Raw genomic sequence first — 144,179 nt, 5'->3', positions numbered from 1 at the left:
ATCAATACGTTAAAATTACTTAACTTTATGCGCTTAAAATGTTCTTTTTGTTATTAATACATTTATATCTACATTGAAATATAGTTAGGTAGGTAACTCGTATACATTTAAAAAAAGATATAAGAAAAAAATTAATCTCTCAATTCAAAAATATAATTTCTAAGATATTATAATGTAAATAATATAATACATACAAAAAAAAACATATCAGACTTGTGTATTGGAATAATTATTAGTTATATTCTATTTGATAATATTGTTATTATTTTTTATTATTATTATTAAATAAAAGTATCATTGTCAAGTATCATGTTTCATATCAATATAATTATTTTTATCGCTAAAGAAAAAAAACATGTTTACAAAATATACAATGCGCGTATACATTGCAAAAACAGTAATTTATAGTATAATAAAGACAAGAAAAGTATAAGGATTTATTAATAATCGGAAAACGCTATATCATAATATTATTAATTATTAGCTGGTACCTATTAATTTTATTATTAAAATCTATTGTTTTTTTTTTCGTTATTTGACTTAACTGTCTACTATAGTAGATTAGTATTATAAGATGAACAAAAAAAGTTTGAGCTATCTAGAATAGATAATTTAGCATAATATCAGAACCAAAAAGTTCAAATTAAAATTACCTATTTCAGTGACCTTTTTTCGGTGTATAACATGTGGTTTTTTATGTTGAACTTAAACATATTATTCAGTATTAACTATATATACTACCGCTCGATGATAACTAAACTTTATTTTTTTGTGATATTTCTAAAGCTGTAAGCCTTAAATATGTACATGGCATATGGATATCCCGAGTACGCCTCTTGTTTTTAATTAAAATTTTTTTTATATAGACCAAGTGCGTCTTCAGTGAACAGCTGTAGGTACCTATATTTAAGATAAACTAATTGACTAATAACTTTCATGTCAAATGTTTGAATGTAAATTAATCACTCACTCAAACTTTTAAAAATGGGTGTAAGCCAAAATAATTAAATAAATGATAATAACCAAATATGTTTGGGGCGTATGTCAGTTTACCTCCTCTTGGTGTTGCACCCTGGGTAACTCAAAAGTCTAGATTAATAGAAACACATTAAAAACGTAAACAATTTGACCATTATTTTTTTAAATCTGTACTCGAGAAACTCCCATATGTAGCTCAACAGGTACTCAAAACTCCTGTATCTACTGCTCTGCCCAGCAGCCCAAGCTAGGATTGTAGATATTTGGCCGAGGATATACGAAGGATAATAATATCCTATATTTGGCATCTGCGCCAATTTGTACCTATTGTGATTACTGATTGTTGGGTGTACCTACACAGTGTGATGGTTTAATAGTTTATTTATTAAAGTTATCTAAAAATGATATAAATCGGTTTAAAATTTAAAAAAAAATAATGGAAATTTAAAATTCAACAATAGGCTAATAGCTGATAGGTCTATATAATATGGTTCATGTGAAGGTAATAAATAACTAATATTTCATTTTGTTAGGTCAGTTACGCGGCCACGCGAATGATGATAGGTTTCTCGTAGTTAGAAATCAAAATTGAAATCGTAAAGTTAATATTTTAAATCAAAAAATAAAAATAAAAATGATGTAAAAACCATAATACAACTAAATCGAAAGTGTGCAACATATAAAAATCATAAAATTATGATATCAATATAATTTTTTTTTTATTGTTTGAGCATCAACTACATAGTAATTACATAGTACCTGCATGGTTATTATAGCTTACAATGTATTATTAAACAGTTGGACTTAGATTATTTAGATATAATATGGATGAGTGATATATTTACATTAGATTTACATTATATTAAGTTGTACAGTGTACAATTCAATTTACATAATTACCTATTATATCTATTTCTTTCAATTTCAATATTATTTAATATGTATTATTATAGTAGTTATATAAGTTATCTTTAATATACATTACCTATACGTTATAATAATATGGTTTGATAAAATATTATAATATTACGATAGCGAAAATATTAATTTTTCTGTTATACTTAGGTACCTTTGGAGAAGGTTATCTAAATTAAAGACGACACGTCAAACATTTTATTACCATTGTGTACGATTATTGCAGCGGTTTTGTGTCGTTAAGAGTTTTATATTACCCATGCATTTGATAAATTTCTTCCATAAAAATTTCTCAATATCTGATTAACCACGATATGTCTATAGACTATAAGTCGTTGGCAAATTATTTACATACCAATCGTTCGTATTATGTATAATATTATAAATTATATACTCTATACAGTCTACGTGATCACAATTTGTATGTAATTATCACATATTATTATAATATAATAAGACTTGGCCATTATTGGCTGTATATATTAGGTATAAAAAATATAATTATTATAGCGTCTGATCGCTGAACCGAGCATGCGGTAAGTGGTAGTTGTTCGTTAAACGGTCGTATGCAGTCGCATTATCGGCACAAATCTTGATTGAGTATCTCTTTATGATGCGATGAGACGTGTCTTATTAATGCTTGAACTCAGAGCGAGTACCTATAAAATTTTTATACAGTATTTGCTATGAGAAATAATAATTATACGGACGGATTGTGACAATGGACTCGTCTTGTATATACAGAGTGATTCACTGAGAAGGATCACCCCTCTCCTCCTTCTTCTCGAAAACGGAGTTATTGAAAATCTGAATTTTGGAATTTTTAAGTAATTAAAGACCGCATATAGTTTAAAGTTCTCGAGATTTTTTGGTACATAGTACATACTACTTACGCGTGTCAGAGATACAAACTTCCGTTTTTCAAATGATAACCTCCCTTTTTATCTGTAAATTATTTAGCGGATAATTTTTCTGAAAATATTTACGTAGATATCTTAAATAAAATTCGAACTAGTAGTTTTTGAGTTATTTAACTTTGTGTACTAAGGATAATAATTTATAGGTCAGTGATAATAATGGGTCTGTTATATATTATTTATATTTATTATTCATAGTTTATAAAAATGGTCCAAGTATAATAAATACTATATAGTTCCGACACTTCACCTATTTTATATTTTTATAAAACCATTTTGAAAAACGTTAATCCTTATACTATAGACATTTAAACAACTAAAAAAAAAACTACTACTCATTTGAATTTAGAATCCTAAAATGTTTAAGTCCTTACATCATAGAAAAAAAAATTAATACTATAATTTATTTATATTAAAAAGGGGGGGGTTTTCGTTTGAAAAACAGACATTTGTATCATCACATGACACTATAGTGTGGATATATCCTTACATAAATAGTATACAATATAATCTCGAGAATTTGAAAACCTGGTCTTTAAGTAAATATACCTAGTTTTAAAATTTCAAAAATCAGTTTGAACAAATTCACTATCAAATAAAAAAAAAAAAAGGTCGTATATGATCGATACGAATCTCCCTGTATTTATACCTACTATTATACATGGTGGCTTCAACGGAAATATCGATTGGCTCGAAAACAACTGACGTGAAAAAAAACAATCGCGCGAAACTATAACCGCATTATTAATTATTGGCATCACCGACAACAATAAATCAACGCATTCGCGATCCACGTCCGTTATAATACGTCTTCGCCGTGAGAAGTTAACCGCCAGCACCGCGTATAGTGCAGCAGGACTTGCAGAGTATAAGTCGCCTTCGGTCGCAGGCGGTCAGCTGCAGCCGCGGTGATGTAACAAGTACCCACACACGCGCACCCACACACCCACACGCGTGAGCGCATAAAGTCACACAGGTATAATATGTGTGTGTGTGTGTGTGTGTGGGAATGTTGCGGTTGTGCAGCAGGTAGGCACTTGTTTTCGGCAATGTGTGTGTGTGTGTGTGTGTGTGTTGGCATGTAACACGATAAGTTCAGGAAGTACGGGTGGCTGGTCTACGTGGACCCCTCTCCCTCCCCACCACACCCCGTCACGACACCCTTTCGCCGCCGAATGCACGAATGAATGTTCACACACACACACGCACAGCACCTACAACCGGTAGCCGGGCCCGCGCGGAGGATCGTACACGGTATACGCCAACTGGCCGTGGCCTCCGATTGAATTACATTTCGTGTGCACTTATTTTTTTTTTAACTACTCGTTTCCCCGCCACCCACCGACTGACGACGACCAGGCCAACCGCACATAACATAATATTATATAGGTAGGTATACTTGGTACCTATGCTGTCGTTTCATCGTCGCGGCAGTTGCAGTCACCGTCGGGCGCGTGACGTGTAAGTATATAGGTGAGAATATTACTATCGTCATTGGCACGAAAAAGTACCCCCCACACACACTTGCTAAACCCCAATTTTTCAAGACGCGCCAAAAACGTTTAAAAAAAAAAAATCGTCAAAGATCTACTGGAAAAAAATTTAAAATTTTAAAGCTACGACCTATTTTATTAAATCCTTTTTTGAAAATAATCGAAGTCAACATTTAATACTTGTGGAAATATCGTATAAATTGTCAATGTCTTGTCATATCGGAGGTTTTATTAGTTTATGTTTTTTTACCAAGTTTACATATAGAAGGTTTTTTAATGTCACATAGGAGGTTGGTTGAATGACAGTTTAATAATTGGTGTCAAATTAAAAATGTTTAACGCAGAAAGTATAATTTTGTAAACTATATAGACTATAAGTTTATGACACTTGGGAACTCCTTTTATTATTTAAAAATATTTTATTGTATCCCTTCTAATTATGTCCTAATCAGTAAAAAATGTATATGGGTATTCAGGTACGCAATTTTTTTTTTATTTATTTGCATCTCACTTTAATATATTTTTTCAATTTAGCACTGTGGTTAACTTGACGACGACTAATATCTGGTAATATCTGCAGCTATCTCGAATATTATTGTATACGATTTGTTGCAGCAGTCCAAAAAACATTATTCTTCGCTCGCGGCGTGCAGGCGATAACTGCAGGCCTTGCAGTACCCTTTATCCAGATAATAAGCCGAACACTGGACTCTGAACACCATGCTGTGCAGTGATAATGCACTTCGAATCCCTGACTACATCTAAAGTACCTACTGTATGGCTATAACACTACATCATGTATGGCTAATATACCAGTGCGGCGTTCAAAGAGACGATCTGAAACGCACAACAGACGTGATAAACATATCTCATCTATATAATAGTATATTTTTTATGTTCACGTCGGAGGGTGCGAGTATTAGCTGGAACCTACATGCGTGCGCCGGATTTCGGACCGAATTAACGAGACGTCGGCGTTAAGTAGTGGCGCAGTGGGTGCTCACGTGAATTTATTATTATTTTAATAATACCTATATATAATATACATATCATATTGTATTATACGGTTATACCTACCTATTATTATAACGTTCTTGAAAGAGGAGGGCAGCTGATGTCGCGTGTGCTACCGTCGCCGCCGCGACAGACGCCGAGCCTATATTATATATTATATAGTCGTCTTCGGCAGCGGCGGCGTGGCAATAATAATAATAATATATAACATCGAAGACGTCACAGTCGTCCAGGTGAACTGGAGCGGCGTTTTTCCTCGTTCCAGTAAAATCAGTATAATCACAGCGGTCGATCCGCGTACAATACAATACAATGGCATGTACAAATAATAATAATATAAAACGTATATAATCTGCTCTCGAAACGAATAATATAATACAGGTTCCTATAGGTATGTAACACACGCGCGCGGCGGACGGGGACGTGTTGAGCAGAAAATCAAACAATAATAATAAATGCAGTACGTACAACCGTGATATTGTCCTTTATACCGAGCGGTGAGTGTTTTTTCGGTGACCGCGGTAACCGCTGCACACAATACGTATACTGTACTGGTATATATTATATAGGCGCATACGGTTCGGCTTTCTCCCCTATCTTCGTGTTGAGGAATAATCAGCGGCCAAGTGGGAATATAACTTATCGTATATTTTATATTATACAGGACGATACACCGAGCAAGTTCACTCCCAATGTTTCCTTATAACGAGATAAATTTATTCAAATTTTGACTTTGAAAATTGTAATTATACTTACCTACCAACTTACTATGGGACCATAATTTCAAATACATACTTAGATTTTTTGTATACTACTCAATAAGAGTGGTATATCAGCAGTGGGTAGTATTGTATTGTATGTAATGATTTGAAAATTGTAGTAATTCATTTATTTTTAAATACCAGGTACAATATTACATTAGGTATATAATCAATATTTTAAAAAAATCATCTGCCTAACAGTTTACAGCAAAAGAGCGGGTTTTCATTAGAAAAAAAATTAGTTTGTATAGCGACATACACGACACTCTTTTAAATGGTATAAGAAATCTAAATAATAAATTATAATAATATGATATTTTATATTTATTAGGTATACCTAGGTATACACCTACTTGAAAATTCCAAAGATCATATACTTTAAATCAATCCAACATTAAAGGATAAATGCGTGTGAGTATGCTTGGTGCGAATCACACTGTATATGATTCAGTGTGTGTGTGTGTAGGTACAAGAGGCGTGTAAAATACATATAATCAGCTATAATAGTCGTCCTATATATTATTATACTGTACATACTTATTACTTATGCGTTATGCTATATTGTACAGCCGTATAGCATATACAATATGATCTTTTATTCCGCCGAAAAACAATGTCTTTTGTGCCCAGGAATCGTGGTAATATTAATCGTATTGTGCGCGGTGTCGCGGTTGGGGGGGGGGGGGGGGGTTGTCGTGGTGGGTAGTGGTGAACTGCTGTGTAAATCTCGTTGGTAGGAACCTATATATATAAATTATATTATAATACATAGGCACCTACTACTGAACGCTATACAAATATAATATAATATAATATATACACGATATACCCGCGGGGTGGACTATTAAACACGCGTATTTGGGGCTGAAATCAAGTCATCGTCGTCGTCGTCGTTGTCCTCGCGCATTATTCGCTCTAAACGTCACCCCGTCAACAAGTGGCACTCGTCGACGCCGTCAGTAACAAACGCCTCCTCCACCTTTATATTATTATCCTCGTGGCGTCCCGCACCGACGACGCCTCTTGAACATAATATAATAACATTATTGTATATAATATACGTGTTATGCATACTATATATTATATTAAGGTCGTCATTGAAAACGCTATTGTCGGATTCGGCCGACGTCGAAATGCGTATACGTATATTCAGTGTATTAAAATGATTATAATATACCTTTTATATAATATATCATTATTATGTTATCAATACAGTCGTGCGGGCACCATATAGGTATAGTACTGTGTTGGGTGCCTACACCGGGAGTTTACCGATTGCGCTTAAAACGATACTTTTCATATTATAGCAATCGCACAGTACGTTATTTTTAGCGAGGTTCATAGACCAATTATTTCGAACTTTCGAAGAGTCCAATGCGTCAAACAGATAACTCCCTTTTCCAGAGTTTTTCAAGAAATAGTAAAAACTGTTTAATAGAAAAAAGTAATTTATTAGAATTATTCATTTATAATAGGTATATAGTTATTTTATCATAATATGGAGTATAAAAATAACCTTTAAATTCTTATTCCTATTAATCCCTAAAAATAATTATTTAAAAGTTAACGACTCACTGGAGGTGTCTGATTGCTGCTCAAATATCTTATATAATACTATTGTTGCTTAAAAGTTTAAATTATGCAATTATTACGTAAGAACTAAATAGGTATGAAAAAACCGAGGTCATAATTCTTAGAATATTATTTTATCATTTTTAAGCAGTAGAATTAGAAATCAAACTAACAAAACATGTACGGTTGTCGGTTTTATAAAAAAAAAATGACGTTATCAGATGTCGCATTGCGCGCGGTTATTTACATGGATCATGGACCTATTCCAATAGATAAAAGTCGTAATTGGTTATTTAAATGTGTATTTTAAAATATGTAAAAAATAATATTTATTTTATTCAGTATAACATTAAATAACTACCTACTTTACTCAAATAAAAAAAAAAATATACAATAGTTAAAACTTCGGTTTTATAAATACAATAAAAATAAATGAGAATTTTACATATATTTTATACGTACAAAAGTATCCATCTAATAGTATTTGGTACATTGTGTCACCCCAAATTATAGGTAAAGTATAATTGTGCAACACAACGAACCGATTAGACCAATAAATTGCCAGCGAAAATTAAAACTTGATTTCGTGTGGTATATATGGTATTAGGTATTAGGTATTCAATTTCATACTTGTGTATGTTAGCTATTATGGTAACGTTTTAAAAAAGTCCCGATGCTGTTATATAGAATATTGGTTCCAAATCAGATACTTATTAATATTTTAAATGTAAGAATATTTTTTGTTTCAAAATAAAATAAAATATTTAACCAGCCACTCGGTAATTAATTGACTAATGTAGTATACTTACTTAAGTTTTTAATTTTCAATTATTTCATATAATTTTTATATTTTTCCGGGATAAAATGGAATAAATAAAATCAATTTGGTCGAAAACTGGTGTCTTTTGTTGTAATAATTCTCGTTTGCCTGCTGTTTTTTTTTTGTTTTTTGTTACAATTATAACATCATTGAGAAACTAACTGGTCTTCTATGGGTATAAGTATAAAATATATATCCTAATTATTGTTTCCCGCAAGATATTACGATAATCGCTAAACTCTAGTTTTTTTCATGAAAATATTATTTTAAAATTTAAAAAAACAGCATAAACTAAAGTAATACAATACTGTTTTATGTCGAGGTGAGGCATGCCGAAATAAATGGTTAGTGTTAGTGCGTGTGTAACCGGTCTACTTTTTGTGCAATGACTTTTCGGAGACAAACTAGGTACCTATATAGTGTCGTACAGATTATATTTTTTGTGCCTTGGGATTTTGGATGCAAGTCACCTACTCAGTAATTCAATGGTTTGATTGTCATTTGTCAACGATTATACTATAGTCAGCTATTATTGGTAATCATGATGGTGCATTATCGCTCTAATAAAGTCAATAAAGATCAATTTAAATTTATGTTTACTGCAGACACATAATAATATTATATAGTGTATAAATTAGTGTGTATCAACTGCAGTCATCGTGATTCATCATGATAGTTTGGTCTACTTTTGGTGCAGTGGCTTTTCGGAGAAAAACTTTATAGTTCCGCGTTCTATATAACAACATTTGTTTTACATTTTATTTATTCATTAAATAGGTTTTTAATTCGTTTTCACTGGTTATTTGCATCTTTGGCTTAGGATTTCTAAGTGTAATTAAAAGACGAAAGTGTCATCAGTGGGTGGCTCCTTCAATCAAAATTTTAATTTTTCCTGTCAATTAGCTCATACTCTTATTGTGCCGCTATGTACAGACTGTGTATATTATATTATTAATAAAGTATAAAAAAAGGATTTCTGAAGCAATTTATCTAATTAATAATTGAATGATGAGTAATCAATAACGAATAATAGTTTATTATCGTTTAATTACGTCAATAAATATCAATCATAGTTAAATTAATTTGTTTACTATCAGTGCCACATAATATTATATCAACTATCATTATCATAAATGTGTCACGACGGTTTGGCAGTTTTGTATGCATTTCCAATGTGTGAAAATACCAATGCGTCCTGATACGCGTTACAATAATGTAGGTACTTGAAATCTCTGTTGTGGCCGGAAAATATCATCTTCCATTGATAATTTATTCTGTGCTGTATAACGTCAGTGATGACGAACTGAAAACGTATACGCAGACATAATGAAAATCAGTGAAACGCGTGCAGTTATAATCTAAATAAAAATGGTTCGTTCGCAAAGTCGGCGTTACATAATAATTGTATTATACGACGAAAATGTACGCAAGTGGCGAGTTTTTTAAAGTCCAAAATTATCAATAATAATTTATATTTATATGATTATTATTATAAGGATAATTTTGTGAATATCATCACGGCAACGGTAACATAGATATCGTTAATATTTCAATGACTGCAAATACTATCAAATCAATAATATATTATCTATATAAAATGTCCTCGAAAGGCTCAGCAGAAATATTTTTAAATGTATTACAAAGATATAGTGAGGTAGGTATTTAAGGTCTGTTGTTTCCTGAAAATATGATTATCCATCGTTAATTATGTATTCTGTGCTGCAGCAGTAGAACTTCCTTGACGACAAACTGAAAATGAAAATCAGTGATATTGAAACACCTGCAATTGTAAACTAAATACAATTTTTTGTCCGCGAAGTTTATGATCTTATTCTTATATAATATTTGTATTATACGATGGAAATGTAGGTACCTAAGCAAAAAAGTGTCGCAAGTTTTATGAATGCTTACCTTTATAGTAAATAAATAAATTGTTATAGGCATCATTTTTTAACACCATCAAAAACCGCAGTAACATCGTCAATATTTAAACGACACCAAAAATACTATCAAATAATTTTAAAAAAGTCATCGAAAGACGATCAGAAATATTTTTAAATGAATTGAAAAACATAATTTATTATACATAGCTTACTTAATTTACTATGTGTTCGGTCGAAGTTTGAAAAAGTATATACAATACTCGTCGATCAGTTTCACTGGTTGTTTCTAAACCTATACAATATAAATACCTCAACGGAGTTCGTCTGTATTTTTGGAATTGTTGAAAATTAATATTATAATAATGAATGAAAATGCCATGTCTGTAAATTATGAAAAAAATTACATCAAATTGTTTTAACTTTTAATGTAAGAACAATGAACGTGTGAGTCAATATTAATATAATACAATAGTATATGATGATGGAACGTTTCGCTATATATAAATATATAATACGTTATTGCAATTCATTTCTACCAATTATTTCAGACAGAATATCTCTCAAATTAATCTCACGAAATAGTTTATCATCGATGCATAAATGCATGTGTACATAAATAATTATATATTTATGCTGCACATTTGTGGGTTCTTTGTGAAACTAAATAAAAAATGAATAACCATTAGAAAAGTTCTGTTTTTTTTTTAACGCACATTCGTAGAAATACAATGACAAACATTTATAGAAGATAAATGATCATCTGAATCGTATATATATGATATAATAATTATATATATAATTTATTATTATATTTACGCGATTGTCCCAAATAAATAGAATAAAAATGATAGGGGAACCGCCATTAACGTCCGGAAACCATAACTTTTCCGCCATTTGTATTGTTACGGGTCAGTAAGTACAATCAAGTTTTGTTTGTTCAGCGGTTTCCAAAGACGATTTTTCTTTGGTCTACATAAAAAAAAAACACTATGTAGAAAAACCACCACACCGTGAACGAAACCGTATAAAATAAATCTTCCCAATTTGTACAGCTTTTTTTCACTGGATGAAATTTTATTAATCGTGACCAAAGCGGTTTCTGTGCGTTTTATATAATATAATAAAACACGAATAATAATAATTTATCTGTTATTTTCTCCATCCCTAGCCAAAGTAATGTCTATAACATAATAACGGACGGTAATGGTTGTAAAATGTATCTCCACTGAGCATTGCAGATGCAGCCTGCAAAGGAAACGGCTTTCAAAAAATATACAATAATATATTTTATTATATATAATATATATATTTATTTATTTATTTATTAATGGGCTTGGCACGCAATAGAACAGTGTAAAATACAATTTATTGTATGATAACAATACATAAGTGTAAAAATTTAAGTTGGCAAAAACAAATAGTATATATCAATAATAATACAATATAATATGGTGGTAGTAAGACTAATAAAAATAATATAATTAAAAAACTTTAAACTAAGCTTTAAGAGAAGATTATACAGGTGCCCATTACGTATGCGCATCATACAAATGTGAATAGGATTATTTCTACCATAGTTGGTGCTGTGAATATGAACAACAAAGAAAGAATTATACCTAACTATACCTATAGTTGAGTGATAAGGAACTTTAAACTGTATAAGAGGAGGAAGAGAGCTAAAGATCATCTACATAGTCTATCAATCAACTTGTATACTAAAACACCAAACTTGCTTCATCATGATTCATGATATATATTTTATATACGATGTTGGCGTCAATAATTATAATATTACGTATAACACCTACATAATAGGTGTATAATTCGTACTTACATTTAATATTCAGTTGAAATGTCACTCAAATGTTTTACTAATGTAATTATACCTAGATGTAGGTATGTGCAAGAATATATCAATGACTGAAATAACGATTGTATAAATTTACTTTATAATTTTAAATAAAAAATAAACAAAGATAATCAGAATTGATTTAAAATAAGCATATTATTTAAGTATATAATATATTATAGTATATATTATACTACTATACTACTTTGAACGAGAAATATTAAAATAATATTGCAAATATTTTATGATGTTTGCAAATAAAATGTGTGTTGTACAATAATTACCATAAAAGTTAAATTAAATACCAGCTATTTATATTTAGTCGTTATTATTATGTTATAATATTATAAAACCAATTAAAAAACTAGTTGGGTTAAGCTAGTGAGTCTATAAGCTTACTATTTTATTTCGCACACACATCAATTGGCAATATTTTTATACTTAAATCGTCATAAATAATGATTTAGATAATATGTTTATTTATTTTGGTGGTAAAAAATGATCAAGGTATATGTTATTTTATGATCCTTAATATATTATACTTATAATTATAACATATTCACTAGGACAAATATATCTAGTGGAAGATAGCATAAACAGTGGGCAGATCACTATTTAAGGTAACACTAAATAATACTGCCGGATGAACTTGTTGATAGAGATTAGTTTAGGAGGAACTCCCCTGTACAGAAATACATAATTTGTGAAATTTTTAAATGTTTAACACTTACGGCTCAATATGGTAAATACAACTGTATTTTTTAAAATGGAAACATCTATTTTTAGCACATAATTTGGATTGACCACATTATTTTTACCTATAATACCTACAGGGTCCTAAGTTCAAAATTAAATGAATTACAGCAATATTACAATCATTCAAATAAAAAAAAAGTGTTTTTTTTAATGTTTAATTTATTTTTTAATGTATTATTATTATTTTTACTATTTAATTTATTTATTTTTGGTTTTTGTAATTAATTTTATTTATCCTCATAACATTTTATAACATTTTGATGACAAACTATCCACACTTCATTTAGGACAAAACATTAATTTTTTTTAATTTGTATAGTTAATTTCTTGACATCAAATTATGAATAAAATTGTTAATTATTATTAAATACTTCATTTTTGTGTTTGTTATACAGCACTAATATAAGAAAATAGTAATAAAAACTAGTCGATACTATAATAGTCATCATTGTAATATTAATAATAATAGAAGTAGTAGTATCAGTGATCACACGCTGTATATAATGCATGCATAAAGAGTTTCACTTCGATGAAGTTTATCACAATCCTTTATATACATATCTATTATGTTATACCCATTTCGAGAATATTTTGCATAGTGCAATGATGTTTATGGTGGTAGGTATAGGGAAAATAAAGTCTTGATAAAAAAGTCTCTCTAACACATACATTTCCGGTGATTTTTTTCCTGAGTGACTTTTTAACCGGTTACTTTTTTTAAGCTCAAAAGAAGTCTTAAATAGTTTGTTGTCTAACCAAAAAATAATTAATACATATATTGTAATCAAATAACCCACTTTACTACTTCTAATAATTAAATATGCTCGTATTACAAGCATATTACAATTAACAGGTACCTACTCTTAAATTGTTTTTTATCTTCTAAAACTAATGAGCACGAATAAGGGCTTGAACATAATTAACGTACGGATATTAATATTTCTTAATTTAAATAAATTATTTAGGGTACCTGTATAGATTATACAATCTGATTAACTGAACATTGAACCATATTATAGACAATTATTATAATATAACTTAAAGGTACATATTATATACTCCTTTTTTTTTAATCGATTGGTACCTAAGTGATATTTCATCGTTTTGGATTATTAATTATTATTTTATTTATTAATCGCCCTGAAAAAATTAAAAGAAGTATTTTCTTAATAATAACAATGTTACACTGGATATCAATGAGATTGTAAAAGTATATATTTTGACGAAAATTAATTTTCATCAACACCTTTTGTTATTAATATTATTTTATTTAAAATATCAGTACTATAGAGAATTTTTCTTATTTACCGATATTATATACATTATTACAGGTAGTAACTAGTAGAACCAGAAGTTAACTATAACGAAATGTTCATAAATTATTATTTATTATTGTATATTTTCTCAAATATATATGTGTCTGGTATTAGTTTTTAATAATATAATATAATATGATACAGCTGTGATTGGTTATCAACGGGTAGGTCGCTAAAGGAATCTTCGTAGAAATATCTTGTACTAAAAGGGTTAACAAAATCTTCATTGGACAAAAAATCTAAATAAGAAATATATTATAAGAAAAATAGCCTGTTAAAAATAATAATAACACAAATATGTAGCATGCTACGACAATAGAAATTTTTCTTCTACAAAGAAAATCGAGGAATCATAGATATGTTTTGGGATATAGTGCAGTGGAAAAATATCTAGTAACATGCTACGTCGTTTTGTGAGGAATCTAATTTATTTATTTTTATTTTGTTTTTTTTGTTGATTTGCGTTTCTATGGCAGTAGACAAAGCGATACGAAAATATTGGTCTTTTGAAAATTGACTAGAAAAAAAAAAATTGTACCCTGTCCGAAAACATATTTATGTTAATTGTATTAGATTAACTAAGTATAAGATCGTCAAATATTTAAAATATAATAAAACTATTTTATGAAGTAATATTCCGTATAGTACCTATGTACCTGTAAGTATATTTTTTTTTTACTTATTATTGGCACTTGGCAATCATTGAAAAATTGAATTCTTGCTCAAATATATATACATTTAACTTGAATATTTTAATTAATTTTTCATAATTATTAATAATTCATACAAATAATGATATTAGTATTGATAAGAATTATTATTTTTTTTTAAACAGTCTATTTTCAATTTTTTTAATTTGGATTAAAAATTAAATCTGTCGGTTTTATGTTTTATGCGTTGGATATTTCGACTTTAATATTCAAATAAAGGATACTTTTCCCCAACACTGGGATAAGTTTATTGACTGTTGATTCATGTATCATTGTTATTTTATGTTGTTCTATATACACTAATAGCAATTATAATTTATATCTGTGAATAATTAACGATAATAGTCATTGAACTTGGTTTATCTAGTGAGCTATTACTAATTAATAATTGTTTTTAACACTTAAATTTCAGTACCATCCTGAAATGCTGGCTTTTGGCAATTTTCTCTTATAGTAGAACATTTAAAAATGGTAACATGTATTCAAGACGTACTATGTAGGTAGATACCTACCGGATATACCACCTATTTTTGCATAATTAATTTATGATTCCACTACTTATATCAATTTTATCGATTTGAATACAAGGTTATTCTTTTGCTCGGGTAACGATATGTTAGTACCTATAGTATTTTATTATTCTCGAATGAGTTCGAAAGAAAATCACCGATGTGTCCACAGTTGTATAATTACGTACAAATGAACAATTATTTACTTTTACGACACATTTTTTTTCCAGTACATAATAATATACACTCATTACGTGCATATTAAATACGATCACAAACAGTCTCAATGTTTATGTGTCGTTTTATCGAGGAACTTGTTTCGATTTCCAGGAAGACGTTGTGGAGATATTTGTTCGTAGCAATTATTATAATATTGATACCGAAGGAATATTCCGCTACCGACCGGTATTAGCTCCAACAATAATATAATAGAGGGTGCCTCCGTTATTTTTAAACAGGTTTAGCACATGGGGTCAACTGTCCTATACATATAAGTATATAATATTGTAAAATAATGATATTCACTTTACATATTTCACTGCACATTGGAATACAATAAATTATGATTTTAGAATATTATTTGTTATAAAATGTGTATGGCAACTGGCAAGTGCAGTAGATATAGCAACATAACTTACCTATATCGACTTAGTTTTTTTTCTCATAAACGGTATAGTCTATATATAGTTAGCTAAATGTTATAAACTATTATTTATCGATGTTGTTGAAACTAACTTGTTTGAAATACAGTACCTATCTGTCTGCAGCTTATTTCTATACTTGATTGGTTATTTGTTTGATGTCTATAAATTATGCATACCTATACTCATGGTGATATTTTAATCTAATCGATAAGCAATTTACTGTAAACGTTTTTTTTTAAATATCGATTTAATCGTTTACAATAGATAATCCATATGGGACTTAGTACTTAGTGTAAATCAAACAACCAACCCAAAATATATAGTTATTATTTTTCCCGCGTACACTCATCATAAACTTTTTAAAACTTTATTTGTTTTGAAAACAAAAAATAGGTAGGTTTTGAATAAGGTATGTTGATCAACTATACTTCCTTCAGTGTTTTAAAATCTGACAATATCCGGCTTATAGAGTTAGGTTATAACAAACTCTACTAAGCCATCAGCGTCATCCATTTCGATCGTTTGATGCCCTCGATGTGTGCCCGTTTGAGGACGTCTGGTTCGAGCATGTGCCTTACGAGCCGTTTGGCCGACGAGGAAACCGTTCGCTTGTACATCGGTCGCAGGAGAACAATGTCGCCCGACACCTGTTGCGCGACGATCCGTTTAGTGCGGCCGTCGTCGAACGGCACCTGGCCGGTCAACATGTAATGCAGCACACCTCCTGTAACGCAGTAGCAGTACATCTCGTAGTCCTCTGGTCTTAATGGTGTGGCCAGGGGACTGCGAGTAGTATTATATATAATATAATATATTATATTATAATAGGTAGGTCCTGGTATACGATATCGTTTTAAAATATATTTATAACAGTTTCGTATAATGGGTTATAATATACGGTTCGGGGATGGTATAGTCATAAGTTATAACCACGTCAAAATCTAACAGGAGTGTAGCTTTTACTTTAAACACTGTTGTTGTAAAATACTTAGTATTAGGGCATAAAGGTATTTTTCGTAAGGGCATAAATAATATATATAAAACGGTGAGCTTGAACTAGTTAAAAAGCAATTTTTTTTTGGTTTTCAAGTTAACCAGTTAGTTCATTTTTTAATTGGCTTTGCTTTTTTTCTGCTGATTTAATAATAATTCATCAAGTAAATATTTAAAATGATTTTGACATTTTTGTTTTTAATGGTTATTAATAATTATGAATATTAATTACTGCGTTTAACTTTTACCTTTACACGGTTTTAAACAAAAATAATCTAAATAATATTCTTGATAAAAGAATGTGTTATCATATATATATATCTACAGATAGGCACAAAATACGCTCTCTATGTGATCTTCGCACTAATTAAAATGTAGATTTACTGTTTTTAAGCTGAGTTATAGGTAATTTTATTATAGTAAATAAGTTAATATTTACTTTCTTTATTAGCTTTTAACTTGGAAGGTTAAATGTATTATTTTTTATCTATAAACTTCTAACTTTACGATCTTGCAGTGTTCAATTACCTCTTTAACTTTTGTTAATTATTGCTTACATTAACTTGCCCTCTTTAGTAAATATATACCTACAATATTGAATATTGGGTGCATTTCATAAGTGTAAGTATACTGCCTACAATCTACATTGAATGTCATAAACTCATAAACGAATAGAAGTTTATCATTTTTTGAAAACGGGTTTTTTTTTTATGAAATTGTGAGTAGTTACTAACAATACCTATTACCTATACAGAGTTAGATATTATCATAAACTTACCTACTTTATTTGATAAAATTTAGTCTATAATCTATCATATTATTATTATTATTATTATTATTATTATTATTATTATTATAATAAAAGATCTGGAAATAATTTTCATTTATACATCCCATCAAAACTCCTAATTACTATACATGGTAGGTATAGTATAATATCAAATTCTACCCGATCGGGCATCGGCCAACAGCCATATTAATATTTTATATATATTATATATCACTAAATCGAATAAAAAATATTCCGAAATTGATAACTAAAATCGTATTTTTTTTCCCCTCGATTTATATAGGGTTTGTCTATATAACCATTTTGACGTTTAATCATTTGCGCGTTTATAACATAATGAAATCAATTGCTCTGTGTTTGCGGTTGTCAAACATATTAGATTTTAAATAAAGCGAGTAATGTATTCGATATGTACACATTTCCTGCGGATAAAATGTGTCCCAGAAATGTAATGTCATATCGTATCTAATGAGTTTATATTATTTGGTAGGCATATAGATATAGGTAGGTAGGCTCATTTTTTACTTTTACAATAGTAGCTGGTATATGGAAAAACTATGATTTAAAATAATCTTATTGAAATTTAGTGATTTAAAATACGTCATGTTGTGTCTCACCCATTGACCAAATATCGAAGAATTTGGCGTTATATCCGTTGTTTGGAGTCAATACTTCCGGTGGCATAAACATCCTGGTGCCACAGCGAGACAATTGTCGTTTATTACTGGTCGAATCTCTACAAAAAACTGACAACCCAAAATCAGCTACTTTCACTTCATTTCTATGGTTCAGTAATACGTTTTCTGGCTTAATGTCTCTGTGCGCTATGTCCAGGCCATGAAGGTACTCGATGGCTGCGACGATTTGAGAAAACAAAAATTGCGCATCACATTCCACGTAAGGACCGTAATTTTTTACTGTTTTACCCATGTCGCCATTTCTAAACACAGAAGTAGGAATTTACATGATGCATTATTTGAAACCTTACTAACCTATATATTATTATATATAGGTAAGCCAGGTAGGTCAATAACCTATAGTTTTTAAAAACTATACATAAATAATAATTAGTTATAGGTAGCTACTAAAATGTTATTTTATTTATTTCAGATATTTAAGATTATATAAAAGTACCTAATATTAGTTTTCTTACGCAGTACAAAACATTATTTTTAAGTGTAAGAATTTAGTACAATCATTGCATATCATTTTTGAGTTGTGCGTTTACATATTTAGGTATACATATAAATGGAAAATGCTTTTAAAATAATGGATTGGAGACTATATACATAAAGTATTGACTATAACTCTATATATCTCTAAATATAAATATTAATCCCGATTTCCTTGGTCATCACATCACGCGTGAACGGCTGGACCGATTTTGCTAATTCTTTTTTTGTTGTGTTCGTAATTGTCAGGAGAAGGTTCTTATGTAATACAATTTTAGGAAAATCCACCAGAAAAATAGAAAATATGGATGAAAAAACAACAACAGTGGCGCCATCTGTTCGGTAAGAAAAAAAACTAAATAATTATATATTTTGGTTTATTGTAAGGTCGCTATTGGTTATGATTGAATATAATTATAAACAAAAATAACAATGATGCATCCGTCAGAAAATTTTTAAAAATGCCAGCAATTAGATTTTGCTAATTCTTTTTTTGGTGTGTTTGTAATTGTCAGGAGAAGGTTCTTATGTAATACAACTTTAGGAAAATTCACCGGAAAAGTAGAAAATTTGGATGTCAAAAAATACAACAGTGGCACCATATGTCCAGAAAAAATAAACTAAATAATAAAGAATTTAGTTGAAGATTAAAATAATAATAGTGTATTGTATATTGCTTGCTATTGGTTACGAGCATGTTTGTTGATTTGTATTATTATTTTTTGTCAATATATATATATATATATATATATATAATCTTCTAACTATATAAATGTAAAATAAAAATCTTTGAACAGGGTAAACTCTGAAACTACTAGTCAGATCTTCTTGGTTTTTTCTTTAAACGAATGAGTATATCACGGAGAAGGTTTCTATGAAAGACAATTTTAGGGAAATCTACTGGAAAAGTAGGAATCTGGATGCTAAAAATACAACAGTGACGCAACATGTTAGGTTAGGATTTTGTATTAAATGATTATATTAATCACCATAGAATACAACAAACTTGGTATAACTTAGATACTTAAGAGTTAAATCATACACTTACGTATAAACAGCACGGGGTCCGCGATCTACCGCAGGTGGATTGCCTACCTGATAATATACAGCTGCGAATCAGAATTTTTATTTCGGGAAACGGAAAAGTTAAGATTAATTTTGAATACCATACACCGAATATTAAATAACAAATTGAACAAAGTTTGAGTCATATAGAGTTGGTACATTTAACGGGCAACGAAGTGCACCAAACCCGTGGGTTTGGCTAGTAATATATAAATATTGGTTTAAGTAGTATTAAGTATTTTTAAAATTTTTTTTTTACTAAACATTTTATTTACAATCCATATAATACAATTAGTACAATGGGTAAATCTGATACAAGGTTGGTACCGGGAAGAAGCTTTATGGGCAGGCTTTCAGTAGTGCCACGGTCACCCATCCAGATACTTTTTAGGTATTAACAATGGTTGTTTTTTATTTTGTTTTATTTGAGTAGGTTTCTAGGACACTGTCGTTAGTCTTCTACGTCCATTAGGTACCAGGAAGTGAGATGGAGGATAGTTGTTTGATTAATATGTTACTGTGAGAGTTTAATTTAGTATGAAAATTAATGTAATATAATTTTGCTTATTGATTAAGGGTAGGAATTTTTAGGCCATTGTGAAGATTATTGTTTGTGAAATACCAAGGAGAAGACGTTACTAGTCGTAATCAGATGAACTGAAACGCTTAAAGTGTTTTGGTATTGGATGGCTTTGCAGAACCCCATAACTGAATGTCTAAACTGGTTGAATTATTGACTTGTATATAGTAAGTTAATTGGATAGCGAGTGCTTGGATTCCAAGAGTGGTCTTAGGAGGTGAAATCAAGAGTTAACAGTTTTACGGTTACGTTTTATGTGTGGGATCCAGGTTAGGCGTTTATCTTAGGTAAGCCCAAGATATTTAACTTAATTTGCCGTTGGAATTATTTAATTATTTAACGTAACCGGTGGTGAATCGAGATTTCTAAGAGATAAAGTTAATTTAACAGATTTAGATTCGTTTATTCAGATATTCGACCTGTTTGCCCACAATAGCTAATCATGTTATTAAATATTTAAAAATATCGATTGGGTCAGTTAGTGCTATGTTATCACTATCAATAAATTAACGAGATAGCAGTAAGATGGTATACTTGCAGTATTCCATGTACATGTAGATATAATTAGGATGTATGATAATTTTAATGAACTTTATTAGGCTTGGATGATTGACTTTTTTCGAAATGATAATTTCACGGTTCATCGCCGATTTGTTGCATTGATATACTGATGACTTTTTATCGATGATTTTTACTGCAAAGCCAATGGTTTCGTTATTTACGTTTGCCACACAATACTTGACTTGCCCAAATGTGCCTTTTCCGATGGTTTTTTCAAAAAACACCTTTATCTTTGATTTGTGTGATGCCGTTTTTCTGTTTGGTTCATTAGAGGCTGTTTCCATTATAATGGTGTATTTTTTTAAAAACGACAATTCATAAAATGTTAACGTGACGTGACTTCAAATAAAAACAAATCAAACAACTAAACCAAATAACGTTCCGTGAAAATGCATTAAAAATATACGATTTAATGGAAACAACAGAAATCCGGTAACCATGACGAGAATTACTAGTCCCTCCACCCTTCCAACCACATTTCTTAGTGTCATCTTTGCAGGTCTGAAGTAATTGTTTTTAATGATTAAATGCAAGAATATCAAGGCCGTGAGCGAATTCATGAAATCGATGTCAAGTTTTTTTTTAATATTCTATTTATATGATAGACATATCTGATTAATACTAGGAATTAAAAATTGAAATATAAAAAGCTGTAATTAATGGTTATGAGCCCACTTTATAAGTACGAATATGTCACGCAATATTGTGCAGTGTGATTCAAAATAATTATTATTATTTCGATTTACCGCAATACAATCAGTACCTACAATAAAAAATAGGTATCCTAATTAGTAATTTATATCTACAGCCATAATTTGGCACACAATTCATTTTATAGAAATATTAAATTAAGAAAAATTGACTTTTTACCTAATTGTTTACCATTTATATGTTTTTAAAAAAAAAACTATTCTTGAAAAGTGGGTACACTCTATAAGTCAGTTACCTACGTTATTCAGTACTCTATATATATTTTAGAATTCTGCCTATGGGAGATAGTTAAGTTGCATGTCCCGCAAACAGAATTCAGAAATATGTATATAGGGTAATGAGAAATATAGTTAATTTCATTATACAGTGTACATTATTTTCATGGACACACGGCATACATGTTACTGGAAACATTTCCATTATGTTTATTTAGTCAATGTTGACAATGACTAGTCAATAATGATAATGCCTGATTTAGTAAGGAATTAACGTCAATAACTAGTAATTGATGACAATTCCTAATAAAAGAAGGCATTGGTTGATGATAGAATTAAAAATCAAAAAATATAATATACCTACCTAATACTTATTATTTAGGATATATCATAATCTTAAATATTCTTTATTACTTTGATTTTTTTTTTTTTGAAACCATTATTATTTCCTAGATCAGACTCGAGTATTTTAATATAAGTTCAGACACCCAGGTCTCGGCCTCCATGACCGACTTCTATACCTATGTGTAGAATGAGTGATATCAAACAATACTCTTCATTTTGTACGTAATAAACTAATAAGTAATAACGCTCACCTTCTGTCGCATTGGTTATGGTTTTAATAAGACCATTCTCTATTGATGTAGCAAGAACATCGTACTTACGAATATTCCTATAATCTTTCGTACACTTTTTTTCAGACGTGGATAGTGTGATTTTGGATTGTTTTATTTCTTCTCGATTCGTTCACAATATTCATCATTATTGAAAAAAAGTTATTGGCATTACGTTAATATTCAATTAATTGGGTTGGTATCAAATTTTAAGCGCATTTAATTTAAATCCAGTACAGTAATGTATCATACCGGACGGGTCCATAACGATACCTATAGTACAATAATTTTACATTTGACAATTTTTTTATAAGTTATAAGCAATAAAAACGAATAATGATAACATAAAACCGGGTTTACCATACCTACTATGTTCCACAATCAGACCAATAAACGTGTTTATATTTTTTTTAATACAGATTTATAACATTGCCAAATATAATAAGGTGATATGTAATATGTTGATAGAACTAAGAAATATCCAACATTGCCTATCCTTTCCAGCATTATCAACAATGACTATAGGTAATCACGACAATTCTTAAATTATCATCATTCCCGCGGGTAATATATATTATACAAAATACAAATTTCTTTCCAAACTGATTTATTCATATTTTCCTATTATAGATATTCAGTAGTAATAATAATGATTTTAATAGGTACCAAAAATGAATTAATCGAATTTCTTATACATCTAGCAGTATTATAAAAATTGAATTATATATTTTAGTACCTAATACCTATATAATTCCTGTAAGGAATAAAAAGTGACATTTACCAGTAAGTTTTAAATTATACATCATAAAATATTATATTTAACTAATAAACTACATAGGTATAGTAATGTATACACTAAACTAGATACAGTATACTTCATAACTTCTCGATAAAGTAGCCATATAAATAACTAATAGGTATAGTAAGTAATAACTATAAGGTTTCTATTAAAAATATATTTAAGACATAGGTACATTAATTTTTTAAGTGAGAAATTATAGTTTATAGTCTATATAGTTATGTACCGATATAATGTATAATATAAACGGCCACCACGCTGTGGTATTAAATTGCGTCTATAATAATATTATATACCTACGAAAATCTCATCTATAACCATATTCGTTATCTTTATAATAATTTACATAGTCCATTATTGAAAACAAACTATGTATTGACATAAACAAGGTTCTAAGACAACATGTTTATATAATTGAAACTATTATATTATTTATTATGCGCCACTGAATTAGTTATTGGCGGAATAAAATAAATACTCATAAGTCATAACCCATAGGTACTTACTACAATCTAAATGCAACCGGTTCACCTTGGTATACGCATCCCGTCACAGGCATTGAGAAAATATTACATATTATTGGGTCGTAGTTATTCACTGATTCCGCCGTTCTGCATTCCGACTAAAAGTCATCCTGAATGATAAATAAACATACGACTATACTTATACCCACTGCTGTTCCTACTTCCAAAACTTATTCAACAATTATGTGTTTAATACTTAAATCTGTGATCTATGGCATATTATAATAATTAATAAACCTTTATAGTATATATACCTAAACCTATAAATAGGTCGCAATATGTAAAAGTATATTAAAAGTACATAAATAATTATGGCCATAGCAAACAAGTTAAATTTTGAACAATAAAAATAAGTGTTATTATTTATAATGAAGGAAAACAATATTGGTATATTTAGTCAGGAATATAATATTTGTATTCATTTTTTGACATATTATTATCTGAAACCGGATGTGTAACTTTAAAATGTTAAGTACCGAAACTGGAACCGATATCTTTATTTTAATAAATTAAGTACCGGAGCTGAACTGGAATTTATAAAATAAAAAGGTACTTTTAGGTTGAAAAATAAAATAATTTTATTTATCATATAGTTTAAAGGTATTACTGTTTTATGTAATATAATCTATGTATGATCAAATTATGAGTTTTCTAATATTTCTCATACTATTAATAAAACCCGTATTTCAGATAGGTATTAAAAATTATTATACTTTTCAGTACCGAAATTATCTGGAACCGGAACCGAAATTATTTGGAACCGATACCATTAATTTTTTTTTATCAAAAAACTAGAATCGAACTGGAACAGTTATTTTATTTTTGGAGAACCGGTACCGAAACCGATATGGATAAATTCAAAAGGTTCCAGTCCCTGATGTGAACATTATTTTTTAATTTGTTATGGATACAATATGTACATACAGCTTAGAATAGCCACCCACATAGTATAATAATATGGTGATACTTAAAGAACAAAAGTATTTAAAATTTGTTTTTAGTTTGCGTTTTTTAAGTCTTCTATGGTTGCAACTTGCAGCTAAGGTTTCCAGGCAATATGAAAGGATTATGAGTTAGAACGGAAGACGATGGTGAAACCTTTTGTAGAGGTTAGAGGCTGTTTCAGTTAGAGTGTTGGTGTGTCGGTCTGAACGGAGGATTTCGTTATAATATTTTATAAAGGCGTCGTATTTATAGGCAAGTATACCTCCACTAGTCATTTGGCTACACTTTGGTTACACTGGTACACATAGGCACACTGGTTATTTGGCAATAATTAAGAATGTCAAAGCTAATCTGAATTATTATTATTATTACTTTAACAGTTATTGTCTCATTGATATTATATAGGATCTGTGAATAGTTTTTTAAAAGTCTTAAAATATACATGTACGGTGTGCTTAGATATTATTTAAATTATAATGCTTTAATAAATTGCGGTGATGTTAATTATAACTTGGACAAAGATATTCCACAGGTACCTAGTGGCTAGTATGGTAATAAGTAATAACCAATAAGTACCTACGCCTACTTCACCAACTTTCCAATGAGACTGATTATCTATGTATAAGCTATACAGGTGTAATATTCAATTCAGTCGAAATTGTAGAAAATGTCATTAGACGAAAGATCTGTTCTTTTGCAATTCATCCGCAGTTAAAATCAGATTTTCTCCAAATCTAAAATATTAATCGACCCAGGCATTTAATAAACATACACGCATAACAGAATACCTACACATTATCTATTCTTATATGCACGTTTATATTTACACCTATCTATTAATTTGACCGCGGAAATTTCAAAAAATAGCAAGAACTATTTCACACGATTATTATATTTTCGTTAAATACCTATAATTGCATAGCAACGTTATATTATATAGGTGTAGGTACATAATATAATGCGCGGTGTCGTTCCATCATGTACAACAATATATTCTCACGATTAATTCGGTCGAAAAAAATAATAATATTCGAACGTTAAAATACATAGTAGGTATAATTAATATTAACCACGAGTCCGTGGACCATGCGACCGAAGACGCGCACAAATATGCATGTCCACCAGCGGTGGAAGCGGCAACACTAAAGCGCGCACCACCTCCCAGAGACCACGCCCATCGCGGGGGGGACCGCCTACCCGTTCGGCCAAAGTGGTCGCGCACGGCCCTGGCGGCAGTGGTTACCACGGTAACCGGGCCTCGGCGGCGGCGAAGTCGGTGGTGGGGTACGTGTGTGTCGAGTCGTCTGGCTGGCTGGCCCGGGAGTCGTCGTCGTCGCGTTAGTCGCCCGCAAAGCCTATACGTTGTACACACGCACAGCTGAACGCGCGATCGTCGGGAGAAAATAATATTATAATATACAGTGATAATAAAAATAATAGCAATATAGTTTTGTCATACCACACACACATAATAATATTATTATTATCGTAGCATACGGATGTTTCTCGCGTCGATTATTGTGTCCTCGTCGTTCTGTCCGTTCGGTTCCGCGTACACGACTCTGTAATATTTTATATTAATGTATAATTCCGCTCGGTATTATCTATAAGTATAGGTACCTACTCACTACGGTTTTCGACGTTTGATTAAATTCCGCCGTCGTTCGCCATCGATATCTTTAATTTTTTTTTTATTTTGCAATCGCATCGTACAATCGCACCTACCTGCCTGCCTTATATTTTAATCATCCGTCTGTACTATACAACTATACATACCTACGCGTCCAGTCGTGTCATGCCGTCGTTGAGTCGTTGAGTCGAGTGGATGCACAGCAGTGATGTTGATCGGCAGCGGTACTGCAGGCAACTTCGGGAGTTTCAACGTGGACCATCCGGGCGGGCCCAGCATCATCAGCGGGATACAGGGATCGCCACACCACGCGAGCACTGCCAGCCAGCCCCAACAGCATTCGCCCGGTTCGTCGTCGGGCGGCGGTGGCGGCGGCAGCGGTGGTGCCGGAGGAGGTAGCGCAATGACGCCGCTGTTGCCATCGTTCGGGTTCACCCAGGAACAGGTGGCTTGCGTGTGCGAGGTGCTCCAGCAGTCCGGCAACATCGAGCGGCTTGGCAGGTTCCTGTGGTCGCTGCCCAGTTGCGACAAGCTGCACAAGCACGAGAGCGTGCTCAAGGCAAAGGCCATCGTGGCGTTCCACCGCGGTAACTTCAAGGAGCTGTACCGATTGCTGGAGAGCAACCAGTTCTCCGCGCACAACCACCCCAAGCTGCAGGCGCTTTGGCTCAAGGCGCACTACGTGGAGGCAGAGAAGCTCAGGGGTCGCCCGCTGGGTGCCGTCGGCAAGTACCGGGTACGCCGCAAGTTCCCACTACCCCGGACCATATGGGACGGCGAGGAGACCAGCTACTGTTTCAAGGAAAAGTCCCGGATGGTGTTGCGCGAATGGTACGCCAGCAACCCGTATCCGAGCCCCAGGGAGAAAAGGGAATTGGCCGAGGCCACAGGATTGACCACGACCCAGGTATCCAACTGGTTCAAAAACCGAAGGCAAAGGGATCGGGCGGCTGAACAGAAAGATGGGTGAGTGAAGTTTGTTTTACTAATATTATTACATACAACATACTACCTATATAACCTATTGATAACATCATACTACCCTGTACGTATAGCTCTATACAATATTATCATATTTTATTAAATAACCTACTCCGTTACAACGCCCCGGATGCCTTCGACTTAGTGCAATTGTATACCAGCTTTTGTTGTGACAATATTATAATGTTTAAATATTACCGTGTAACAATATTGTGTGACGAGCGCACCCGGAGGACGAGTGTTACTGGAAAATTAACTCGGCCCGGTAATGCTCCCTGAACGCAACCGAGATACACTTCCTAATAAGTTTGAAATACATGAACATATTATAACAAAATATTTTCATCATCTCCACACATAACTTATTATATCATATACGTATATGCGACAAAAATAAAAATAAAAAATAGTTCACTCGATATTCAATATTGTAGTGCCTACTTAAAATAAATTCACAAATATTGCAGATTTGAAATAAATCAACCTAATGCAATCACTTTTTATACTTTACACTGAATATTCGATAAATTCGCTCATAGATTAGACACGTGTTGTATAAATAGTTTTATTTAAAACAGCGAATTTTGTTGTTAAAAATCAGATCACTCATATAATGTAGGCTCGAATGTAGGTATAAGCTATAGTATATTTGTGTATTACTAATTAGGTGTTATCAAGTTTCAACTTAACCCATGAGATAAAAATGAATGATTTCAATACAAAATTACTATAATAATATAGTCCATGAAAAAAAAAAATTGACGATAATTTTCTCAGTAGGTAGGTATTATTGGTAGGTTATATGGAAATTATAAAAATTGATTCTCAGAAACAAAATACTGTGGTTGTATTTTAAGCACATGATTCACTTAACTTTAATATGAATTTAACATGTTAAATATGATTACTAGGATAGAAATAAATGTATATAAAATTAATTTAAAGAATGATTAAAAATAAAATATATCATTTATACCTACATAACTTGATATTAATACGATAAATACAATATAGGAGTATATGCAAATAAAATATTAAGTTATATTGATTTTTATAAGTTTCCATTTATTTTACACTAAAAAAAATAATAATAACGATTTAATTTCACTTTATTTAAAAACAGAATAGTGAATATAAAAAATATTAGCTACTATTTATTACACATTTAATTTTACTTGCAAGTTGAAAAGTAGTAACAAAAAAAATGCCTATTGTCCTATATATAGACAATGATATCTATAACTTAAAATGTTTATCAAAAAACCAATGAACTATGCACATACAAGAATTTAAATTTCAGAGATCATTAAGAGTTTATATTTTAACTTGCTTTTGAAGTTACTAGAAATACAGACTATAAAATCCCATAAAATCGTTGCCCTATAATAATGATCGTGATTTGTATTTACAACTAATTGTATAGTGTTAAGTTTACCAAAACTTTAAAAACCATTCAAATTGAAAAATAACAATATACATTTTAATATTCGAAATAATAAAACACAGTTTTAAATATAGTTTAACAAATATTGAAATATCGTAACGATTGCGACACATTAAGGTCAAGTAATAAAAAATATAAATAAATGCTATTTTGAAATAAGGGGCAATAGTTAAATTAATCTTTTCAGTTGTAAATTATAAATATTAATTTATCTGTATATAATGTTAAAATAATAAGAAAATTAAATTAAATTAAAGTTTCAAAATAATTTTTTTGAATTTTGCTTTATATCCTATAAGTAGGAACTATAGTTACTACTAGTATGATTCTTCAATATAGTGAATTTAAAAATTAAAATACGATAAACGTAATGTATTTTATGTTCACGTTTGTGTAGGTATGAAAATGTATTGTTATCAATATGACCTCATCATTTACTCTCTTAAAGAACTAATTTCTGCAAAATCTCACATTGGTGACCGGAAGCGTATTGTAGTTGACCCTGAGAAAAAATGATTAGTGAATGACCCTAATCAAAATGTAGTGTTTTTTTTAATTTTTTTTTTTACAACCCATCACAATAGAGCTCTCTGTGAAGTATTATAAACAGGTACTTTCTATAGGTTTATTGCGTAGACTGCTGCAGACGTTAATTCGCCGATAATGACAAAAAAACCATATTGCCGCGACAAAGCGATAACTCAGCTACAATATTGTAACAAGGCGCGTAAGCCAAGCGGGCTACAACGACCTCCGGATGATAACGAATTCATTAATACGGATGTTGATCGTTTAAGTACATAAAATAGTGAATGAAACGATTATACATTACACATGTAGGATTATTACTATGTGCATGTATATATATATATACTATATATATTCTGCATGTGTGGTTATGGTATATTATATAAATTATATTATATACAATATGCCGTCTTACAGAGCACCCCACTGGGTACAGCGAACTACCCTGTTTATCTCTCTCATCCTCTCTATCCCGAGGGGCTAAATAACAAGAATTAGTACGATAAATCACATTTCATCATGTGCTTCGAGCACAACGGGGTACGCTCGTAATATATGTTATTCGCGTCGTATATGTTCTCCAGATGATATCGGAATTTTCGGACACACATATTTTACGAGTCTTTTATATTATATTATTATGTCATTATCTATTATATGTTATGTTTTTCATTTAAATTCCACACATGCGGAGACTCATTTTCAAGATAAAATGTCGAGGCAATATATTATTCAGCTTAACGAAAAATGATTTTATCACTGAAATGAGCTCTTAATATACCGGCTTTGTCAAACATAATATATACGTTGTATTAGGTATATGAAAAATAAAAATATAAAAACCTACATATTATGTGACTTTAAAAATATTGGCAATATAATGTTATATAGTCTATAAATAATTTAATTAATTTAATTTAAAAATTCACATTTTATTAATAGTTAATATGGTATAAGTAGCTGTTCTAATTAACAATATTTACTATTGTTATGATAAATAAATCTTGTACTTTGTAGACTATATAATATATTGTTATCTACATAATATATAATTTTATACACTTCAGTGTACAAATAATACAATTTTAGGTATGTATAAATGATTTGTGGAAATACTTTTAGAATGTCATTTATAATAGTTAATATACAAATTATTGTGTAGATATATAGGTGTTATATATTTAATATCAACGATGAATCAGTTTAGTAAATTCATAATTAATTGCTATAAATTACTCAAATTCACAAAAATAATTAAATAGTTTCAGTATTTAATTAGGTAAATTATAAAAATATTAAAACATCCATTTTATTATTAAATATTTCTAAGGAGTAATAAACATTTAAAACCCTACATTTTAGGTAGAGCCAAAAAATGTCCAGAATAAATAAGATAAAAAATACAACTCTGTAACATTGCCAAGTAATAAATACTGACATAAAATAGTCTTATATTTTTACTTTGGTACTTAAGAAAAATATGTCATCATTAAAATTAAACTCATTCTGTGCACTAAAATATTTCAAAAGCTTTAATGGTAATAATTTACTTATTTTCATTGTAATGGTTCAATTAATTTTATTTATGCTTGTGATGATTAATAGTATAGTAGGTACCTATATTTGTCAACAGAAAATTTATTTTTGATTGAGTTTTTCAAATGAAATAAACAAAAAATGTATTAATTATTTCATTAAAACTATAATATCATTAATTGTACCTATTATACTTACCTAAATAATATTATGTTACCTATGAGTACTTAAACGATTGTGCAATGTGCATTTTATAGTATGCTGTCTTCGACTTTCCGAACGGTTTTAATTTTAGCACATATAGGTAGGTACCTACGTTTTAAAAATAAAAAATATTGATTATTTTCACACAAAATTTGGGTGACTTGACCTATGACATATCCGTCTATTTCGTGTATTATTTATTTATGTTTACGTATAGCACTCGTCCGCTGGTGAATACGGGAAACGACGATAATATGAAAACGTTTATTATTGAATTTTGCAAACATAACGTACCCAAGACAATACTATACATAGCGAATTCCCATCGCAGTATTCTCGCTACCACGCAGTCGAGAAATGTGTTTGTTTAGGACGCCCAGATGCCCCAAAACATATTGTAAAACAAATACAAACCAATAATGTGAAGAATTTCTTTAGTTTCAGTCGATACGTGGCCTGTGTTGTAGTCTGTGTTTATAAATATAATATAATACGTACAATGTACATTGTATACAATATATGTACAATATTATATTATTCCACATAAAAAGAGTAGCATAATTGAATATATACCTATATTAAATAGTTATTTAATGTTGGTCCATTATTGAATATTTCATTTATTTTATTTTGAAATATTAACGTCTGACGGTAATTTCAAGTAACACAAATATAGGAATACAGTATAATGGTATTAATAATTTGTATGAAATTTATAATATCATTAATAAACTAGGTAGGCACATGATAATAAAAAAACTAATTGATAAGTTAATGAGGCATTATTAAGGGTGTGAAGTATTCTGTGGATTGTACGGTTATGACTTATGAGTTGTTTATGATCATAATTTAAGTGGAATGAGATATTATTGCACGTCCCTTATTATTGTACCTACCTAAAATCATAATATTATATTACAAATATACACTTTTATAATGATCGTTGATTATTTTTAATGTATTATATTTTGTAACACTATGTTATAATATTTGGCTTCAATGTAGTTTGAAAATTAGCAGATCTTCCAATTTTCTAAAGCTTTTATTATATATATTATTTTAAAACAATTTAGCTAAGTAAAATTGTTTGTGATTTTTATTCTATATACGTTAGTAGGTAACTATTTTATTTAAACTATTATTATTTCATTTTTTGGTGCTTACCTAATGTTCCGTAATAAATAGGCCCCTATATTATATTATTTTATTTTATTACATATACTATTTGTATAAATATAGTTATTGGAGATGAATCAAATATTTTCTTTCATCAACAATAAGAACAATATTATGTAAGAACACATATTTATTAACGCATGTGTCCCACTAATAAGATACGATAGAATATTATAGTCAAATTTTTTTTTAAACTTCTTTTGTCTCATACGTTGTTTATTGTTAAGTAAATATTTAAAAAATAACGTATTTAAGAGTACGTCACCATCCGCGTATGGTGTCTCCGCCTTACAAAACAGCTATACAACGTATAGTAATAACATATAGGTCCCTAATTATATGCATTCCAAGCAAAACCAATTTCGTGTTTTCAGTTTTAGTATTTAGTGTGAACTGTGACCTATTTCAGTCGATTTTAGTCTTATAGATACGACATACCTACCACTAATTAAATGTAGGTACCTACCTATGAATAAATAATATAATTATTAATACATATTAATAATAAATTAATAATATATAAATTATATAAACTTGTTGGTCACTAATACAATACCGAACAACTTAACGACTTCCTTGGCCCGACGAAGATATTATAATAAAAGTGGACAAAATTCACCAAACATATAATATTAAGCTGCACAAATTAGCTTAAGTTTGATAAAATACCTATTGATTATACATAAAATCATGTAATTATTTTAAAATTAAAATAATAATAAACCACGAGCCAATGCAGGTCCTGCTACCAAAGCTTTAACACTATTATAGTAATAATACAATACTTTAGGCTGTGGGTATAATGGATATTAATAAAAGTAAAAACATAATTGTATTAAAGTTCATTCGAGTTATTTCGATAAAATAATACAATAATTATTATTATTATTATTATCGACAGTATAGGTACCAGCTATACCTATAGGTATAATAATTGGTGTTGAACAATATTTATCTGTTCGCACTGTTTCGCGCTTCGCCGCCGATGAATATCGCAGACTTTAAGGTAAAAAAAAACGTAATAATAATATTGATTTATTTTCTCGAAACGGATCTAATATCTCGGTAAATAACAATATGCGCGATAAGCTGATAACAATATAAGCGAACATCGTCTTCGCGAATGTAATCCGATATTTTATTTTGCCGCAATATACAATATATACCTACGTGAATGCGTAAATGGCGAGAATTACGTTCCGAGGAGAAATTATTCACAAATGAAGTACAATTTACCTATACGCGTATTTGTGCGCCTATATATAGGTATACAATAATATAATATATAATAATATTATATTATACATACGAATAAAATATGTGACCAATTTTTTTCTGTATAAGTTTTTTTTATGTCAATTGTCAGTATAATAATATGTGTTACCTACTTATATAAACTGTTGAAAATATAAATTTATAACATATTATACTTGAAAACCATAATACTGTATATACAGGTAACGCACAGGGTATTTTACACCTATAGGTATGTTTTAAAGCAGAATACACCTAGTAGTATATACCTATACTATATATTGTATATATATTATATTAATGTGTGTGTGAGTGTGTGTGTGTGTGTACGTGTGTGTGTGTGTGTGTGTGTGTGTGTGTGTGTGTGTGTGTGTGTGTGTGTACGCGCGTACACAGTGAAAAGAGAGAACCGTTTTTTGCTGTTTTGACAATATTGCTCTCGATATAATATTATTGACTTTGAGGACATTATACCGTATTATATGTGAGGGGCTATATTGTTGCCGAAAGACATACATACATATTATATATATATATATATATGATGAGAACATTTACTAAAACATATTATATTATATGTCGAGTCACTTTACCGAGGCCGTTCCCATAACAATATAGTGCAATATTATATAGAATATAGATACTATATATTGTTATAAGACGATTTAGAGTGGTATCGTTGTTTAACCTAGCCTAACCTAACATAAGTGAAGCCTCTACTTCCCAGATGCTCAAGCCAATTCGACAAATGTTTGCTTACGTGTTATGTATTTTTCAGAGACTTTATAATAATGCATTATTATTTTCTACAGATTATAAATAAAACATCAGTAGTGTTGTCCATTTTTGGTCGGATTTTCGACTACTGCTATAGCAGTATTATTCAAAAATGTGCCCTGGCCCTAACAAAGCAAAAATCCTGCAATAACAATACTTATACCTATTTGTGTGACTGGGTCTGTCAATGCGTTAAAATTACTTTGATTTTATGTTTTTTTTCTAATTGACTATTGTAGCGATTCAAGCCATTATAAAACATTTAAACGGGTCAACCAGAACTTAGAATAGAAAGGTATTTCAAAAACATTATCAAAATTATTTACTAACTATTCATTTTTTATACCCTAACCTAACCTAACCAGGCACTGATGGGTTATTCTGCAGCTTTAGTATAATATAATTAATATTAATATAAGTTTGCGTACCTATATTCGTATTATAATATTATATAATATATCTATTAAATAACGCAAGAACCTGCACAGGAAGATAAAGTTGTACATTAGACGTGATAAAAACAAAATAATAATAATAACTGTTTAGGAATGTTTAAATCCAAATCACTTAGGTACCAGATAATTAAATCCGCGCAATAGTGTGAAATATGCAGCACTACCTTAAATGTAGGAATCACTCTGTACAATAGTAAAATATGCACGTACTTTATTATTCGCTATTTGCTCGTGTCCCTCGCCTACAACACCGTCGTCGTGGTGTACTGGTTTTGGTATTATTATTATTATTTTATTATTTTTTTCTTCAATTTTTTATATTAAAACGTGTTCTAATTCTTTGTGGTGCACGCTAAAAATGTATATAAAACTTTTATTATTTCTAACAACGGGTGCAGGTGGCGTGAACTTCGTGTCAAGGACTACGTGATGTTAAACATAAACAATTAGAAATACTTAATCCGATGAAATCCGTAACGATTTTATTATTATTATTTTTTTTTAAGACTTGAGCACACACACGCACGTTTAAATGCATATTGTTGTATACTACACTATACGCATAATATACTGTTGGTACCTATTAATGCGTGTATTTAAATAATATACTTAGCGTCGTAATAAATTTGAGAAAACATGCGCGAAAAATAATCACCTTTTGGAAAGCTTAATACAAAATACAAATCAATACCTTTATAACAACATGCAGGTGGAAAATAAATTATAATATTCCAGTATAATACACGGGTGCTGAAAAGTTACACTATATTATAACTATAAATAATACACGTTAAACGGTTAAAAATTTAAGAATTTTAAATTTGTAAAAATAAAAATTACAGCACGGTGGTGATGACATTAAGTTAATACGAACTGCAGTTTTTACAGTTTATTAAAATACCTACGTTTAAATCGTTAAAACAATAATTAAAGCATTCAAACGTTTTAAGACCCAAAGTAAATATTCAAATATTAATTAATTTAGGTATATACAGAATATATTATATATAAGGTACCTATGTATATCTCAATTTAGTAATATTATAAAATATGTGGTAAATTCATATCTCCGTTACCTAAAACTGATTATTCAAGATAAACCTATATTTCTTTGTTTTTGTACGTCAAGTACTCAAGTTCGATATAATGTACTTACCTATATATAGTGTATAGTTATTATTTTTGTTTTTAATCTTTTTAGCATGGACGAGTAATCATTTAACAATGTAAATTGTTCGAATAATCCGTTTGTTAACGAATGGTGGAACAATAATAATATTAATAATATAATAATATTTCTCTCGAGTAAAAAATATTATTAATAGGTAGATAGGTACAATAATAATATTATATAAATTACATTGAAAAAAAAATGAGAGTAATTTGATACGAAAATTTAGTTATTTGAAACGCTCAGAGCACGTGCTGGTACACACGTGATAATGATAAACGAAAAAAAAATAAGACTGGTGACTGTAAAATAACATTTATGATGTGAGGGCAACACCATATTATAATTATTATTGTTATTTAACAATATTTAATAGCAAACATGACGTGAACTCACGAAATCGCGATATCGTTCGGATCCGATTGTGTTATGACATTCGTAGGTGTGAAGTATTTACTGCAGCACATTAAACTATATAATAATATTATATAATATTAAATGTTTAAAACTGTATACAAATAATCTAACGTAGGTAGGTACTTAATATAATTTATGTTGGTATATTGTCCTATGGACGTGTTAACCTCATATAAACGTGATAAATATTATTATTGCTATTATTTTAATATAATAAGTAACAACCGATTTAATTTGTATAATAATAATATATGCTAAAAATGTATGCTTTAAATAGACACAGTTAAACAGTTTAAGTTGAGTAAAAAATTAATATTTCGATTTAAAATTAATCCACTAAATTAAAAAAGTTTTTAAAATTGTTGGTTTTAATGGTTTTATACAATATCTACTTATATTATTATATTACTATATTGTTGTATACATGGTTTTAAATAAAATATATTCTAATCTGATACTTTCACGATAAATTAAATTAGTTATTTGTCACAATAGGTACTGTACTATTATGAACTTATAATTTAACGACGTTGTATTCACTTCACTTGACTTAATTTTAGTTATCTAATTATTTTCATTAACTTGCCAAACTTACGCTATATTACCTATAGGCACACGTCTAAATGCTATCGAAATCGACGAAATTTAACGAACCAATCGCGAAAGACGAAATCATCTACACGTACCTATACGCCTATATATACGTAGGTACATTATTATTTATTTCCGGTGTATGCGATCGGGTACCTACACATGCCATATATATACCTATGTGTATATATATATAGCACATTTGAAAAATATATGTTATACAAGGCTGCTGTGGGTCCTGAAAGTATATTGACGTTTTGCAATCGCCTTAATGTTTGCTCTCGAAATGTACACAAATGGCACGTTATCCATTTTACCATTGTGCATGTACATTAAGTCGCGTATACAGACGCTTTTTCCAAAGCTATTATTTACCGTTCATATATATAGGTATACACTGTAAACCTATTTTAATGGGGTAGCAAACATTTAGATTCGGTATGTAGTGGTTTGAACCGAGGTAGGTAGTTGGTACGTACATATATAATATAATATTATATAGTGTGTGGGGTAGCTATCGAATCAACACCTGCGTGCGCGTGTTCTGTGGACGCTATTCTATATTATGATGTATAATATAATATAATATAAATACATTTAAAAATTAATCAAAGTCGTATAAAACTCCTAAAATTCGTGTGAAGAGAAATTGTTTGAGAAAACCCGTTGCGAGTAACCGCGGCGAAACGACTGACTGAATAATTATAGTTATATCGAGTGTACCTACCTATATATAATATATACGTGTTTTTGAATACGAAAATAATCGAACTCATAGGTGAATGAAAATATTCAATTTGTTCGGTCGTCGTGTAAAAAAATGTTGAGTTCGTCGTGTGAATTTCAAAACATGATCTTGTCTCGTACACATATACTTATATACATATATATTATATAGGTGTAACACCTCCTATATAGGTACATTTGAACGAGTATCGATGTAGGCAATATAATATAATACGAAGGTTCGAGTTGTTTTATAAATAAACCCGCTTTTCGCGGGCATGCGACACCTGTTGTAGTATAGGTAGTAGGTACGACAACGATGACGACGACGACGTAATATATATTACACGGGGCCGGCTCACACATTGTATTGTGTCTCTCTCGGAAATAAAAAACCTCCGTCCGCGTACAGTCGAATATCACACGGACTTATTACAAAATAATAATATCATGTGTGATACGATATTATTATTATTATTATTATTATTATTATTATTATTATTATTATTAAGATGTAGGTACTATCATAGCCTATGGGTGGTTAAAGTTTTGTAAGAAAAAAACAATCGGCGGCGTGCCCATGTGGCGTGACGCGCACGCGCGACACAACAACGGTTGTAATATAGATATATACGGTGCGAAATGCTGCAATATCAGAAAACTATTTTCGGACATAGGTCTCGAGCAAACGGCAGCCACATCGCTTTCATCCGAGCCCCGAGCGACCGATATATTAGCCGACTATACGATATAATAATACAATACAATATATATATAATATAAACCGACGGGACACTCGTAGTAGTATTACGCGGCGAACAATAATAATATGTGGCTTATTATACATCAGTGGCGTCATTTACAGTGGCGTTCACTGGTGATTTTTTTTTCTTTCCGCACTCTCGACCACCGAACCACACGCCCGCGCACCACCACCACCACCACCGCTGCCGCCGCCACCACTATCGTCGATTTCCTCGACAAACACACCTTTGGCTACCCACGGCCGTTTGTTTCGGTTTTAATGCGATAATTGTAAGCTCGGCACGAGGAAAAAAAAGTGTCCAAAAGGTCCTATACTATTGTGTATACGCAGCCCCGATAATTTTCAGATAAAAATATTAGATATAGACATGCAGTACACGGCTCGAATAAATGAAAAAAAAAAGACGCGGATCTTATTTTTGCGAATCATTTGTCCCAGATCTGGAATTATATATTTATGCAGCTGATTCACGCATAATTATAAATTATAGCCTATAATAATTGGGTCTAGTTTTTTAGCAATCGATATTCAAACTATATTTCTTTACAAACCTTTAGGTACCTATAACGGACCCAATTCTGTAAAATGAGAAGGAAAACGTTTTTCTGAAATCAATAAATTAGGTTATTTTTTGGACCTAAAACGTGTGTAATTGTTGGTCCGTGAAACTCGTCCGTAATACATCCAAAAGTATGTATACCATATACTGCTCAAATTTTCTGCCAAATGCACGATGATTTTGGCTACTAACATTTATTATGATTTTTAACTTTTATACAATATTGTTACGTCGTCAGTCGTAGTGGATATCGACTGCAGCTATCGGTATGATAAGAATAATTGTCCTCGTTTTGGAGCTAGCTGTATATTATTATTCTGTATACTATTGGAATATACTATTTTGGTAACGCTGTTTAATAATAATATTATATATTCTGCTGGTATAAGCTGCAGGCATATAACATAAAGTCCCGTCTGCCTTCTGTGCCTTTGCAGGGTGCGCCGAAGAGACATTACACTCGATATACCTTCTTCACCAACGCACCACAATATATACTATATTATAAGCCTATTATTCGGCCTACCTACCGCAGATCACATATTTTACCTTATTGTGTCTTTTATGTAGTATATAGGAAACGGATTGTCGGGTATAAAAACTGCTGCACTCGGTGACAGTCCTCGCCGGAAATCTGACCGGAGCAAATCCTAATGATAAAACACACATTTTATAATGTATATTAGGTATATTAAAAAAAAAAAAAATGTAAATAATGCCATTGCAATGCAATATAGGCGTATATCATGGATAATGGATTTATTCTTTTTAAATACCTACCGCGCGCAAAAAAACTCGCAGACGATTGTTTGTTTGTTGGTCAGGATTTAATTGCCCGAGAGCCAGATGGATATAATGTACACGGTGTATAAAAGAGCTGGCCGTTATTTTGGGAACACGAGGGGACGACGCGGGCAACTCGCCAGTCGCCAGTAACATGAACCCACCGTTTTGGCTCATCTTCTACACACACACACACACACACACACACATGAGAGCTCTGTGGCTATAGAGAGCCGCCTCCCCTCTGATCGCTCCTTGTCCCGCCGTCACTTCCGCACGCCACAACTGGCCGGCCCGGGTCCTTAAACACACACAAACACGCTCGCGCGCGTGCGCGTACTCGTACTGTTGTAACCGGCCGCCTGTAGTACCTCGGTATAGCCGCTCGTCGTCCCTGAAATATATTACCTACGGTTAATACTGTCACTATTATTAATTATAATACCTATACCTACGGTATTATGCAGGTCGACGTTATTCGTTCTACCGGGATAAGTTAAAATAACATTTTTAAAAAGTTTCAAGTTAATGGGTAGTTTATTAATTTGGTTGCTTAGCTAAGAAGCTGTGTTATATATTTTAATATTAATATATAAATAGTTTGCAGTAGATAGTTTAAAACTAATGCATGTGTAGGTATGGCATGAAAAATATGTGGGTAATAACAAATTTGGCTTACAAAAAGAAGTTAATATAATACAGTAGAAATCGTTTATGATGACGTTTGAAGGATGAAGGAAAATATGTCGTAATAACCGATAGTCATAACTACCGATAAAGTTTTACATAATATAAAACTTACCTATGCATTTTTCGGGCCATTTACTTTAGGGCCATAAAACCCGATATGTCACTACAACTAGTGTCATTATAAACGATTTCTACTGTAATTACGTTTTTAATTTATCATTATATGTATCATCGATAATTTTTTTATTATACTGATTGTTCATAAATAAACGTAACTTTGATTTGATCGAAATTTATATTATAATATCGATATATTTTATTAAGTTGATATCGATAAAAATAAATCTATTTAAAAGTGAAGTTAATAAAATAAATAGGAAAGAGTCAAGTTAAAAAGTTAAAATTAACTTGATTGTTTTCACCAAACTTAAACTTCTTAACTCAGACCAGCATTGGTAATAAGTATAATTTATGTGTATTATGATATATATAGGTAGGTACGAACGCGATAAGTTTTTTTATGATATTTGCGTCACGCGCCGTTAAAATTTAAATTTTGCGACCATTACGCGCGTTTTAAGTACTTTACATAATTAAGTGCATATTTTAATATACCTACTACTAAGATAATATAATATTATGAGCCCATGTACCTACCTCCTACGTATTAGATCGATATCGTCGATTATTTCTGTTGCAGCAGTGCATATTATGTACCTATATAATTATTAATAAGACGTAACGATCTCGAGCATACTATCTCGCGATCGCGGTTAAAAAATCTACTTACTGCACGTACGAACAAAACTCGTCAATCTCGATATTGTTGTTACCATTAGGTATACAGGTAATATTTTAGTATGAACCTAAAAATAATGGTACGATTTAAACGCGTGTCGCACTTCTTTCCGCAAGTTTTGAGATGTTGCGAACTATAGCTAGTTGTAAGGTGGTAAGAGTGGTAACCCATGTAAGGTGGCAGTTATTTACTAACTCGTTCGAAAAACACGTGCCGATGGTCTCAGCTCTCGTCATATTATTTACATATTTTAGACGCGATCGGTTACAATAAATTATGATCTTAAAAGCAACACGTTGGCACGTCACGATCCACCATAATAATATAGGTACAATTTAAAACCTATTATTATCGAAAATAAACGGCGGTGATGATGTTTTTTTTGAAATAGGATCAATCGGCAATATATTGGTAATATTTTGTTCATAATTTATTATGCTTTATAGTACAACCACGATATATTTGTATAGTCAATATACTATAATAATATAATGTAACATAATATTAAGTATTATATATTTTATACATTTCAGTCGTAATCAGGGCTTGCAAACGTTATAAGAACGTTATATTTGACAAAAAAACGATTGAAATTTGTAAACGTAATTATAACGAAAAGCGATAATCAAAAATAATTAAATACCGCAAAATAAAACATAACGATTAACAAAATATATTATATATCACTAAACAAAACATAACGTAAAACGAATTTATAGAATTTCATTGAACAAAAAATAACGCAAAACGAAATAATTTAAAATCCATTTATTTAAAAGTTATATTGGTTTTGTAGAAATATTTATTTCGTGCATCGGACATTATAATTGATTATATTATATTCCGTATCTGGGCCATTACCTGCCCGCATTAGTTATTATTAATACATTTAATAGGTATTAACACTATTCTAAAAAAACGATAAACGCAAAACTTGTAAAACGTTTTAATTATAAATAACGATAAAAACCAAACTTGTATAACGTTTTAATTCTGAATAACGATAAACGCAAAAATTGTAAATAACATAAAAAGAAATTTCAAATTTCTTCAAGTTCAAGCCTTGGTCGTAACATACTGTATTGCATATAATATTACTTAGAAACTACAACAGCGTTTCCAATTAGTCTTCAAAACGGACGATATCGCAAGGTGAATACGATTCGATAATCGATGTGTGCGGACCATAGAAGTTGATCGAAAATCTAGGAGTACAACGAAGTACTTACCTAATTAGTGTAGACGGCAATATATTTCACGTGTACGGAGAATTTCGATCCACATATAGAAGTCCCGCCACAGTGGATAATGGCATCCTACAAAATATTCATGTTATTAATAATATATGTCGTCGTGTTCGTCTCAGGGCTTTGCACCAGAATTAATCTCAACTACGTACGAAATTTAATGTAACACGTTGTTCGATTTTTATATCTAACATTTTTCCGCAGTATAGTCGAACTCGCACTAATAACAAGGCTACTAACGTATAAGAAAACTAACCGATTTCATCAGTGTTTATAGTACTTTTAGATAAGTGTTTCCTAATCATATTTCAATAATCGTTTTATAGATAACGTTAATAGTTTAGGATATATTTAGAAAGACTCGTTATATTATTGTCACACCTCGTACATACCCAATATTTTGGGAGTTATTAGTAATATCTATTTCGATGATGATGATAATATGCAATCAATTTCGTTCTCGTGGAAATCCTCATCATGACGTATCTGATACTCTTTTTCATATTTTTTTACCTTTTTACGGAACTATACTAGACACTCGTATTAACCCAAATAATAATGTAGTTATTTATATCAAAACGTTAGCTTAAATTCTTTATTCGGAACACCTGCAGAATACATCCAGCACCCATCGACACCTGATACCACTACAAAGCCCTGCGCGTATTGCTGCAATATAGAGCGAGCGTAAATATCGCACACGATATACCTAATATAAAAAATAAAAATGACCAACAATATTATAATATTATCGGCTGGACAATAATATATATATAAAATTCGCTGTAGAGCAGGGTTGCGGATTACCATCATGATGATAATAATAATAATAATAATAATAATAATAATAATAATAATATAATACCATAATATACAGAACGCGATAAAAAAATAATAATCATAATATATTATCGTTATTATACGATGACGACGTTGTCGTCGACGTATAACCTATGTATAGGTAATACCTAGCTATTATTATAATATGGGTAGGTACGGCGGAAAAAAGTTGACGGCGAAATCGACGAAAGATTATTGAGCTCATACGATATTAGTATATTATTTTACATCATTTTGCGGCTCGGAGGGAGGCTCGAACGCACGTCTTGGACGAAATATTATTACGTACCAAGTCTATTATATTATAGTATTATTATTATACGTGCGAAGTACACACCTGATGAATATCTCTCACACATACATATGAATACGACAAATGCGTATATTATTATTATATAGGTACGGGGACACACACGCCTCGGAATCATATGATTATAATATTATTTTATGTATCTTCGATCTTTGTTTCACGAATATATTACTATAAAATAATGTATTATATTATTATGCGGCGACATATATTATTATATTATAACAGGCCACACGCGGCTCATTGCCCAGTCGTACGAACGTAGGTATATAACACGTATTTATATATTATTATTATTATACATCGGTGATTGTCTTACAATAATAAAATATATATATATATATAAGTAAGCTAACGTATTCGTTCGATTTTTTTCCAATCGATCCGAATATGCATATTCCTTATAGGTGCCTAGGTATATAACGACTATAACGTAATAATAATATAGTATTATAATAGGTATAGCTGTGCGTATAATATAATGTAGTCGGTACCTATATAATATATAATATAAACATATATTATACCGGGTGATCCATTTAGCTTGTAAGACACTCAATGTCTCAATAACTATTATTGTTTATTTTTTACATAATTTTGAGTCGTTAGAAAACAACATTTTTCTAAAAACAATTTATTGTTCATTGTAATACATTTTTAAATTGTATATTTTTCATAAAGACTGCAACATGCATTTTTAATTCCTTATTGCGAAGCATAATATTTTTTGGTATATCTACTGTTAGGACGAGTAGTATATTTTATGAGTTGAAAGTATTTAAAGTTTAGATGAGCGAATTGGTGTATAAAGTATTGTACCCCTCAAAACATTGGACCGCTAATCCGCTCATCTAAAATTTAAATACTTATCACGATACTTGTCTGAAATTTGATTTCGAAAGATCAAAATACCCCGAATAATATTCTGTTTCTTAATATGAAATAAACGATATATATGTTTTCGTTAAAACAGTAAAACAAATAGTGAAAAATATAATTTTTTTTAAAAATGTTGTGTTGTAGCAGCTTGAAATTATAGTGCAACTGTGCAAAAAAAATATTTTCAAAAACGTCAGTATTTTACTGAATATTAAAGAGCGTCTTATGTTAAATAGATCACCCTGTACATACACGCACGCACACACACGTCAGAAAGTTGTAAAATTCATAAGATAATCGGCTCAGCTGTGCCCGCGGTACTATTTTTTGCCTCGTCTCGGTCGATTCGAACGGATTCGATGAGATCGTTAATATTAATAGTAATAATAAAATATGTGTTCTGCATATTATACATATATACAATCATAATGGGTGTTGGAGCGTGGAATCGAACCATATGCGGAATTCATTCGTCAACCCGAATACGTCGTATACACACGATTCAATATAAAAATATTATACATAAATGGATGAAATTATTATTATTATTATCAAGTTATATTGTAAAGTATAACGATATAATAATATAATAAACTATTATTATATTATAAACTCGATGTTTATTAACGTAAATTCGACATCATTTAAACGACGTATAAAATATGCCTTTTATTATAATCGTGAATTCAATAGTCATCATTGGCTTACTGCAGTGTGATTCATCAGGCATTGAGGAATTTATTCGAATTCTGATTTTTGGAATTTTTAAATATAGTCAGGTACTTAAGAGTTAAGTTAATATTTTAAAGTTCTCGGGATTTTTTACTACTTAGTGTCCTATAATGGCGATGCAAACTTCTGTATTTCAAATGACAATCCTCCTTTTCCTTAACAATAAACTTTAACAGCTCCAAACGACTCGTTCGAATTTTGATTTTGATACCTATGTCAACATTTTCAGATTATCGTCCACTAAATAATTTATAGATACCGATTAACAGAAGTTTGTATCTCCACAGGACACTTCGCTATAAGTACCTACTTATAGTGCAAACAATAATTTGAAAATATGGTCTTTAAGCAAATATTACTTAAAATTCCATAAATCATATTTTGAATAAATGCATTATTAAAGATGAATTACAACTTGCATACTTGGTGAATCACTCCGTATAATATGAGAATCGTTTTTCGTTTAACTCTCCGCTCGAACATCAAAGATATATGCTAACATTGTAATACTATTATTGTTGATTGCCACCACGCATAATATTATTATATTGTAATAATAAAAATAATAAATAAACGTCCTCGCATCTCGTGTTTATTTTATCATATTATATATAATATTAATGTACTGCTGCTGCAGTTTATGGTTTAATCATCGATTACCATTGACGAGGGCAGAATGGGAATTGAAAAAAAAAAGAATATTACCCATACAGTTTCGATACAAGGCGAGAGATTGTGAACGCTTATATGGATATTTGTGTTATTATTATTATTATTTTTTGTCAAATACGCACACCGCACACGCACATAATAATAATTATAATATAATAACATCATATAACGACGACACTATACACATTTGTTGAAAACGTGGTGCGACCAGGACGACCGGCAGCACACGTGTTTTCGTATTTTCGGTCATAAACATAATATATATATATATATATAACATGTAAACTGCAGGACCGCAGGGTTGTTCAGATACACACACATACGGACGATGACGAGTGCATTATTATTATTGTAATATATTAATGTGCACGAGTAGTGGTGCGTGTATTTGATATAAAATAAACCTGCTGCACGTCTAACCGTCTCCCGCAAAGCGATAACGCGCGGCGACCCGTCGCACCACGACGAGGCGAAAATTCATGGGCACAACCGCACCATGTGTGCAGTTCAGTACGACGCCAGGGCACTGTGTGCATATATATATATATAATAATATATTATTGTACAATATTATACGTCTGTAGACGAACGACGAGAACAGATTATTATGTATACATTGCCGGCTGTGTGTGTGTGTGTGTGTGTGTCAAGGCTGGGCAAGTACTAAAGATATTTTTTACCCGAGTTAAGTATTATAAGCCGATGGATAGGATTTAAAACAGAACCCATTTAATGTTAATATAGTTTGCTAATTTTATTTCTAAGCTCAGTATGATGGTTAACAACAATCAACTTTACTAACTTAAGCCGAGTAGGTACAATTTTTTAAGAATATATACATAGCTAGTTTGAAATTAATGCCAGATGGTATAGAAAATATGTTATTTTAATTGAACAATTATAGACAAATAGATACATAAATGAATATTTCATTTTAATAATATAGACAAAAAAAAATTGCAATGATAAGTACCCAAAATCTATGATGAGGTGGAGTCGTCTTATAAGTTCTTAAGTGGCTTATAGATGTTTGCATACGTTTAAAACAAAACATTTGATACATCAAAATATCCTGATATTATTATATTAATACCAATACAAATAGTTTATTTAGTTTTAATACCAATAAAAATCAATTAAATCAAAAGTCTAAAAAGTTCAAATTAACTCAACTTAAAATTTTTAAATGATTAATGCTCAGCAATGGTGTATGTGTGTGTGCGTTGTCATGACGTCTCCGTAGAACTCTCTGATGAAAATATTATAAAATATGAAATCCACGCAGTTAATATTGTCTATCGTTATACATAAATTCGGTGGTGGTGGACGGGAATGGTAGTTTATTAAAATACCAGGGAGATAGAACGAAAATTGTGTGTCGAATATTGGCATTGCTATTGTATAAGTAGGAATTAGAGATGAATTTTCGAGGCGGACCACTATACAGAGGTCCCACCCCTAGGAATGCCTGTTGGGCTTTTTTTTATATACATATAGTATACTCAAAGGATGATGGGGGGACACTGAAACACTAAAGCCAAGTCAAAATGACACAGACGTGTATGATACTATCTAAACCACTTCGCAACTATAGCGTGCAACAAATAGGAAAGGTATACTATAGAGGGTACATTTTTAACAAAACATTTGATGGAGTTAACAGAATTTTTTTTTATCCACATATTAACTGAAAACTGTTAAATATTACGTTTGTATTATTAACTATATTAACTTATATTAATTATATAGAGCGTTAACTTAACCTCAACGTTCTATTATACCTACTTAACTCAACAAACTCGAGACAATTTTTTTTATTTACTAGCCCGCCTTTGGTAATTATTATTATAATATTATATTGGTAAGTGCGTCCGGGCATTATACTCGTGTCAATATATTAATATTATTATAATTAATATGCGTGATAATATAGGTAGGTATTATATTATGGAACATAAAACGAACAGTAGACCATTGGATATTATTATCGTTTAGCGTTATCACGTTGTTATTGTTATATAATGACAATAATTATTATTATAATAATTGTCGGTAGTTGCAATAATAATATTATGTCGTCAGCTAATCCGTGCGGGCAGTGCAGCGTAATACAGTTATATATTATAATATTATATACATACACATCAATAATTATACAAGATTATTATTATGCACATAATAAATACGCCCACGCCTCCGATGTATATAAAAAATAAACCGTTGACGTGACATTTAAGTTTTCGATGCGTCTGCAAAAACCGGCAGCAATCCAAGGACCCCGTTTTCATTCATGCATTCATATAGTATATTGTACAGGGCGATTGACCACGAGCACGCTTTTTCCTTTTGTTATTTAAAACTCCGATTTTTGGAACTTTTAAAATATATAAACAAATATTATATATTAAAATTCTTGAGATTTTTTTTTACTTCTTAAGTATATTATAACATAGTGTGGCGGTACAAACTTCTATTTTCAAATGACAGGCCCCATTATTCTACTGCAGACTGCAAATTATCTATTAAGCGCATAATTTTTCTGAAAATGTAGAAGTACCCAATTCAAAATTCGAACGGGTATAATTTCTCAGTTATTATAATGTATATAATATAACAATATGAATGATACCTATAGTAATTAAAAATGGTTTTATAATAATTATAGATGTAATATAAATCTAGTGTTTATTATGTTAGGACCATTTTAACAAAAATTATAAATGTTGATGGCTTACTATAATTTTCAAATCACCATAGCTTCACATCTTCTAAAACTATCATCATGAACTTATATATTTTATCCTTAGTAGGTACACAAAGTGAAACAACTTAAAAATTACTCGTTTGAAATTTTGAATTTTGATTTTGATTCTTTAACATTTTCAAAAAATAGATCTAAAAAATAGTGTTAGAAGGGGTCATTCGAATAAAAAAAAGAAGTTTATAATATCTATATCTACAAGCCACTTTTTTGAGTATGTTACACAAAATTTAAAAAATTGGAAAATATGGTCTTTACTATTATATTCTGCTATTTAGGCACCTATAGCTATATTTAAAAATTCTAAAAATAAGATTTTGACTAACTGCGAGTAAAAAGTGGGATAAGCATGCTCGGTGAATCATCCTTTATATACCTATTATATTTATCTATATAACAACTCTATTTCTATTATTATTGCTTTCCAATATATATATGAATGGTGTATTTGTGCGTGTATATATATATATATATATATATATATTTATGTTATGTAAAGGTACACTATACATATATTACGGTGAAATCCAATATCCATTAATTATGTCCGACGGCCATCACATCAACACTGGGCGCGCTGGTACTTCTATATAACTCATATATAGTATATTATACGTGCAATGTGCATAGGTATGTAACTTCGCGACTTCAGCAGTACTTACCTTCGGCCAAGAAATCGGATTAAGTACTGTTTTCTATGTTATATTATATTGTAATGACACTCGACCATGTGTTTGTATATTTTATATTATATATATTATGGTTGATTTGCATTAAATTATTGACAAATACCAACACAGGTACGTTTTTATTCATCATAATATAATATTGGCTTGGCGCGTTGGTTGCTACCAGTCGCGTAATGTGACTGAGAGTAAACATCGCCCGCTGCTACTAGTTCCCGGATGGGTGACCACCCGGGTTCGTTATAGTAAAAACCTTGCCACTCATACACGTACACCTATACCATAGTCCATACTCCATAACCCCTACAACAGCTTAGTCTCCGGGCTTAAGATCAATAAAAATATGTATATATATATGTGTTATTTTTTTACGATCGGTAATTTTTCACTCATCGTAAAGTTATATACTTATATTATTATTATTATACGTATTATGATAATTTCTTTTAAGTCAAATACATACATTTGTAAGAATATATACCATATTTATATAATATATACATTAGGTATATACTCGTGTACCTATATAAATGTATATGCATATATTTTTTTTTTCATCGCCGACTTGCCAAATCCGTTTATACATATTATACGAAAGACCACCGCCATGCAAATGCACATAATATGATATATTATTATTATCATACGTGTGCAGCGGATTAAACACCCTTCACGCGGGTCGTTTATCCGTCGAGGGCCGACCCGCGAGCGTTTATACATAGGGGAGCAATTTTCTATTGTTGTCATATTATTACATTAACTACCAATCGCGTATAAATTCTCATCATAAAACAGTTCAACCATATTGTTACATTTTTTTTTTCACCGTCGGCCTGAAATCAGATTACCGGTTTTATTACAGTCAGAATGTTATATACTATCTATGTGCGCGAGTTTGTTGTAACGCCTAAAAAGCTTGTAGGGCCGTGAACGATAATATGTCGATATGCCACCGCGTATTCCTAATATATAAGTATATGTAGGTACCTATAAAATAAAAACTGGACCTACGCTGAAAACTTCCGTTTTGACGCCGAATAATGCGTTTTTTCGATTCATCGTTGAATACTCGCTTACAAATTATACCTGCAGTATAACTATTATTTTAAAATGTAAAGTAAATATTATTGTGATTTGTCATAAACATTACTACTATAATAGCAGTTAACATTTGTTTCACCTTTACAATTCGGTAGTGCCACGAGGATTTTCCCATTAAGATATCTCTTGAGATTATGAATTTTTCATAAATTTGTTTTATTTTATTAGATTCGCAGAGACAAGGACTGCTTATATTTTATATTTTAATTTTTTTATTTTTGAAACAATTGAAGATAGTCATTTTATAGAGTTTAATTTTCTGAAAATGTTGACCTTTCAAAATTTTATTTTCATTAATCTCGTGAGTTTTTTAGTTTAAAAAAAAAAAACAGTTTTTATCCCTGTCTACGGCTAATGGATATCCTCACGGACACCCTGTATAATTCAGAAACTTTGTGTTGAAAAAGGATGTGGATATTACACCATAAATTCTAGAAATAGAGGTATAAATGTAAACCGATTTTTTAATCATACCATTATACGAATGATAATAAATTATAATATTATAACACAAACAAAAATTATTAATACAATAGGTGTAGCGTATAGGGATGGGGTCCACAGGATACAACTATAATATACCATATCAATAATATCGGTTAAAAAATTATTATCTGGTAGTTGGTACTTAAAATACCGTTGCAGGTGATACGTTCGAGTATCTTCGTTTTTTCGTGTAACGTCTGCACAAACATATTTTAGTGTGACGAATTTATAAATGCCGTCGCCCATCGGATACAATAATAATATTATAATAATTATCAATATAATACAGGTGTGTGTATGAAATTGTAAAGCGAAGGTAAGAATTTTAATTGCATACATCTAAATTAATTACCTACGTTGCTTTTTATGCTATATACGAGTCGGGAGGAATTTTAGGAATTTCAGTGTCATTAAGACGACACTATAATGCGCCTTGACGTTTATACATTCATTTTTAAAGAGTTTTTATCAAAGTACGTTATTGAAATAGGTTTTACCCGTCTATAACTTCACTCGTTTGCACCATAACTTGATCGAATTATGTACTAGGGTCATATGAAAAATAAAAAACATAAAAAGTGTACTTACGTATACCTATACAGAAAAAAATTTAGAAATGAATTTTCCGGTCGTTCGCGAGATATTCATAAGACTATAAGAGTATGTTTTCTGCAATTACGATTTCTTCAAAAACGTTGTCTTATTTGTTTTATTACTTACTTGTAAGTCTTAAAAGTATGTAGAAAAAATAGTTCCATAAAATATGTTAATACTTTTGGAGATAATATGAGTAGGTAATTTTGTAGTATAGTAAAAGAATCACCCTGGATCTATAAAAATATATTATAATATACATAAATTAGTGAACAAAATCGGGTAAAGCAATTAAATTGTAAAAATTTATTTTTATAACTTGAACAGTGAACCCCCGAATAGTTTGCGCTATTAAATTCTGAAAGTTTTTTTTTTTTTGAGAATACGGCCTGGGTAAAGTCAAATAAAACGGGTTTATTGGACTTGCAGCCAGCGGTTCATCAACGCTTTTAGCCAGTGTTTATCGAGCGTTAAACATAATATTTATAATGCGCACAAAATACATTATATTATTATATACCTACGTATTCTGTTCCATTTAGATACTCCCACTGATTTCGTATATGCGTGTGCGTCATAATGTCAAATGTTATGCATTATTATGTTTATATAATATTTATTATTATTATTATTATTTGTGTCGCGTAATCTTTAAAATCGTATTTATACTAGATCAGACGATTTTGATAAGACGCAGAGGATAATACATACATTTTACACCGATGACCGCCTATGGTGGTATAGTAATATTATTAGTTTATTACAATGTCGTTTCGTGTTGTTTCCTCTTCTCCTGCGTCTCAATAAGTATCTATCTATCTATCATACTTTCTTCGATGACGGCTAATTTTTTTTTTAAATCTTCTAATCGCTATCCGTCGCCACTGAAATGTTTCCATGTATAACTCATCATAATATTTTTAACGCTGAACTATTTTTTCGAGTAGGTAATTTCCATAAAAATGTTGAATATAAAAAAATCGTATAATCTATCTATATATAGGGTCTATACTATGTATAATAATTATGAACTATATATATATATATATATGTATTTACTATACATATAAAGGTAATAGGTACCTAGCTTTACTCGAAATAAACGAGCAATGTTAGTAATCGATTACATAATTTATGTTAAATATACCTACAGTGAACGAAAAAAAAATAAAAGTGTTCTTGTTTACAATTCTCACTAACTTTTAAGTGCATTAACGTGTCATCACGGCGGCGGTGTACTTTACTAAAATTCTCCCCCAATCAGAGCTTAAAGACGATGTATATACGCGTTGACATTGATTCGCGTTATTTATATAGTATATTATATATTTGAAACGAAAATCGTGTGTGTGTGTGTGTGTGTACGTGTACATACAGAGTGATTCACCAAGCATGTTCATCCCTATTTTTCATTCAACAATAAATACATTTAAAATATTTTAAATTTTGATGTTTGGAACTTTTAAATTACTAAAAGACTAAAATTTAAAATTCGAACGAATATTTTCAGTTCATAAAATGTTCATGTTATGGATAATAGCCCTTAACTCCTTAACTCAACAGGACACTTCTTAGCTGGTACGAAAAATCTCAGATTTTCAATATCTGGCTGTAGCATGCTTGGTGAATCACTCTGTATATCCATTCTATACCATTTTAATATTACATTTTTTGTACAAGATATTACTGTAAAACCGTCATTTTAATCAAATTCCCAGCAATAGTTCAATTCACGCCGCATGTTTACTGCACCAGTGCAGTGTTATACTTTGTCGTGTGTACACGATACTACTGTACATTTTAAAATAAAATATTTTTTTTAACTTACCTACCTATATGCAGTGACAGTGGTATATAACAGCAATTTATTTATTAATTATCAAATTTAATTTAAAGCTGTGGACTATAATACAGTAAACCGCGTATACCGTGCCCGGGACAGAACAAATTTATCGGACATTCGACGTCAAATGTTCACTGAAGCGAGAACATTTTACAGTGGCCTGCAATTGCGGCGATTACATATTATTATTATTAATATTATTACTGTATGATAATCGATAATAAACAGAGTAAACACGTATTTGATTGAAAAAATATCAAAAAAAGTGGTGCAAAGTTTGAAGTTATCGATCCCAATATGTATAATAATAAATAATATATTATACGTAGACATACAAATTTAAACGAGATGTAAAGTGTCAGTATGAAAAAAGACGATAAAAGCTCCATTATTTACACTGCACTGGTGTAGTGTTCCGTATACTTTCGATATGAGATTCGGAATAAGCACAGTGCAGTGTATCATGTTCTTGAGTCGTTAAATACATATTATTAAAATGTTATAAATCTGTTTAATTATACACATATTGAGCCTGTTGATAAAATGCTATATTTTCAAAAGAACATTAGATATTAAAACGCGAACGACGAACTCTATTCGATATACGCTACTATAATAATTAAATAATATATTTATATAATATAACTAATTCCAGGTGTACCTATATGTAATATGCGCGTAAGTGAAATCCAATCACAATTAAGATTTATACACTTCGTTACCGTATAAAACAGACTTATATTACAATTGCCTGAACTGCAAGTTCTCTTAGCATAATAATATTATAATAACACATTGCAATTACACGCGGTTCATTTGAACTCTAATGAAAACTTTGATCTCTGACCAATGTTTGTGGAAAGTGATCGTGTGATAACACAAAATAATAACGTTTCGACTTTCACAATTTTATTTCTATAGTAATAATAACAATATTCAAACTCAATTTGTACACGATCGTAATTTAATATAAATAGGTAGGTACCTCCTCTTATAATATTGTGGTACTTAATAAAAACATAATTTTATAATATGTGGCAATAGATTATTTTTCTAAACGAAATTTTTTAATTAACGCTTACCTGTGTTCAAATGTCTAACATGAATTACCCAAATTGAACTTCATTTTTTACTACCCTCGAGACTGAAGTCCAAACTTAAGTCGAGTTTCACTATGCAAATTTAACAACCAATACACGATAGCCTATATAATAGGCATATATAGGTACTGTATTTTATGGTTTTAGGAATAGTATTACATATAAGGCATAAAAAATATATACCTATGTATTATATTATAATTATCATTATTTTTTATAGAATAATTCGTTTAAAAACAAAGGTGATTAGTGTATATAGATTATTATTGTTAACACGATAAATGTATATACCTTGTACTCTGCAAAACATTTGTGCTGAGTATACTTATAATAATATGTTATATATACTTACACAAGCAGTTCAATAAATCACTGACATCATACATATTATATTATATTACCTATTTATGGTAACCACCTGTATATTATTAACTGTAGTAGTTGTTGCATAATATTATAAATTATGTGAGTCTATAAAGCACGTTTTAAATTAAATCCTCGCCCTATTCACCTAAACTAATTTTATTTTGTGCGTAAAGGCACCTTGTATAATATATTATTTTAATATAAATTATGTGTGCAATATAATCTGTGAAATTTGTGTTCAATTATTGTGTCCATGATTTCGTGAAGTTTGGGCCAGTTGCATATTGGGCGCGTCTAGATAATTTTTGAAAGTACTGCAACAGCACTTTATTTTCACACTGCAGAGTTGCATAAATAAAAAAAAATAACTATAGATTATTGTATATAAGTTAAACATTTAAAAACTATAAAATTTCGATATCTTAAATATTTATATTAATATAAAACAAAACATGCGACGTATAATACATAACATAAATATGAAACTGCAGCGCATTTACAATGCATTTTAGTGCACTCGCGAATTTACACCTAGAGACATGTAATAATATACCTGTAGGATAATCAAAAAATACCTATACATATTATGGGGGAAAAATAAAATCCCAATTTAATTCGCATTACGACTTTTGTTTGGAAACACGGCTCAGAGCAGCAAAGTATAGCACCTATAATAGATTGATAATTAATGTAAAATGTCTTTAGTAATAAAACTCGACGTTCGTATTTTATATTAATATAATTTTATAGAATGCATCTATTTAGTATTTTAATTAGTACGTTTATATTTTACTTATTAATATATATAGGTACTATAATAAATTATGATATCCGCATTACGCGAAACAGCCGAGTTTATTTTTAATATAATTACAAAAACCCGTGTATATATATTTTATTTGTATTTGGCACTGATAACGACACCGCAATATGGCAAGTTAATTGATAATTAGTGGTTATACATATTGTAATCGGTTGTACATTTACCGTTGCTGCTGTTTTTGCGGTGTAATGTATATAAATAAATAGACCATCGATTGCCAAATAGAGAAGCAAAAAAAAAAAGCGGATGAGGTCGTCTCTAAACCTATAATACACATCACTATACCTATATATATTTATTTTTATTCCCCGATTGTGCCCGGTCGGATGTTCTCATGTAAAGGTGTATATACAATAGTCGAGAATATGTATTTATATATCTCATTGTCGCTGAGAAACGATTCGCAAAGGTTAGCGTGCAGACGATGATGAAACATATTAAATTGTTTTTTTTTGTTGTGTTATATTCTCTATCGTTGTGTCTTAGGCATAGGCAATACGTTTTTATTTTATATAAAAAGAGCATAACAACTAGCTAACACTTCAGTATTTATATTTTACACGACTCTAACTACGGCGTCTGCAAAACTATAATATAACCTCGTAAATTCCAATAGGCTGGTCGACGGTTAGAGTTCGAAAATCGAATCTAGTTTCAAAAATACCGGACCAAACCGAGCTTAAAACAAAAAGTTTGGCATTCTATATAATCAATCGCCAAAATAGTTTAAATTCCAACGAAAATATGTGAGAACTCCAAAAAAAATTCAACCACGTCTCAAACGTTTCCATTGAAAAATGTTTCCGATGTTCATTTTTTATCTTGTCTATTGTCTATATTTAATCGACAACAATTAATACGTCCGTATTTTATCTTTTTTATTGTTTTTAACAAACCGATTAGTAGGTAGTAAAGTGCATATTTAAGTTAGAGTAGACAAGACTTAAATAAAAATGGTTACATACTAAAATAAAACATCGCAATTGAATTTTTATATTAAAGAGGATCAAATATTTGGCAGTAATAACAAAGTCCAGTGGCAGTGTAAAAAAAAATGGTTATTGTTTAAATAAATACATAACGGATATTGGGAAAAAATAATTAATTTTAAATACAAAAATATAACTTACATCCTTTGAACAATATTACACTTAATCGTTGTACAATGCCTACACATCCATTAGTTTTAATTTTAATTAAAACATAATATTTTGAATTCGCGTTCATTGTACATTTTTAATCATCGATTGATTATCCATACAAATCGATAATGTAAATACGATTAAAGTTCTCTGAATAAAAAATTAATCCGCGTTGGGTGGATAGCTAAACTATGAGTTCGTAGGTTATTAATTATTACCTACCTTTTACCTATATACGTAGGAGTATATATTACACATATTATTATCATTTATTTAGGTCTCGGGGAATATATTATTATGTGCAATGTTAACGGCCTCATTTATCGTCGATCAAGGGTAGCACACTGCATACATGCACGCATGGTGTTCGATAGAAACAAGACCTGTGTGTTGTGTATATATAATATACATGATAAATTAAAAATAAATAAATATTTGACGAGCCTTAAAATATATGAAAATTAAGGTATTCGCATTTTTGAGAGTGTGGTTTTAAGTATGTACAATATGGCTTTCTTACCCTTCAGCTGGGTCCGTCGAAACACGTATTATAGTACTGTATAGTATTGTATAATATTGCGTGTAACCTCTATATAATCTTTTTTTTTTAATAACAATATCATATTAATAATATATGTTTTTTTTATGGAAACTTCAGCATCTAAATTCCTAAATCTTAACTCGTTTTTATAAAACTACGTCTAAATACATAAATATAAATTTTTTTTAAAACGTAGGAGTATATTATAGTAGAATATTAATATTTTAATTATTAGATTTGTTTATCAAGTTCGTAGTTTCTCTGATTAAGGAAATTAGGTCGTTCGCTATGGCTTCATGTTATATAGGTCTGAGTTGAAAACATGATTGAGTCTTAATTTTTCATGAGATCGGCAGTCTGTGAAGATATAGTGTTTGCAGACTGCGTTATTATCACTCCACATATATGAAGTGTAGGTTGTGAACGATAAATTGTATACGGAAAAGAGCGTACGTTATAAATTATAATTCTGCAGGAAGTCGTCGTCACTACTACATGATGTATATAAATCTATATATGCCTCAGCCATCATGACGTATAATATAATATAAGTGTTCACCCCGCCAAGTTGACATGAAACATATGGCGCTTAAATAATATAATCGTCTGAAGAAACGGGCGACGGAAAAATATAATATTTATTATTTTATAGTGGACAATAATAGTCATACTCATTTAAATTAATAATATTATAAAACAAACGGACTGCACCAGCAGCTCTCGACGATTTCGGGTTTTGATTTCGCGCTGCGGTACGACGACGTATACAGTATACTTACGTAATAACAATATATAGGTACTTACGTATGATACATGATATTAAGCGTCGGTCGATGATGACGAATTTCGCAAAAACAAATCAGTAATATAATATCCGGTTTCGGGGGCTAATCGAGGGCATCCGACTGTGCCTATATTATAATATTATATAACAAATAATAATATAAGTAGGCATGTTACCTACTTACCTGTGTCGTATATGCGGAGAAGAATGAACATCATGAATCTATATGCGATTTGCGGAATATCATCTGCAAGTACGGTGCGAACGAACGCGGAAGAGAGCAAATCGTCTGCGAGTGGGCGTCGGAGGCGACGACAATAATTATTATTTCTCCCTTCTTACCTTATATACACACATTATACGTTATAATAATATATAATATCTATGCAATGTAGGCGCGTGTGAAAGACTGCATATCCGACTCACGGTATTCAAACGTTTCGTCAGAATAAAAACCCCTCTATACCAATTATATATTGTAATATATCATGTATTGTACCTATAATTGTAAAGATCACAGCCGTACGGGGTGCGAATGTAAAATAAGAACACACAACCCGTTGCATAATATTTTACAATACAAAATAATGATAATAATAATAACAATAATGATTAAAATATATTTGGCAAACCAAAATTAAAATGTAATAATATCAGCGACATTTCATTAGTGTAATTAGATCATTTACAATGGATTGTGTGATGGAGTCTTTCTTGAGTTCTGTTCAATGCGAACTTTAAAGAATACCATGTAAACTAAATTATACATTTATTCGATTTAAAATATAGCTTCCATATTTTTTGGAATTGAATTTTCATTTCTACCTATGAGCCCGATACGTGTAGGATCTTCGTGAAACGGTCCTATGAAAACGAAATTATCAACCGATGAATAATATAGATATTATTGACTCGTTGGCCATTATTGAATTACATTTTTCTTTAAATTCCAAATCGATTGGTATATAAAAATTATAGAACGATTATGTTATTTTGATTTAAATGTTCTTATGGTATCATTTAACGATTTGTACCGATGTTTAAAATTGATTTTTACCCCTATGCTATAAAAGTACATATTATACACGTCGAGGAACGCGTTGTATATCTATATAATGTATACTTTTTACGGTTGGTGTTCACGACTTTATAAAACTATTCCTCCACTCATCGTTTTGAGCTACTTTGACCACCGTTCGTGATGTATGATATATGTATAGGCATAGCATTAACACACTTTATATTTATTACGTTTATTTATTTATATTAGGTACGCAGTGCGCTGTTCACACAATAAGTTAAAATATCACATGGTTTTCGAAGACTCTCGCCGGCTGCAGCGCTAAATTATTGAAATAATGATGTACCCTAACCTATGACGTATATTGTATAGTGTGGTACAATATTATATTATACATGTAAAGTATATAGCTATATAACGGTAAACAAAAACGTCACGAAATAAAATGAAGAGCACCTATATGGGTAATACGTATAGGGTTAACTGCAGGAGGGTAGCTGAAAAAAAGGGTAAGCGAATGAGAAAAAAATAAAAACCGATTAATGGTTAGAGGGGAGGGATGATGACGCTATGACGGTGACGACAATAATAATAATAATAATAATGTATACGATGACGAGTACTGCTGCCTTTGGGTGTCCTACGCGTGTGCCCGTCGCCTAGAGAGCTGAGAGAATGAGAAAGAGTGACAGAGAGTGAGAGAGAGAGAGAAAGAGAGAGAGCGAGAGAGAGAAAGAGAGAGAGAGAGAGAGGGAGAGAGAGAGAGAAAGAGAGAGAGTGAGAGTACCTATCTTTAATATTATATATATTGTATTTGTTTGCGCCGGCGGCGGTAACTCGACACTGCGGCTACCGCATATACCGTGGTCGGCGGCGGCGGCTTTTAACCGGAGCCCAACCCCCTCGTCGACCGCGGTCACCGCGCGCGCGTTGACCGCGGCGATCCACTCGCCACCGCCGCTGCGCCAGCACGCTTTACCCACCCCTCATATCGTCCCCGGTCCACGATCGACCACCCCACGTATGTATATACGATATCGCTCGCTCGCTCGCTCTCTGTAGCTGGCCGGCTCGCTCGTTCCGTTTCACTCTCTCGCTCGCGTCGAGTGTGCGTGACGCGGTGTGGTCAACAAACAATCAGCCGCCACGTCGTCGTTCCATTTAAAACCGCCTGCACGTACCACGGCGACGTCGTTCATTATATGCGCGACGTGTGCGCCATTTACGCCCCTTCGCCACCCTCACCTCGCCATCACTACATGTGGCCTGCTGCTGCGAGCCTCGATGTGCCAGTGGACTGCGCAGTACGCGTCTTTTCGACTTTCGCGCCGCGTCGCCTGCTGCGGTGCAAAGTGCCCCGAAGTGCATTTTCCGTGACTGCGATTTTCTTTTTTTAAATATTTCATTTCATCCATAATTTAATAGATCATAGTACGTTTAGATTTAGATGCAATAATATTATGGTAAATTCCGCGCATTGAGACGAGAGATCAATGACATCTCGGACGAATATAATATTATTATCGCCAAAACATACTGTTTGTGGACTACTTATTGTTGCAAACTGTTGATGTTTGTTTTCTATTTGTTATGAACCTTGCTTGCAGTCGATATAGAGTTTAGTATTACTGCGCGTGCGTCACAATACACCTACATAACAATAATAATATTATTATTATTATTATTAAAACCCTCATTTTTTGAAAATTTTTTCTTGCACTGTATGTATATTATAATATTATCATTATTATACAGTACCCTCTCGTATAATGTCGTATATATTATGATGGGTTCTTTCCGTACCTACATCATACAATATATAATACCTTATAATTTCAAAACGTCGGAGAATAATAATAAAAAAAAATCACTCCCCTACATACAACGGTTTTCCTTTTGACATACGCACACACCCGCGCGCGCTCTACATAATATAATGTAATGTTATGTGCATCGTGTTATTACATTATATATCATATAATCGTGTCTTATCCATTATACGCATTACATGCAGATATAAATATATATATATATATATATAGGTGTGGAAATGTATACACACAGTACAATATAAATTATAATGTATGCACTTATGATATATATTATATACATATAGTAATATACCGTTCAGTCGTGATAAATAACGGTCTATTGATAATTGCGTCGTCGAGTTATTGGCGATTTCATATATTATGTATAATAATAATTACAATTGAATTAAACTCGGAAAGAAATGAAAAGAATAGAAAAAACACGTTACTATAATATTATTATAATATGTGGCATATTATTTAGGTATATAAGTACCTACTTAATAATAAATTATCTGCATGATATTTTGCTCGAACTGCAGATGTAGGTATATTCTATATTATATTATATTATATATAGTTATCACTGCATTAACCATAATATTATTATGCGTTGATAACGTAATAAATTATTTCTAGGCGTATTATAATATTAAGCTTATAATATATTACTATATAAAACTAATGGCTGAAACTAACCAGCCATATTGCTACAGCAATGTAGTCGTAGATCGTCTTAAACATTGCAGTCTGTACATTATATTATTAAACTCTCTCTGTTTAGAGTATTAACATTATCGTCTGACTTGCGGCCAAAATGGTCTTTTCACAAATTATATTGCGGGGTATTGAAAATATTGAAAACAAACTTCTTTTCGGTATTCGCATTATTGTAGCTCATTGCATGAACTTTTGATAATAATTAAGTGCGGCAAATATTTTATTATACACAGTGGCCATTGTTTTTTTTCTGAGTTTGGTTTACGGGGGATAAAAAGACCGCCCATAGATCGCGTGAAAATGCGAAAAGCGGGTTTTCACTGCGAAATTAATGGATTGCCGAAGTGGGTGGCAACCGGCTGCACCCTCCCTCGAATCACACTCCCACTTTATGTACACCTATATATTATATGTTACGAATCTCTACGGACAAATCACGTTTTCGCGATCAAAAACACCTTGTATACACTTCCATACACCCCCAAACGATATTTAAAGTTTAAACACATTTGAATATTTCGAAAAGTATACGATAATATATTTATTATTTACGTATACAGTTACAGTTTTAATGCGTAGATGGGTACCTACACAATATCATTATAGTGGTTATCGTCGATCATATTATTATGGCATACCTTTATATACCTAGGTAATCATTGACGACTTATAATTATTATTGTGGAAAATAAAGTATATTCTTCTTCTTGCGTTTGCGTCTTATAAATCTAATCTGTTAAATAAAAACTGCGTGCAAAGAATTCGATTCGTACAAGAAACTTATGTGATATCCGTATATTATACACATATTATGTCATAATATATCATATTGTTATATCGCAATATTATCTGTCGATCATATATGCACTGATACATTTTTACAATATTTTGTGTACGATATGTGTTTAGATAGGGTTTGAGGGAGATGGGATAAAAAAAAAATGTCCACGTGTGAAATTTATTTTGGTTTAATACTATAATAATATGTTTATGCCATCTGATATGTCTTAGCTCCCCTATAGTGAAAGCCGGACGAAAAACCTGAAAAGCCGTTTTCCATACGCATATTACACTACCTACCTACCTACCTATATTATAATATATACTAACGTCATCGTATATACTATTATAACCACGTTATGTTATTGTATACCTATACTGTACATAGGTATCGTAAATAATTACCGACAATGCATAATTTGCGGATCTTAACGACGAGGGAAAATACCTATTCGAAAATTGAATAATCTAACGACGGTCGATCGAGTCGGTACATAACTTTATAATACGACACGTATGCTCATTATATACATACATACTTCATAGAACATGATGCGCACTAGTGTTGTATAAGGCTATTATAATCTCTCGTGGAGATTTCGTCACGTGGTTCGGCAAAGACTTTCGGCTAAGAATGTCCGCGTTCAGGCGTTGTTCCGTACAGTATTATATATATACCATATACCATATACCTATATACACGCGGTGTTGATATCTGATATCCTCATTATGACGACGATGATGATGTAGACGATTCAAGGCGGCCGCCGCAATAGAGAGACAGCCGAACGCGCTTCGCAAGTCGTATATTATAAAGGAATCGCCCGTGGTCGCTAATTTGATCGGCTTCGGTCGTGTGTAAGTTATCTTCTTTAGCCCAACGCGTAGGCGTGTGTTGCGGGTATTGTGGGTTATATCGAATAACGAAATTGATTCGTCCGTCCTCGTTTCACATGCGCGTGTGGTAAACCCGCTACGGCGTCCTTTCTATATAGACCCATTGTCGGTCTGGCTCATGATCTGCCCCTATAATTTTTAGTCGGTCCCGACGCCCCATACAAATTTACAAAAAAATTTAACTACCTGCCTTTTAAAAAAATTATTTCATTTATAATCAAAAAAAAAATAAAATAAAATTTATTTTAACTATTAATTATTATTGATGGAAAAAAAAATGTGGGCTCCAATTTAAAACTTTGAAAAATATCCAAGGGACAATTTGGCAATCACCGGATAGGTGGGTGGCCCAGACCTGCCCCATATGACTTTATCGGACTTCTGCGGCCAATCCTGACTTTGAATTGTATAGCCGCGTACGCTGAATAAATCAAGTATACCCATCTATATATTATTATACCAGGTATGCGCCTCGCGAGTATACCGCATCATCGTGGTATGCCGCACAGCTGTGGTCACGGCGGCAACGAGCTTGTCGCTTACGTCCTTTACAAACGTCACATCAAAGGCGATAATAAATTATTAAACGTAAAGGCGCGTGTGCCGTACAACGTCTTGTGGCGTAAAACACAAAATACCTACCCGCCATGCCTCTAATAGTATAATCCGAGATGTCGTGCGACCGCGAGTGCGCACGCGCGCACTTGAGAAGAAAAATACGCATTTGCACACTATTATGGTATAATATTATTATTATACATACGTTGCGGCGCGGCGTGCGCTGCATGTGCGGCCTGTTATATACCTGCGAGTAATATTTTGTGCGCACGTCGCGTTCGGATTAAAGCCGACGACTGCTTGTGCGCGCGTGCGAGTGCGCGCGTCCACAGCGGCGTTGCTGCAGGAATCGCGCGCGCGGCCGTGGATTTATAGTACAATAATAATAATAATAATAACAACATGCACGCCGGACGGACTTTGCCGCCGCAGCGCGCCCGCCGCCGCAAAGACGCGCGGCCTCGTGACGACGCGTCGTAAGCCGATTTATTCACGCAGATTATTCGACGGCGCGTGCTCGTGTGCGTGCGGGTAGACGAGCGCGTAATAAATCGGCCGCCGCCGCCGCCGAAGACAACATCGGACGCGAAAATTATCGCCAGATAAAAACGAGTTCTCGGTCGGTCGGCAGCGCGATCCTTTCGTTTTATTTATTATATTATATTATTATATATTTTATTTTCCTCTTTTCCCATTTTGTCGTCGTCGTCGTCGTCGTCGTTTGTTTTATTTGTTCCCCTCTATTGCACGTCGTCGTACGTTCTCATACGTTCGCCTCTATCGGTCCCTATCCTGACGTGCGCGCGCATTATTGTACGTTTGAACAATAATAATATAATATTGTCTTCGCACATAATATGTATACAGGATGCTTCACCAACCTGTAAACTCTAGTTTATTCCTTTGATAACGGTTTTTGGAATTTAAAAATATACGCAATGTTATAGTCACACATAGAGAGTAGAGACCACATTTTCAAATTCCAGAGATTTTTTTTACTATAACACGCTTAAGGAGTGGACACTTTGTTTTTCAAATGAAAAGCTATATACCTACCTAATTGAAAATTCAAACAAGCAATTTCTAAGTTATTAAAATGTTTTTATGTTAATTGTTAATACTATAATGGTAATATTCCTTAAAAATTGTTTGACGAAAATATGAAATAGATACATTTTTAATTATCATACTTGGACTGTAATAGTATAATATGTTGACAGATAATAATCTAAGAGGAAAATGTGGGGGGGGGGGGTTCTAATTTAAAAAAGAAGATCGGGTCGCTACAGAACGCTCTTTTAGTAATACAATGAATCTCAAATATTTGGAAGTAAGGTTTTTATCAGTAGGCCTAAAAAATCCAAAAATTTAATTTTGAATAACTTTACTGTAGAAGAAACAAAGGGATGTTCTTTCTTTGTGAGTCACTCTGTATATTTTATATGTACTGTACATAGTTGTACTGTATATGAGCGTCGTCGTCAGTCGACTTAAATTTATACATATTCCTTAGTGCAAGAATATATATATAACAGTGTGTATGTGTGTGTGTAGAGGTATTTAGTGAATATATATTATGTATATGAGTTTGACTTGAGCGCGTGAGTATATAATATATATTATTATAATAATAAATAAATTACGATTAATAAAAAAAAAAAAACGGAACGAAACCAAACCGTCGTGTATGGTCGCGTATGTATTTTATAATGTACATAATATATATTATATGGGCACCTTCATAATAAATTATGTATATAATGTATGTTACACGTATATATATAAGTATATATAAGTATGTGTGTTAGGTACGGCAAATACAATTAATAATCAATTTCGACCGACGTGCGTATTATAATAATATATCGACGCTATATACAGGTACCCAAGGGCGTCCGCAGAAATTGTTAAAGGGGGCAAACAATTTTCCACTGCACGTGATATATTATGTAAGTACTTACCTGTTTTTTAAATGTTATGATTTTATTTTTTTTTTTTAGATAAACGTATAGTCGTATTAAACTACCAGAAAACAACTAAAAAATTATTCGAATTTCACTTGGATCGTTTATTATTATTAGGTAGCTATAATATAATATAATATACGCTATCATAAGGGTTCACTGTCTGTACCGAATCTTGCCTAATTTCAACAAATTCGTGTATATAAATTGAATATCGATTTGGAAACTATTTATGTCGTAAATCATAATAGGTACACTATAAACATGACCATTGGGCCATCGAGGGGGGGGGACTTCCTCCCCTATACTATTGCCTCGCCCCCTTTCAGCCTACACTAACTAGGCATGTTGTAATACCTAATATGCTCAGCGATTGTAATAAATAATAATAATATATACATAACAATCGCGATAAAAACGAAAAAGTTATGATGTATTTATATAATATTATTATGCATATGGCTTTTTATTGTCTGAGTGATACAAAATGAATTTAATAATATTAAATATTTAATGTTATACGAAATCATAAAGTGAGCAACAAATAGGTAAAATGACTATAGTAATTACTGTGATAGTTTTTATATTATATTGCGATAAAATATAACAACAAATATTGGCCCTTGGACTGTCGTTTCGTAAATATTACTATATCAATAAAATATTCAACGTTTCAGTACCATGTACAGTTTTTATCGCGAGGGATGACGTTTTTCCGGGTATTGTAAGCGTTTTATGCGATCGAATATCACTCTTCCGGAAATACCTACACAAGTCGCAGCAGTGAAATATCGTGAAGTATTCGGGTCGTCAAGTTTTCGGGTTTATGTTACGATGTAGACGATGATTATAATATTTTATGACAAATCGTGTCGCGCTTTCGATCACGACTCCTGCAGGTGTGTACCTACGTCCATAATGGGTCGATCGATAGAGAGCACGAGTTTTATTAGATACATTTCGAGAACATTATACAACGCGCATAATAATATTTATAATAATAATAATAATATAATGTAGGTAAGTATCTATTTTAATATAGGCAGTAGGCTTGCGACACGCAATGCGCCAGAGTACCTATCTATCTATGTATTATAATATGTATTATGCCGCTTTTATTACTTGTTATATATTCGCATCGGTATTGAGTGGTGGATGATGACGATGACGAGGTCTGATCCCCCCTCCCCCCTTCGACCTCTTTTTGCCGTTTTTACACTGCATTTTTACCTATATATATATATATAGTTGAAACGGTATCCACGGCAACGATTGTCACGGCTGTTGGACACACACGCAAGTACTTACCTACAGTTTTCCACGCGGAATATTATTATACCCATGTCATAAGTGTATACAGTAAAATAAATTGAAACCCATTTCGTTGGCGCAAATCCCCGTTATATGTATTATATACCCGATTAATAGCCCCCTCCCCCCCCCCCCAAAAAAAATGCATCTGTCGCTCCGACATTCTAAACTCTACGTATTCGCGTCTTTTCCGCATTTCGAAAATAGATAAACAATTAATAAATTATGTTGTGAGTACGCAGTTCTGCAAATTTTTACTATACCGTTTACGACGTACGCCTATGAAACCTTGCGTATACGATGTGCTTGTAAAACTGTGTATAGTTTAATTAATACTTATATTATGATAAAATGCTATCGCTTAAAAAATTCAATTCCATATAATTCAGTTATGTATAGAGTTGCTGAATTATGTACTGCAACAGTATAGGCAATACGCGCACCATGTAACTCTAATAATAAACTATAATTAAACCATTAATAATATCACTAAATCAAACAGTATGCATATTATTTAGCTTTAATATTTTGTTTAAAAAAACAAAAGTTTTATATTAATTAGAGTGATTATGTTTTTTTTTTAAATATACACATTGTATTCTAAAATAATGTTATTGAGATGAGCTGTTATAAGACATCGACCATTGTGTATCAAAACGGTAGCTACCCATCACCCATATCATATAATTTAATATATATAGTATAGTTAGTAGGTATGCAGTTGCCACCCTTTATAGTATTTTTGATGGTATTAAATTAAAAATTAAAATATTTAATATCAGGTTATATTTGCAGTGTGCGAATGTGCGATATTGCGATTACAAACATGTAATAGTCGAACGTTGACCGAGAACGGTTCTGAGTGTTCTGATTGCAAGCATCGGCCGGTGTCACTAGCTCCCAGATGGGTGACCACCCGAGTTTTAGTGTCAAATCCTTGCCACACGTGATACACGTGTTCCAACCAAACCGTACTCTCGCTAACAGTAAAAACAGGCCTATGTTACCGCGAGTTAATTAATAATAAAAACAATATTGAATAATACCTATTGACTATATTATATAGAACGCGCGTATAGAAAATATCGTATTAAAATTATAATTTCGGTGGTCGTGACTTTGCAGCGAACTTACATAATAATGTTATTATTATTACGGTGTGTTAACCCAAAACTGTCAAGTGTCAAGGTGATTCCGTGGAATAGGTAACACAATGGGTAAATGGGTGTCGACCGACATCCCTATAAAATAAGCAGCGGCGGTGACCGCGACATACTTATATTGTATTGTTATAATTTATAGTCTTTACAGGGGATATAGTATCTGTTATATGGCGAGAATATTTGTTTATATATTAATTTGGCATCTCTTCCAGCAGTGAACACATTATATACTTGTACGTATGGTAGGTAGGTAACCAGTGTAACCTCCCCTAACGGACACCTTTTAAACAGCGATCACCACCTCCAAATAGCTTCTACGTTTTTTTGGGATGTTTTAATATATTTTCTAAAGGTAAATAATGGACACTTTTTCGAATAATTATGCAATGTAAAATTAATTTAAATTGCATAAATAAAATAGCTTAGACAAAATCATACCCATCGATTTGTGTTGGAAATAAAAGATCTAACTGACGACTTATAAATATACATAATGAATGACTGTTCCAGGATTTGTAAATGCCTATGTAAATGTAATTTACCTAAAGTCATATATTTTGACAAAATACACTCAGTTTTTCGTACTGCTGATTGAATTCCCTGCTATTAGCGGACAAATTTCAGCTATGACCAAGAGTCTCCTTCATAGAAGACATATTTATTGGAGGTTTATCCGCGCAATAAAAATAAAAATGACGCGAAAATCTTTGCGGAGAGTACGCTGCCCGTTTCGGAGGAGAAAGAGGCGGCGAGATCGCGATACGGTCTGCATAGATATTCGCTTAAATATTTTATGTTTATAGATCGCGCACTTATGATGAGTGTTCCGCGGACCATCCAGACTCACAAATTACTATTGTTTATGTTACCTATATTATTATGACGAGCGTGCAACGGAGTGTAATGCGCATATCACATTATAATGTACGACAAAATATAATAATATATACGAACGACATTTTCGCTCGGAGATATAAATTGGGTCGTGTAATACATAATAAGAGGTACGCGTGTGCGCGAGTGTTGTACAAATCTTGCACGTCATATTATTATTATTATCATACATACAGGTACTCGCGGACATAAGTGCGCGACGCGAATAGGGCGCGATGTCCCTCTCCCACGTCTCGCAGGTATTCGCAAAGTCCCGTATATATTATACGTATATATTGTCGTTGTCGTTGTCGTTGTTGTACTCTGCGACGATGGAATGTGTGTGTGTGTGGAGGCCGTATTTACTAGAGCGCGACCGGGAGCTGAGTGAGAATAATATTAATATATAAGCTCGCGAAGAAACGCGACACCGGACGACGAAAAACTATACGAGCAAGACGACGAGCGCAACTACTAACACGCGCCACACTGTACGCTGCGTGCAATACGCGTGTATTTATTATTATTATTATTATTATTATATTCAGTGTGCGGGGGAGGGGGAGGGGGGGGGGGGCTAATGACGTAGGGGAAGCGTTTCCAATCGAATTAACGTCAACTCCGCCGACCACATATATATATATAGCCCACCCCCACGAGAGTGAAAACCGCGACGCCCCCTCCACTACCCCCCTCGTAACACCCTTTCACATTATTATTATCATCATCATCATCATAACGCCCCTGCGGCGTATACGCGACGATAATAATATTACTGTACGATTTACTTAACATCAACCCACCGCGGGTGTACCTACATAGAAGTGCGTCGGATAATTGTGTTGCTGTTTCGCATGTCGATGCGTGTATGTTATATTTAATTGTTTATCAACGACGCCCGCGCGTATTATTATCATACGGTGAAACCTCCCCTGAGGGACACCTCTAAATACAGGAAGCCTCCAAGAGTGATCCCGCTGCAGCAGTATAATTTAGAGGTTCCGCTGTAATATAATTATTGCGATATTTTATTATAATGTATATACCGCGACAATAACGCGAATCGTGGCCCGATTCAAACCATAAAGTTCCCAGGGCAAAGAAGGTTTCGGAGCTAAAATTGCAAACTTTTATCCCATTGCAGGCATATTAGGTATATATAATAAAATACCGAATGACGGTGTTAAATATTGTGATAACTTTTAGCACACACATTTGGAACTGATAAGCGAATGCGATCCGCAGTTTACTGCAATAATTAATATAGGTACACGAAAATCGATAACGATGCACCTACGTATATAACTCGCGAACGAACGATCATTATTGTTATTTATAGCGAAGCACTGTATACAGTTTTATAATTTTTTTCCAAATCAACATTTTTATTTTAAAACATCAATTCTTTTCCCTTTAAACAAACGCATCAAAGACCCACCAAATTAGAATTTCTCATATTTTGAGCTCATTAGCCGCTAAAAAATACGCGTGGCCCGGGGAAGATGTCCTTGATGCCCTCCGTCAAATCCGACCATGATGTGAATAATTTGCGGTTGAAATAAAACATACAAAGTCCGTGAGTGTACGAGGTAAAAGTACCTGTGTATTATAAGCAGACATAAGCGTGCGCGATTAGAAAATATAACCGTTTATAATATATATTATTATTTTACATAGGTACCTAATAGTTAAGGGGCGACGGATCTCGATTAAACGAAACCTAATTAGGTATAATATAGGTGGGTACCCATAGTGCGGATGAGACGTGTGAATTATCGCAATCGAAGCATCGTGCAGTTATTAATTATCTACGTATATTATATAATCATTATTATGCATATTAATATTATAATTTAATCTCTTTCGATTGCCATACTAATATTATATTTCGTCTGGAAATAATATTATGTTGATAACCGTCGATTTTCGGCGCGCTAATCGCTTTAAAAATATAATATTTATACGTGGTCAATGGTCATCTGACGACTCTCGACGGTTGAAGATTAACGTAATACTATTATGCTCTCGGCGATGCAATACAATTACATTTTATTATTATAATCATGCAATAATATCATGTTATAACACAACCGCGATGCAGTTACCGTGGTTATCGTTGGAGCCGTCGCGTTATAAAAACTGCACTGCAGTTCGTGCGACACACCGATATACTGCATATTGCACATCATAATAATAAATGTCATTTAAAGTCATCATGATACAATGGTCATTATATGCGGTCGAGCGGTATTCGAGGGCAAGGGCAAATCGTTTATTAATAATAATATATTATTATGTAGTATTGCCAAACGCGTCGAGGGATAATACGCCATATTATTATGCAGTATTTGTTATATATATTTATAGGCTTTGGTTCATTGCACTCGTTTGCAGCTGTCATCCGCGAAACGTATTTTAGATATTCTAATAATTAATTAATTATGTAGTATATTATACACACACGCGATTATCGTTGGACTTTTCTGTTTTATCAAACCATTAGAAACCGCAGTGGTGGAAAATGCCTGTATTGAATCTGCAGTGTTTCGCAGCTATTATATGTCATAAATGGACTTGAGATATGAATTTAAAAAAAAATGTCAGTACGCACAAAGTAGTATTATACAAAAGATTTTCTTGAAAATTAAACCATATTTTATTAAGCACATAACCGTGGTTCTTGATTTTGTCAATCCGAGAATATTTGTTTTGGATTCTTCAGCCCAACCACACGCTTTCCCGCCACCATTTTTCGGGCACTTATTTACGCTGTAAAAATACCAAAACAACATTTTCGAAATACCATCGTACTATTTACTCGCGTATTTTTAAACGCTTTTGAGTACCTCTAAAATACATTAATATTACATCCAAATGATACGCAATAAACTACAGTCATAGGTACAAAACAATATTGGCTTAATTCGGTCCGTCCTGGTTATCGAATTCTCCGAACTATTGCGTATGCATAATATTATGATACCCATCGAATTTGTATACATCACGAATCACAGAAGCGTAGCCAAGAGATTTTTTTTTTAAGATGGGGGGGGGTGGTGGTGTTTTAATTTTATATTTAAAAATATTAATTGTGCGGGGGCCTAATAGCTAATAAATTGTGTATAGCTCCGAGCTGTACACAGTACACACTCTATTGTAGTCATCGATGTTATATCAATATATTATATGAAATAGAACCATACTATAATAATAATAATATGACAAACAACATAATATTTTGTAGAAATCTGAAGCATATTCTAACAAATAACAACTATAATTTTGATAATATTATATTTTACATAAAATATACAATTGAGGGGTTTCAACGCCCAAAACAGCTACGCCACTGTCTCGACAGTATCATAATAATATGTACTTATAAGTACCTACTGACAATGATTTTGACGTGTTAACGCAATTATTATAGCTGCAGTGTTTAACGTCTGCTATCGGTTTAAACGAAAAATAAACATTATTATACAAGCCTATTATATACCCCACGGTACAATAATAATAATATGTGCAGCAGAATGCGTAATCGACAATAACAATAATAATAATATATTAAAGTGCTGTAGTACATACCGAACACTGTTATTGTACAATCAATATATTATTATATACATTGACGTTTGACTAATAATTATTAACAGCTGCACGTTTCTGCCAATCTGCAGTGAATTGTGATAAAATATAATATGTAATAACTGGACCGCTCGAACGGGCTAAAAATATAAACGCAAATGATGTTTACCTCTAAACGATTTTATTTTTTTTTTTAGTCCCACGTCGCGAACAGTCTGTGTGATTTAATTTTCATTTTTTTTTCGCGTATTATATACGTCTCGCAAACGGCGTACAAATCGTTAAAAAATATACAAAAAAGAAAATACAAACAAACATAATTTATAATAATAATATCTAAGCGTACCTATAATGTATACTTAGCTGGACAAACGCATAACGCTGACGTGTTGTTGGCCATTATTGCCACCTCTATATATATTATTATTATGAGGTTTAATAATCGCACGAAAATATTAACATAATATTTTGTAGAAATCTGAAGCATATTCTAACAAATAACAACTATAATTTTGATAATATTATATTTTACATAAAATATACAATTGAGGGGTTTCAACGCCCAAAACAGCTACGCCACTGTCTCGACAGTATCATAATAATATGTACTTATAAGTACCTACTGACAATGATTTTGACGTGTTAACGCAATTATTATAGCTGCAGTGTTTAACGTCTGCTATCGGTTTAAACGAAAAATAAACATTATATACAAGCCTATTATATACCCCACGGTACAATAATAATAATATGTGCAGCAGAATGCGTAATCGACAATAACAATAATAATAATATATTAAAGTGCTGTAGTACATACCGAACACTGTTATTGTACAATCAATATATTATTATATACATTGACGTTTGACTAATAATTATTAACAGCTGCACGTTTCTGCCAATCTGCAGTGAATTGTGATAAAATATAATATGTAATAACTGGACCGCTCGAACGGGCTAAAAATATAAACGCAAATGATGTTTACCTCTAAACGATTTTTTTTTTTTTTTTTAGTCCCACGTCGCGAACAGTCTGTGTGATTTAATTTTCATTTTTTTTTCGCGTATTATATACGTCTCGCAAACGGCGTACAAATCGTTAAAAAATATACAAAAAAGAAAATACAAACAAACATAATTTATAATAATAATATCTAAGCGTACCTATAATGTATACTTAGCTGGACAAACGCATAACGCTGACGTGTTGTTGGCCATTATTGCCACCTCTATATATATTATTATTATGAGGTTTAATAATCGCACGAAAATATTAACAATGAATGGCTTGGTTTTGGATTCGTGAATAAAAACTGGTTTTCATGTTTTTTTTCGACTTCGTCCACACACTCTAAACGACGACCCACAATATTATTATAATGATAATGAATATTATACACACTCGCGCGTTATAATGACCGGTTATTGCGGGCTATACAATAATAATATTATACCAGATACCCGGTATTTGTGCGTGTGTTATGTACTAGTATAGCTGTGTGCGAGTAATATCCTTTTTACTCGCTCTGGTGTATAATGTATCCGCTACTACAATATTTCAATGACTATAATATATATAGTCGTCTATATTAGAAGGGATGAAAACGGGGCTCTGAAAAACAATAATATGAACTTATAAAATAATAAATACTTCCACGATATTACCAGTTAATTACCTAAAGACATTATAAAATAGATTGTTTTTCTTGATCCCTATCGGATGTGAAATAAGCATTAAAATAACATTCATTTAGCTTACTTTGAGACATTTTTACCTATCTATATCTATATGACCGTCCTCCGATTCACCGCCATAGAATATGTTGAACTATACTATAATTTACCAATAAGTCTTAGTCGATGGTGTCATTTAGTATTTTTTAATTTTTTTTAGTACCCATAGGTCCTAGATACCTGAATACATAATAGATCAGATAACATAATATTTTTGACGAGATTTGACCATTTTGGTTGTAATATACTGGTATATTATGTATTTATGTAATACATTGACTACATTAACATTTTCGTTTCAATTTATTTGGCATATTTAATCATGGTTACTTCATTGTGAAACTAAAAAACTTGTAAATACTAAACAGCTACATATTGTGATATTATGTATAAACATTTTAAATAAAAAAATATAATTTTTTTATAGTTATAATTTATTGCGCTTAGTTAACAATGAATTCTATATTATAATTTAAACAACTTAAAATACAGTTGCGTGAAATTAATATAAAAAACATAAACCCTTGTGTAAGTTAGTGTCTTGATAAATTCACATATTATAATAATATATTGTAGACAAAATGTATCATTATCACATAATATTATTATGGTTTTGTATACATTTCAATTCGCACATTTTGCTAGGTTAACAATTCTACTACCCCTCTTCCCTAAAGTGACCAATCAATAGGCACATACCTAGACAATTCGCCATTACATAAAACTTACCATTTCAACATAATAATAATTTTGTTGTAATTGTTATACACGTCTTATACATAGTTACACGCACCACACTTTATCTCCACGTTTAATCGGCGTCGTATTTTACACGTTTTTTTTGCTTTTTTTCCAGTATGTCCGGTAGCCGGAGTCCCACGGGAATGGGTGACGGATGCGAGAAGATGGTCGGCGGCCCACCGTCCAACTTGGACTCAAGTTCGTCCGAATCCATCGACGGGGACAACATGAAGTCCCACATACACATGCTGCACAAACCCAGCGCGATATCGTTCGGACATTCGATGATCACAGGCCAGGTAAGATCGCACAACTAAGTTCAATATTATAATACTAATATAATATATAGACAGTAAATGTATATATTATGATGATGATATGATATAACATAATTAATATTCTGCCCCTATACATCGGGATGGATAAGAATACTTGTCTATACAGTATATAACGAATGCTATATAGGTATCTATAATACTTGTCCATCACAATGGTATGGTATTTTACTATGTGGTATTACCTATATAGGTAGTCGGTTAAACAAAATACCATGCGGAAATAAAAGCCAATGAGTGACCCACGTGAAGTTAGCATTACAGTGTTAGCGGAACTTTTAAAAAACCTTCCAACAATGTTCAAATAGACTTGTCGGACATGTTGGAATTTGCTGGACCCTCCACTTTTTAACTATCACATGGTACATTTTGTACTGCCAACTTCACATCTAGCATTACAGTTTTTCTTTGTGGTTATTTTTCAATGAAACTTTTCAAACGGGTAAAAATATTTTTACTACCTGTCGCCGTCGTCGTGACGGTCACCATAAAAAAATTAAGACGCTCCATGCGTTTAATGTTTTCATAATTCCATAGGTTATTATTATTTCGTTTCGATGTAGATATATAATATTTTGTCATGTTATAATGATCACTATGTAAATATTGTAAATGACACAACGACGGCCGTGCCGTGTCGGATCGGCGTAAAAATAAAATATGATTAAAACAATAATGCGATGACGGTGCAGCCGATGGTAAAAATAAGAAGAAAAAAATCGTGACCGGAAACCGTTGTGTTGGACGCTGCGCAGCTGTTTCCTTTTTGGCAAATACAATCGGTTTGAACGATTGCCAATTATTGTAAATACGAATCGGCCGCGTGTGGCCTACAATTATTATAATATACAACACTCGACGGCGATGATGGTGTTGTTAATAATTATTTTAACGATAATATACATAATAATAATAATACAATGTTGTATTATTATATTCGGCAAACAATCAAAACCCGGCGCTGTGCATCACTCTATAATAATATTATTATTATTATTATTATTATTATTATTATCGTGTTGGCCGAGCGTATACGTTTTCCGGAGCAGCCGACGCGAATCGTACATTAAAGTTTCAGTGGTTTCACGATCTCAATCTATTTGCGCGCGCGTAAACCGTAGCCTGCCATATAATATAATATAACAGAAACCAAATGGGAAAACATAATATTATTGTGATATTGTGTGCACGCGAAATACGAGTCGAACGAATTTTGCATTAAATTTTTTTTCTCCATGCTCCTTGCGTAAATTGTTTCGCATTCGTTATCATCATGTCGAAATGGTTTCTTTCTAAAAGCGAACAATCACTTGCTCGATGAAATCCACCCTAGCCCAACTCAATTAAAATTTTGATTTAAAAATAATCCGTCAAGTTAATATGAATAAACTTTTTTTTGTACTTAATAAAGTTAACGCTTTTTTTTTAAATATTATCTTTAAACTTAGCGGGTTAATAATTGTATTATTTGTGATTTGTCTATACTACTAACATCTAACTTTACGATTTTGTGTTAACTTCACTTAACTCGAGTTCATTATTTTCATTAACATTCCCACCTTCGAGCCTTTTAACTTGTGACTCGTTTGATGTGTTTAGCTAGGCTCTTGCGTATAATTTACACGGACGATCGTTGAATCGTGTACTTACACACTTGTCGATCGCGTATAGTTCTATATTTAAAATTAATTGAACATTTAAACGTATAATATCCCTGCTGGAATGTATGCGAGTATAAAATCAAGCCAAAAGTTTACACCATTTATCTGTCGTCTAGTGTAATCATTACTAAAGGTCAATTCGATTTCGAAAGAGTTTTGTTATAAACGTGCAGCATTGTATAAATGTATATAATATTATTATTATGGGTAAGTACCGTCGCGGTCGTCGTACGAAACATACCTTTGGCTTTCATTCAGTATAACTCCTCGATAGAACAACTCACTTGTTAAATTTTTTTATCCGGAATAGGTTCCACATTACAATATATTGTAGTGTTGCCAATTTATTTTAGTCTTAGTTGAAATACTTTTCAATATAGGTAGTAAAAAGTAATCAGAATTATTTTTAAAGTAATAAATTTTAAAAATAATCACAATAAAGTGTATTCTATTTTTTGAATACTTTGTGATATTGTTTATACAATATTAGTTGAAATAATAGAATAAATAATTTTAATAATATAATACATCTAAAATTATAATTTTAACAAATTTTTTCAAACAATAATTTCTGAGCCAATGTAAATTTTTTGAATATTTTATATTTTGTTCAACATGAATACCCAAACACCATAACAACAATTTATTATCAAATCAAAAAAACAATAATACCTCAGTATATTATACCTGCTCATATACAGTCATACATGATCATATATATGATTAAACGATAACGAGATAAATTAAAACCGTTAAAAATAATGTTAATGTTTTATCAGAGTATATTTGTTGTTTTAGTATACTATATTATATGTTTGTTAATTGCAGTAATTATTAATTAAAAAATTTTATAATTATTGTTATTAATATAACAACTTACGAGTATTTAGGCGGTAACAAAAATAAGGGTATTTATATGTTATTTTATCATTATAGAATATATTATAATTTTAATCGTTTTTGTAGCTACCTAAATTGAAAATTCGATTAGATTACACATTTTTCGATTAATGTAAGATAACTATAAAAGTTCGTTGTTACTTGTTGTAAAATAAAAAAAATTCTCTTGTGTTATTAAGGTATTTGCAAAAAAAATATAATATTACCGATATTGTTATAGCTGGTATAGTAATCACAAAAAATAATAATTATATATATAGGTTAGGCTATTAATATAGATTTTAAAAATTGGAATCGGACTGAATGTAATAATTTGCCAGGGTTGAAAAAACATAACTATTGCTTAAGTATAGTAAGTACCTATACGTATTATAACGGTACATTTTAGAGGACAACTCGCACGCGTTGCATGCGGCCCAAAAGAGTTTGCAAGTGGCACAGCCAACGTGTATAATACATGCTTCGTAGGCCCGGGACCACCGATGTTTCGTTTAAAAATAACTTTTTCAAACATTTATATTTTATACATAAAAATATCAGCGGTTTGCACTGCAAAGCTTGACATCGCCGAAAAACGTTCGTGCGTTTACGGTGTTTTGGCATACGAATACTTAATATTGATACAATACCATATTATTATTATTTTTATTTTTACTATCATTACTAACAATACTAACGCATAATATAATATTCATAGCGTGCAGAATCGACGGAATTGCTTTGACGGGTGAATAACGTGCGTAGTCTCAATGGTAGATCGCCATTATACATTATTATTATACTGCCTGAGAACCGCTCCACGCGGTCGAGAACTCAAATCTAATATCTAATATATATGTTTGACAGCTGATCTCGATAATTATTAGGATGGCGTGAATTTGTATAAAGTACAAGATATTTTTATTGAATGCAGATTTCATCTTAATTTTGAAAAAAAATACGATCAGGCGTTTCATAAGACGCCCCGAATAAAATAAATTTAAACGTATTCATTGTTTCAACGCATATTTTGAAATAAATGCATTTTCTTAGAATATATTTTTCCAATAAGTAAGTAACTTATACCCACAAATTTTGTTAAATATTTCGTATTTTTATAGTTACCAGCTGCTGCTCACAGACACATTGACAATTATAATTATTTTGAGGGAAATATAATAATACTATCTTGAATTTGGCGTAAATAATATTATAAGAAACGTCGGGTAATGAATAAGATAATAAATAAGTAAACGATTTTCAAGTTCGCCATATCGATTATAACTCTAGTGACTAGTTGTTATTGTTCGTCTAACCATTTCTTCAGTACTTTTCATTTTTATTCAATATTAAAAACGAATGTTGGATAAAAACTTAAATAGTTCACGTTTCTTAAGAAATATTTTGCTGTTAATATTTTGTTTTATTTGCGTCGACGTTCTTAGTATTAATTTTGACGCCATTTAAATCTGTTCGAAAATCACGATTGATAAATTAAAATATCCGATTAAAACATAAGGTTTATATTTTGTATTTGTTATATACTTTCATAAAAAACATTGTTAGCATGTTACTTTTTTAAGTAAAAATAAAATCATAAGAAAACCAGATTTTAGTCTTAAATGTGATAAAATCCCTAAAATGATCTAAAATTATTGACCTTCAAATCAAAAATTTTCAACAATCTCAATAAATAAAATTTCTTGTTCTGATTAAAAAAATACATGAAACGTATATTTTATAAAACAGTAGTCGCCTAACTTCGGAAAATAATGAATCGAAATACTTGTCCTATAGACTCCTAAGTTATAACTTATAAGTCAAAGGCTTGCAAACGTTATAGTAACGTTATGATTATAACGTTATATTTGACAAAAAACTATTGAAATTTGTAAACGTAATTATAACGAAAAGCGATAATCAAAAATAATTAAATACCGCAAAACAAAACATAACAATTAACAAAATATATTATATTATATCATTCAACAAAACATAATGCAAAACGTAATTTATAGAATATCATTAAACGAAAAAAACGCAAAACGAAATATTTTAAAATCTATTTAAAAGGTCTATTGGTTTCGTAGAAACATTTATTTCATGCAAACAATCTAAGAATTGATTATATTATATTCCGTATCTGGGCAATTACCTACCCGCATTAGTTATTATTTTTAAATGTAATAGGTATTAACACTATTCTCAAAAACGATAAACGCAAAACTTGTATAACGTTTTAATTATAAATAACGATAAAAACAAAACTTGTATAACGTTTTAATTCTAAATAACGATGAACGCAAAAATTGTGTAACGTTTTAATTTATTATTGTAAATAACATAAAACGGAATTTTTTTTTTCAAATACAAGCCTTGCTTGTAACTATAAGCAATTAATGAAATATTTTTTCAACATTTAACTCGTCTACATCATAATATAGGTGCATTGTTGGCGATCTGCAAATAATAGAACCAAACAGAAATATGTGATCAACACAATAATATTTTATTGTATTACTTATTTTTCTCATGCTATAAAATATTAGGTCAGTTTATAAAATATTATCGTTGTTGTATAGTAATACATTTTATCGGTGACAAATGTACCGGTAAGCAACCCTTCTTCCCCAATTTCACTTATTTTTCGTCGTTTGTCTGCGGAAATAATAATAATAACAATCAATCAATATCGCGATAATCATGTACGCATACAATATACCTATTAATCATTGTCTGACTTGTTGGATCGTTGTGTGATAACATAAATCCTCATTGTTTCAGGACCACTTGTCCAGTCACGAGATGATGTTCGGAGGCGGAGGCGACCTCAAGTCATCGATGTCCGGCGTCGGCGCCGGCGGCATGTCCATGATGGCCAACTCGGCGGCCGCGGCCGCGGCGTACCACCACCAGACGCAGCTGATCGGCGGCGGTATAGGAGGCGGTGGCGGTGGCGGTAGCATCGTCGGCGGGTTCGGGTCTCCCATCGGGAGTCGCCCGTTGATCGCCACCGGCGTCGGCGGCGGCGTCGGCAACGGCGACCACCACAGTCACTTGCAGCAGATCGCCGCCGGCCACCCCGCCGATCCGTCGCTACTGCACGACTATCATTCCTTATGACAGTGGGTGTCTGGCTACAACGGTGGCCAGCAATGAAGTCGCAACGGATACGCACTCGCACCCACACGCCGATCGCACCCGCACAGCACCCACACACGAGCATCGCTCTACATTACATAATATTATAATATAATTATTGTAAAAATAATTACAATTTTAACGCACACCACTCGTCGGCGGCGGGGGCCATACTGCCCATAGTTTCGGACGAAACAGATTCACATGGCAAATCTTGCACTTACCCGCGAGGTATATGCACGTGATTATAATTTTAGTTTGTAATAATATCACAATGTACGACATTTTATTATTATTTTTATTATTATTGTACATCGTTGTGCGACGGGCGCGACGAAAACGCTGCAATTACCCGCGCGACCGCGTGTCGTCGGCATCAAAATATGTCTTCGGCACAAAATACGTACTTAAATGCATACACATACATATAGGCAGTACAGTGTTGTACATGATATTATATAAATCTAATATGTATAATAAATGTATTATTAATTGTCTAGCGTGAGTATAATATATGATAATATATATTATTTTATAATAATACGACTATTGTGTACTACGCTGCGGTACAATAATAATATACATAGTGTGTGATATGTTACAATAATATATATATAATATATTGTGGTGTGGGTGGGTGGGTGCCCGGGACGCATATTTCGGCACTCGACTGCAGTGCGCATAACTATAATATAACGCATGAATATTATTATGAATCAATTATAATAAAACTATGAAATCAATAACAATACAATACTTATAATATAAGGTTTTATGCGGTCCATCTCCTAAAAAACGCGTATGGACTTTTGGTCCTATACACACATAGGTACCACTGGCCGGCCCTGACTGATATCGTTTCGCACGAATCGCATCGCTAGCCGAAAATAATAACAATAATATGTATTAATATTATTGTTACATCTGCAGCGGCAGCACGTGCGGACGATGGACGTCGAAACAACCACCTGTAATGGGTACCTTGATAACAAAAAAATAAGATTCACCCAGGAACAACCGCTAAAAATCTTAATGTACGTCACGCGAGATAAACATATTTGCGTATTTAAAATCCAACATTATTGTGATTAGGCCCAGCCTCATGTCCCAGTTTTATCCGCTTCCGAAAGTCCTCTGCTGCTTCGAAGATCGATAGATCGTACAATATATTATAGGTATGCCTACAGCGCCGTGCAAATGTATTATGTTATACTATTGTTATATATAAAATTTAATTAATATGCGACCCGTTTACGTTTTGTTTTGTAAATACCATAATAATTATTATATTACATTTTGTTCTTCGCATTAAATACCCTTACTCCTATTAAATAGATAATGCAGGGCGTAACAGAAATACCTGACATATGTCAGTATAGGCATTGACTAACAATGTAAACATTTTTATTCTAATCATTTTTTTTAAATTTAATTATTATGATTAATGTTAATTAATTATATATCAAAAAAAATATTCATATTAATTACAAAAACAAAAGTTATTTCGTAGTTTGTTAAAATTAAATTTGTCAGTTATTTCTGTTACCCCTTGTATAATAATAATATAATATAATATATTTTATAGTCACTATTCGTTGTTAATATAGAAATAGTTGTACGGTTATAGTCCACTTATTAGCTTATTTGGTTTACATTATTACAATTATTTTACGTGTATTAGGTAGGTAGGTACTTACGCATAAACAGTATTTTAGCAGAAAAATTTTGAAATAATTATCCAAAATATATTATATTATATATATTCTAATTCGTATATCGTTTTTTTTAAAAATTATGTAAACCTATATATTAAAGCTTTATAGTTAATTATTGTGTTCGGATGTTCGGATGGATTTTTTAAAAACTATTTTATAATTCAAAAGTATTTCACATCTTAGTACCAGCCAATCATATTATTATGTTCCTCGGATGTAAATCTAATTTATTATTTTCATATATTTTTATTTTACTTCTTTACAAGGACAGATTTCATTAAATTCTTTATTCTGAACGCAAATTTACGACGTGACAAACCGTATTATTTAGAATATTTTTTTAAAATTATTAAAATTAAATTTTAAAAACAATGATAACTAAAACGAGATTATAGTCATTCAAACGGTTATATATTATGGTTTGAAGGGACGACGATAGAATTAATGAGATGCCTCGTAAACATCATTTGTACATAATATTGTTTATAGTAATTATTATTTGTTTACCAAACCATTTTTTTCCCGAGTTTTCCATACTAATTTTAAACCTGTCGAGAGATCAAGAACAGAAAGCTGTCCCAAACGATATATTTTGTCCGTCGCGTTCAAAAACTAAAAGCGCTCTGCGGTCGGCTATAATCCGCCACTACGGCAGTCGTCCATCGGCCGGATTTGTCGGAAACCGAAATGACAATGTTTAATATCTACCAAAGCGAATCGGGTGTATTAAAATAATACTGCAAATGAAAAAAAAAAAAAACGTCTTTTCGACTTTACGGACGGTGTCATCGTCGCGTCGTGACCGTCGTTCCGTCTAGACTAGATCGAGCTCGCTGCAAACTGGTTTATCCGTTGGTAGGTACTGTAATATTTCGTCAATGAGATTTAAAACTATTCGAAAATGGCATAAAAAAAAAAAAAAAAACCAGCGAAAGATTTTAATAATACACATTAAATAAATCGCATGGGTATTTTCGCCGTCGTTTAGTATTGTTCCAGCGCAGCTGTCATAATTTGTGTTTCTACGTTTCATTTTTTTTCTCCTGTCCGTTCCGCGCAAAATCCTTGGTGACAATTAGCGCGCAGGATATTCGGTGTCATACATTACGGCAAACATGTTTACAGAAACACAATCTCCCAAGGACATCGCAAGTTTTCTATAACAGTGTGCATAAATATATGTGTGTGAGTGTGTGTGTGTGTGTATTACATTATGCGTATAACATGTAAGCACTCCGCGTTCAAATTAAATAATTTTTAATCACTTAACGACTTGTCACTCTTCGCGGCGGGTACCTATACACACCTCCGCGTTCATATCTTATTTTTTATAAGATCGAAAACGAATAATATTATTTTTTATCAAAAACACAATATTAGGCACCTGTTTTCGTCCGACTTTGCAATACCATCGGTTTACTTGAGTACCGCCTGCTCGGCGGTCCTAGTCCTATAAAAAAAGCCAACGATTCATCAAATTCCGCTTATTAAATTAAATTAAACCCCGCTACTATATTATTATTATTATAGGCAATCGTAATCACTCGTCGTTCGACTTTTCATGAAAAGCGATCGTGAGCCTATATATATAAAAAAAAAAAAAAAGAAACGTCGTTATTCATTTCCAGGCAAAACGCGAAAGACGCTAAAGACGGGCGAAGACCACCGATTTCCGATTTCCCAATCCGTACGAAATCCTCCCAAGTTCAGTGGTGAGTACACTATGCGGTCCAGATTGCAGGTCGCCGTGTCCGGGTATTTCACACTATTATTCACCGTGGTAGGTGTTGTGCCTCGTCTGTAAATTATGATAGACTTTGATATAATATTATTCGATTCACCCAAAGCGCGACCGTAGCTTAACACACACACATAAATATGAGGCTAATACAAATTTTGTGTACCTACAGCGACGATCAGCGCCGATCCGAGTGACGTAGGTATAGAATATTATAATAATATTATAGATAATCCGCGACGTGACATTTGAAAACATATTTACTTAAACTGCAGTTCTACAGTTCCTATGTATATATATACATTATTATATCCACACAATATGTTTCTTATATATATATAATATTTTAAAATGAGAAAAAAACAAAAAAAAAAACGTATTTTTACACTCGAAGCGAATAATAAATATTATTATTATTATTTCAACGCACACGAAAATCTTTTAACGTTTTCTTCTAACTATTTGTAATATATTATATCGTAATTATTTGTATTACACGTTTGTATTATATTATTTTATAATTTAATAACTTTCCTCGTCGACATCGCGATTTTAGGAGGGGAAAATTATTATTATTATCATTATCATTTTTAATAAATACGCCGTTCTCGACGCGCGTATGTACTATTATTAAATATATATTATTTCTATACGTCTGTGATTCTATATATTTTTTTAAGTTATTAAAACGTTCGCTATCTGTATTATATTATTATTATTATTATTAATTATTACTTAACTGTATATTATTATTATTATTATATAAAATTATAGTTGCTGACTACGTACCACATTTTAGATGATACTATAATACAATATTATTATTATATCTTTACATTATATTATTATTTTATCGTATACATACTTTGTAAATATTATTAGCTAAAACCAAAGTGTTATGTGGTAGAACATCACTGTTTTCTATATAATATATTATTATTATTATTATTACTATTATTGTGACAGTAATCTCTTGATTGTAAATGTATAAAAATATGGTGTTTTAATATTTATTATGTTGATTTTAAAAATAAAAAAAGAAATAAAAGAAACAAAAACATATAGCGTTATAAAAGTTTTTTATTAAACATTATCACAATATCATCTCCTTTGCGCGTGTAAGTACCTTATTATTATAACATACAAAATATAATGGCTGCATCCGAATTGGTTCCCGATAACGACTTTCGAATTGAAATGTACTATGTCACTAAACTATGAAGTACAGACAAACAACAGAACCGTAAGTCTAAAAGTAAAGAAATAGGTATATTATAATATGAAAACAGAAATATGATATATTATCGGTACTAATCGTCCGATAATCGTGTGTTGTTAATTCGTCTTTCATACAACTGCAGCTGTTTATGTGTTATTATTATTATATTATTATCCTGTTACCGCCACTGATCGCGTATATACAGGGCGATTCGCCGAACACGTGTAAGGTACCTGCAAGGTGTAACGGTTCAAGGATGTGTGACACAGCTAAAAATGATAGAAACATAACGGTTAAGTAGCAAGGAATGATGCTTACCAGGACATATTTTAGTCATTCGTGTTCACGCATATACGTCATGTGCTTAAGTTAATACGATATTATATTGTATAAGCAGAGACACACCATGTCAAGTACAATATGATATTATGGTTATGGCCCAACAGCAACTAAGGAACTCCGCAGGACCACAATAACACTCGTAAGTCTTTCGTATATTATATAATTTTATATTATCAGGATTTAGGGGTGGCCAAACTTGTTTCGAAATTGTTTGATGATATAATATTATTAATATTCCTCCGAGGATCGACTAAAGTAAAAATGTTTTTTTTTTTATTTTCCAGTCACATTATTTATTATAATTATTATAGGTAAGTACCTGCTTATAAAAATAATTCAATTAAAGTTTAAAGTTTATCTATAGGTAGTAAATTAGTGTTTCACATGATTAAATTTCCAAATAAATCAACACATTATACTGTAGATGTAGAAGTGTGTTATTGGTTATATCGCTGGCCAGTTAATCAAATAATTTTGAAAATAGTCGCTAACTGCAGCTGAACGAAAACGCTGCTCTAAAATGTAGAGTCTAAATGATCATCAGAAAGTGCGTATATCGGTATTCAGCTTGTATGCAACTTGCAAGTGAGAAAATTCCATTTCGCATTTCTGTGATTCACATTTTTAAGATCAAATGTTGAATAACTACTGCATTATTGAGCGGGAAAGGGGGCGAGCATGCTCGACGAATCACCTTTTACTGCAAATCGTACTAGCAACGCGATGCAGACTTTCGGCCGTTTTAAATATTATATTTAGGTGCGTCTACTCGTGTCTCGTGCAGTCATACCGCAGATGTCAAGCAAGAAACTGCAGCTGATGCCTAAAAGTTTGTACGTCTGTACAAAAATGGTTTATCGTCGTCGGTCTTGCAACGGCTGTGTCGATAAATACGAATATTACTATCTAATAATATGAAAGAATATTATTATTATCGACGACGGGCGGGACACGACCGATCTGTCAACCGAATATAATCGTGTGTTATGTTTGTTATACGTACCTGTACACGCTAATCCCCGCGTGATGTCCTCGTCTTGTATTATATTGTAATGTTCGGTCTTTTGTTCCGTGCGACCATAATGTCGCGCGGCAAGTTGTGTCAAAAAAAAAAAAAAATTTGTAAAGTAAAAACAGAAACGAAGTCTAATAAGCGAAGACCATTCATTACGGCAGAGGTGAAAAAACTAGTTTTTTCCCCTCTAAATAGAAGCCTCTTAACTTGTTTTCGTCCGCCGCTCCGATGTAGTCGACGATAAACGAGCTTCGTGGGCGATCGTTGGCATCCCTTGTGTGAATATGGTAACATGAGAAGTTCCGGACGACATGATGTAATCCGTTTTATTGTATCTCACCAGAGGGTCTTTATTACTATTATTATTATTAGTGAACACTTTTTTTTACATTTTTATCATCGTGTTATTATATTATTATTATTATTACGCTATTATAGATTATAGATAAAAGTAAAAAAAAAAATAACTTTAGCGAACCGCAAAAATCATGTGCCAACAAACTGCTGCAGCCGGAAATTGTACTTAACCGAGTATAGGTATTGACAATTATATTATTATTTAAGTCGTTGCAAGTGACACGTTTTTTTCGTACGTTGTTTGTACCACCTATACCTACTTACATTTTAATTTATGAGAATATAGTTATGAGCTCATGACTTTATAGTATATATTATTATTGTGTTTCTCATCATCCGACGATGGTGACTATCTGTCACTCGACGAACTCGATGTCATCTGCAAATTCATAATAATATAACTACGCACGAACTCGATCGGTAGACATACCTATACAGTAGTTTAGGTTAGGTTAGGTATCTATAGTTTATTGTCATGTCGAACGTCGATATTTGGAATTTTTCATTGTCTCAAACTCAATTGAAATACCCTTGAAGTAATATCAACATTAACATTCGATATCTCCAACTTTTTTCTGTTTCACGCGAGTTTCGACATAACGAGAGTTTACTGAATTATTTGTTGTCGTCTAAGTATTTATGACGTGTGTGATTATAGTATGCCAATTTATAACTAATTATTATCGTTTCGTTAAAAAAATTGCAAAAACGTATATGAGGCGGCGACGACGGTGCAACGCGCCCGGTGCATCGCTGCAATCTGCAATATGCACCCCTGCCGGCTGCTGTGTATTTTATTGTTCGAATTCAATCATTGTGAACCGTTCCAAAGTCAGAGTTCCTTATTTTTTTTTTTTAGAGTGGAGCAAATGCAAACCAACCATACAAAATATTTTTGATAAATATTTTACAATATTTATTTTCTGCAGAACCGCAGCTAATAATGGAGTTCAAAATAATAACTAGGTATATAGTGTGATGTAATACAAATTTAACCTATTAAAATTAGCGAGCTTAACCACTATGACATTGTGGAGTTAGTATTTATTTTTCAATAAACCTTATAAATCGTTTAATAAATATACATTTACTATAGGTACGCAGGGTGACTATAGTTGAGAAATACTAAATATGTGTATTAATATATTATGTTTACAACGATTTAAGACAATATTTCAGTGATCGATGGAACAGCGTATATTATATACGAGTCAATCAGAACCAAGTGAATGAGGTCTACCTGAGGTGGTTTGAGTAGATCATTTTTTGTGCAGTGTACCACCACTATATTTTAAGGGATGGGCGTTTGTCGAATATTTGCTGCAGGCCACAGGTAATACCTATCTATTTACTTTTAATTTTTCACAAACTAACCATTTACGACCAATGATAATTGTTGTGGTCGAAATCCATTAAGTTACCAATATATTTTACTGTTATTTACTCTTATGAAATGAGTGGATGAGACGTGGGTGTCTAATTTGAATTGAATTGAATTGATTGAAATTTCCAAGCAACATAATACCAACTAAGCAAATTATATATATTTATGAAATGTTCACATTTTCTATGTAAGTAATTGCCTGTACTGAAGGGGTTGATATTAATTATTTTGCACCATTTAATATGTTACTTTCAAACCCCTTCTGCGTTCTACAGCAACACTAAATAATTTGAACTTTTGAAGACGTTCAACATTTTTATATGCTCAATGCTCATTGCATAAATCATATTGTATACACATAACGATAGGACATTCACATGTATTTATACGTTTTGCGTGGTTGAGTATTGGAGTTTTGACTCTATATTGTCTATAGTACCTATTTCCAATGTCCCATAGTGAAATCAACTTCAAAACTACACCCCTCTGTACACAATATACATATATTACGTATTGTACCTACATTTATACCCATTGCGATATCTCGAATATTATATCCTGATAATTGGAGATAAATCAATTAGAAAAACGTGTTATGGGAGTATTATGTAGGTACATTGCAGCATTATATAAACAGAGACAATAGGGGAAAAAAATAGTCGATTCATACATGATATTAACAAAGGGCGGAATAGATAGAGCAGGCAGTGTTAATACTTTTTATGCGTGTGAAAAAAGTCATTGAAATTGTTTGAACCGTTAGCAGTTTGGCATAAGTGTCGAAACGGACCTCCATAGAAATTAATTGGTGAGGTAGAGCGACGTGATAATATATTTTGGGTTTAAGTCTTTTGAAGAATTTTCTGAAATATCGTTTATGCGCAAATATGTAAAATTGTTCTATGGTAACTATGCCATAAATTGATAGCTACCTACCTATACTTACCCATAATAATGTCGTGTAATTATAATGAATAATGGTTATAGATTTTCTAATTAATATTACACAGGTGACAGGTAGAACAATCGTAACGATCAAGTGTATTTTTATTTTATTATATCTCCACGATTTTCACAATCGACAGCTTGCGACTTTATAATATATCAGGATATAATTAATGTATAGCTTTGGTCCTGTATACTATATATATATATATAGACGTATAGATATTATTACATAATATATACAAATATATACAACATATACATATTATATTATTATGTATTTGAATATAATATATATAATATACAATGTTGAGCGTACATGGTCTTTGTCTCTCTTAATGTTACACAATACCAGTTGCATTAGGTATATAATAATATATATTACATATATATATATATAGGTACAGGTACCCGCGCTTAACCATATAATAATAATGTAATACACCACAAATCCGTTATAATAATCGTTCTTTTCTTTTCCTCATTAGTTTCCACTAGAACGGTCACAGCCAATGAAACGACGGCAGTACCATTCCCTCCCATATAATACGTACATAATATAACCCACGTATATAGTGTAGTGAACGTCCTCCGTTCATAGTGAATGGGTCTAGCCGCAGACGGTTGTATCGTTATTATATTTTATTATTATTATTATTATTATTACTATACACGTCGACGCTGCCGGCCAGTGGCGCGTTTATCGTGTCTCCTGCTCGCGGGGCAAAAAAAGTTTGTTGTCTTTAAAACCGTCCCCCCCCCCCACCGACCCATCGTAAAACGTTTCCGCCTAGGACGATGGCCCCTTTCGCCCCCCCTCCTCTGCCCACCACACACACACCCCCTTTAAACGCGCCGTCGACCCTCTGCTCTGCACCCTCTATAGCTGTTCGTCGTCGTCGACGTTCAATGCTTATAACACGCTACAATAATATATCATTTTATATTATTTATTATTATTTTATACTCACGATACACGTGTACCTATATAGCTATGTCGGTACTGTAATATATTATGTAGCGATCCAATCGCGTGCCTGTAAGTTAAAAATTACAATGACCGTTTCGATAAAAGCGAGAATTAAAAACTAACTTATATGCGTGTTTTTTGCTCAAAGGCGGTTCATTTTTTTTTTTGTATTCGGTTTTTATATTATTTGTCAAAGGCAGGCATAGGCGGTATATATTATTCAGGTGCTCAGCTGGTACTTGTCGTAAATGCAATACAATACGTTTTAAAAATATGATAATTTTTCCACTTTTGATCGGTCATCAGTGGTTTACTTACAACTTACTTACTTATACAACGTATAATATGATATTATTATATTTTTAAAAACTTTATACAAGTTTAATGACGCACACAAGTTAGTTTTCACCAAATCATTATATACCTACACAATAATAAATTGATGATGTAGATATAAATTTAAAACTAGCATTATATTAAGTAGGTAAATAATATACAGTATACCTGTATGCATGTATATTAACCTATATTATAACATGCATGGTATATTTTACTAATCTTTTCGCATCGAAAATCAAACTAATTTATTACCAATAATCTACTAAGCATATTTAAATATACATATTTAAGTTTAAGATCTGAATTTTTAATAACATACAAAATATATTATAAGTAGTCGTAGAAGGAGCATGCATTGAGTAAATTGATAAACTAGGTACACCTACACAATAATAATTCTTATACCTACAAATCGCTCGTTGAGATATCGAAAAAAAAACTGGCTTTCGATCATTGCACAATGCCATGTAGATTGAGTTATCTACTCTATATTTTACATAATTAGTGATTTTATACCCTAAGTAGTTTCTGCGATGTGTTGAAAAGACGGAGGCGGTAAATCTCGACTTAGCATTCTCATAATAATTATTCCAAAACGAATAATGAGTACCATAAAGTCCACTATTCAACTTGTTTTCTACTTGTTCACTATTCAACATATTTTTTTACACATTATTATATTAGTCTGACACTCTGATTGCATATTTTAATATATAAAATATTATACTGTAATAAAAAAAAATTGAATTTAAATAGGCAATTTAATCATATATATTATATATAATTTATTATAAAAATAATAATATTAACATTTTTACAGATTCATTCAACGTTCATAACTATCTCTTAAGTACAACTTGCATCCGAGTACCATAACAACCAAAATAAGTAACGTCATTGCAAAAGCTAACAAGGTCATACGGATTGTATGGACACCTGCAGGCCATTGAGGAATAATTGATGACAATGAGAAAGCTGACAAATTAGCTCGACAATCAGAAAATAATTCTATGACGGAAATACTCCTCACTTATTTACATCCGTAGGAATGTTAGCACCTATTTCACCTGTTCATGGGAATCCGAATGGCGGCGTTCACTAAACATAACATGCTCAGAGAAATCAAAAATATTACCCCAAATGTACTTATATAAATCAAAAATACTACCATACATACTGTGCTATAAGCTTCATTCATTCATTGATGCAGTAGGTAATTATAAACAGTCTTCGTACCTATATGTCAATCAAAGGTGCCCCATGGTCATCTTATGCGAATAGAGAAGAACCAATAACACTGTGCCAAACGTGACGTAGAGAATAAATAAATAAATATAAACGCCTAATTCATAAAACTATCATATTCCAATTAGAACAGACAAACGATTTGTGTAAGATCGAACATTAGTGATTTTTTTTTACCGCCTATAGGTCATAGGAACTATCACAATATTATGAATTTTTTTAACTGCTGATTCCCGTGTAGCTGTGTAGGAACTTACATTCACCGTCCATGTTCAGTCTAAAGTATTCAAATACTTAAAAATTCTTCTTCTCCGTATTTTTATTCGGAAGTAAAAGCTTTTTTTCATATTACCGTTGTTTTCCATGAAACCAATATTTTCGAATTTAAATAATTATAAATTAGTTAAAGTTGTGATTAACGTAGGTGCTTACACATGTATTGATCTAAACAAAAAATGATTTGTATTTATATTCAAATACATTCAAAAGAAACTAGAAAGCATCGAATATTTTAAAATTTAATTTAATACGTATTCCAAATACAAAATATGACACTATCCATAAACCGTACGTTACATAACAAATAATAATTATTTACACAAGTACCGACCTACGCAATATACTTATATGCAATATAGGTATTAAGTGTCATAATCGTGATCATAAGTAATATAATGAAAACATATATCATAACTACTTCTACTTCTTTCTAAAAGAGTATTTTTTAATGGCTCTAAGAAACTATATAATGAGATTTTATCAAATAATAATATAATAGCTAAAAATATATAATATAATATGCATCTAACATTCTAACTCGCTGCTGAAGTTTTACCTGACGTGATTAACTATTTATTTAATTACTATATTATTATAATAGGTGTCATCTGTAATCCTTGTACCCATCAAAGTATAAGTACCGTGTATTAACTATTTACTTTAAATATTTATAAATAAGTTAAGTATAGTATTTAAGTTAGTAATCTTTTCGTGATTAACGTACAAATGTGTTCAACTAAACAAAAAAGTATTTGTATTTATATTTAAATACGTATTCTATACACTAATTACACCAAATATTTAAATAGATATTCTGAGCACATTTGGGAAGTATTCTCTTAACAAGCGACTGCCCATAGGTACATTATAATTTTATAGTAAAAACAGTTCTATCCAATAAATTAGGCAAGACGGTTGGCACTATTACATAATATCAATATTATATAAAATTATGGTTGTGTTTACAAACTTAATGTAAACAATTATGGCAAATGGAAAACTGGTACGGTAATTATTATATAAGCGTGGAATACTGGGACGATCCTCAACAATCAAGGTTTCCCAGAGTATAAAATAAAGTGCACCCAAATACACATGTTGTCAATGATCCGAAACAACATAAAACTTGTTCTTCTATCAAAAAGGGACCGGGCGCGTTGAAGTTGTTCACTGAAAATTTGAATAATTTATCCAAAAATAGTATGCACTATTCGTATCGCACATTTTTTCCCCTTGTTTTCGACATAACTTAGTTTACCTATCATTTTATACATACGCTTATTTATATTTAGATATAGCGTTTTTGATCAATTGTCACCATAAGGATTGTTATAAAATTGTAAAAAATTGCTTTTACCTATAATGGTTTTCAAAATTCTCGTGAGCTCTTATTTTTAATGTGCACCATCAGAAAGTCAGAACCAAGAGTCTGCGCACGCCTATGATTATAATATTAATATTGTATCATATTGTATGCGCAAGTATTGATTTAGAGTTAGATGGTAGGTACCTATATATACTCAACTCGACAGTTGCACAAACGATTAAAAAAATAATAATATTCCTCTCGGGAACGCATATTGTTGTAGCGGTATACCTACGCGTATTTTTTACCGTAGTTACGCGAACAAAAATCTCCTTATCGATCCAACAAATACACTTGTGCATGTATACAGTAATAATATGTATATAGGTAAATATTATGTATTTTTTAGTGCGTCATCGTCGGAATCGCACGCGTATCCTTCGACGAACAATATAATAATAATGATAATAATAATAATAATAATATATTATGAACGTGTATACTGCGTGTAAGGTGTAATAATTATTTTTTTACTATAGGGGCGAACGGCTTCTCTGCCTGCGCATACAACCGTTGCATTTAGGTACTTATACGCACATAATATTATATGGTATGCAAGACTTGGCCAAGTTGCAACCGATACTTATTTTATTTTTTTAACACTTCTCTGTAGGGTAGATATTATAGTCAAAAGTTTTCGAATTGTTTTCTTAACTATTTATCGACTTATTGTAGGTATACTTACAATATACATAGGTATTATATGTTGTAACTTGTAATATACAAATTATGAATGAAAAACTGAAATTGTACACTTTTTTTTATAATCGGTGACAATAACAACAAAATCTGAATAATATTTGCACGTTTGTCCGCAAACCGCTGCGTGTGTGGAAATATATTTTAATAGTATATATTCAACTCGATTTGAAGGCACACGTTTTATTTTTAGTTATGATATTATAAAATCAACGAGAAAAAGTAACCAAGAATCATCAAGTTGAAACATCGACCATAAAATTTAATGTAGGGACCTTAAATTTAAGGAATTTAATTTTTAACGCCCAGCCTCACATATTGTAATATAATAATATTAATAACAACATATTATGGTGATCCATTTAACGTAAGTCACTCGTTTTTTCAAAAAATATTCCATTTACACAAAACAACATTTTAAATACCAACTTATAACTCATATACTCTCGGAAATTCGATGTATATACGTCAATAAGTAATCCAAAAAATATTCTTTTTTAGAATAAGGAATTAAAAATGCATGTTGCCGTTTTAGAAGCAATAATAGTTTTTCGGAATACTGAGTGTGTTACGTTAAATTGACACCGCTTATAAGTCTCACTTTGAGGCACAATGTGTGAGCTTTATAACCAAATGAACGGTTATATAGACTAAGTAAGAAAAAACGAAAAAAATATTTTAAATAATCTATACAATAATTAACTTTATTTTTTGCTATTTTGCTTTTACATAATATTATTTATTAAAAATGTATTTTTTATTACGTTCAACCACTATTCGTACTTGTATAGCTTATTAAAACGAGTTGATGTGAAAATAGGAAATACGTTAACGATTGTGGTATAGCGTACTTAGTACCTACTTGTACACAATAAGGCAGAAATTGAAATTTGAAACCACTACAACATCACGACAGCTGCACCTTGCAGTTAAAAACAAAATTATTTCGAAATTATATAAAAAAAATTACATTTTCTACCAATTTCTTGAGAAATTGGAAGGGAATGTCATCCTAGAGCAATATTTGAGTCTTATTTGCGAGTCTTATACTGGATATTTTTTAGCGTATATAGTTGGATACGTCCATTATTATATGTTACTATATACGGCCAATGAACCATGTGTCTCGATTCGTTCTAAAAGTTTTTATTGGAACTCGGATCGTATACGGCCACACACACACACACACACTTTTAGACGTAGCTGAATTGACACCCACGGGGAGGATTCGCCGGCCATCATTGCTGCTGTGGCGGCGGCGGCGGTGCGTGTCGCCCCCCGAGCAGAAGAGCGGCGAAAAAAACAACAAATAATAATAATAATAATAATAAAGGGAAAGGATGTGGGCAATTCGGTCAATTTGACGTGCCCCAACAATGAGCGCACACCCCTATACGTACCGTATAAACCGTATAATAATAATAATACACATTATAATAATATATTATGTATATAGTCTGTTGCTGCAGTGCAGTTGTGCGACGCGTCGTGTGAGACAAGTATTATACGCGCGTCGATCGGCCGATCTGGTCCTAGCTGCTGCACAGCAGTGCACAATATAATAATAACATTATTATTATTATAATAAAATAAAGTAGTTCGAATGGTAATGGTGTGATGGGGGGTGCGGGGGGTGACCGCGATATACATCGCGATTCAGGACGCCCTTTTTTTAAGCCCGACAATTGCGCACGTAGATTCGTATATGATATATATTATACATCATACTGCAGTGCACCGCGCATTATTGTTTAACGTTTTATGCGGCAGACACGCGGGATAAACGGTCCCTCGGGTACAATGTATATTATATACGTACGATTCATTATATCATCATTGTCGTGTGTATATATAATAATAATATAATTGTGTCATTCCCCTTAGTCGTCGTCGTCGCCGCCGCCGCCGCCGCCGCCCTAATCAATTTAAACCCAATTGTGCAGGGCCGATGATGCTTATTATATTATATTATATAATGTATAAAATAGGTACCGGAGAGGAGAGGAGGACAATTCAAAAAAAAAAAAAAAATGGAAAATGGATTTGTACGCGTTATCATTGTTGTGTATAATATTATGTACGCTTTTATTTTTTGTTTTCGCAATAGGGACGGAATTCGTTACACATCTAATCTTGTAACATACCAAACGATAATAACGTTTTGAGTGTTTTGACTAGGTACCTCGTCTCATTTTTTATCTAATTATACAAGGTATACCTTATATGTGAGCAAAGGTCGGAATGTCAATGAAAATTAACCAACCAATTGAGTTAAAAAGATTTTAAAAAATAAACTAGTCAATTTCCACCTTCTTAGTAAACGCTAATAATCATTATTATTGCAGTGTTGCTATGAATATATGAGTACATCGGAGAAGACACGACTCCGGTGAGAGGTAAACCGTTAACGGATTAAATGAAATGATTATATAATTTGTCGATAACTGCAAACTGAACCATCGACAGTGATGTGGAGCGTACCCGATTGTTGCCCAAAATATCAAAATAATAAATAGTATTTATAAAATATACGCATGTCACTGTCGTCGTTATTTTTAGTGTTTTTTTTATTTAATCCACCTGTTTTATTATAGATTTAAAATAAAGTGAGAAGGAGAACAATAACAGCAGGCTGATTACAACTAATAATTTTAGTCGATCAGTCAATCAGTATAATGTTATACTCTATTACTCTGACTACAGTACCTAAGTTAAGTTCTGACAGACGACAGGGTGTAATAGACTGGAAATAAATAATAAGTATATTATATAGATATTGTACCGCGTGTCCAGGAAAACAGGATATACCAACACTCTAATAATAGTAATAATATTTATTGCATTACAAGAAACACATACGAATAATATTCAAATAAATTATATAAATTATCGTCTCCAAAAGCCCTTGCGGAGGAGACAAACGTTCTTATTTAGAATAGGTGAGATTATAAATAAAATAAGATAATACATTATTATATTCTTATTTAATCAATAAATAAAAACAGATAATAATATTTGAATAGATAGTTAAATAGATATTATATAGATATATTTCAACACCTATAACTCAGCTACTTATATTGTTCGGTACCCTATACTAGGGACTGGAACCTTTTGAATTTATCGGTATCGGTTCCGGTACTTGTTCTCCAAAAATAAAATAACTGTTCCGATTTGGTTCTGGTTTTTTGATAAAAAAAAAAAAAACAAAGGTATTGGTTCAAAATAATTTTGGTACCAAAAAGTATAATAATTTTAAATACCTATCCGGAATGCGGGTTTAAAAAGATAATATTAGAAAAAGAAAAAGAAATATTAGAAAACTCATATGATTATACATAGTTTATACAAAAACAGTAATACTGTTAAGCTATGATAAATTACAATAATTGTATTATTTTTAAACTTAAAAAAACCTATTTAATTTAAAAATTCCGGTTTGGTTCCGGTACTTTATTTATTAAAATAAAGGTTTCGGTTCTGGTTCCGATTCTTAATATTTTAAAGGTTCCTGTTCCGGAACCGGTTCTTTTAGGTTCTGTTCCAGTCTCTGCACTATACATACTATTTTTTAATTCTGTTTGCGGGATATGGGACTATTGGATCATAAATTCCTAAGATTTACAAAATATGTTTAACTATTGTATTTGGCGCATGCGCAACAACTTCACTTTTTCCTTGTACCCTGTTTTCGTGGATACACGTGGTATATATTTTATAACATTAAAACAACTATTGTTGTATAGGTAGCAAATTTAATTATTCATAATAATTGTCGGCCCGTATTGATGTTTTATAATATTTAGATTCATTATATTTACCGAGAGTGTGAAAATAAGAAAATAATACACAATTTACAAGCCATATAAAAAATACACAAAATTCCATAGGTACTCTAAAAGTTCTATAGTATAATAAGTCTAAAATATTCAAAAACCAATACTTTTATTCCTTATATATAATAACTGATCACATTCGTAATAGTTTTTGAATTTTGTTAAAGCAATTTTTATCATCTCCGAATCATTTTGTTGTTGTTGTACTTATTTCGTCAATAAAACAATGACAATATATACGCATAAGATAAGATAAGTTTTAAGTGTGACTTTATAGCCAGTTGCAATAAAAAAGCTCCAGTTTGATTTTGAGACATCACATTAAGGTTTTAAATTGTGTAAGTAAATTGTATGTTGATATATTAAAATTAATGTAAAGTATACACTATCCATGTATTGGGATTTAGGGCATTACTTGTTTAATGGCCTTCATAATATATAATATTATAGTACTCACGCGCAATCCGCTGCACTATAATATTATGTCTATATAATATGCGTATCTGCAGCCACAAATAATTTTATATTATATTTTATAAATAATGTAATATTATTATTTATTATAATACTCGCGATTCATATTATATTATTATTATATTCAGCGACGTAGACCGTTGACCGTGTCACGTGAGTGCATAACGCGTGTGCTAATGAAAAATATTATTTTATGAATTAGCTGGTACCTACCGTCGGATTACGGAGTAAAGAACACGTTCATTGTGACTTCGGGAATATTATGAACAGATTTAGCGGTATTATTTCTGTTGAATAGTGTATACACACACACATACATTTAATATTTAATATAAATCTGAGTTTAGACGTGTGTATGTGTGTACAACTTAGACAACTCAGTTCAAGTATGAAATGAGTATACGAAAAAAAATTGTTCGCATAACAAATTATGCAAGGTTTAAATTTAAAGAAAAATTAAGTTTGTGTCACCGCCATTCATCACAGCTGAACACTCTAAACGGCATACAAAAGTGAACCGACCTATATAAGTGGGTAATTATATAATTATCGCATGGTCACCAAGTGTATGATTATAAATTCAAAATTGTAGTTGAGATTAATACATAATATAATTTTAGGGGAACATGTGGGTGAGTAAAATGGGTATGAATTATATGTACCATATGTTTATATATATATATTATGGTACGTGCAATACGCTGTTCCTTATACAAATATGTATATCTATGTAGATATGTAAGTTTGTATCATACGAACTATATTGTGCACATAGTATACAACTATTTCAATTATTGTACGCAGATTGTATCTATAAAAAAAAATAAATATTAGTTAATATTATTAAAAAATTAATATGATATTTAAGAGTAATAGTTTGCCATGAATTGTAACCACATTATTTTATATTTTATTATTTCTAATCACTATAGGTATTGGTTAGGTATTGGTAGCAAGGCATTAAAATATTTACTCTAAAATAATTCTTGTATTGTTGTGGTGTTTTAAAATATGTTTTCTGACGTTATTAAGCCATTTTAATATCGGTCATAATATACAATAGTTTTATAATCTGTGTTCAATTTTCGATAACTCATTAGGTACTGCAAGGTTCTATACGGTATAATACTGGTACACTACCGGTATAATATGGTATTATTCGAAAAAATATAATATATACCGTATCTCTATATATACGTATATCAGAAACTGCAGCCACACATAACGTTATATTATATTTTATAAAGGTAATATTATTTATGTAAAACGCGCGCGGTTCGTATATTATTAAAATATTCTGCAGTGTGACGTAGACTGTTGACGGTGTCACGTGAGTGCATAACGCGTGTGCTAATGATAAAATATATTATTATATTTTATTTTTATGAATTAGCTGGTACCGTCAGATTACGGAGGAAAAAACACGTTCATTGTAACTGCGGGAATTATGAACAGCATTACATCTAGCGGAATTACTTCTGTTGCACACACACACACACACACACATGCACATTAATATAATATAAATGCGAGTTTATGCGTGTGTGTGTGTGTGTACAAGTATGAAATGAGAAGGAAAAAAAGGAACACTCTCCAAGTTTGAAATCAAGTCTTTACTACGATGGCTTGTGTGTGTGTGTGCATACGCATAGTGTATATATATATATATATACACTATAAGCTTGTTTGTGGGTTTAGTAGACAGGAGCAACAGACCGTGCTTACTGGTTGATTTTTTTTTTCGGGCAACCGCCTGCCAAACATCAAACCCTATGAACGCTTGCCGCTCGTTCGAGTGGAAATCCACCCAAGGTGGACTCTTCACTTTGTTGGTCTCTTCGATTTTTTTTTTCTGTTTTTATTATTATTATTTATTATTATATATATATATATTATATATTTTTTTTACACCCATATATATATATATATAATATATACACCTCTATATACTATATATATATATATTATATTGTTTTTTTCTTAGAGTTTTCGTTTTTACATTATATAAGTATAGGTAGGTAGGTACCTACACGCGCACACGCGGGACAAAACCGTGACGATAAATCGATAAGACTAAAATAACCGTTTGCACCAGCAACAATAGGGGGAATCGAGATCTTTTATGATGCGGTGTGTGCATGTGTCTGCGTGTGTATATGATGACGATGATGATGTTGATGACGACGACGATGATGATACCGAGGCATATACCTATTGTCGAGGAACACAAACCGAAAAAAATACATAGGTAGGTATAGGTTATATAGGTGCGCTGGCTCGGCTGCTCAACCATTTCGTATCGTGTCGGTTTGAACGAATGTGAAATCAAAATGGCACTGGCGTGAGTATTATTATTATATTGTAGGATATGTATGGGTACCTGTACTCTACGAACGTCGAACCCTATATTTTGAACGACGGCGAATATGCACGGCGGGGGGGGGGGGGGGAGGGGCGTGGTGTTGTGCGTGTAGAAATTAAAACGATATAATATGAAAGTTCCAACGCGCAGTAGCCAGATAACTCCCAATTCCGTTTTCATGAATTTCTCTGGAAAAAAAAACGTATTAGAATAATATTGTGTTTGTATACCGTTAATTTAAAATAATAAATAGTTATTTTATCATGATGTGGAATTTTAAATAATCTCGAAGCTGTTTCCTCAATCCCTAAATATAATTTAAAAGTTAATGCGACGCACTGGAGTTTGTCGGGTTGTTGCACAAAATATCTCATGCTACTTAAAAGTTTTAATTATGTAATTATTATATTATATGTAAGAACTAAACATGAACAAATTGGGGCAATAATATTTAGAATATTATTTTATTATATTTTAGAAACAAACTATTGACTAACAAAATATGTTTAGTTATCTGTCGTTTGTTTGTTGTGGTTACTATAATTATTAAAAAACAGATAGCTCCATTTCTACCATTAATATAATAATATCAGGGTACTGCTATATACCGGAGTAGTATATGCGTTCATTCCACCCACTTAAGTATAATAATTGTTGTCTTTATCTACTGAATAAAACGGTTACATGGAGTTACCTATCTGGTGGTTGCATAGAACCTTTAAAATGCTAAAAAATGTACTGTGCCGAAATGTAATAACAAAATAATTATATTATGATTAGTAATATGACGATAATATGCATTCACTAAAGACACGTGCAAAAATGAATCCCGGAAAAAAAGACCAAGGTAAAAAGTACAACAGAAATAAAACACAAAATTAAAAATAAATTGAGAAAACTTCAAAAAAAATATGACGGTTAAAAATAAGCAAAAATATATTTTTAAAATGTTCACGGTCGCTTACTGGTATGGCACTTTCAATTTTGATGTAATGTGTCACTTCTACTATAGTAGTAACTTACAAAACAACGAAATGGGGCATTACTATTTACTGCTTACACAGTAATATTTTCAATGGTATTATAAATGAAACTGGACATGTGACTGACCTGTTATGTTCACCCATATATTTTGGCACAGATAAATATAAAATTCTATTTCTGTTGGTACTTTATTAGTTTGAATAATAACCAATTTTATATCATTAGTTTTTTTTTTATGATGTTAAATGATTTATAATATAATTAAGATTTTATTATTTTTAAATTGTTCTTCTTTTTTCATTGGTCTTTTTTACCGATTACCTGTAAAAACATATGAAAAAGGTATACCTACATCAAAGCTGCGAAACTTCCGTCGTTATAAAGTCATTATAAAAAAAAAGTAAAAACAACATAGCACGTTACTCAATATTTTTCCTCTACAAGGAAAATCTATGAATCACAAATATCTTTTTGTTAATAGTAACCATGACAACGAAAACCTTACGAAAAATAGGTCAGAAACAAAAAAAAAAAACGAGTATCCAGCCCAAAAACATATTTATTTTAAAAAAATGTGAGTTATACTCCAGCAGAATTTAGATAGATACTTACCAGTTTCATAATTATGTCTTTCAATATATTGCTTTTTTAAAAAAAAATATTTAATAATAATTTATATAATAATTTCTTAAATTTCATTAATACGTTTTAGACAATATAATATAATATAATGTTTGTTTTTCTTTTCCATCGGATTCTTTCCGGATTATAATTAGTTTTGTTAGATATAAATCAAACTTATTACTGTAGTGACAGACTATGCAGAAGTATGTTTTTGCACAGTTGTTATATATTTCTTTAAATATTACTTTTAAAAAAACGGCTAACGGAAAATCATTAAATTATAATAATATAATAATATATAGGGGGACGAGGTGGCCGAGCGGTCTAACGCGTCGACTGCGGCGCTGGCAGTCGCGGGTTCGACTCCCGGCCACTGGGCGGCATTTTTCTTCGGGCAAGTCACGGTGTCCGGAGAACAAGTGCCGCCATCCCCCCACCCCGGGGCACGGCAGAAACCTACGGGTGCCCCATTAGAAATTCTGCCAAACACAACACACACGTGTACCAACCTACCCAATATAAAACCTACCAAACCTACCCAATATAAAACCTACAGTACCCTCCCCACACCCAATGGCCTATGTTGCCGCGGGTTACTCAATAAAAAAAAAAAAAAAAAAAAAATAATATATAATGTTATATTTCGTTTTCCTAACGCACTTTTTTTCGTTATAATTAGGCAATAAAAAGTTTTTAAAAAACAAAACATATAGGTAACTAGGATTCTGCCTTATAGTAGTGACGAACGTTATTATTCATTTTGAAAATGTCTCTTTTTAATATGTAACAACAATGACATTATAATGATAACTGCAGTTAATTGAAATGTTAAAATTTTTAAATGTCACCTCATAAAACAACATAAATGCAGCAGGTACCTAACTAATATTTCATTTAAAAAATGGAGACTTGTCAGTAGTTGTTGTCGCTCTTATAGAATATTGTTTCACAACACAACATTAGGTAGGTATGGGTAGGTATAGTACCTAGTTACACGGAATATTTTTTCACGTAAAAATAAAATAGTTGTTTTATTCATATATTCTTACGATGAATTAAACACTTTCGTATATTTCTCAATTTCAACTGTGTGCCTGTTTTATTCGTTTACGACAAAAATATTATTTCATTCAATCGATACATAGTTTTTCTTTTCAGGTCATAAACCTTCATAATATAAAGCATTTATACGTGTCCTTTGTTCTGATGTATACACAGTACACACATTATAAGTTAATATACCTCCCGTATTGTATACTACGCAGGTATAGGTTAGTACCCATACAATTATTATTTCAGCTTTATTATACTATTATTATTATTTTACATTTGCTATTAATTACAAAAGTCATATTATTATATTATTTTGGTATACCGTGTGTCCGCAAAAATAGGGTACACACTTTTTAATTCAGTTACTGTTTATTTATTATGCCAAGTTTACCCTATACATATATATTTGAATTTGGTTTGCGGTACATGAGACTTAACTATTGGAACGTGAATTCCTGTGACTTACAATTTTTCAACTCTTGTATTTTGCGCACGCGCGACAACTTGGCTTTTTTTGTGTACCCTGTTTTCGTGGACACACGGTGTATATAGTTGATACACATATATTACGGCGTGTTAGAAGACCGTATAATAATAATACGATTTGGGTGTATGGAAAAAGAGTGTTCTTTAATATACCTATTTAAAAAAGAAATTAAAGTCTACACCGTGTAATGGTATTTTAAATAACTTCCGGTTGTACTCGTATTAATAACAACACTGTGAACAGAATAGGCGTAGAAATCCGGTGCGGGGAACCTGCACATACGCCCCCATTAAGCAACGGTCATATTACGGTCTACTCGGTTAAGTTTTTTATTTTTTTTTATTCCATCATTATTATATAATATATATTATATTATTATTATTAAAAAATATACGCCTATACATGTAATGTCGCGTCGTATAAAAATTAACCTTATATTTTCAGCAAGTCAACGCACATCACAACAACCTAAATTAATAGGTATTACACGGCGGACTAGTGATGAAAATTAATTTCCGGTATCCAATGCAGGAGTTTTCGTTTTTAGTACAACTATAATACCTGCAACTATAGGTATACGTACCTATTCGGTTACCGCCGCCGCAGACTTCAAGCGTATTACAAATAATGAAAAATGTTTTTCACACCGCTTTTCACCACGGTGAAAACGTACCTATACCTGCGACAAATTGTAATTATTATAAAACTGTTCGGTACGGAGAAGGAATATCAAGTCTGCTCACCGAGTCACAGCAACACGCTCATTTCTGCGGAGATGATATTTTGAGTAGGGTTGGGGTAGAATTATATATGTTGTAAAAAAATTATCATTCATTATTATGGCTAACGCGGTCACCCTACAGTTATTGTACGCGTATACTTAAAACTAGATAGGTACTTTCATATTTTCTAAAAAAATCCATAAACTTTTATTTCGTAAACAGTCCCAGTTTAATAGAAACTAACAAATTTTCTGGTTTGAATATATATATATATATATATATTTGTACCTATATTATTATGATTTAGTATATAATTTATGACAATTTAAGAGGTTGTCTATAGTGAGTCACATAAATTATCTACCCGAATATTAATACTAACAATAATAAAAGTCTATTGCAACAACGAAAATGTGTATAATATTATGCTATATAAAAAAAAAAAATTTACAAACTTACAAACTTACCCCATAACCAATAATAAGCTAAGATAATTAGGATAAGTTCAATTAAAATTTACTAAATCAATATTATCTATACTTTAAACAAAACATTATAACAAAATAATATGTTAAATATTATATAATAACAACAACAAAAAACATAAAATGTAAGTATGGCAATTATTAGAGAAAAATTTAACTAAAAAGTTAAGTTATTGTTGATATTTTGTCTACAACAGCCAATATTATGTCTTAAATTGGCGAATTGCTCATATTTTAGCAGAAATTATACCTACTTTTGACAATTGTTCAAAAACACAGTCACATAATAGAATTACGCTATTTATGTTTCCTATTATGATTTTTTTATTATATTATGTAGGTACTAGGTATTATTACAATGCTTTGGATTTATCGCGGATTGCATCGTATTTAATAGTACCTATATATACATGTACCCCCCCCCCCCTTTGTGATTTTTTAAAATTTCTTTTCATAAACATTGAGAATGAAATTTGTATGAATTTGTGCGATGTAAATCAGAATTTGTACGAATTAGGAAAAAAGTGTGGGGATACGTGTCATCATCTCTCCCACAAAAAAAAAACAATTTTTCTAAAATAATAGTTTTGGGGAGAAACGTACGTAGTATAAAACAAGCAATTATATGATACATGTGATCTGGTTAGCAAATTGATGTCCTCTGAAAAAATATCATTTAACAAGAAGAATGTTAGTTTAGGTTCTGGGTAGAACTATATGTTAGGTTAGGTTATTATTATTAACTATATGTTATTAACACATTCGTTAGTCGTTGCTAAGGCCAACGCGATCACCGTAAAAATATGTACGCGTGTATAAAAAACTAAGTAAGTACTAAAATACAATTTTTTTTTAAAAAATCCATACACTTTTATTTCATTAATAGTCCCAATCTAAAAAATCGAAAGATTACACAAAACATAATAATATTATAATATGATTTATGACACATTTTTTTGTTTGTGACCTAATAACACATTTTTACGTTTGAATAAAATTTGTATTATTATAATAGAGACATTTTATAGGAATAAAATAATGCGTTTGTCTTATATATTATCTATCAGAATATTATAGTTTTGTTGTAATTTCGTTTTTAATAGGTAGCCAATAATATTTTGTCTTAAATTGCTCATAATTTTAGCGGAAGTTATACCTACTTTTGACAATAGATCAAAAATACAATAACATCACGCTATTTACATTTCTCATTATGAATTTATTATTACTATTATTTTAACACTTTCGATTCATCCTCAATCGCGTCGCATTTAATAGTATAAATATAGTGATCAATTATATTCTAGGTGGTCTGCTATAATCCGTTGTATGATGGGTCTTAATATTTTCGAATTTAAATCGTGTTATTATAATTTTTAAGACATCAGATTAATTTGTTTACGTTCAAATAATTTTTACTTGCTGGCTTGCTGCAGAACACAATTTTTATTAAGTATACATATAATTTAATCATATTTATACTGTGCCTACTGAATATATATTTTATATTGGTCATAATAGTTTATTAAGAAGTGAAAATATCAAAATTTCAAAAATCAATTCCAAACTCGATATTGTGTGCGATTTATGTTACATTGATAGGCAGTTTTCACATTTGATACGGTGAAACTTTCTTATTATTTTACAGTCTCGTGGGCAAAAAAAATCGTGTTATATAGAATTTCGTTAAACAGAATCAAATAAATTTGGTTCTCAAAAATATTTCGTTAAACAGAAAATATTGTTAAATAGAAGTTGCAATGTATTATATTATAATATGTTAACTCTCAGGAGAGAGATCTCTTAAGCTATGCATAAAGATATGTAGGTAAAAGGTATTTGGACCTGGGTCATGTAATATATTACCGGAAAGTTATACGCAGAATATCCTACAGAAATCTATGAATAACTATTTGCTGGTACTGCCTGGTAGACAATACACTTTTCTTATCACCTCTCCTAAAAGCTTTTCTGCCTCCTTAGTCCTTAGATCTTCCGTCAAATGTAAGTTGGTATTTACTGTTGTTATCAATATTTTTAGAAAACTAAATATATAATATAGTATTATTAACTAGGTATAGATATACATTTTTTTATTGTTATTTTATGATATTATCATTAAATATCTTATTATTAAAAAGTACTCGTTGGAAACTATTTTTGTGTTTAACACAATTATAATAACCGTAAATAGATCAAAATATTATAAAATCATATGCTTGAAGATGTTGAAAATCATTTCTTGCAGTTTTTATGTATCTATAGTAAATGCGATATTCCTAGACAATCCTATTCTTCTTATGAACCTTTCTTCGTTCCTTAAATCTTTTATCTTTTGAAATGAGAAGACTGAAATAGTGAAATTAGACGTATAACATATTATCGGACAGTTCTAATCATTATACAATATTATACAAAATATACCATAGATACCTGTAAAAAAATAACTGCTGTAATACATTTTCTCGCCACCTCTCCTTTAAGATTTTCTGCCTCCCGTCAAATGCAGGTTAGGTATTTACTATTATTCAATAATTGTGAAACACTAAAACATAATATCGTATTATTAAATAGGTAGTTATACATTTTTTCTGATGATAAGACAGCTACAGCTGTGGTCATTAGTTTGTCCTGTGAGTCTGTGACTTAGTACCAATTACGCATACAGTGTCTAACTCTCATACCCGGTAACCTCAAAGTGTCAAACCAGTCAAACGCACTCAAATATGATAATGGAATTTGAGTGCCAGATTAATGTTATTATTATGTTTTCTTATTTTATTGTTATTCAAAGGAATTATCATTAAAAAATGTTATTAAAAAGGCATTGTTAAAAACTGTAGTGGTGAGTTTATGTTCAACATATAATCGTAAATAGATCAATATATTATATTACCATGCTTGATGGTGTTGAAATTCAGTTGTTGGGTTTTTTATTCAGTAAACGCGATATTATTAAAGAACTCCCACATCCTTCGTATGAAAAATTACTTCATTATTTATCTTGTACAGTTGTACCTATCTCTTAAAATGAGAAGACAGAAATTAGACTTATATTTTCTATACATAAAGTATTGTTGCGTATGTGTCCAGACTTCCTTCAAAAACTTTCCTCCCTGTTTCTGTTTGAAATCACTCGGTTTACTAATAGATACCTTTTATATTCCATAATATACTAAGACGAGTTATTCTGCCAATTTATCAATTTTATAGATAATGCGTAACATTGACATATTTTAAGCGGATTCTTTCATTTTCGTTGATCACAATAATTATAATAATAATAATAATATGTTCAATAACTATTTAAATAATATTTTACTAAGTCGATTGTCATTATTATTTTGTAAATTGTATTTAAATTAATATTACTTTAATTTGTACTAGAATATATCATTATTTAAAATATTATTATTGGGTATTATCCCGTATATCACTAAATAAATAAATAATAGTTCATAGTTAACTATTAGTAAATATAGTTTAATGTAACCACCGCGCGTCTATCATGATGATTTCGTGTGAGGATTAATTTCAAAGATCGTTGTCTCGTCCCAAGGCTGTAGCTGGAAACAAATACTGGTGGGGGGGGGGGGTTCTCCGCACTTCCGGACCCCTCCCACTCACCACTTGTTACAGTCTTGTCACCTCTGACAAGAGGTCCTTTGCACGCTCATAAAGTTCAAATAATAACATCAACACTCATGTACGTACCTATTTATTATATTAGGACCTACCTACTCATCGCGGCCTACCACCAACCGGATAAATCAGTCTATGCTCGTCTTGAAGATCTTCGCATGTAATTATATTATATAGGTACCTATGCTAAATCGCTATGGTTAAAAACGTTTCAAATAATTTATGGAACAGCCACACGCCGTACCTAGTTATTACCTATGCATTATTATAATATACACATCACGCCAATTACGAGATTCGCCACGCAATATATGATTATTGTTCTCACAAGATTTCCACGCACGAAATTATTTCATCTCTGTCGAAACAACAATTACCGTAGTTCGGCGAAAGCTTTTACACCTATAGTTCGTTTTCACTATAATATAATATAATATAGACTATTTAGGTACAGCGGTTGAAGACGAAGCAATAATGATTTAATAATGGCGTGACTTATGGCACGCGCAGCTTTCTTTCGCGCGATATAATATAATAATATATACTTATACAGTACTTATAATATATATATTTAAAATTGATTCTTTCATCAAGCCGATTCGATATAATAATGATAGTATATGGTAATCGAAATTTTCAATTTTGTGGAGTTCGTCTCGATGAATATCGACTTGGGGAAATGAGTTACCCACACTATATTGCTATACATAATGAATAACTCTATATTAAGTCTACATTTCATATAAGTAGCTCGTATTTTTAGTCAAGTTTATTGAATATAAATTATTATTGTTGCATTTTAACACGGATATTTAAATGGCTACATACAAACCGCGTCCGAATAAAACCTTTCAGAAAGAATCGCGTCCTTGTTCAAATGCTAGTAACTGAGTCCAAATCAAAATCATATTTGTTCCCATTTTTACAGTCAAAATCAACCTCGTGGGGGACCTCCTCGATGACGCCACAAGTGCCCCGTATTATACGTGTCGAACGACCTGTGCTCGCTCGCGGTGCGTTACAAAAGATAAATTCGATTCCGCCGAGTGGTGTGCACCGTACAGATAGGTAAGGTATAGCGCACCCACGGTGATAATCCTCGACATCATACGACGGCGGTGGTTACTGAGCACGGACACTTTAAAGGGGGTCGTCGGCAACAATCTGCGACGAATCTCCTCCACTCGAGAAAACATACCCACAGTGTGGCCCCTTCAAACTCCACGCGCGCGCGCGTCAACCCGACTCCTCTGAGACGCGCCACAACAATGATCCCTTCAGACCTTTGTCGTGGTTCGTTCCCACCATCATCATCGTTTCTATCACAAACACCCCTGAGGCACCGAGGGCTACACAATTCGCTCCGGTTCCACCGACAAATCGTCGTTATATTATATTTAGGAGAATTATGTCGAATAAATAAAATCGAAATTCTTTCGTCCTATACACAGTGCAGTTATAGGAAATGTTCACTGGCTGCAGGTTTGCTCGATGCACTGCAGTGTGCAGATTTAAAAATAAAGCAACAATGAAAAAATGCATAAAGGAAATATATATCGGTAAGTATAAGCTCCTTTGGTCATCTATAGGTATGCAATGAAAGCGATCATTCACAACCAATGGAGGATTTAGGATTTTGGGTTTCTTTTTTTTTTTGGGGGGGGGGATGGTCAAAATTTTTCAAAAATTATATTAAACACGTACTTATAAAAAAAAAACCACTATAATATTGTATTAGTTAGTGAATTTTATTTTAATTTTGTTACTCGTCATTTTTACGATATAACTATAATATATACAGCTAAAATAGTTCAATGAACCATGGAGCGCTGGCCTCTCTGGCCACCCTGAAATCTAAAACTGTCTAAAACACTACAGGCTGATTGGCCGTCCTATAAGAGGTGCAGAATCCAACGTGGTCGTCTCCACGAAGTTTTAAATTAACTCTCTGTACCTGACTTATTATTTAAAAATAAAAATAAAAAATAAAATAAATAAGTTCTTGTAAATATTTAAAAAAAAGCGTTTTATGATAATAATTGTAATCTGTAAATTTTAAAATCTTGTGGTCGGACCATTCACCCTGGTTCCATCGACAAATCGTCGCACTATATACATAGTAACATATTACCATTTCTCTCAATCCGATGTACCTACAAACGATAACAATTGTAAATTTACATAGGTAAGTATAGACGCCTATCATTTTTATCAAATACAAGTCGGGAAAACTTTTAATAATAACAATATTGTAGGTATAATATCGGCTTTTGCGGAACGCGACAGTATGCGATGACTATGGCGACATCGCGATAATCGATTTCGATACAAAATATTATTATTTTATATGACGAGCGAACGCCCGCGGATCGTGTCCGCGGCTTTTCAATTTCGTATCGCATTAATTCCAATATTATATTATAACTCAAATGGTCGGAAATGTTTGTACTTTATTCACTCGTTTGTAAACAATTTAATGCTGAGGATATTATATTATTATATTGTGTGTTGCAAATAACAACGAAACGATAATTCCAAGCACTGATTTTAAGCTGTTAATTAGCTTAAAATATCACTTCCCAACCATACCAACCATACCACTAATACAATAAAATATGTATAAATAACAGCTATAATAGCCAATAGATATACTACTAACCTAGTTCCTCAAAATGAAATTGTTTTTTTTTTGTCCTCAGGTGGTTTTTGCCATTTACCAAAAATCCAATCATATCAGGGAGATCCACTTTACTAATTTACACTTTACAGACTTATAATAAAACTATTGTCAACGTGGAATAATAATATATTTTATTATATAATATTATGGTCAATATGCGGTGTCAAAAAAATAATAATACAAATCAACATTTATACGTCAGAATTGCGATATAATGTAATATTTCAAATACGTTTATGTATAGTTACCTACCAAGTTGCACGTTGTATGGGTAAGTACTTATAAACAAGTTACACGATACAACGTCTGATGATGACTTACAATTAAAAAAAAAAAAAAAACGATAATCGCTAGGATATAGTCTAGGATTAATATAAAACTAGTCGTATTACTGCGATGGATTAAATATATTAAGTACACAGTGATGAAATGTAACTACGCACAACCAGTGGGTACCTTCTTAAAAATTATTTATAATATATGAAAAGCCATTAAAGAATATTTTTGATAAATAAAACGTTGTTATAATATAGGTTTAGGTATGAGAACCACTATACGCGTAACGATTTACAAACAAATTGTCCAATATTGACATACGCATTTATACTAAGATGAGGGCAAAAATAGGCATTTCAAAACGACCTAAATAAAAATCAAAAAAATCATTAGTACCTATATGAAAAAATAATTTTACGTGATACTCAAGTCCACCGAAATCCACTTTATCCATTACCTACTGATATCGCATGCACGTTCGATGGTGTGATATCGCGGTCGACATCATCACAGAGACTATAATACATCGTAATTATTGTATTATTGTCTGCACGGTGACACTTGAGACAGTCTCTAAACCTGCATTGTTTCCCAACCTGTAGAGGGAGGGGGGCACAAGTCATCAGGGATTACAATTTTTATTTGCTAAATTTTATTTACAATAAATACTAAATGTACATAAACGGTGGAAAAAACAAAAAGTTATTAATAATGAGCGGTTAACGCGCTCATAATCTCCGCCGGGGTACATTTTTTTATTACCCAAATGAATCATAAACAAATTTTGTAAAGATTTAAATTTTGCCATCAAAAATAAATAGTTAAGAATTCAAACAATTATTTGACATTCCGATATTGTAAATTTAGTACATATTTATGAAAATATCGTTAACTTCAATATAAGGAAGTTGGGGAACTTAGATTGTGGTGGAAGTATAATATAATATTATGTAAGCTAATAATGAATGGAAATCTTAAAAATTCTCATTCAGTTCTACATAATAATTATGTGATGAAAATATATTTCCTATTGTACTTCTTCTTGTTATTGTTTCTTTACTAATGACAACGGCCACCCCAAAATAACTTTTTCGCCGTCTTAAGACCTATTTACGAAATACAACAGGAGAATCTCGCTTAAATGAATAAGAGATGCTAAAAATATTCATCGGAATATTGCAATTTCAACAGACACTGATAGAAAATCAAAAGCATCAAGAAGACTGAAGAACTAATATTGTGTTGTAATTGTTTTAAAGCACTTTGGGTTCGTTAAAATATGTAGGTACATTATTTTTAAATTTAACTGTATATTGGCTTTACAAATTGACTTTGTGTTTAAAATTGTAATATAATTAAAGCATTATAAAGAATTCTTTATTGTTTTATTCATGGTATATTATTGTATTACCTATATAACTACATTTTTTACGAATACCTATGAACAACAATGTTATAATTTTTCCTAAAAAACATTATTTAGAGATACCATAGTATAGGTACTTATTTTGTTTGTTATTTGTTTGATAGTTTCCAGAATTTGTTCGACGTTCCTACAAGACTTCTCCTATCGTTTTATTATATTAATGATTATCCAGTCTGCCACAAGGGTCAACAATTGTAATTTTTTACGCCATCATTTAGAACGCTACCTATATTGTTTTAATTTGTTTAATGACCTCCAGAATTGTCACAAAACTTATTAAAAAAAATATATAGGTTATAATATAACACAATATGCAACTGGTAGATCTCTGACTCTTACGCCTCTCTCGTTTATGTACGCCACTGACATCGTCGCACCTTTAGAGTGGAAGGTATTATAAATTTATAATAATATAATATAGTTAGCTACCGTTATGAGTTTACTGCGTGGAATCGGAGGAGGAGCGCAGTCACCGATTGTGCGAGAGCAGGATATATAATATAGGTCGTGTGCATGTATATTATACATAGTGCGTAGTGTAATATTATTATTGTGTACAATAACATTATAATAATTCATCACACGATATTCTAATAATATTATATATTTATACGACGCGATGGTTTGTTGGACGTGTCGGTTTTTCTTGTTTCGTTACAGCAGCATCAGCACCAGCAGCACTGACAAATCTCTAATTACATTTTTGTCCTCACCAGACTGGATGGCGTCGACAGTCGTGGTCTCGTGACGGCTATATTATCTTCTGTATATATATACAGGACGCGATCGCTTCCTCAAGTATATGGTGTGTATATACATTATACATACATAGGTACAAGTGTCGTCGTGGCCTCTAAATTTAACATTACCTATACAACTAGTTACATAAAAATACGCATCAGTCATGCAAGCCAACCGGATACTTTGATATTTGTTCGAAAAATCAAACGTAAAAAATGTAAGACGCGCGGTCGGGCTCACGTACACGCACGCACACCCACACACACACACACACATATATATAATATATATATCTGTAAATATGTGTTGTAAATACATCTATATGGTTACAAACCTATCTTTACTATATGTATATATGTAAATATATTGTTTTTATACACATCAAATATTATACATCTATATATATAGTTATAAACCTATCATTATTATATACATGTATATATGTAAATCTTTTATACATACATATCTATAGTAGTTTTAAACCTATCTCTCTCTATATATATATTATATATGTGTGTGTGTGTGTGTGTGTACTACACACGCGTGTACGCATGTTGTTCTCGGTGTATATAACTGAAATCGATATCCCGCACACCGAAGATACCCGTGAAGTGGCACAGTTGTATGTACTTGCCGTTCACCTTTGGAGTTTTTTTTTTCATTTATCTGTTTTATTTATTTATTTTATCAACCGGAGGTTTCATTGTGCGTATCGTTTTTTATTTTTATTTTTTATTATATTATATTATCACGTTGCCAAGTACACGCACAGCTATATGCACGTACATAATACTATAATATACGCCTATGCGCGTGCACACGAGATATACATATTATATTATATTATATGTATTTACAAATAAATACGAAAACCGTAAACAAAAGTCGAACTTTTAGTATGCGAACCACTTTTACAATAATATTGAATTATAATTATGATATACGTATAGGTACATAATAATAACATTTAGGTATGGTATCAACCAAAGACACGGTAGGTACCTACATATGCCGATGAGTTATCCGTTCTGTTTGATATTGTATAGATATTTTAATGCAATATACCTAATAATATACCAAGTGACCCATTTTCTAAACGTAAGGCACTTATCGTTTCAAAAACTATTAACGTTTTCGAATATAGTTTTTACTATTCTTTTGAAAAAAGTTAATGATGACCAGGTACATGATTACCTACACTATGTATACTACACTGTGATGAAAATCATTAACTATTAAGAGGAATATTCCGAACCAGTAGGTAGTTTTTTTTATGGATATAATGATACAAAATGATAATTATTATATTATTGCTAAAAAACGACAAATCAGTGTTGTAATAATAACGATTTTAAAATGCAAAGTCAAAAGTTAAAATATTTGTATTGCGGTTTGTCGAAAACTTGTAACTCGTTGTCACCTTTTTTTCACCTGTTGTATTATCTGTGAATTTCGATATTCTGTGATAGTTTGCGTTGAAAATACATGTAGGTTATCGACAAACTAATTAGAAACTCTAACAGAAATAAAATAAGTATAAATAAACAAATAAATCCAATAACTAATAAGTAATAGGCCGTAGGTACTTATTTAAGATAAGCTAATCGGCATAAACTTTTAAGATACAGGTCTGACGGTCACCTTTGTTACAGGGACTGGAACCTTACCGAAAAGAACCAGTTTTGGAACTGGAATCCTTTGAATATTGGGAACCGAAATCTCACTGGAACCCTTATTTAAGTTAATTTAAAAATCGGAATCTTACCGGAACCGATACTTTTACTTTACACATTTTTTTTACATAAGTACAACACCAAAACAGGTTACAATTTTTTTAAGAACCGAAAAGAAACCAAAACCTAAATTTTAATTTTTCTGAGAACCGAACCGGAACAAGAACGAAATGTTAGTTTTTCTGGGAACCGAACAGGAACCGGGACCTTAAAAATCATCAAGGTTCCAGTCCCTGCTATGTTATGTTATGATACTGTAACTATCGTTTTTAAAATTGTAATTTAATATTTAACATTAATAATATTTAATCGGCAATCTTTATACTATATTATAATTAATCATTTCGTTTTAATTTTTATAATTTAATAAATTGTAAAATGTTCGCAATAGTTACAGTTGTTCTAGCATTAAGCGTGATAATACCAGATACGTTGCAAACAGAAGAGACAATTATCGACAACTACCAAGGACATGGATCGGGTATTTATTATGAACCAATTTATAAAATGAGAGTATATTCGAGTGAATTTAACTTACTAACACATGTAAATATTTCCGTTTTTGTCGAGAAATTTTGAAAAAAATACATTTTTAATGTAAAAATACTGCGTTATTGAATTAGCAACCAATCCAAGTTTAGCCAAAAATTGGTGCTCTACTGTTGAGTTTATTTATAGTTAACTAGTACAGTTTTGATTAATAAAAATTATGTACTAAATTATGTAATTAGGTTTTGTACTAGTTAAAACACTAGACATAACTTGAGTATAATATTTAAATGTATATTATTATATCAAAAAAGAAAAAAAAAATTTTTTTATTATTGTAATTTAAATTATATATTAAGTTGAACAAAACAAATATTTGTACATTGTTTTGTATACTATTTTTGAATTCAAACATGTTATAATGTATTATGAACATTTATTATAATAGTGATAAAAAAAAAAAAAAAAATGTTAATAGTACCTACTTGCAATGTTTTTGTAACCTTATAATATATTTCATGTACCATCTTCAATGTAATTTGTATGAAATTAAACACTATTTCTTATATGCATATATATATACATATAAAAAAAAAATGTCTTTATACTGCATACTTAAATTTTAACTAACTCGAGGCAACTGAAAGGGGTAAGTGAAGACAGCCGTGGGTGTCGGTATTCAAGGACGGAAGAGCCAACGACAATCCACTTCACTATCCAGAAGTTATCAAGCAATAATATACAATGAGCATATATTATTAATATTATTATATACGCATGACCATTGCCTTGGTGGCTTGGTGTTTGTATACCTAAAAAATTCATGTTTCACAGTCAAAGCAAGAAAATACAGTCGGAGGAGGTTGGAGTACCGTTATTCTTTGCTACTGGATGAACAATGAACATGAAATCAGAAAATACAACACTACCACTAACACAGCTACCGTTGCTTGACTTCCCAAATCTGGGGTCCAGATTTAAATGAACAAGGGGTACATGTAACAATTATCGTCATCGACATCGTACATTACTCCCTACGTTGAGCACGGCTAATATGCTGAGTGTTAGTAATGACAAATGTGTATATATGTATGAAATATATATTATGCTGACGCGATGTTTAGCTCACATCGTGTAAATAACCGACCTGGACGCCTGGCGGGAGTCAGTTATGATAGAGTCGACAGTGAGATAGTCGATAGAATATGGTCGGCGGTTGATAGTTGGATTGTCAAGAATGAAGAGTCGACAGTGAGGTGGTCGATAGAGGAACTCGAGGGCTGACAACGACCTGAAGAGGACCTGCGGACGACCAGCTCAACCCACATTTGGACATCGGCACCCACGACACACCATGGCCCGATCGGTAGCCCGGAGTTATAATTTATAAGTATACTTTCAATATTGTAACTTGTAGTAAATAATAATAATACATCAATAACAGATATATATATACATTACGTTGAGTACTTGCTTCACATAAGGTAACCCTGATCCCTAGTAATAATATCACACACCGAGGTCGAGTCTCCGAGACCTCGTTAATAAAAACAGAATGACACCGGAACGGGTAAGAGCCCAGGTGAAGAGGAGACGTTACAATACTTTAAATGTCAAATATGATTAAAAAAAATTAGTATACACACTCACCCAAATTTGTAAAAATTGGCCTAAGCCAAAACAAATAATTTTAGCCAAATATTTTTAAGATGTGAGTCGGTTCACCTCCTGGCGTGCACCCCTGGTAACTTTGACGCACTCGGACTACGTCAAAAATAATTTTTTAACGATTTCGATAGGTACAGCAAGTTTTTAATATATTATCATTAAAGATAATATCGCTTAAAAATATTTATTTGATAATATTGACGGTGATGACAAATTTGGGCCTCTTACTTTTTTATTTGCTGCATCTGTGCACGATTGGAGTCTGCGCAAGCCAGCGATTATATAGTATGTTTACCACTTAATAATATTATACTACAGTGAAACCTCTCTTTAACGGACATCTATGTATAGTTTGACAACATTTTTTAGTGACCGAGATTTTCCGGTGTTTAGAGGTTTCGCAGTACAACTAGGCACTGTGGTCAATACATTATCAATTATTATCATATATTATCAATTAATTATTTCCTGTGAGTCATTTGATTTAAGATAGTTCTTTTTGATCTTAAGGAAAAGGTCAGATTTGCCTATTTTTAAGTTATAAGACATTTTATAAAGCTATTACAATAATATAATACATACAAATAAAGGTTTCGTAAATACTTAATTCCACACATACGTGTTAGTGTAAAACACATTAACCCGTAAATAAAACGGGCCATCACTAACATCACATGATGGAACGAAACTTACCATCTGCTATTTATAATATTATACAAGTACTTAAGTTATAATCACACATAATTGTTTTAAACATTTTTGCCTGTAGTTTCGAATCTTTCATGAATTGCGTTGCGTTGTTTAAAATTTATTTTCAGCATATTTTATCCTTGAGGCGATTCGTGTACATGAAATATTTGTGTGAAATCGTTCCGACGGACTGATTTTTGCCGGTGAAACAAATTCTGATCAAATTACCAACTAAATCGTATACAATGTTTTGAAAAAATAAAACGTGATATTTAAAATGTGGTAGTATAATGGTCGGCGTGAAGTCAAGTATTTATTTATGAACGAACCGATAACCATTAAAACCTAAAATCCTTATGATTGAAAATCATGATTCAAATTACGTGCAGTAGGTAGGTAGGTATATTTGGTACATTGTGCACATAAATTAGGTATTATATAAAGCTGCAGCGATAAATAATCATTACGTTTAGTTTATTGTTACTCGATTGAATATTTTTATAAACTTGTTTAAAAAATGAAGGTCTCCGAAAATATTAATTATATTAGCCAAACAGACGGGAGCTTGGCTTTTGAACAACTCAAACGATAATATAATAATATTGTAGGTAGGTTCTAGTACACATGGATTTTCGTACCGAAAAAATAAAATAGAAACCTAACACAGTTATATTATTATATTAGCTCTATACAAGCATAGTAGATAAAATGATTCAATCTTTAACTTTGAGGACGATTTCTGATATAAAAATTGGATCTATTTGGTACTTTTGGTAAGTAAAAATGGAATATACTCAGTATCCAGTACCTTTCAAAAATAATATTCGGGAAAATATAAAAAAAAAATTTGGTAAAAACTGGAATTTTTACAAAAACCCGTAAAAATGTCTGATTTTTTGTTTTTTACGCATGTGTGTGGTATGTAAGTATTTAACTTGGTAAGTGAAAGTATGACAAATAATAGCCTATACCAGCTCCGGTTGAAAAACTCGAGGTCCTAGTGACGTCTTACAAATTGTGTAACTAAATTTACCAGGAGAGTATAATTTTTTTTTATAAATGGCCGGCATATGCTTACAGATTTACCGTGCCAAATTTATATCCCAAATCTCAATTCGTCCCTGGGTACATCAGACACATATTTCACCCCAACCACACTGCAGGTTGCAGTCCGTTTGTTTTTCTAAGCCTTTTGTGTGGGTTTGTAGTAAAACCGAATATAATAATATATAATAGTTTATTATATTATTGTTGTTATTATTGTATTTCAATAATAACAGGACATCGGTCGACCGTAACCGCTGTATATACCTGTGTATATACCTACGTACTTATGGTATAATAATACCGTACAATCCTTTCGTTCGCTGACAGCCTCGCACAGCAGATGTATATATAGGTAGGTTGTCGTCGCACAGATCGTCAGATCCATATCTCTGCAGGTCCGACACGGGCGGCACTTATTATTATTATTTATTAGTATTATTATTTATTACTATTATTTATTATATGGTTGTTATTTGTCCACGGGACAATTTAAAGGCGCTACATTTCATTTTCGGACGTGTTAATTTATACAGCGTGATTCACCAAGTTTGATGACCACCCCGCTATTTATTTATTTTTACATTGAATATAACTGTGTAAGTATAATTTATTATATAGTGAGTATTTAACAATTTTGTAACAATTCTGATTTTCAAGTTGTTTACTTAACGACAATATTTTCAACTACCTTCTTTGTATGTTTATGTACCAGTTAAGATGTAACGAATTCAGTTTTTAAAATATTATTTTGAATTTTTTGATACGTTTTAGGTATTTGTTGACCTTCTGAAGTTAGTCTTTCATTTTTAATGTTATTTTTTAAACTTACACTAAGTTTAAAATATGTATGCACACTGTTAATGTATTATTATTTTGATTTTCCTTCTATAAATATTTTACGTACGTAATGTATACATCGTACTTCATTAATAATATCTTTATTTTAAAATAGTTTTATAATAATTATAATTAGGATAAGGAACTTCCAACAGGTATATGTGTATTGCCATACGATGTATAAACATCATTAGAATTTAAAACTAGGTTAAGAAAACATTTATGTTGAACAAAATTTATAAATTAAGTACTTAGTCAGTAAGTCTTAGTAGGCTTAAAACAAATTATGTATCAACAGAGAAAACTAGGTTAAACTGTGACATATAAAACTATAAGAGATAGCTATAAAGGAGATAACGGAAGGGGTTCTTCAGCTATAGAACAATATATGTGTAACAGTATATGTTAACAACGAGTGATTAGTGATAACATTTTAATAGTGTGTGTGTGTTTTATTGCATACATTTTAATAGTAAACGTTGAAATTAATCAGCGAACGCGAAAACTTTTTAGGAGATATATTATTTTTTTAAATATAATTTTTAATTAAATTAGTTTTGACCTATATAAATCAAATAACGAATGAGTAATTTCTTTGTTAATACTTAAATAAATAATTGGCGATTTCATTTGTCACGGAAGAGTCCACCTACAATAATATGTCAATTGAAAATACAATATCGGTCCTATGGTAATTTGAAAATTGCATAGTTATTACAATTTTATAATAGTATAATATATAATAATATATTGAACTAGAGTACTTACTACACTAATGTTTATTAGCATACACCTATATTGTATTTTACCAAATATTTATCATTTTAACAATTTATTGCAAGTAAAAAAAGTCATAGTTCTAATTTGAAAATAATAGTAGTTTGAATAATTATTTGAAAAAACTTTCTCGCATGAAGAATGGCAAAATCAATATAAATTTGTAAGCTATGAATAACTATGTTATAAAACAAATTTTATTGAGTACATAACTCCCCACGAATTATAACAAAAGCATAGTAAATACAATTACTGTATTTAATACAATCTGATTTTTTTTTTAGTATAATTCATCTTCAATCTTGCGATATTGTTACTTGAATGAACTGCTATTATTTTGTTTTTATTCATTAACAATGTCTAATTCACTTTAAAGCAATGGTCGACAACCTTTTTGACCTGGAGGACTACTAAATCCATAATTCCAAATTCTACGGACCACTATAAATAGTATATTATAGTGTTCATACTACAACTACAACCTGCAACCTTAACTTAAATGACTAACAATAAATTGAAAATATTTTATGGCTATTAATAGCGTAACTTTCAGTAAACTTATTTTTTTGTTAAAAGTAGATAAACTTATAGGAGTCATCCGTTCAAATTTCTTAGCTAGGTGTGAAAGTAAAATTATTTATGAATTTCTAACTGAAAAATTTGGTATTAAATATTCGGGATTTTGATGAATTTCGTCACAATTTGAAATTTAAACGCATATAAATAATAATTTCTACTATGTATTTTTAATATTTTTGAATTACTATCAAAACAACTTATTAGAAACCTTGCATTCAATTTTCAAGCTTTTTTACTGAGTGAAAGGTTTTTGGTGAAAATTTCAAGTGTCTATGATTATTACTTATTAGTTTTTAAGTTTCGGCAAAAAAATAATTCCCATTTTTCTTGAATTTGTTCTCATTATTCACGATGCTTTCGAAAACTACTGGACATTTTAAATGTTGACCTCCTAAATACACAAACTTGATTCTTTTTCCTATCAGAAAAAAATGCAGAAATTGTAAATCGGAGCATTTTATTATTTAAGAATAATTCAACTATTCTTATTTACTGTTTGCCAAACTGAACTTACACACACAGCAGCATAACGAAAGAAAAAAAAAACTTTTGTAGTTTTGTACATATAATGATTCTACAACACAGCCCACTGGAAGGTTAATAAAATACAACTTCGAATAATGATCAATTTTTTTTGCAACCACATTTTCACTCGGACCACCAAAATTTTATCTAAAAAAAATACTATTTTGTGCCTAGGATATGTATAATAATATGTGTGCTTCAATATACGGTGATAAAATGGCTACTTATATGATTTATACAGAGTAATTCACCGAGCGTGCCACCCCCAATATTTTAAAATATACTTACTTAAGAACTATATTTTCAAACACTTGAGCTTTTTGTACTACTCAAGCCTTATTGAGTGTCCTATACTCGTGCAGCAAACAAATTTCTGTTCTCCAAAAAATCAGAATTTTAATAAATTCATTATTAAATGAAACAATTGGGGTTAACAATACTATTGGTGAATGACCTCGTATAACGGTATCAAGACTATTATTTTATTAGCTATTAACTCCTAAGTTAGGTGATTTTTTTCAAACAGTGAAACCCCCACATCAAGCAGTAATATTACGCCATTCGTTTATTTAAAATATATATATATATATATAACGTCTAAGAGGGTTTCTCATTTGAATAACAGAAGTTTGTATCTCCACAGGACACGATATCTCTATATTAAGAAATACAGATAAAATCTCAAGAATTTGAAGTAGGTATATTTAAAATTCCAAAAATCAGAATTTGAATAAATTCATTATTAAACGGAGAAATGGGGTTGAGCATATTATAGGTACTCGATGAATCACATCTGTACCTACACATATAGATATGAGTATATTGTATATAAATACTCGTGATTTAGGTACACCGCGGCAGTTCGGCGGAGGCTTCATATAATATAATAATAATAATAATAATACACATTATATGGGTATAGGTAGGTACCTATGCGGAGGTGCACAATAGCCGCAGCCAACAGCATTGCCGAGAAACTGTCATCTCTAACCCCTTGACGGCGTGGCGTGCTGCTGCAAGTATATTATATTATTATATGGTGGAGGAGAAATCGGAAGATTCCGACCGAGTCTCAACGGTACTGCGTTGTATATAATATATATGATTATTATATTATTGTATTAGACGCATTAGTATATTATAGAGAGAGACGTGCACAGAAAGAATGAGGGAAAAAAAGGCGCCCGAAATAATAGCGTCACGCCCCGCGTGTATAATATATTATAATAATAATAATAATAATAATAATATATACGTATACAATATGTATAGAGGCGCTTACACGAGGGGCCTTCGAGTTTGGCGAGTGTGTTCCCGCCGCCTGTTAATATAATAATAATAATAATAACGTCGGCGGAACATCTATCCGCTCGCGCGAGCATTGTACTTGTATTTCGCGAAAACGTCTAGTACAATACAATGAATAATAATAATAATATTATTATTATTATTATTATTATTATGTTAGTTAGTATAGGCCAACAAAAGACACAAAAGACGTCATCATCTCGACTCGGCCGTTTACGGTTTTTATTATGTATTATACTATATTATTATTGTCGGGCCATACGCGATTTATTGTTTCATAATATTATATATATATTTATTTTTATTTTTTATTCCTTAGTGTTGTTCATTATCTTTAGATATTCATATTTTTATTTTTATCACATCTATATAAAAATAATTTAATGCAACTTTTTATCCATCTATTCAAATAAAACGGTTGTCCAAAATAAATTATCTAGATCATTTTTTGTCACTAGATTTTTAATATTATATTTTCATTTATTTATTTATTATTAATTTTTTTTTTTTGGGGGGGGAGGTAACATGGTCCATCGTGCGGTTATATAATTTATTTTACCTATACCATTATACTACACTATTATGGTACATGACTACTTAAATCATTTTCGAATTCACTTCATTTTAAAATAAATATTATACAAAAACAATTTCGCATCGATTAAACTAATGTGTTATAACAGTTTATTGCCAATAGTTTTATTTTATTATTTTTTCACACACTTGTAGGTAATAATGTTAATAAAAAAAAATCACATATTTAATCATATTTCAATCATATTTAATTAATTAAAATAATTCTTAAGTTCAGTTGTTATAATTGTAAATTTTAAAGAAAACTGTAATTACTGGCCGAAAAAAGAAGGGTACATTTTGGCCGAAAAGGGGGCCGCCCAAAGGTACTAAATAAATATAAAAAATAATAATAATTATAATCGTATCACTAATATAAATTATAAAGTAATCAACTAATAATTGTATGTCACCAAGAACAACAGGTAAGTACTTACTTACGTCAACTAAAGAAAAAGTGATTTTTTTTTTGGCAAAATATTTTGTTCCAAAAATGTCCGTTCTAATGAGGTGTATGGCGGTTGGACAAATTTAAATCTATGTACTTATGACGTATTTAAAACTATATATAATTTAAAGTAAAGTTATTTGTAGCGAAATCGCTGACGTTTTGAACAAAATAAAAGTTGTGGAGATTCAGTATTTTACAAAATTAATTTAGGTATTAGGTACTTGTAAAATACGATCGAAGTGAATAAACTGTAACTCATATCATAATATTATTAAGTGTTATTATTATGTGAAACCATATTTAATCCTTTTGAGTGTAATTTATAAATACGACTAAATTAATTCTCTGGATGACATTTTTCATTAATTGAATTATAGAAAAACGTTTTTTAGAAAAATTTCTTTCTATTCAGTTATAAAAAAACAATCTAAAATTAGTTACTATAGGTAGGTACGTAATTGTATTATTGTACGTAAGTGTATTATTTCGTGCAATTTATTTTTTATCGTGCATTTTATTCAGTCAAGTTTATAAGTCCAGATTTCCGCAAACGATTCGTTCGAATAATCTATAATAAGTACTTATTTGTAGACTTATAGACTATAATGTGTTACCCCATTTCGTTATTGTTATTTCAAAGGTTTAGTGTAATACGGTAATACGGTTATAGGTTTATGTTGAATACTACCTTGCTGTTATACGGCGGTGTATGGTGTAAGGGTTCAGTCAATTGGTCGTTAAAATTAGTTGCGGTAAAATTGGTCACCTGAATTTGGTAATTTGGTAAATTTGTTGACAAATCAATTGGCCACCAGAAATTGTCGTCCATCAAATAAAAAAACAAAACAGAAATAGTACAATGTACCTGTTTGAAATATTTTGTATTAATTTTTTAAAATGATCAAAAATCAATAAATGCATCCTAACAATTATTTAAGTTTTTAAATTATTATAAATAATGAAAATGAAATATAAAAATAAAATTGTTATGTAAATTTATCAAATTATTATGAAAAAAATGTTTATATTTGTATATAATTTATAAATTCTAAATCAAAAGGTAGTGTATTACCACTGCAAGGTCTGGAAGGCTTCATACCTCACGTTTTTCATGTAAGTAACTTATATAAACTTATTGTGCCATAGGGAACAGATTGTATATTTCTTTTAAAAATAATTGTAATAATTAAAAATGTATAAATAGCTGTATAATATCATTCCAAATTTGAACAAATGAACATATTCGGCACTAATTTGCAGGTGTATATTGGTTTTAGTGTACCTCAATTTACTGGCTAATCGGCATCGGTGTACCTCACTTTGCAAACTAATTTGACTAAAATGTTTAATCCACCCATGGCTGATAAGATAATACAAAACATAGCACTTGACAAATATATTTTAAGGTAGTTTAACTACTGACTAAATTTGCCTGATAACTCTATAAACAATCACTTCTAAACTTTTTCATTGGAATCGTTAAAATTGTGCTGAGTTTACTTACCCTCAACACATTTTATGGAACGAAACTGATTATTTATATATGTATATTTTGTAGGTCCAGAAACGGTGACGCGGATGTTGAAATTAAATTTCCAGAGCGAAACGGACCGCTCCCGGGAAGGTCTGATGGTCGGTCGCCGGCGTACGGGAACCACCTGCTGAGACAGATTCAAAGACATAAAACAGGCGGTGCTTTGTGCTGCGTATATTTTTGTTTTTCGAGCGAGCCGATAAGCCTTTTCGTGCGGACGACGATATTTTACATTTGACAGTTTCGCACTGTATACTTGAACTATATTCCTCGTGATTGGCCATCGCTATTGTACCGCGTTTTCATATATTATATTAAATGGGTCTTAAGGGTTGTTTGAAGTCGTCGAACAAAAGCAATGTGAAAACGATTAACCATTATAGTATATAGAGATTCTGACATTATGTGACCGAACCGAGTATAATAATTTATTAGTTGAACGACGCTGCAGCACACGTGTTGTGTTCTTTAAGGGCGGATATTAGCCTTAAGGTCTGGTTATCACGTTTTGCAAATATATATAAATATATAATGATATTAACGAAATTGAGGTTTTAGCTATTCAATGTCAAATTCCAGGAATTTTAAATACTGCTGTGTCAGGCAAAAAAAAATCCAAGATAAAAGTATATTATAATACATATGTCGTTCATTGAATTGGTCGATACCTATATAATATATATTATGATAGATACATAAAAAAATTATAATCTTAAAATACATTTTATATTATAAATAAAGATACCTAAATGAATCATGACGGACGATGATTGAATTTTTACCAAGCAGAGTAATGAATACCTGGGAATAATCATCACTATACCTAACCAATTTTAAATATTTTAATAAACTTTGGAGTCATCGGTGAATTAATTATAAAGTGGTTTTTGCCAAACACTACTTTAGACCATTTATTCCAATTATTTATTATTGTAATATCAATGAATATATTATTATAGTCTATATATAGACGTTAATGATTTTAACCACATCTGTTGGGCTAAATGCAGTGTTCGAAAAATTAAAAGTTTAGTTAACTACTGAACTCGTTCGGGTTCACATTCATTATTTTTGTCAAAGCAACACGTTCACGTTCATTGAAAAAATGAATGCGTTTGGTCATTCGCATTTCATTAGTTATTTAAAAATGAATCACTATATCTACAGAAATGAGACACCATGCACAGTGCACACAGTGTACACAAATTATAAAAAACAACACGATGAAACAGTATCATTCAATTTTTTTTTAATTTTAAATTAGTATATAGGTATGTCGGACGTCGGTACAATTATAATTATTCTCTTGATAAAAAAAATGTAATTTAAACGGCCTGTACCTACCTACAACGTACGAGTTTTCTAAAAACATAAACTTTGTTCGCATATTATTCACACTCTATTTATAAAAAAACGAGTGACGTTCACGTGTCGTTCACTAATTATCATGAGCGTGAACGCAATAATTAACGCGTCATTCCAAACACTAGCTAAATGTAGAATTTTTAAAAAAAAAAACGTATTTTTCTGTATTGTAAATTCTATTCAAACGTTTAAGTAGTCTCGTCGAAATCGTTCGGTTCGAAGTAAGAGTACGTGAAATAATATCATAATATATTTTATTACTATGCGTATAATATTAATATTATGGTATATTTTTTTTAGCGGTCCAGACCACTAGTCGAGCATCGAGGAACGACGACAGTCTTCAGAACCGGCTTGAGTTAGGGAACGGTGCGCACCGGGTCACAATAGCACACTTCCTGTTACCTAGTGCAACAGCTATATTATAATATATACATATAGGTGCATCCATAATAATAATATATTACTATATGTATATACGAGGCATTTGACGACGAATTCTTGTGGTTTCCTCGCTGGATCGAGTGTCCGATGAGCGATGACACGATGTAATAACATTAAAATAAAATATACGCGCACCTTGATACAACGCACGCTCTATATATTATAATACCTACCTATCTACTATAAAATATTCAGTTCATTTTATTACTGTTTTCCACGGAGATGATAATATAAGTATAGGTGAAATAATGGAATAATGACCGAACTGTGTAATCGTACGGCTCAGCGCGTGTGATACGATCCCTCACTCGCATCTATATTATATTCGAGTTTGTATTATATTACTAGGTAGGTAATGTTCATCAAACTCGTTTTGTTTTGAGGCGTTTAATTACCCTTCAGCACCCGAGAAGCCCGGATTATGGGGGAAAGAAGTGGTGCAATGGAGGTCCCAAACTCCAACTTATCTTTCTGTTATTTAGTAAAACTAGAAGCATAAAATAATGTTTATACCCTGAGTTCTGGGGCCATGGTCCCTTACCGTGGGAGTCCACAGTTGGTACCAAAATAAAGTTATTTAGGTAATTAGAACCACAGTATAAATATCCGAAAACAGTGTTTGTAATTTGCACCTTTGTAGGTAACCGGAATACTTTTTGTAAATTGCACCAAAATAAGTTCGTAATCTATATGTATTCTATTATCGAGTACCTACCATATTCGGTTATTTTGTCATTACCTATCATAACAAGATCACTGTGAAAGATAATCGACGACTCGAATGATAAATGACAATAAAAACATTTTTTCTTAAATCAACCACTATAATATTAATTATTGTAGTTTATTTTGTATTTAATTTTTATACTGTGATACGATCGTCATCAGTTATTGTCTATACAATTTAATATTTTTGTTATCTAAGTTGGAAACGTCTTATTGTCCACTGGTCGAGTAAATATATTTTGTAACAATACAGAATGAGTTAAGTTTTAGTTTGAGAATATTCTGTGTTGGTGCCTAGGCCTATTTAGATATCTCAATATCTCATACTCTACTATCATACGTAGAATCAAAAGAATAATCGGTTTAAATTTTGGAGCTAATTACAATTCACACTATGATTTTTTAATTAAGTACATAATATTATCTTTATTTTGGTGCAAATTATAAGCGGATCTCAAAAATGTTGGTCTATATTAAATAGCTTGTCTTTATTTTGGGTCAATTTTGGTGAAAATCAATTATGCCCCTTTAATCCAGACTTAACTGCTACAGTGTAATTTACGCCTCATCACTTAACGATTTTGATGAATATTACTATTTAAGAGCTCCGGATCTTACCAAATATTATTTTATAGTACCTAGCCAAATAAATTTAAATATTGAATCCATAATCCATAAGAAAAATATTTAAAAGAATTTTGTTACTGTAGAAAATATATTTACATATAAAAAGAGCGGTGACGCCAGCAGGGGGTGTTTTTGGGTGTTGAAACATATGCACTAATGATTCAGATTTCTACAAAACATGTTGCCACATGGTTTTATTTCATATTTGATATTAATAATATGAAGATTGGCGATCATTAAATGTAGAGTGTGTAAAGCCACCCACATGGTCACATGTTGCATTTAAATATAAAATTAAAACGCTCCTTTAAAACAAAAATCCTCAGTGCGCAAATGTCTGAAAAATTATAATTTTTTGATAAATAACGATGACAGTTAAAAAATGTTCAAATACAAAAGCAATAAAATAAATTGTAATATATATCATTTTTGTTTATACCAGATACCTGTATAATATAGGTGGTTAAAATAATAATTAATCAACCCTTTTAGCGTTTTTATTTTTTTTTATGAGATGTCTCGAAAAGTTATGTCCTCCCAATGGTTCATCCACACTTTCCGACAGTATATATATATATATGAGGGAACTTAGAAATCAGAAGTAAGTAGCAGAAATAAAATATTTTAAAAATAGGAATGCAAATTCAAAAAACTGGCATCAATAAAACAAAATCGCATTGAAATATAATATAGATATATTATTTGTTTTTCTCTTGCCACCTCCTCACATAGTAACATACCGTTTTCTGGTGTTATGGGGGAGGGAAAGAGTTAATAATAATATCCGGGGACAATGCACCCCCATACGGCCATATTAACCATATTGAATTCCTACTACGGGACACGAATACACTTGCAGGTGCCGACTGGCCAGTCTTCTGTATTGAGATTTTGTATGGCCTTTGAGCCTCTCTCCGAAGGCCCTATGTATAAAAACTGGTTGTCGGCCTGTAAGCCAACCGATCCGCCTCTGGCGTATGTGTAGGCGTCGATATCGTACGAAAGGCGAGCACATTATAATATTATTATAATAACGTAAATAGTTGGCCTACAGCGTAAAACATTTCAATCACCGTCACCTCGATTTTTCAACATATCATATAGGTATAGGATGTACCTCTGCCTATATTATTATAATTTGATATTTGCTGTACATAATTTGTTTTGGTTGTTTACAGCGCGATGTTCGCTATTATACACGTCATGCCGCCGATCGTTCATTATCACACGGGCAGTATGATATAGTATAACAAACGTTTATTATACGTACCGGTATATAATATAATACTATACGACCACGTGTGTAGGTATATTATTTCTGTGCCTAGAAAACCGCGTTGGTAATTTATTACCCGTGTTGACCTAGCCTACTGACAGTAAACGTTTACATTACATAATGACACCTTAAATACGATAAATTTCTCCATTAATGTTCTTTTTATACAATAAATACGATGTGTAAATATACAATATATATATATATACATACCCATATGATATGCATAATATACAATGGCGCTGCACACCGCCTAATATACTCTACACAAATTATTCAAATACATATATGTATAATAACCTGTCTAATTTGCCTTTTTATGTATATAAAATAATGTACAATATTAAACGACACGTAAACGTTGTGCGATACGTCGATACGTTCAATATTCAATCAACGTGGAGTACTTATATTGTTCGTGTATACCTCAACTGAACCTACCACTTTGATCGGCATAGTTTTATTCAGATTTTAGTACCATTATGGTATGATGTGCGCCATATTATATTGTACGCGGTCGCGATCTTTAAACTGCGATGATTTGTGATAATTATGTATAAATATAAACATTTAATAGATAATAATGATGTATTATATCTTCATTTATAACGTCAACTATAGGACTGCATCACCAACAGTTTTATAAGCATCAAATCAATCATGATTTACTCGAGTAATAATTTACATCTCGGAAATGTTGTTAAATCGACATCATTAGATGCTTAATATATTATACGTTTATTATATCTTAATTTGTAACAAGTAGGACAGCAGTTGAGCAGTACTAATTACAGCTTTAACGGCATCAAATCAATCAATCTGCAGTGCCTTATATAAATTCAACTGTGTGTTAATTCACATTAAAAAAATTAATGCACGCGTTTAACTGCATTCAAGCTGAAAATAGTTAATACTAAATAAAGTTACCTACCTGAAAGATCTCCGATAACAAAATCGAAAGAAAAGTAGGTGGAAAAGTGTTTCACTTGGTACTTAAAATAGTAAATATTATTGTTTATTAATATAAATAACATGCAGCAATAATACATTTTTTCTTTAAAACTTCTGTGGGTGCATTGTACCCTCTAGTCACCACCTGTTTTTTATACCTACTAGCAGTAAAACAAATTCGACAATATCCATTTCGGGCATCTTTTAAGAGAACGTAACACTGGAATTTATTGTCTACTTCTTACAAGTGCGTAACATACCAAATTTATGGTCAGCAGATCACTTTAGATTCGTTAGTTTAAAAATTTGAGTGAATCGACCTTTTATGAAACTTGATGGCAAGTACATTATCTATGTTTATATGTAAGTTTTTAACGATAGTTAGGTTTTTAAGTGAGTTATGAGCAATTTTAATTTACACTATATTATATACGAAAAACTTGCTAAAAAATTGCCAGTGTTACTTCCAGGGCCCGGAACCGGTCCTAAACGAACCGGTTCTGGAATCGGAACCTTAAAAATATTAAGAACCGAACAGGAACCGAAACCTTTATTTTAATAATAAAGTACCGGAACCGAACAGTTATTTCTAAATTATATAAGTTCTTCTAGGTTCAAAAAAAAAATATTTTATTTATCATGATTTAATTGTATTACTGTTTTGTGTATAAACTATGATAATATTATGAGTATTCTGATTTTTCTCATACTACCTATTGATTAAAGCAGCATTCCGGATAGGTATTAAAAATTATTATACTTTTCAGTACCTAAATTATCTGGAACCGGTACCGAAATTATTTGGAACCGATACCATTATTTTTTTTATCAAAAAACTAGAACCAAACCGGAACAGTTATTTTATTTTTGGAGAACCTGTATCGGAACCGATACCGATAAATTCAAAAGGTTCCAGTCTCTAATTACGTTCTCTTAATGCACCTTTTTTAGAATTATTTGAAATATTCTTGAAAAAGTGTATGTACTTCAATTGGGTAATATAGACCTCCATAATATTATCAATACATTCACAGCTAATCTATAGTGAGAGCAATATAGAACCTCTCGCTCTATCAAGTATTTATTAGGCATTAAAAATGTTTATAAAATTATCCAAAACTAATAGTTGGCCATCACGCTTAGAATTTATTATAAACTGCGAGGTTTTAAATTTAATATTATTTAACAGCAAACTGATGATGCAATTATTAAACCGTCGTAAAATAATATTATCAGGTGGTGCGCTTAGTTTATCAACATTTTGATTTTACATCGTACAATATTCTAGATATTTCCACATAAGAATTACTTTTGAATTTTGTGAAACTACGAGTAGTCGGTGAATCGGAACCTTTTCCATTTTTATCGGAGACCGGCGTTGAAACGAGTATAGTCCGCGGCTAATAATTGGGTGTCGGTCGGCGAATCGGTGCTGAATCGCGTAAATTACGCGTGTCGTATCAATCGTTACACCGTGTCCACCTATCGGTTACTTGGCTACCTATACAATTATATAACAATAATATATAATATGAGACATCGTCGGCTCGGAATATAAGACGCACCGGGCGGGCGATGAATATAATAATAATAATAATAATAATGATAATAATGTGCTACTCCCCCATTATATAATAATATATATTATTATTATTACTATTATATTATTATACGTATGCGACACCCCCGTGGACCGTCCAAAAAAAAAAAAAAAACACTCGCGCGCGAGTCAAGTGCTTCTGTACTTAACGGAGTACTTACGTATAATAAATTACACTCGACGACGCGGCGATAGCATAATAGAATCTGTGGTCCCTTTGAACTCGACACGCTAAGATGTTTTTTTTTATCCGCGCGCGGCATAATGTGCGCATTATCGATAAGTGTTCCACTCGCGCGTGAGGGGTATTATATTATTATTTTTGAAATGTTTTTTTCCTCCTCGCCCGTCCACGCACACCTAAAGGTACCTACCTATACATAGGTATTATATTATCTGTAGTATTTTTTATGTAAGTATGTAAGTACTCAAGTAGGCGTAATGAATGGCCGCGCTCGATCCCCATTGTCAACTGCTGCTGCGCCGGTATATATATATATAGTTTACAAACTGTTATACTGTTGTTATATTATATTATTATTATATACGTTTTAAACCCCGAAAGCCGAAGATCGATGACACCCCTGCAGTGGATTGTAGGTATATAATATTATCATTGCCTCGGTCGGCGACGACGACGATGATAATAATAATATTATATAATGCTAGTGATATGTATATTGATATATCAAGGGTTTGTTATTTTTTATATATATTTTTTTTTATTACGAGCCCCCCCCCCCCGATTAACAGTCGGCGCTCCGCGGGGACGTATCGCGTACATGATGACATCTATAAAAGGCTGTCGACCAATTTTCAGTGACGATTTAGATAATGTGAGACAATGTCGGTTTTGTTAAAACGATTTGTTTACAACCGCCATTTAATAATAATTTAATACAAAAACATAATCTATGTTATTAATATAATTTAATTATGTAAGTTGATATAGCGTTATTATACATTATGAGCTCGAGTGACCTACACTTAAAGTGATTTCTCTTGTAAAACAAATCAACGACAACAACAACGACACCACAACAACGATGATAAACAATACACATCGCGATAGTAATCGATAATGAACTACCGCAGAAGCTATATTATATTAGGTATAATGTAGTAGACTAGTATAGTATGCTGACGTTTAAAATGATAAATTTAAAAAGGTGAGTTCTGTCCTGGATGTAATCTTGTTAAGTTAGTATAGGTTCATAAAAAAAACACAAACACGCAAATATCAGTATAGCATAAAAATTTGCTCGTTTACATTATGGCGTTAATTGGATTATATATTTCTTAATTCGATTAATTAAAAAAAATGTCATTGACGTAGGTACACCTAGAACACGTAATAATGAAAAATATTTGGAAAACGACATCCACACCTTAATACAGTTATAACTATACCTATATAATATTAGAGAGATTATAAACTTTACAGACTTACAGTTATGACTTAACTGCATATATTGACTGTATATATACCTAGCTCTGGTTTGAATTGTTGACGAAACTCGTGATTCTGTGACTTTCCATTGCTCCCGGATTTACGTCGATAAAATCACATTGAAGAAGTCTCGGGGCTGTATAGTATTTTACAATGTCAAACGATAAATTTATCCACCACCAAAAAAGTGTGTTTTGAGTGCTTTATATTATTGAGAGCTTTATAGTATTTAACGCTCGTTGACCGGAAATCCACGTGAAATTGTTCCCGTGATTACGTCGGTTGTCTACAGAGCCGTGCCAAGGTTGTGGAAAATGGGACAAGTGTCCTAGAGCTGCAAAAATTATAACATTTTACAGGGTGGAAAATGTTTAAATATGTATAATTTAATAGGGATGCCGAATATCATTGGTCTTGATACCCAAGTAAATTATAAGGCTGTAATGGACCTATGGGAGCTGATAAAAAAAAATCAATGCTTTCTAATTTACTTAACCATCATGTGGTATCCACAAGTTTTCAAAACTATATTCGATTTTATAGGTTTTCAAACATAAGTTTAGAACACCTTATATCCCCGTTGTGTCTGTCGTTGTGTTTGTCCGTCGGTTAGTTTATAGTTATACCATTCAAACATGCGGTTACGGTTGAATAAATAAATAATTTTATGATGACTCTATTCAATGTAAATATATACATGCAAAACATCAAAATATGAGTATTGAGTATTTAATAAACTAATTCATACTCAATACTCGTTCATACTAACCGATATTAAAAAATAGTTTGGTATCAAAAACCAAACTGATATAAAGTTTACCAAATCCATTTTAAATCAAGTATGGAATTATTTTCTATATAGTTTTTTGTGTTGTATTGAAATACTTTTAAAACCCACGAGAATTTAGCACGATCGTAGACTGAGCTTTCCTAACTTGATTTTTGTTATTTCACAGCCGCGTACAATAATTATAATACAAATTTAATATTTGCAAAAAACACATAAACTAATTAGTAATATTATGTGCGCGTAACTATAGTGTAAAATATGTATATTAATATATTATATTATTATAGTTGGTATACTTATCATTATACTTAAATACTTAATACAGAGCGCCTGTAGGACGTGATATATCAATATGAGAGTTGTTGCGCGAATTCCGCCTTATACAATATATTATATACATACGACTTACGTGTGAATGGGAAAAAAATCGAATAAAAATAATATAAATACCCATACGCTACGCGAACAAATATATATATTACGTATATTACGTATAGAATATATATATATATATATGTACATCGGAGTAGAAAAGAAAAGAGAAACGAACATCAGTAAATAATATCATCATTATTGTATAAGGTTACAGCTTACGTCGTCGCGTAGTCGCTGTGGCTTGGCAGGAGGCTCCGCGTTACAATGGCTAAAAAAGATAAGGGTGAGCTGCGTATGTGTGTGTATGATGTGTATATAAAAAAAACAAACAAATAATGAAGAAAAAAGTAGGTGAAAAAAAAATAGATCGAAAGATCTCGATAAGAAAACATTACAAAACGATGAAAGGCGCGTAATATAATCCGGGATCTTATCTCGTACAATGAGCTAGTCACCGAGCTGCCGCGGGAGAATAAAAAAATAATAATAATAATAATAATATAAAAATAATAATAACACACGCGCGCGGTCCGTCCATCGTCGTACAATATATTATTTTATATATGGACCTAGCGTCGAGCGGGGGGGGGAGTACATGGAGGGAGGAGAAGGGAAATAGAGAGTAAAAAAAAACCGACCCTTATTCAGGTGTTCGGCGAGCCAAAATCTTGACATCTACAGCAGCAGCCAGTATATAGTCTATTAAGACCTTGATACGGTCGTTAAGCATTATATTGTTGCACAATGCTCGTCTTAAATACACACACACACACACACACACACACACACTCTATCTAGACCGGTATAGGGTTGATTGTTTCGTATTTCGTCCCATAATATATTATTTATATATAAGTAGACAGTGTACAGGCCATTACCCGCGTGCGCTGTGTCCACTTTTCTTTTTTAAACATTTCGTTTTCGGTAATAGCAGCCACTGTGCACAAAAGCCTCGATGAGATAACGGTAATCGCGGTGCTCAGTCGTGCCAGTCAGTCTGATTGTTCGTTTGCTTTTTACAGGTAGCTATATTATAATATAATATTATAAAGGCAACCCTAACATTATCTGCACCGTGCAGCAGAAACATATAATGCGACGAGCACCTATTACTGCAGCGATATTTGGTTAGTTCTGCAGTATATACCTAGGTAGGTATTGGTATACATATGACATACGGAGTGATCCATTTAACGCAAGACAACAGAGCTTGCAAGTGAAAAAAAAATCCGTTTTAAGTTATTTAGCATTAAGACGTTGCACAATTTTTGCGTTTGTCAATTACCCATTCAGAATAAAAACGTTATACAAGTTTTGTGTTTATCGTTATTTAGAATTAAAATGTTAAACAAGTTTTTCGTTTATCGTTACTTAGAATTAAAACGTTATACAAGTTTTGCGTTTATCGTTATTTAGAATTAAAACATTATACAAGTTTTGCGTTTATCGTTACTTAGAATTAAAACGTTATACAAGTTTTGCGTTCATCGTTACTTAGAATAGTGTTAATACCTATTAAATTTATTAATAATAACTAATGCGGGCAGGTAATGGCCTTGATATGGAATATAATATAATCAATTCTAATGTAAGTATGCATGAAATAAATATTTCTACGAAACCAATATAACTTTTAAATAAATGGATTTTAAATTATTTCGTTTTTCGTTACATTTCGTTCAATGATATTCTATAAATAACGTTTTGCGATATTTTTCGTTTAATGATATTCTATAAATTACGTTTTGCGTTATGTTTTGCTTAATGATACATCATATATTTCGTTAATTGTTATGTTTTTTTTGCGTTATTTAATTATTTTTGATTATCGCATTCCGTTACAAATTTCAATCGTTTTTTTGTCAAATATAACTTTATAATCATAACGGTATTATAACGTTTGAAGGCCCTGCAAGATACTAAAATTATTTCGAAAAACACTAATGTTTTTGATAATAATATTTTACATGATTTTAAGCCGTTATAAACCACATTTTTAATAAAAAGCTATATACTTACGAGTTCTTTTTTGTTATCATTATTTCTTTTTTACTTTTTTTAATGACACATTATTAATTCCTTTTCTACACCTAGTTGCAAAGTTAAATTAAAAAGGTTAAATTTACAAATAATTGCTGTTTTTGTTGAAAAAAAATTGTCGTTGTAAATTGTAACGCGCGTGCGTGTACCGAATAAGATGTTGATATATTCTGGTGTATTTTTCAGATTTAACGTGAATTGGGAATGGAAGATGAATTTATTCACATTCGAAGCGTGTGCATTATCATCAAATCATTCAACGATCGGTGTTCAGATCTTTTTCTCGAAATCTTTTCCTATAATACTTTAATCGTTTAATTGGCACCGCACACTTTTTTCCGGGAAACGAGAGGCTTAAAAATACGTCTCTTTCCCTTGTCAATCCTCGACGGGCGCCTGTTGTAACCGGTGAACAAATATTTTATATTCTATATAGGTAATATGTGTCACGAGTTTAGATAATATTATTATAAGACGAATTATTGTTCTCACGCGATAAAGATTTCAACAGATCGGCTGAGTAACGCGCTTCGTTTTATAATCATATAATATTATAAGACCCTGCCAACCACGTATAAAAATATAATATATAGGATCGTCCCGATACTCAAAAGAGAAATGATTATAGATTCATACATTTTCCAACTATGAAAATTGTTACTGCTCCGCTCAAATGATTATAGATATAAGGAATACATATTTAGGACTTATTACCCTTGCCCCGCACATAAATTTAGAGAAAATTGTTTGGTATTGATAGTTAGCATTCGGCATTAGCAGCCAGCGCAGTAGATACCTATTACCTATGCATGCTGTTATATTTGGTAATAAAAACTCACAAGGTACAATTTTATGACAGTATTCCTGCTAATAAACATAATTTAGAAATTGTTATTGGTTGATCATGGACCATTTTAGGGAATTTAACACTAAAATTTGGTTTTTATTAAATTTTGTTTTAAGATTCTTACTTAAAAAAGTAACTTTGTAACGTGCTAACAATAGGAGTACGCAGTAATATTTTGGTATTTTGCTAAATAATACACGTCAACCACGCATATTATAGGTACCTACGTCATATTGATGAATTATCAATTTAAAAAAGATAGTTTTATATATTTTTATATCACACATTTTACACTCAATCAATATATGTAAGTAAATCGAAAATTGAAAGTAGATAGGCAGCATTTTTGCAGGAATACAGATGCTTACCCCACAACCCCATGATGATTATGGGGCACGCCTATGTAATATATTATATATATATAATACGAGTATACACGGAAGTGTCGCGGTATTAAAATATAATCGTCAAGTTTAAAACAATCAAATTATAATAAGTGAATTCGTGCCAACCTATTATACCTCATTATAGTTCGTATAGATACACACGTCTTCATTGTAAAACGAGTGTATTATTTTCAAGTTCACGATAATAATTGCATCCGAAATGCGCGCGCTTAACCGTTCCAGTTTATATTATTATTATTAAATAGTATTATGATTGGTGGTGCGTTTATAATAATAATGATAATAATACGGTACACGTGTGTGATCGCCGAGTATTATAATTCGAGATATAATTTCGTGGCGTTTTTATAATAGGTTTTTGGAAACCATATACATTCGTTCGGAAAACATATGGTTGATTTCATTATAACCGGTTTTTTCAGGCGTTATAGTGTGGCCAAAAAAAATACTGATAGATCGAATCAAATTACCGATATAGATGGAGCGTATGAAAAAGAAAAGAACACCATTAATAACAAGTTTGAAGTAATTGGACTGCGAATTAGAAACGTCGTCCACCAAAAACACTGTAGCTGGTGAATAGGAATGTTCTTCAAAGTTGTATGGATACGTGCCTAGGAAAACGAGTGCACTAACCTACCTACTAAAGTCGTAGTGTTCGCCAATAGTTGGACTTTGAGTAAAATAATAATGTACGACTGATATTCATTGATTAGATTTAAGTATAAGCTGAATGAGTATACCTAATGTAATATAGTATCTATAATATTATGTACAATGTACCTACCTACAGTTATTATTAATTAACTCACAACTTAATTATAATATACTCAATAACGGAGTTGAAAATAATAATGATTAATGACTATAACTTTTACTGCAGTCTTGACAATATACATATTATCTATTTTATTTTATTAATGTAGAAGCCACCAATGCAGGCCGAGAAATAAATAATAATATTTAAACTTTAAAGTACTTGAAAAGTATCTTATAATAACATTTTGTTAAATCAGTATTTAAGTCGTTTTAAAAGTCTCCATGTAATATGTAATATACTACCTGCCTTTTTCATTTTAGGAACCTAGGTACTAATTTAAAATAAATAGCACTTTGTCAAGATAGTAGTCCAGGAGCTACTGACGGTTAACCATTTTAGGTCAGTTGATTTTTTATAGTAAATAGAATCGGACTATAATAAAAATTGGAAGAAATGTAGACCTGTTCGGGGGAAGAGGACGGGGGGACCAACAACAAATTATTCTAGAATCTATATTTTTTTATGATGTTATAAACAATTCTTACTCAAACATATACATAAAACATTTTTAAAGTTTATAAAAAAATTATTTAAAAATATTAGGTACCTACCTATATTTGTATATTGTATAATATGTATTGACATATTTTTGTATAACCTCGAGCAATTATTCAATCACTACTGTAATAGGGAATAGGTAATGCATTCACAAATTAATCTTCTATTACTGTGCAGTGTACCTATATGCAGTACTTATATTATAATAAATATTAATCACATTACAATATCTTATCGATGGCTAATAAGAACCGGAAGCGTACGGTATAGGTATGGTCCGCATTAGTCACATATTTTTAGATCAATTATCGATTTCGGGACTTTATAAATAAATAAATAACGATTATCAACACATTATAATATTATAATAATATGCAAATCGATTGGCTAATGTTGGCACTCTTGTCAACTGATGTCCTCGGCCGAGCGTAGGTACTATTATAAAACTTATTTCAAAAATTACACAATTTGTATACCTTACACATGTCCTATAAACTAACAAAAATACTTTCACGGTCAAACGCGCGGGTACCGGCTATGACTTCGATATCGTTTGTTTAATACTAATTAATGTTAATTTGTTTGTCTCGAAACGGTCTAGACAATTTTTGATAATTAAACGACCAACTAATGTCGAAAACATCAAGCATGTCATGATACATTGAACATTGTGTCCTCCGTCGTCAAAGTGACCCGAGACCTGATTTCAATTCTGATAAAAATGAATTTAACGATCAATCATAAATTAAAGAATATCTGTGCCCATATTTCAGTGTTGTTTTACTCGCACGTATGGTTTTTAAAAAATAAACCCAATCTAAAAGATCTCAAATTCGAACATTATCAGTTGTCGCTATACCTATTCAAAAACACACTCAATTTGAACGTTTTGATACAAATCCCACGAGCAACAGCTTTTTTTAAACAGCCGTTATACGTCTATATATACCTAGGTACTTACCTACCTCTATTTTTGTTTATTTTATAGGAAATTTCAAACCGTATTAACGTCTAATGCCATATTCAGTGATAGGGAAGTTTATTTTGAAAATTTACAAAAAAAAACGGGTAAGTGGATGTGACACTGCTGTACAGTAGGTTACAAGTGGGTCACTCTTATGCATGTATAATGGATGGTATTAAATTTGAATTCAATAATATAATTCATAATATCATATGTATACGAAAAATAGTTTTAAGCGGAGACGGGTTGTCAGTGTGGATATTTTATATTACCTATATTTACATTGTTATTACTTATTATTAATACGGTAGCTGGTCAGTTGAATTAATATTATAAAATTACAACAAAATAACTAAAATCATTATTCTTGGTTATTTAATATGTAATTTCGTCAAAATTGATCATAAAATAACCATAAATAAAACTGTGTAGACAAAGTAGTCAAACTTGAGCACTTCAAGTATCATTGTTGCTCACAAGTCACAACATTGTAAAACCAATAAATTCCACTCATAATCTAAAATCGCAGCTAGAGTTGTCCATTCATTATAGAGAGTCATTTATTATTATTATTTATTAGGAATGTCGTTCACCCGATTTATATAAATAAACTCTGATTGACATCACGCGTACGCATCCACATGATTTTTTCAGATGTAAAAATGTATTTGAATAATGCTGCGGCGAAAGGGGTCGGACACTCGGAGTTCGGACCTGTCTCTTTTTTTTCGAAGGGTCGCGGGTCGGTTATAAGTTATAACTTATAATTCAACATGTTTGTTTCAACGAACACGGTTGTTCAATGTTTATTGATGGTTGAATATATTAAACTATAATTTGATATAGGAAATTCTATCGGACAAAAAATACTACCTGTTTGATTCATATCTCAAATTATTGTCATGTTTGTTTTAAAATGTGTATTTTTATCAATTTGTTGTAAAAGTATAAACTATTGAGTGGTTAACCATAATTTTATGTTGTGTCAATTTTCATGTTTCGTATTATTTAACTATATAATATAATGGATGGGATGGCAAATTTAGGTTCTAAAAATTACCTGATTAGTTTTATTTTTTTCCTACGTGCCAAATTATATATAAATAAGAAAAAAATTATGGCCTTATTATTATGTTTTATTATAATTTATAAATATTATACTAATTATTAAAATTAAAATTAAATAAATACCTAGTAAATGCCTTTAATAAGTGACAAATATATTTTCTAATTGTTTTTTTTTTATGTAATTCATCAGTAATAATATAGTAGCAATATATATATATCAGGAAACATTTGTTCGTATATGGATATGTAGTGCAATTTCCTTCCTGTTCTAACCGGTCGGTGGTAGTCAACCGCTGTCTATACCGTTGATAAAACAAAATGTACCTCATGGATAACTAATCATTGGGTACTATGAGTAGTATTACCTATTATAGTATGTTTGTATCCACAAACTATATTATATTAACATCGATCAATTAATAAATAAAATTCAATACTTCATGATTTTCCGAAACCGGTTTCTAACTGCAATTTACAGTTTATGTATCGATATATAACTCGATATGTTAATTTCTAGTGGAATGGTAGCCAATAGGTAATAATTATTTAGGGTAGGGGGCGGATTTAAATGCAAAAAATTTTTTGGCAATTCTCAAATTCTCAAATTTTTTGCATATTTTTAATAAAATATGAATACG

General features: G+C 31.3%; 2 protein-coding genes across 2 annotated transcripts; one reads left to right on the top strand and one right to left on the bottom strand.

Annotated features, from left to right (window-relative positions):
* Positions 1-16,628: 16,628 nt before the first annotated feature.
* On the bottom strand, positions 16,629-18,850 carry LOC132934472 (uncharacterized). The gene is made up of 2 exons (XM_061000772.1): positions 18,538-18,850; positions 16,629-16,861 (listed from the first exon to the last, which is right to left on the bottom strand). The coding sequence occupies exons 1-2, from the start codon at positions 18,848-18,850 to the stop codon at positions 16,629-16,631; spliced, it is 546 nt and encodes a 181-aa protein (XP_060856755.1).
* A 7,514-nt stretch (positions 18,851-26,364) lies between these two features.
* On the top strand, positions 26,365-84,908 carry LOC132934175 (homeobox protein six1-like). Its single transcript, XM_061000450.1, has 3 exons — positions 26,365-27,702; positions 75,777-75,960; positions 81,321-84,908. Exons 1-3 carry the CDS (start codon positions 26,945-26,947, stop codon positions 81,657-81,659), a joined length of 1,281 nt encoding a protein of 426 aa, XP_060856433.1. The 5' UTR covers positions 26,365-26,944; the 3' UTR covers positions 81,660-84,908.
* Positions 84,909-144,179: the final 59,271 nt, after the last annotated feature.

This window comes from Metopolophium dirhodum, chromosome 1 (assembly GCF_019925205.1).
Source record: "Metopolophium dirhodum isolate CAU chromosome 1, ASM1992520v1, whole genome shotgun sequence".
NCBI classification, from domain to species: domain Eukaryota; kingdom Metazoa; phylum Arthropoda; class Insecta; order Hemiptera; family Aphididae; genus Metopolophium; species Metopolophium dirhodum.
The sequence above is the reverse complement of the archived record's forward strand: the minus strand, read 5'-3'. Positions and strand labels throughout refer to the sequence as shown.

Coding starts and splice junctions, on each gene's coding strand:
- LOC132934472 (XM_061000772.1), bottom strand. CDS start 18,850: ATGGGTAAAACAGTAAAAAATTACGGTCCTTACGTGGAATGTGATGCG. Junction 16,862..18,537: donor CTTCGATATTTGGTCAATGG/GTGAGACACAAC, acceptor ACTGCGTTACAG/GAGGTGTGCTGCATTACATG.
- LOC132934175 (XM_061000450.1), top strand. CDS start 26,945: ATGTTGATCGGCAGCGGTACTGCAGGCAACTTCGGGAGTTTCAACGTG. Junction 27,703..75,776: donor GCGGCTGAACAGAAAGATGG/GTGAGTGAAGTT, acceptor CTTTTTTTCCAG/TATGTCCGGTAGCCGGAGTC. Junction 75,961..81,320: donor ATTCGATGATCACAGGCCAG/GTAAGATCGCAC, acceptor TCATTGTTTCAG/GACCACTTGTCCAGTCACGA.